The 142,369-nt window shown below is 39.2% G+C and overlaps 9 protein-coding genes across 20 annotated transcripts; 4 read left to right on the top strand and 5 right to left on the bottom strand.

Moving 5' to 3' along the window:
- Nucleotides 1-14,094: 14,094 nt before the first annotated feature.
- On the bottom strand, nt 14,095-16,484 carry LOC121512733 (C2 calcium-dependent domain-containing protein 4C). The gene is made up of 2 exons (XM_041792154.1): nt 16,362-16,484; nt 14,095-15,522 (listed from the first exon to the last, which is right to left on the bottom strand). The coding sequence occupies exon 2, from the start codon at nt 15,464-15,466 to the stop codon at nt 14,207-14,209; it is 1,260 nt and encodes a 419-aa protein (XP_041648088.1). The 5' UTR covers nt 15,467-15,522; nt 16,362-16,484; the 3' UTR covers nt 14,095-14,206.
- Nucleotides 16,485-26,173: 9,689 nt separating this feature from the next.
- cdc34a (cell division cycle 34 homolog (S. cerevisiae) a) lies at nt 26,174-49,400 on the bottom strand. Its single transcript, XM_041791532.1, has 5 exons — nt 48,953-49,400; nt 31,938-32,024; nt 31,599-31,696; nt 29,056-29,190; nt 26,174-28,921 (listed from the first exon to the last, which is right to left on the bottom strand). The coding sequence occupies exons 1-5, from the start codon at nt 49,133-49,135 to the stop codon at nt 28,702-28,704; spliced, it is 723 nt and encodes a 240-aa protein (XP_041647466.1). The 5' UTR covers nt 49,136-49,400; the 3' UTR covers nt 26,174-28,701.
- An 817-nt stretch (nt 49,401-50,217) lies between these two features.
- On the bottom strand, nt 50,218-87,291 carry ap3d1 (adaptor related protein complex 3 subunit delta 1). 7 transcript variants are annotated; one of them, XM_041792278.1, is made up of 35 exons: nt 86,971-87,291; nt 81,651-81,746; nt 80,815-80,895; nt 79,528-79,608; nt 79,307-79,414; nt 79,034-79,163; nt 78,391-78,530; nt 75,229-75,302; nt 75,065-75,114; nt 74,508-74,557; nt 74,108-74,156; nt 71,398-71,543; nt 70,195-70,343; nt 69,858-70,088; nt 68,952-69,183; nt 68,699-68,844; nt 68,378-68,519; nt 68,068-68,139; nt 67,843-67,918; nt 66,978-67,177; nt 66,434-66,507; nt 66,056-66,079; nt 63,030-63,198; nt 62,688-62,831; nt 62,188-62,241; nt 58,083-58,196; nt 57,664-57,822; nt 57,288-57,335; nt 56,682-56,702; nt 56,145-56,334; nt 55,858-55,946; nt 55,088-55,173; nt 53,998-54,119; nt 53,114-53,193; nt 50,218-52,985 (listed from the first exon to the last, which is right to left on the bottom strand). In XM_041792278.1, the coding sequence occupies exons 1-35, from the start codon at nt 87,064-87,066 to the stop codon at nt 52,890-52,892; spliced, it is 3,819 nt and encodes a 1,272-aa protein (XP_041648212.1). In that variant the 5' UTR covers nt 87,067-87,291; the 3' UTR covers nt 50,218-52,889. The 7 variants fall into 7 exon arrangements, with proteins under 7 accessions (XP_041648212.1, XP_041648213.1, XP_041648215.1 ...); XM_041792279.1 differs by having other exon boundaries at nt 57,664-57,819; XM_041792281.1 differs by lacking the exon at nt 56,682-56,702.
- A 1,166-nt stretch (nt 87,292-88,457) lies between these two features.
- Nucleotides 88,458-107,718, bottom strand: hdgfl2 (HDGF like 2). Of its 3 annotated transcripts, none has more exons than XM_041791653.1 (16): nt 107,494-107,718; nt 106,910-106,986; nt 106,201-106,342; nt 105,810-105,995; nt 105,335-105,454; nt 103,113-103,181; nt 102,826-103,006; nt 100,814-100,898; nt 100,424-100,721; nt 100,191-100,324; nt 100,003-100,070; nt 99,757-99,827; nt 99,564-99,665; nt 97,611-97,767; nt 97,393-97,510; nt 88,458-89,588 (listed from the first exon to the last, which is right to left on the bottom strand). In XM_041791653.1, the coding sequence occupies exons 1-16, from the start codon at nt 107,563-107,565 to the stop codon at nt 89,492-89,494; spliced, it is 1,977 nt and encodes a 658-aa protein (XP_041647587.1). In that variant the 5' UTR covers nt 107,566-107,718; the 3' UTR covers nt 88,458-89,491. The 3 variants fall into 3 exon arrangements, with proteins under 3 accessions (XP_041647587.1, XP_041647588.1, XP_041647589.1); XM_041791654.1 differs by having other exon boundaries at nt 102,826-103,003; XM_041791655.1 differs by lacking the exon at nt 88,458-89,588 and adding an exon at nt 94,565-96,304.
- Nucleotides 107,719-109,838: 2,120 nt separating this feature from the next.
- On the top strand, nt 109,839-111,788 carry fh (fumarate hydratase). The gene has a single exon (XM_041791596.1). It carries the CDS (start codon nt 109,881-109,883, stop codon nt 111,378-111,380), a length of 1,500 nt encoding a protein of 499 aa, XP_041647530.1. The 5' UTR covers nt 109,839-109,880; the 3' UTR covers nt 111,381-111,788.
- Nucleotides 111,789-112,297: 509 nt separating this feature from the next.
- On the bottom strand, nt 112,298-116,099 carry fam32a (family with sequence similarity 32 member A). The gene is made up of 4 exons (XM_041791597.1): nt 115,973-116,099; nt 114,406-114,550; nt 112,718-112,771; nt 112,298-112,531 (listed from the first exon to the last, which is right to left on the bottom strand). The coding sequence occupies exons 1-4, from the start codon at nt 116,044-116,046 to the stop codon at nt 112,463-112,465; spliced, it is 342 nt and encodes a 113-aa protein (XP_041647531.1). The 5' UTR covers nt 116,047-116,099; the 3' UTR covers nt 112,298-112,462.
- Nucleotides 116,100-116,207: 108 nt separating this feature from the next.
- On the top strand, nt 116,208-117,648 carry mrpl54 (mitochondrial ribosomal protein L54). The gene is made up of 3 exons (XM_041791800.1): nt 116,208-116,405; nt 116,641-116,797; nt 117,220-117,648. Exons 1-3 carry the CDS (start codon nt 116,306-116,308, stop codon nt 117,350-117,352), a joined length of 390 nt encoding a protein of 129 aa, XP_041647734.1. The 5' UTR covers nt 116,208-116,305; the 3' UTR covers nt 117,353-117,648.
- A 362-nt stretch (nt 117,649-118,010) lies between these two features.
- On the top strand, nt 118,011-127,260 carry malt2 (MALT paracaspase 2). Of its 4 annotated transcripts, XM_041790456.1 has the most exons (17): nt 118,013-118,162; nt 118,594-118,752; nt 120,217-120,383; nt 121,570-121,700; nt 121,878-122,022; nt 122,104-122,291; nt 122,688-122,784; nt 122,946-122,996; nt 123,527-123,607; nt 123,703-123,906; nt 124,108-124,285; nt 124,377-124,451; nt 124,593-124,720; nt 125,573-125,722; nt 125,835-125,992; nt 126,095-126,232; nt 126,646-127,260. In XM_041790456.1, the coding sequence occupies exons 2-17, from the start codon at nt 118,616-118,618 to the stop codon at nt 127,081-127,083; spliced, it is 2,466 nt and encodes an 821-aa protein (XP_041646390.1). In that variant the 5' UTR covers nt 118,013-118,162; nt 118,594-118,615; the 3' UTR covers nt 127,084-127,260. The 4 variants fall into 4 exon arrangements, with proteins under 4 accessions (XP_041646392.1, XP_041646391.1, XP_041646389.1 ...); XM_041790455.1 differs by having other exon boundaries at nt 118,012-118,162; nt 121,878-122,291; XM_041790458.1 differs by lacking the exon at nt 118,594-118,752 and having other exon boundaries at nt 118,011-118,162; nt 120,217-121,700; nt 121,927-122,022.
- An 844-nt stretch (nt 127,261-128,104) lies between these two features.
- On the top strand, nt 128,105-142,116 carry safb (scaffold attachment factor B). The gene is made up of 21 exons (XM_041791744.1): nt 128,105-128,381; nt 128,683-128,773; nt 130,025-130,089; nt 131,986-132,186; nt 132,283-132,342; nt 132,436-132,472; nt 133,212-133,629; nt 133,962-134,005; nt 134,106-134,215; nt 136,577-136,726; nt 137,116-137,204; nt 137,467-137,516; nt 137,608-137,687; nt 137,849-137,991; nt 138,156-138,261; nt 138,428-138,624; nt 138,855-139,032; nt 140,441-140,520; nt 140,635-140,693; nt 141,221-141,275; nt 141,397-142,116. The coding sequence occupies exons 1-21, from the start codon at nt 128,229-128,231 to the stop codon at nt 141,512-141,514; spliced, it is 2,484 nt and encodes an 827-aa protein (XP_041647678.1). The 5' UTR covers nt 128,105-128,228; the 3' UTR covers nt 141,515-142,116.
- Nucleotides 142,117-142,369: the final 253 nt, after the last annotated feature.

Below are 142,369 nucleotides of genomic sequence, written 5' to 3'. Positions count from 1 at the left end.
ACACACACACACACACACCCACATATATATATATACAAACATGTGTACAGATTTTCTCGTAATTATGGATCTATTTACATTTTTAGGAGATTTTTTTCTTAAAAGATTTTTTTTTTTACATAGCAATGAGATCTTTTCATAGTGTGAGATCTATTTCCAAATAGTTATTTTCAACAGATCTATCACATTATTACATGCTCTTCTCTCTTAATTGTGAGATCTTTTTTATATAACTTTTATATCATCTCATAGTTTAAAGGTCACTTCTTTTAATGATGATATAATCTCTCATCACTCTGAGATCTATTTTCATACGGACAACTTTTTTGCAAAACTACAAGATCTTTTTTCAAAGTTGTTATTTTTCCTCATGTTTAACAGATCTTTACTTATTATTATGAAATAATTTTATATTTGATATGTCTTTTCTGAAAATGATCCCATCTTTATCACATCATATAAGAATGAGGTTCCGTCTCAATGAAATTGAAATATCTTTTATGATAATTATGAGATCATTTCTTATAATTAAGAGATATTTTTATGGTACAAGTTTTTTTCATAATTATGAGGTCTTTTTTTCATAATTACAAGATATAGATCTCATTACTAAGAGATACTACTGCATTAGAACAAGACCAGGATATCACAATTTTGAGAATAACGAAATCCTGATCTCCTTATTACAAAAACAAATCCTTTTTTATTAAAAAAAAGTGGATATTATAACACAAGTTCATAATGTTATGAGAAAACAGTGTGCTTATTATGAAAGAAGATATTTAAATTGTGAGATCATACACGATATTGCCAAAAGTATTCGCTCACCTGCTTTAACTTGCATATGAAATTAAGTGACCTCCCATTCTTAATCCATAGGGTTTAATATGACGTCGCTCCACTCTTTGCAGCTATACTAGCTACAACTCTTCTGGGAAGGCTTTCCACAAGGTTTAGGAGTGTGTCTATGGGAATTTTTGACCATTCTTCAAGAAGCGCATTTGTGAAGTCACACTGATGTTGGATGAGAAGGCCTGGCTCTCAGTCTCCGCTCTAATTCATCCCAAAGGTGTCCTGTCAGGTTGAGGTCAGGACTCTGTGCAGGCCAGTCAAGTTCATCCACACCAAACTCTCTCATCCATGTCTTTATGGACCTTGCTTTGTGCACTGGTGCACAGTCATGTTGGAACAGGAAGGGGCCATCCCCAAACTGTTCCCACAAAGTTGGGAGCATGGAATTGTCCAAAATCTCTTGGTATGCTGAAGCATTCAGCATACAGCATAGTTCACTGGAACTAAGGGGCCAAGCCCAGCTCCTGAAAAACACCCCCACACCATAATCCCCCCTCCACCAAACTTTACACTGCAAAATGCAGTCAGACAAGTACCGTTCTCCTGGTAACCGCCAAACCCAGACTCGTCTGTCAGATTGCCAGATGGAGAAGCGCCATTCGTCACTCCAGAGAATATGTCTCCACTGCTCTAGAGTCCAGTGGCGGCGTGCTTTACACCACTGCATCCAACGCTTTGCATTGCACTTGGTGATGTATGGCTTTGATGCAGCTGCTCGGCCATGGAAACCCATTCCATGAAGCTCTCTACACACTGTTCTTGAGCTAATCTGAAGGCCACATGAAGTTTTGAGGTCTGTAGTGATTGACTCTGCAGAAAGTTGGCGACCTCTGCGCACTATGCACCTCAGCATCCACTGATTCCGCTCTGTCATTTTACATGGCCTACCACTTCGTGGCTGAGCCGCTGTTGTTCCGTATCACTTCCACTTTGTTATAATACCACTGACAGCTGACTGTGGAATATTCAGGAGCGAGGAAATTTCATGATTGGACTTGTTGCACAGGTGGCATCCTATCCCAGTACCACGCTGGAATTCACTGAGCTCCTGAGAGTGACCCGTTCTTCCACAAATATTTGTAGAAACAGTCTGCATGCTTATTTACTTGCTTTTATACACCTGTGGCCATGAAAGTGATTGGAACACCTTATTTAAATTATTTGGATGGGAGAGTGAATACTTTTGGCAATATAGTGTATGAAGAGCTGCTACTAGAAACAGATATCATGATGGGATATTAAACAGAAGTTCCCCCTTGATTGCAGTTTGTCAGGAGAGTTTTTAGGATAAAGTAGTTTTTGGTTTTTTAAGTCATCAGCAAAGATTTCAAGAAAGCACACAAGAAAAATACTTTTTTTTTTTTCTCACTTTTCTTGTCAAGTAATCTTCTGCCCATTGGGATTATTCATCAGTATAGTGGAAAAAAAAGAGAAATGCCTCTCAACTGTCTTAAAGGTTTAGCAATGAATAGAAAAGCTGCAATTTAATGGTGCATAAATGCACAAGTCCACGGATCCTTTGTAAGAGAGTTTAAGGTCTAACTTTCAGTTATTGCAGTCCCTTTTGAACAGCACCACACTGGAATTAAAATCACATGAAAGAGTAAAGCTCTTCAAAATGAACATTTTTGTCTTCACCATATCAAAAGCACAAGATTAAGTAAAAAAATTAAAGATGTCTTCATTCAATTTGTCTGAACCAGTAAGCAACAGCTTTTAGTGATGTTTTCTGCACACATTTTTTGAAAGCAACAGGTTTAAGGCAGCTCACAGAACTGCTAAGACAACAGACTGCTCTTTTATGAAATAACACCGAGCTGGTTCACTATTATTAAAACATCAATAAGCCTATGACAGTGGAATATTACAAGAAGACCTTTGTGAGAAATTCATTCAGAATTAAAAAAAAATATGAGCATCAGTGGTTTAAGAAGAGCTCCTTTTATTCACATGAAAACACATTTACCACTGAGGACCAGATACAAACATTGTAAGTGTCGTAGAGGTCACTATTCAATGCTGAAAGGAGAGACACAGCGTGAGACAATTATACAGGATGGCAATTTAAACTGCAATACTCCACCCCCCACCAGACACGCACACATCTCATTCCTTCACTCAGAGAGCACTCAGCTCTGTAGTTGCCATAGTGATCCTGAAGCCAATAACAGCCTTAAACATTTCCTCCCTGAAGTCGGGGAAAAAACACCCCATCCAACCCACCCCAATCAAATATGCCCGACAGACAACAGGTTTCACTGCTGCTGCAACATCACACCCCAAACCCGCATCCATCCCCAGACCTCCCAGTCTGCATGGTGTGGCCCCCATCCTCACCCTGAGTGAGGAGAAGACGGCATTATAAATCAATTTACAAGCTGTGAGACGCATCCAGCACAGGATGGAAATGAACAATGGCAGAAGAAGGATATTGAAAACAGTGAGCGGATGGAGGCACACAGGAAACATAACAGTATATTTGTGTGTCTGCACATGTGCATGATGAATTATGGCAGCATGGATGAAGAAAGGAAGAGGAAGATATGGACAATATTTGTGTCTTTGCTTGTGTAGGATCCTGAATAATAAACTGTGGAAATGATCAGAGCAGGAAAGATTATGAAAGTCTGCATGAAGTAAACCTTAGTCAGTTGATGCTGCTAAAACCTGTTCATCTTCAAACACTGACATGATGAAAGATAAGTTCAAAGTAAATACTCCTAACACCCTTAGATGGCTGTATACAATGTGTTAAAAAAAAGAGCTGCATACACATTACAGTTCATTTGTTTTCATGCTCATGGCTCCCTGACTAATGAGTTCATTCTCCTTAAAGCTCAGTATCACTCTCCATCAGCGTCTCAGAGAAACATGCATCTCTCTAACAGATTCAAGCCCATATATGTTCACCAGCTAGCAGACTAAAGGGTAGGAAACCACAGAGAGTTAAAGATTGGCTAAAGACAGCAACCCACTGAAACTGGAGAGTGAAGGAGAAGAAGACTAGAGCCACTTTTACAATTAAAAACAGGGACCTCTTGTTGTGTTTTGGCTGTTCATTTACAGAAAAGCATCACTATTTTCTTTATAATGTAATCTGCCACTATGGAGTTGCCTCTGATAATGGAGACTTTATGCACATGTGCATTACTGCTCCAGTCAATAACCATGCATGAGCAGATGAATCACATCACCAGTGACAGATTTCCAATTCTGTAAGATCTGCTCACTCCCAGTCAACATTTTCCTCAAATTTACTTTCTTTGTAGTTCCTTTGAGTAGCAATCCAACCTCGTCATACATCCACACAAACAACTTTCAATCAGGAGACTTAATATGAGTTATACAGGGATTTATTTTACAGGTTTGGAAATGATTTGATCATGACATCTTCATGTACTTGAAGGAGTAGTGAGGCTGAAGACAAAATAGGACACCTGCCATGGAGTCTAGACTCCTGTGGAAGGAGAAGGAAATGATTGGAGATGGGCTTCTGAGGAGCTGGACCTAGACACAGATGAGATGTAATGGAGGTGGCTGTTGTTTGAGGTGGGTTGTAGCAGTTACACTGAAAAAAACGGTCCGACTGTAGAGGAGAGGAGAACAGATTTTCAAATATGACAGTAGCAAGCGGACACACTTAGAGAGATTTTCTGCAATGAAGATAGAAGCTGTTTGACAGAGTTATAAGGAACAGGAGCGATAACAACTGCAAAGATGGTTGATGTTTCTGTGCTACGTGGAAACTGATCGACAGCAAGAACTTTGATGAATATATGAGGGCGATTTGTTTTGGGTTTACCACAAGACGGGTGGGCTTAGTTCCAAACCATCGGCCCATATAAGACAAGATGGGGTCAAAGTGGTGGCAAAAACTACGAGCACCTTTAAGAACATTGCGATCTTCTCCAAACTGGGAGAGAAGTTTAATAAGACCATGCTTGATGACAGACATGTCAATTCTACCTTCACCATAGAGAAAGACAAATTTGTGCCTATGCAAATGTGGGTTGGTAAGGAGACCAGGTTTGTCAGAGAAATCAAGGATGGGAAGATGGTGATGACTTTGACTTTTGAAGGAGTCCAGAATGTGCGTACTTTTGAAAAGCCTATTTCAGCCATGACTGAGCAAATCATACTGCACTGTGAGCAATCAACAAGTTGTTCTGCTTTTTTTTTGGCAAAATTTTAAAAGAAAATCAATTTTGAAATGATTTTGATTTTGTTGACTATTTTGTTGACCATTTTGTAAGAAATCCAGAATGTGAAGGGCCAAAACTGTCTGTGTATCAGATGTAAAAAGGGAGAAATTAACTGTCCAAATAAAATAAAATAAAATAAAACAAAATGAAATATGACAGGATGATTGGACCAAGAGAGGTCATGTCAGAATGGGGTTGGCTTGAGTAAGTAGATGTCCCATACCAGCTGATTATCAAAGTAGGAACCTCACTGTGGAAGGAAACGTATTCAGGGATGTACTGGGACAGAAATTCAGTCCATAATTGTGACTGATAGCACGATTTGCATGTGAAGCCATATACCAGATAAGCAGCCTCTCATTCTGTCCATATTGTGATATCATCATCACAATGATCCTATCCACACTGCGTTTTCATGGTGTGATATTTGTACCCTTGTGATGTTTTGCCTTCAATATGAACGTCGCAGAGGTGTAAAGGGGGGTGAAGTGCTGGCATAAGAGGTGGTAACAGAGGTTTAAGAGAGGGAGGGCCAGCTGGAATGCAATAATGTACATTTGTGCATAACTGTGAGTATGTGGAGCTACCGCTGTGCCATGCTCTCAACACCAAACCACCATGTTAATGAGAATACAGCTACACCAGATATTGCATGAAATTGATGTGAATGTCTTAATGACGGCGCAGCTTCATAATAATGCTGGCCCAGTCTCACAGGCAGGGTTCCACTGTGCTGCAGCAACTACAAAATGCAGAAACTGAAAAGTATATAGTATACCTCAGTCAACAGCTGCTCTTACTAGACACTCAGGCAACTCTGCTGTACATGCTCGTATTACTTTTGAAATCTGGCCACCATCACTATGAACTGAATCTCACTCCCATGTGGAAAACCCAACAGTAAATTAGCTTATTTATGGGTTAATAAATTTGTGGCCAACGTTGACTTGCTTCCTCACTCCCCTTCAGCTCCCCCCTCTCCTCTAAATATTCTAGGAAACTAACATGGAGTAACTACCAGCAGAACGTGAGGCGTAAGGTGGCTACATCTGTTATTTTTTACTCTATATGGAAAAGTTGTGTGACATACTACGGTTTATAACAGTTTTGTATTGGTGTGAATGTACTGTACCCTCTCTCCTCCAATGTGGACTCCTCACTTTAGCTACTGCAGATGAATAAGTGTGTTTACCATGCTAATTAGATTGACAGCATTATGATTATGTCTAATTTTTCTCTTTGTTTGTGCCCTTGATATAGCATTCAACAGGGGGGAGCTTGTCCAGAGGGCAAGAGAAATCAGTTTTAAGTAGGAGGGCATCATTAACAAGATGTGTGTAGTCTGAGAGAGCAGAAGAGAAACTTTTTTGTAATATCATAGCAGTATGAGAGCAGAGGGAGAGCAGTAGAGGCAAGAGAAAGGGGAAGAAAAAGAGAATGATGCTTTCCTGGCTAAAGCTGGTGGGAATTTATCTGGAGGGTTGCCGGAGTGTTTTCAACCTATCAGTCACAAGCATCATTTCCCCTCTTTCAGTGATGTGCTCAGAAAAATCTGAGGTGCCAGGCTGCTGTGCACAACATGCACATCCTTTCTGTTATTGTGTCTTTTCTGGTCTCACTTCCTGCCTTGTCTCTAAATCAGGGATTGTGAGTTGTCAAAATAAATCATTCTTGTGTCCTGAATTTGGGTCCTCATTTTGTTTGATCTTAGCTGAGACAGAAAGTGCGCTTTTGGAACTTAAAAAAAGCTAACTGACTGGGTAACACAACACAAAGTTATTGATCATAAGTCCCCACCCCAACATTAAAGTATTACCCATGATTTACAACATCTAGGTTATCATATATTTCCTGTTACAGTTAAATAAGAAAATGAACTGCTTAGTTCAAGTTGAAAATGGTATTCCTAAAATGAATGTCCGAAGCTTCAAAGCTCTTCATGAAACATGAGCATAGGTTACTGTGTTAGCATATGAATATCCTAGTTGGTTGATACATTATTTTGACATTTAAAATAAGAGTGCTAATGAGCGGTAAATAAGTCACGCCTCGTGTTCTGATGATCATCCTCTTTCATTAAAGTGTTTCACATCAATTTAAAGAGTTAGTAACTATGGACATCAGTCAATGCTTTTAACATCACGGAAAAAGAAAAAAATGTTTTTCACAGGCCAGATTCGTAACAAAAATAGCAACAGTACTATATAATCAGCTTCCAGTATAAAAATGTCATGACAATTTTCATGTCAAGTCTTGGACTGGCTGTTTACAGTTTAGATTACACAGAAAATCTGTCAAGTCAGAAAGATTTAAGACACACTACAATATTAACATTTGTAAAAAAAAAAAAAAAAAATCATCATTTTTGTAGCCATAGATACAAACAATACCCAAATGGTGTTTTTCAAAGTAAAAGCCCACTTTAGCATTTATTTGGAGAAACTCTCTTCATGTGTACATAATGCTTTTATTTTGACGCTTCCACAATACACTGAATCAAGTCACTTGTAGGGAGGTTTATTGAGGTAAAATCATAGACTGTATGAAGAATAGGACAAAGCGTGTGTGACATCAGTTGTTTGATTACAATAGACGGACCCAAACAGCTTTTGAAGCCAATCCGAATTCCATGTTGAAATCACGTTCTCGACCAAACGTTGGATCAACCTTACAGCCCGCCCACTAACTTGACTTCCTGTTAGCATTCTGGTTGACAGAAAGGTAGCTCCTACCTGTCAAGCTATCTGTCAATCAAATAAGACGCGCCAATCAGTGCACAGTGAGGCTTTTCCTCAATATAATCGAAACAATTGTGGTACAAAAAAATTCAACCCCCTACACTGAGAGGACATGCAGACATTAGTTAATGAGACATGTTTGGTTTTTTAACCAGGCTGTAAAGCAGCTTATTTCTTGTGTAAAAAAAAAAAACAGGCTTTTTAATGTTTGTTGTGTATGGGACTTCCGGAGTTCCTGCAGCCAGCCTCAAGTGGACATTCGCTGTATTGCAATTTTTTGCACTTCCGCATTGGCTTCATTTTTCAGGACCGGAGGTTGCTGCTTGGCTAAAACTTAGGAGGAGTAGCAGACCTTTGACAGCAGGGAGACAAAGCCAACACCTAGCAAACTGTGCCTGGTAGGACAGCTGTGATAGCAGCAGCATACTGCCAGTATGAAACAGCAGTAACTGCATAGCAACAGAGAGGAGTGACATCACACTACTGGTGCAGACCAAAACATGGTGGCCTCCTGGTGAGTTTATAAACTCAAATTTACTTAAAATGCAGATATCTAGGCTATCTAGTGAGCTCTTTTTAGTTCAATATACATATGAGAGATATAAATATCTATCCAACAAGATGAACTTGCCTGGTCATGCAGGGTTCCTTTTAAGTTTACACTTTGGTCAGTTTAGTCATTCATATTTTGTAGGTCAACAACTTAGTCAGTCTAGTAGCATATACGTATGGGTAAAATTAAATGTGGAAATATCTTTGATAATAGTTTGGCCCAACATAAAATAGTCAAGTAATAAATTTCCCAGCTTTTTAGAGTTGAGCACCCTGACTTAATACTTAATGTTGTCATTTAGCTGACATGGCATGCTCAGAACTAAAAAAGTATCAAGTTAGCAGAACCATTTTACATTAGAAATATATATTTCAGTTAGCTTAACTAAAGTAGTTGAGCTAACTATTACCCCAGAAAATAATGGCTCAGCTTAAACTTAATGTTCACATGGCATAAAGCTTACATAGTTTAAGAAACTCCATTTAATGTGTTGTACAACCAAGTTATCAAAAGTGCACCCAATACTTTATAATTTGTTTACTCAACGTTTATCAACATGGATTTCTATCTTTATTCCAAGCTAAGCTAATCTTTTAAGGTTAGCTTGGTTATTAGTTTGGATGTTTATGATAGAGTGATCATATAACACTGCTAGAGAGAGCAGAGAAAGAAGGTAGCTCTTAAATACCAACATTTCAGAAAATCATGCAACATAAACCCTGCTAGCCTTGTGCTAACATGCTAACAAGAGCAAGAAACTGAGCCCTCTAAGTAACTTTAACAGACTTGAAAGTGAGAAGTTTGAACTGTTAACAGTAATAACAAAACATTTTTAAAATAATTTAATTGCATAAATTCAACATCTCAACTGGCAACTTTGAAATATTAAAAATATAAACTCTTATTTTTATTCTGTCCAACAAATTTGTGACAATTAGCTTGCTAGCAGTGCTACACAGAGTGAAGAACTTAAATGAAAATACAAAAACTATCAACTTTAAACCCTTTATTAAAAATTAGCAGCTTGTGAGTTGTACGTTAAGAACGGGGATGTCCAAACTATGGCCGGGGAGCCAAATATGGCCCCCAGGCCATCTTAGATGGGCTCTCAGCAGATCCTAATATATAAAATTAAATCTGGCCTACATTAGAAAATGAAGCTTGGGCTAGACTCTCTTGTACTTTGTAGTTTCAGCACAAGGCAGTGCTACCATTCTAACTCTGTAAACAAACATTTTGACTATAAGAGGAAAACATGAAAAAACACTGTAAATGGTAAACATATTGGCAACCAAAATAATAAAGATATTTTGATTTATAATGTCCTGATGGATTACAGCAGGAAATAACAGTACCAATAAAATTTCAGGGCATGAGTAAGTGGCACCCAGGGCCAAACTGCCTCCCCTGAAATCTGATTGGCCTCCAAAAAATCCTGAAAATGATTTGTTATTTGCCTTGTCAGCCATTAACAAGCCATTTAGACATACTCAATCCCAAAAGCATACCTTATCCTACATTAGACTGGGTTTACCAACTTTAATATCCTCAACATGAGGTCTATGAAAGTGGAGCCACCATCCTTGTATATTTCTGTGTGAGGCCCTCAGAAAAAGTTTGAAGAACCCTGGTTTAGAAATTTTGTACAGTTAAACATACCATGGGAAAGAAAAAAATGTAATGCCCTTTAATTTTTTCATGTTAGCTTGGTGAACTTAACATTTGACATTGTCCTGTGCATTTCTGTTGGAGATATGTGATAGAGTATGAATCCAGCTTAGCCTAACAAGCAAAAACATTTACAAGTTTGATCAGTTATTGTTTAGTAGAATAAAGGCATTGTTTATGATGCACACAGTGTTTACAGTCATCTTACCTAAGACAACTAAGAACAGGCAGAAGCAGTTATCCAAACATTTTATTTTATTTCTTTTCTTTTAAAACCTCTTTAATTATAAGCCACATCAAAAGAATAAAAAAGTCACACCATAATAAGACAATTTTCAGAACACATCCATATTTTAGGTGAATTGTCATAAACATTTGTGTTGTTTGCAGACCTCATCTCAGAGCACAAGATCATAATAATAACGATCCACTGAAATATACGGACAATACTTAAGTCTGTAAGTCATGCGTGATCAAAAAAAATCCAGAGAGGAGTTGGTAACAAGAAGTCTGAATAATTTAGGTCATTTGTGTAGAAAATACAATAACTTTTACAAGCAGGCACTGTATGTATGCACCAGGGACACATCAAACCACCAACGTTCAAACTAAAACAACCAGAAGTGTCACTGTATATAAACAATAGAGAACATATTAACAGCCGTGCTACAGGTGAGCTACAAACACCAGGTGAGGGAAATCCTCATAGAAAGCTTTGAGGCAGAGTGTGAGACTCTTCAGTTATTTTGCATCACTCAGACGACTCTGACACAACTGATTTTAGTCACTTTCTTGAACACTCAGATGCAGTCACATGCAATTTTTGTGTAATTCCTCAGACAGGGCAGACACAGCAAGAACAAAAGGCTGTCAAAACATATAATAGCTTTCTGTGTTGCCTTGTTTTACTCGTTTCCTTCTTGACATTTTTGCCTCTTTCCTTTCAGTTTTTATTAAGGTTACAACTGATAAAGTTAACACCACTTCTATCACACCTCTCACTCGCTGCTGCATAATTGGCATTTCACTGACAAGTGTCGGAACCAGAACATATGTAATTATATACAGTAAAAATTCAGCACATGTTTAGTCATTTTAAAGCATTCAGTGTCATTTTACAAAATACTACATGTTGTACGTAGAAAATTGACAACTTAGAACAAAATATCATGCTTATTCAGACACAACAGCTCTCACCGTCCCTCTCACACACATGCGCTATACACAAATGTACAATGTAGTAAGGCTTTAGGGTTTTAGAAAACTTTGAGCATGTCATGCAAACACCAGTTATACCATCAACATACAACTGTTGCTTTGCACTGTGATTTGTGCTCTTCTCATAGAAAACATCGAGTACATTAACATGCAAACTTGAACTGCATTTGACCACTACCAAGACTGGTTGCATAAACTGACGACTGTATTATCCTGTTAATTACATTATTAAATCCGATCTTTAAAGCTCCTGTGAAAAGTTTTTAGATAGCAATGAAACAGTGACATTCATACTGGTGACTCTTTGGCCTAACAAGAAAAACAGATCATCAGAAAAAAAATCTCCAAAAACCAGAAACAGGCTTCATTCTATGTTTTTTAGTAAAATGTGAGAGGTTAAAGAAAGTTGGTAGTGTGTATGTTAAATCAGAAAACTCTACTTTCAAATATTAAGGACAATTCCAGGCAGCTTTGTCCTTCTGAACAGTGGCAGCTTCAGTAATTTGGAGGCCTCGGACTAAAAGCAATATGAGGCTCCTTTTTATTTTGCTCAGAGCAAAATTAGCCAATGGAGAAAAATGATTAGATATTTTTTCAAGGAACAAAGCTGTAGAACTAGCAATGCAGTGTAGTTGACCTGGAAAAGTGGGTATACATTTGTTTATCCCCCCACCCTACAAGGAAGAACTGTTCTAAGTCATAAAAAACATGGACCAGATGTGTTTATTTAGTTCACTTACAAAGGGCCTTTAGCATTAACACCTTGTCACTGAACTCCTTCAGGGATGTTATGAAATTAACAGCCACTGAGAGGCTTTAGGCAGTGGTAGCTGCATGATTATGCATTTTAGTGAACTTTTCCATGTCCCTCAGCAGTGTTGGGGTCCATGCACTACAAAGCAATGCAGTACTATTGACAGATTACTTTTGTTGTTTTTCTTAGGCCCGTCCACAGGGAGACAAATTCAGGAGTACATCTCAGTAGTCTAACGTGCCATGGAAATGTGGATTAAGATGTTCTTTTAAAAATGATGATTTTTAAATGTATTTTTTGTCATTATACTGCACAGAAATCAGCTATTTTATGGGCTTGGTATTTCTTTACAGCTTGCTAAAATCTGCTTGACATGCAGACATAGTGAGGCCTTTTGGGAAGTTGGGGTCGTTCTTATGAAACTTTTAGGGTAATCTTAATTTATGCATCCCAGGTACCTAATTTACATTCTGAACACTCACCATTATTTATGATTTTTTTTTTAAATTTCTAAATCACATTTATTTCACAGTTTTGCCTAACAGTTGAGGCCTCAGGCAGTTGCTTCCTTTGCCAAATGATAAAACCACCCATGCAAATACAGGTACCAATAGACACCAACCGAAAGTTTTTCACAGAAGCTTCAAAAAATGTTTTTCTCAACCTGCTGCAATCTTAAAAACAACTTGAAAAAAGAACAAATAAGTTCAATCAACTATTTCAAACCTCATCACTGCCAGTTTAGTTAAAGTTATTTTATAAGTTTATTCTGGAAAAAGATTTTCCATACTTTTTTTTTAAACATCTGTTGTAATATCTTTAAACATAGTTTTACTGCCTCAGTGTTTTTCATGAAAACCTCTGCAGAATAACACTGAGGTAATCCCATAAGTCTGCATGCACAGAAAGGATGTTGCTGAACCTATTTTTGCAAAAGCCTGTTGCCTAGTTGCACAAGATTTAATTCAGGTGCCCATACTGGGTAAGACATGTGTGACAGGCTGCAGGTCCCTCAGGAGTCTGCAGAGATATCATTAACTAAACAGAGATAAAGTAGAAACATTTTCAAAAAGTAGAAGTTGTAAATGGAGGGTTGTTATTGGACTTATGACCTTGGTAGTATGACCTATGCCACACGACATATGTTAACAAGAGCATTTTTAAAATGACGACATCATTAAAATATTAGGAAGTGCTTTGAAAATTTATTACACTGATGTTAATTATAAACCAACTTTTTCAAGCTTCACTCAACAAATTTGTGACGGATTAAAGCTCTCCTCAAATTGCAGATTATTGGTCATTAATGTTACAGCAAAGACAAAGAGTTTGGAAAAGGAATCTTTTCCAAAATCAAAACTGTGTTTCTGAGAAACTTAATGTATTAGAAATGGGCCCCTTTAATCTACAGATACTCTAATCTGAGTAAAATTGGCCCATGACTTTATTATTTTACAACAAAATGAGGGTTTCATTTACTGTTAATAATAAAAAAATAATACTTAAATGTTAAAGTTATGCAATCAAAGGACTAAGCCCCACTTGCATAACTAATTTCACTTTGTTTCTATTCTTGCTGTGCAAGTAAATGTGGCCATTGTCACTTGCTGTTTGTCTCCTATCCCCTCCTGCAGTAAGTGGGCCATGGCGACCGGGATCAAAGGGTCTTGCACATCAGGATGTAGTGCCACTTCAAAGCCCACTCTGACTCACAAAAGCATCTTTATGTTTCACACATGCTGTAGCTGATGTAAGATCACTTCCTGTGGATTTATGTCATATTTCATAAATAAAACCAGCAGCACAGAAGACAAATGCAGGCGAGGACAGGGAGACGGCTTGATGCACAGGTGTCTCCAACCTTTGAATAGGGCCTGACTGAGGAAGCTGGCTGGATGTTCAGAAATAAACCCTTTCATCTATCGAATTAATCTGACAAGTCTGGCTTGGTTTAATGAGCTGTCATTAAGGGAGACAGAGCCCAGCAGGCCTGGGCCAGCATAAATCCCCCGTCTGTCCATGAATACATTTACTTTGTGAGCTGCTTTTATTTTAAGGTCTCAAGAGGAAAGTCTCTGTTTCCTACAAGGACTTTCTCCCCTTTGTATTTTGACTGTCTATGTCTGTATCTCATTTGAAAAAAACAACCATTTGTGTAAAACCAGTGCAAACATCTCATATCATTGTTTTTTGCCTTAGTTGACCTCCAGGTCCACTGGCTCTAAAGCCCAGAGAGCAGCTTTGTCAGCGGCACCTCTCTCTGTCCCAGCAGTGTGTCCCTCTTCAGGCTGGTACCTTTGTTCACCACCTTGAACTTCATGGACAGGTTCTTCACCTGCACCGAGCTTATCGAGTCAAAGAAGAAGTCCTCATTGAAGACTGGGTTGCGGCTGTTCTTGATGATGTTGCTCCTTTGCTTCTGTAGCTTCCCCGGGTTCAGGTAGACGGACACACAGCAGTTGATGCTCTTGATGTCGAAGTGTTTATCATAAAGACTCTCAGCAGCCAGAACCCGGATGAGCAGACGGGAGGTGCTGGGGTCATAGTTGGCACTGATTCGTATGGTTCCACCTTTGTGTAGACTTATCGTGTGCTCTAGATGGAGCTTGTTGTCGGGCACTCCAGCCCCACTGTGGATTGAAGGTACATGGAGCCGTCGCTGGACGCTGGGGCTGGGCTCAGCCGAGCTGCACTCGTCAGTGGAGAGTGAGCTGTGGCGAGCAAATGTCCGCTTGGCTTTGACCACTTTGGCCTGTGTCTCATGGGTGAAGATTTTAAGCAGGGAGGCAGAGCGGGAGAGTAATGGAGAGCTGAAGGGAGATGACTCAGCTGAGGAGCAGGTGTCGCTCTCCCCGCCACTGAAGTATCGGTAAGGATTCATGTGAGAGGTGCTGAAGTCAGTTGGGGTCAGGTGGTTCCCTCCTTCACTGCCTCTCCCTGGGGTCTTCCTCTGGGTGTTTGGGGAGGTGATGGGACTGGTGTGCTCACAGTGGAACAGGGACTCTTTACGGCGAGTGTGGGGGCTTTCCTTCAAAGTTGCAAAGCCATACGGCGTGTGAGTCTTGGGGACATAAGGCAGCGACATAGCCGTCTGTGACTGTGGGTCCGCGTTGGTGTCTCCAGTCACAACATCATCAGCACTTTCTATCTGGATGATGTGACGATTTGCTGCTTTCAGCAAGTTCTTGGTGTCTCCTGCAATCTTGGCGACCAGGCGTGGACTTCTTGGGCTGCTGATCTTCTTGGCACTGCTGATCGTTTGCTCAGATGTTGAGGGTTGCAGCCCTTCACTGGGCTTTAGGTTGGGATTCTCAGGTTCTGGAGAGCTGCTGACCAGCTTCGGGGGGATGAAGAAGTCTGGGATCTTATCTGGGGTGAGGACGTTACTGTAGGATGGAGTAACGCCTTTCTTGTCTCCGTTCTCTCCTTGTCGCAGCACACCAGTCTCCACTGAGCCACGGATCTTATCCAGGACCCACATGATCCCACCTGACAGTGGGATGTGTGGGTGCGTAGAGCAGTCGCAGTCAGATGTGTCTGTAGTTAATAACACACAGAGGGGAAAACGATCAGAGGATGGTTACTCCACAGGGAGAAGAGACTGAAATAAGACATTGGTGTTGAAGCTCTGCAGTCTATGATGAAGATTTAAACCAGGAAAATACAAAACCTTAAATCAAAGCTGAACTTTGGAAGGTTCCTCTGTAGAGCTGATGCTCAATTAAACAGCTTGAATGTTAGAAGACTAACATACACGGCTCTCAAGATAGAACATGATAAAAATTAAGAAATACAAAAATAACATTTCTGCTGTATGACTAAATCTGAAGCAAATGAGTCATAAGTGTTTTGTTAGACAGCAGCAAAAAGCTGAAAGAGTGAATGTGTAAATACAAAGTTGATTCAGGAAAAGATAAGAACATTTTTCATTGTTTTGGTTTTACTTTTCAGATTTATAGGTTTCAAAGGTAATTTAAAGATAATATTTTTAATCTGAAAACCGAAAACTAGTTTAAAAACCATTTTTGCCTGTTTTACTACTACTAAAGGAAAACGGTTTCATTCCTTTTAAAGAGCACTAGATTTAAGTCCGTCATTTAGTCAGGAAAAAAAGAAGAAAATTAAGTTAGACGGACATGCCACTTATCCTGCCTTACTTTAAAACAATGTCTAATTTAGTAAAACATACAATTCTGCACCTTGAACTCTTATACTGACGAGTTTCAGGGGAAAAATTCATGAACTCAACAGGTGCCAGAGGGCTTCCTCCTTTTACGCGCCAGTCCACGTTCTCACAAACAATCTACATTCAATATCCTTTCTTTTTTTGAGGTTTCACCCTGCTCCTGTGTGTAAAAATGTACAAATATACTTACAGTACTAGTGAAAAGCACGCGCTTTGTCCTCTTTGTCCACTTGCTCTGTCAGTAACAGGTGTTTTCTCTCCGCGCGCGCTGCTCTGCGCCCTCACACGGTCTCAGCTCCAAAGCTTCTGGCACGCGCTTTATATACAACACAGAGCTGCAACTGACCAATGAGATCAAACCATGAGCTTCACGGCAGTAGCGACTAGAAAAACATATCAGTTACATGTCAAAGGAAGAATAATCAGACAGGTGGGTTTAACGTTTTTACCTGCGACTCACTGCCAGACAATATAGATGTAATGCTTTGTATTCTTTATTTTAAAGGAACATTTGGGTATTAATTATTTTCAGATTATTAGAGTAAATGTCAAAATTATTGGGAAAAGTCAAAGTTACAATTAAAAAAAGTCATAATTATTAGATAAAATATCCAAATTATGGAGAATGAGTGGAAATGGCGCAATAAGATCTATTCAACAGGAAAAAAAGGCATCAAATTACAAGATAAAAATCAAATTCTGAGGGGAAAAATGCAATAACTGGAAAAAGTCATTTTGAGAAACTATTAGTATAATGCGAATCTATGTAAATGAGGAGATAGAAAGTTCAAATCATGAAACAGTGTCGAAATTATGAGGGACTGAACTGAAATTATGAGATTAAAAGTCCAGATTAATATCTGAAAAGTTAAAATTATGAGATAAAAATGAAAAACTGTTAAAGATATTGAGAATCAATTAACATGATAATGTAAAATGTCCAAGTTATGTGACAAAATGTTGAAATTATGAAAGAGTGAATGGTAATGATGAACTAAAAAGACAAATTTATGAGATAAAAAATTACAATTATGAGATAAAAAGTCAAACTGTGAGATAAAAGGACAAAATTATGAGAGAATTAATGTAAATTATAAGCTAAAAAAATCCAAATTATGTGATGAAACGGTTCAAATTATCAGACAAAAGTCAAATGAGATAAACTCAACATAAGGACAATGAATTATAGTGAATAGCTACGAATTATGAGAAATTATGTAAAAAATATTCTGAGATCAAAGTAAAAACATTGTAAAAAAAATGTTGAGATTATAAGGACAAAGTTTAATTTACAGGATTAAAAAAGTCAATATTATGAGATAAAATGGCAAGATATAATGCAGAAATAATGTAAAAAGCCAAAATGATGAGATAAAAAGAAAAAAAATATGTGATAAAGAGTAACATTCACACCTTTTCTGATAGCATTACAAATTCCACCTGGAAAAATAGAAGCAGCTTAAACAGATAACAATGTGTGAAAAAAAGACAGTCTTCAGTGTGGTGTTGAACGTATCAGCTGCTGTCTCTTTTTTTCTTTCTTTCTCTCCGTTTATCTTTGGGTTTAAACCATCTAATCAGTTTCCCTGGAAACTTTGCTATGGTAACAAATGCGTCCATCTGTCTAAAAGAGGAAGAGCCCCACTGACTTCATTGATTGTCAGGACAAAGAAGCACCATTTGACTAGATTGCTTGGTTTTGAGTCAAGTGCTACATAAGCCATGGAGGGTTATGGACTGTTGTATTAGAGATCAGTGCTATGGAGTGTGTGACAGAGCTGCATTAACCTGACAGAGAGGAGTTTCATACAATGTGGATGAGAGATTAGAGCTCTACTGACTGCTGCTCACAAAGAGGATGAGACCAGAAAAAAATAAAAGCTTAAGAACAGATAATTAATGTGAAAAGCCCTGTTGTATGCCTTTAACTTCAATGGAGAATTGCCCCGGATTCAGATGCTCCTCTAGTCCATTTGTCCGGCTTTCAGTTATATTCTGTCATTAGGTTTAGCGCCATCACTGAAGTCTGTCAGTCAAGCTGTGTGCTCTATTCCCTCTTTTCTCTGCATGGAAATCATTGGGATTTTGAAAATGGACTAAAGTGATCAATGACCTGTCAAGAAAGGACTATCTTTGCCACTTTAACACCTTAAAAGATGTTTTGAGATCCATAAAGCTGACAGGGTCTGGGAAATACAAAACAGCTATTGCATGGCTTTGATACAAATGATGCCTAATTCTGTTTGGTCAACAGCAATATATTGTATCTTTTCCAGCAGAGCTATGCCTAAGACAGACCAGTAAAGAAAAATCACATTAAATATGATTACTGAGATAACATAAGTCAAGACAGCTCTGTCGCAGAATGATTTATCTGCATCTAAATCTAAATTTACAACCTACAAAGACGCATTAGGAACTGACATTCACCAATGCAAACAAATCCACGTCTGTGTACACACACAACTGTGCAAATATTCACACACGACCGGATCTAGAGAGGAGGATAAACCTGCAACATCACATTCTTCACCTGTTGATGCCAGTGAACCCGGACCCAGGACTCAACCAAAAGAAACAAGGAGACACACATCAGGATGGCCTCAGCTAAGCATGTAAAGCATGTCAGCTAGTCTGGCTCTGAGTGCAGATAATTACACATCTTGGTCTTCAGAGGTCCTGCCAGAGGTCATTGTCTGATGTAATCAACCTGTGAAAAGAGCCACTTACCATATAGATTGCAAAGGCACATTTCAGCCCTCATGCACCCACGGCTGTGTGTTATGAGTGGCATGCCGTGCTCAGTCTGTCTGCACCCACAGGCGCTCAACCTGTTACGCCAGTCAAGCAAAAGAAGCTTGTAGAGTTGATATGATCTCAGGGGCTAAACAAAGATAGTTTAACCTATATTTAACAATGGTTCGAACTGATGATCACTTTCTTTATTGATCATTCCTTTAATTATTTAAATCTGTTTGGCCAAAGAAATGAAGTATGATGGTCACATTTCTCAACTGTAAGCTGAAATGGTATTTATATGTCTTTTGTTTGGGAACACAGAAAATCAAATGGATGGGTTTTGAAGAGATTAAGGTATTTAAAGCTCCTGTGTGGGTTCATTTTAGCGCCCCCCTGTGGACAAAGCCATGCATCTGACCTCTTTGTTGAACTTGTCCTGCAAAAATGGGAGTAGTTTTACCCAATAAATCACTCATCCTGCAGTTTTTTGTCACACTTCTTATAGAAGACAGTCTGTTTCTGCAGTGTGCTGTTAATCAACCCGTCTTAAACCTAACCCAGAGCAATATTTGTAGGCATGACAAAATAACTGGACACAATCACAGTGCTTATGATCTTATTTCCTTTAATACATCATAAAGAAGCAGCATCAATAATTCAGTCTGTTTCATATACATTAAAAAAAGCCCCACAGGAGCTCTAATCTTTTTTCACATCTGCTAATTTAGGTGTTTTATTTCCCTGTTTTCTTCAAACCCAAAAATACAATGTTGAAAGAAGCTGAGCCTCCTGCTAACAAACTGCTAAAATCACAGACTGAGCAGTAAAACATAAAAAGAGTTGTGTTCACTTGAAAATCCAAAATAGCTATTTCAGCTCTATTTTTCTGAGTTGACAGAACACATTTTTAGTTTTAAATAAATAGTACTCTATCAACTTAAAGTATATATTTTTTTCCATCGCACTCAAATCATTTGATAGTCATCCCTTAATCTCCATCATTTTTCCAGAATGCCTTTGGGCATTAGAACTTCTTGCAACATGAGTGAAGTTACCCACTCAGTTAAAAAGCTCCAGCTGTGGGAACCAACTACATCATAGCAAGGATGAAGTACTAAATCTGTGGGAGAGCACAGGGTCAAAGTGCACCTTTCAATCTCTGTTACTTGTAGTCAATCAAATCAGCTTACTTTGGGCAGCATAATTGTCCAAAATTAATTAATGTGAAAGACATAAGGGAAAATTACAGTGGATGAGAAACATCCGACCATCTTCTTCTGCTTATCTGGGACAGAGCTGCAGTGGTAGCAGGCTTAGCAAGTCAACCCAGACATTCCTTCTCCCCAGCAACACTTCCCAACTCCTTCTGAGGGATCCCGATGTGTTCCCAGACCAGACAGGATATAATCCCTCCAGCACATTCTGGGTCTTCCCTGAGGTCTCCTCCCAAGCAGAAGTGCCCAGAAAACCTCCAAATGGAGGCGTCCAGGAGGCATCCTGATCAAATGCCTGAACCCCCTCAATTGGCTTCTTTCAATGTGAAGAAACAGCGGCTCTACTCTTAACCCTATCTCCAAGGATGATCCCAGCCACCCTCCAGAGAAAACTCTTTTCAGCTGTTTGTATCCACGATCTCATTCTTTTGGTTATTATCCAAAGTTCATGATCATAGGTGAGGGTTGGGAGGAAGATCGACCAGTAAATCATAAACTTTGCCTTTCGGCTAAGCTCCCTCTTCATCACAAGGGTCTGGCACAACATCTACATGACTGCTGACGCTGTGCCAATCTGCCTGTCAATCTCACACTCCCTATTACCCTCACTCGTGAACAAGACCCCAAGATACTTAAACTCCTTCATCTGAGACAGAGACTCACTCCCCACCCAGATAGAGCAATCTGGCAGAGAACCATGGCTTCTTACTTGGAGGTGCTAACTTTCATCCTGACTGCTTCGCACATGATATAGTTTGACTTGAGACATACTCAAAAATATATTTCCACTGCCTAAATCTTTCATGTAATCAGTTACAACAACTATTTTGAGTGTTTTAAACTTGTTTGGTTTTACAGTGCATTTATCAGTCAACAAAAGTTATAAATTGTCGTTTAGCCAATGAACCAATCCAGAAATGATTAAATTTGGCAGTTTGCTAGAACGTGAACTGTTAATACACGACAAAATCTCTTTACAAAGTTCAAAACTTTTCAAACTGATAAAAAATTGAAAGTTTATTAAAATTGTAGCAGTGTCTGCTGAGGAATCATTTGAATGCCACAGTGCTCATTGCTCTTGCTGTTAACAGCTTCCTTTAGGGAAATAATGAGATTGGTACACAGGCGTGTGTGAATCCTAGACATGATGGACAGACTCCAGTCTGAGAAAAGGTTAATGCGTCTGTTCTGCTCTCATTAAGGGGCCCAAATCCACATCTCTGTCTGTCCAACACCCAAGCTATTAAACACCTAAAAGTAGAGAAGTGTACTTCCTCTCCAGGCTGCTTCAGGGTGCTGCTTGTTCCCTCTGAGGACCGACAGATGTACCTACACAGAGGCAGTGACAGGGACAATTATACCTACAAAGAAGAAGCTGAAGAGTCAGCTGTTGGGCAACTTCTTCCCTGATGACGTCCGATCGACTTCCTGGAAAGAGAGGACACAGTGTGAAGAAAAGCACTGCAGGTGGTCTCATGTACCTCCAGGTTTGTGTCTGTATCGACTCTGCACACGGTCACTCATTACAGCAGTCAAGCCAAAGAGTTCATTTCTACCCCACTACGTCTTATTGTTGCCATCCACTCTTTCCTACCCTGCCTCCATGCAACTCCTGTTGCCTTGGTGACATCTCATATCCTGACATATGAATCAATCTGACCCCAGTGACCACAGCTCCGATCCTCCCTCCTCTGGTCTCACCTTTCCTCACCTCACTGCTCTGTTACAGTTCAAGAGGTTCTCTCAAGCCTCAGGATGGGTCAGCAAGGGCTCTGACCCCAAGAAGTCATCAGGAGTTTGAGGATGTTACTTCAGATTGTAACATCTTAACAGATACAGCAGGTGGGTGTTCAGTAGTTTGAGCCAAGTGTTCCCCAGACAAAAGGAAACACAGACGGGGAAGCAATCCTCTAAATGCCAGGACCATTTCCAGGGTATTGCTTGTTCTGCTCTGTTGAACTGGCATTTTGGATCAGACACAGCAGGGCAAAAGGTCAGACCTGTCACAGCAGGAAACAAATTTGATGGAGTTTAAAGCAAAGATAGCCACGTCTCCACTCAAGGAGGCTGACTCGCTCAACGGGATGACTGAGCAGATGAGTGGAGTGTTGGTAAAAGGTTGTAAATTAAAGCTCTGATTGAAGAAAGGAAATACTACACACCTAAAGTGGAAGCTTTCAGTATAGCAATCCACTTTTTTTATCTGGTGAAACCCCTTAATGGCAGCCTACAGACTGCTGTCACTCACTATAAGGCTTGAAAGAAAAGACGGGAGGAGATAAAAGCATAAACTTTTGAGTAATTGGTGTTGAAGGGTTCAGTGGATGATGAGCAAAGTGCACCATACCTAAAGATAGTTTGGTCATACTTCTCGCTTCTTCTGTGTATTCAAAAGTATAGCAGTGCCCCCCACTGGAACACAAATACAAGGACAGATTTCAGCTTTTGCTTGATTGTAGAAACAGAAGTTAATGCTGAGAAAAGAAGAAAATCACACATTGTAGGACTGATTTATCAAAAGCATTTCCATGAATTTAACCATTTGACAATGTTCAATTTAGATTTATTTGATCTCTCTGTTCAAAGAAGCTTCAAGACCACTCTAACAAAGCCCAGATGTGTCAAGAAACAAGCACTGCTGCCCTCTAGAGGCAGACAGCAGAAGCAAAATTAATCCTTATAAAAAAAAGCATGCAGTTAAGTGCAAGTGTTCACATGAGGAGAGCATCAGGAAATCCTTTAAGTCTCCACCACCCTCATGTTAAGGGTGACTGCAGGATACAGATCTCATCATCCTCTCTCACACAGTTTGAATACACATTTGCTGATGAGGACAAAATTATTAGCCCCTAAAAACATCGCTAAAGTGATGTTAAACAGATCAAGGAATACTGTATTTAATTTTCAAACACCCTAGTTTTATTTTAGATGCTTAAATAATTAAACACAGGTGTGAGCATTATGCTGTGGGGATGTTTCTGTGTGTCTAGAGCAGGGAACCTGGTAAAGGTGGAAGAAATAATGGAGAAAAAGGGATATGTGAAGATCTTGAAAAAAAAAAACCTCAAGCAGTCAACAGCAAAACTGGGTCTGTGTCATCACTTTGTCTTCCAAAATGACAAGAGACAAAGGTCCATAGAAGAAGAAAATCAAATCTGGAGGGGCCTGAGAGATTGACCAAAGAAGAATGGGCTGATAAATTATATCATGCAAAAAAAAAAAAAAAAGGATGTTTGGAAATGCTATGTTAAAAAGGCCTTGCTCTGTTTCACAGCACTTGTGAAATACAGCCCCTCCCACTGAAATTTGTCTTCACTTACAAAAGTTATTGCACTCCAGAGTTAGTTATTAGTTATCAGAGTAGTTACTAATGCAAAAAAAAAAGAAAAAAAAAAAAAAAAACAGCCTTACCTTGGGTTCCATGCCAGATCCTTTAAGCATCTGTAAGAACACGGCCAGACAGCAACTTGTTATTTATAAATTGAAAGATGTGCTTTGTCCAATGATTTGAATCTTTAAAAAACTGTCTCAATGTGAAATAAAGCAGGTCCTTCTGTCTCTGGAAATATTACTATTTGAGGTTTTCAAAGCCTTTTTATGCAGTTTGATTCTGATAGTAGTGTCTCCACAGAAAACAAACCTAACTGATATTTACTCGTTCAGCTGGTTTACAGTATGCCCAAACTGTTCCTGTATTACAAGTATCAAACCACAGAAAGGCGAACTTTGTCACATTCATTGTGAGGCTCTACATTTTTTCATCTTCATCACTTGCAATCAGGACACTTTAGCCATGCATGGAACTGCTTACTCCATGCTACCATACATCTGATCATCAAACAAAGATGTTTAGTAGTTATTTCTCGCAATTTTACTTTAGTGTCAAGCATGCTTATGCTTGCTAATTAAGAACTTCGTTGGTTTGATGGCAGTTACATAATAAACTAGGGGTGTAATATCAAAGTTTTAACTGCAATAAACATCCTCATGTCAAAAGCATTTTAAACTGTTTTGATTTGTGTACAGTCTTGAACTTTGATACAGATCTGCTTTTTTTTTTTGAAAGAAATAAGAAAGCTTGCATAAATCAAGGATTATGGCATGAAGTCATGGAAAAGGAACTTGTTATGGAATGGGAAGGAAATAAGGGAACAGTAAAAAAGTAAATGTTTGAGAACACATGGTGCATGACTTTTGACTTGCCCACTGAGCTGTATGTGAGTTTTTTAAAGTGAAGTTAGCATTAATGACTAAGGAGCGGTGATAGACTTATGTTCATCCCTGTGGCTGCAGGAAGACGTTGCAGTAGTTTAATCAAAGTATGCTGAAGCAACAATAAAGTATGATTACTTGCAATGAGCATAAAAAGCTGTATGGTGGGAGCTTCATGGAATGAGTTTCCATGGTCAAGCAGCTGCATGCAAGCCTCACATCACCAAGTCCAATGCTAAGCGTCACATGGAGAGGTGTAAAGCATTCCAAAGCTGGACTGTGGAGCAGTGGAAACAAGTTCTGTGGAGTAACAAATCATGCTTCTCTGTTTGGCAGTCAGATAGGTGAGTCTGGGTCTGGTGGATGCCGGGAGAACTTTACCTGCCTGACTGCATTGTGCCAGCTGTGAAGTTTAATGGAGGAGGGATAATGGTATGGGGCCATTTTTCAGGGTTTGTGCTAGATCCCTTATCTCCACTAAAGGGCATTTTTAATGCTCCAGCAGACCAAGACATTTTAAATGGACATGCTTCCAACTTTGTGGCAACAATCTGAGGAAGGCCCTTTTCTATTTCAGCCTGACTGTGCACAAAGCAAGGACTATGAAGACATGGTTTGATGAGTTCAGTGTGGAAGAATCCGACTGGCTCGCCCACCGCCCTGACCTCAACCACATCATGCATCTTTGGGAGGAACTTGAACAGAGATTGCAAGTCAGGCCTTCTCGTCCAACATGATCTTAGAATGAATGGAGACAAATTCCCAAAGAAACACTTCAAAATCTTGTGGAAAGCCAGGAAAGAGGAGGCTGTTCTAGCTTCAAAAGGGGGACCAACACAATGTTAAAGTACATGGATTTAAAATAATGTCATTACAGTCCCTGCTGGTGTAATGCTCAGGTAGCCGATACTTTCATCCATATGGTGTACTGTATAGGACTTTGTATATTAACAAGTATGTTTCCTTCAAATGCCAGGGAGGGTATTTACAAAAAATAAATAAATAAATAAACCAGTAAATTGTAAGAAAGCACTGTGATTGGCAATTTCAATAGTTATTTACTGTTGTTAATAGAATGAATGCATCTTGTCCTGAAGGATTTATGATGTACACCCCTAATATTTAGGTTGTGTGATCAAGTAGGAACTGTTTTTAAAAAAAGCAAACCTCAGACACTGACACATGAAGAAGGCAGTGTGAATTTTTATAATCACATAATGACTTGGTCTATCTCTTGATTAAACTAAGATAGCTTTCTTAAAATCCATGGTTATTCTCTTCTAGGTAGAAAAGCATGACATTTGCTCTTTGATATGTTTGAGAAATTATATATCTTTTAACTAAATGTAATTTAAAAGATGATTTGTTTTAATTCATGCAAAGCAGGACCACCAGTAAGCATGGGAGCATTTAGAAAACAAGCAAAATGTCTTACCATGTCTCCAAAGACTTTGCTTGAAAGAGGAAGGAGAAAAGAAAGAAAAGCATGTCTTTTTAAACGAATATGTCTCTTGGAGTAATAGTGGAAATGATGCAAAAAAATGGAAAGCATCAGAAAATCCTTTAAAGTCTCCACCACCCTCTGAGTCTAGCAGGGTGACTACTGGGTACACAGATCATCATGAACTTTCCGTTCACTACAGGTTCACCAAATGGTTTAAAAAAGAGAAAGGAAGAACATGTGTCTCACCTCTCAGAGAAAGCCTCGAGTGTCATTCACATTTCAATCACTCATGTTGTTCAGTGTCTACAAGAGAACACAGAAACCAGTGAGACCTTCAAAGCTCTCAAACTTAACCGTTCACCACCCACAATAAAAATATAAATACAGGCCAAATCTAATAAAGATCTTTATTTCAGATTTTAAATAGATTTACAAACCATAAGAAAAAAGAAAATATAAACAAAAAAGAAAAAAAACATCAAGTGATCATCAAATATCCACATGTGCATATTAAGGCAGAGATTGTAAACAGTCCTTTGAAGCCAAAAACGTGAGACTCCCGAGGGTTTAGGTTCACTCAGCTGGAGAAATTAAAGATGTTTGTTGGTAGATGTTTTATTGTTGATGTTTTCCTGAGGATCTTTTCTGCAATAATCTGCTGGGTTTTCCCTCTTAGTGATGCTTCCACCAATTAGAGCTCAGAGAATGATTGGGGGGACAAGCTTGAACAAAAAAATCCCATTTAGTCAAAGACATCAAACCAGAAAGGGATGGGTAACATGCTGTGTTATGGATTTAAGTATAACTGAGTATTGATAACTGATTTCTATGCATTTTAGGCTTTTGAAAAGGCAAGAATAATTACTGCATGGCACAGAAGCCCCAAGCAGACATACATCTATAGATTTCATTTTACTCAGTTTCTCATGATAACTAGTAAATTCCAGCTGTTTTCTCAAGATCTGGAGTTATTTTCCTCTTTATCTCAGGATAACAATGCTAGTTTTTCAATGCTTCAATTTCTTGAGATCTTGGGAAAATGACTGAAATTAAGTCCTTATCACAGGAAAAACTGCATTGTAGTCCATCAATATCTTGAGAAAGCAAAAAAAAACTTTATTGTTTATCATTTGAAAACAGAGAAAACTAAATGAACAAATATTTCCTGTTAGTGCTTCGGTATTGCTGTGTAAATTTTCTGTTCCTTTATATTAAAGTGGTACGTTTTATGAGCATTTCTGGGTTTTCCACAATCAGATCCATATTAGTAGCACTTAATACATATAAGATAAAGAACTTTTAAGCTCACACCACTATTTGGAGAGAAAAAAAGAGTTATATCAAAACAGTACATGGAAAAAAACCTCTTACAACCCTCAGCCCATTCATAACGGAATAGTTTAGATAAAACTGAGAAGAGAAGTTTTTTCTTGGACACAGTCCCAGCCCTTTAGAGCAGTTCTAAAAACCACAAACACATCATAACAGCATGCTAGTATAGAACCACAGTCTCCTATTCATGCTCAAAGGTTAACCCTATCCCCATGCCTTCCTTCCCATTTATGCACTTCTTCTCACCACTTATAAACAATTGCAAGTATTCACACATAACTGAAGCGCGGTTAACACTGAAATACAGCTGGATGGTGGTCAAGGCGACCTGTAAAGGTTTCTAACTGAAAACAAAACCTTGCTAGTAGGCTGTTTTCCCTCACACTGCTGCTCTGAGGTAACAGGGCTCATAGATCCAGATGAATCAAGATGGCTGCAGCCTAGTCAAGCATGTCATGGGGGGGGGTTAAAAAAATACTTTGTACACACAGCCACCACTAGGGGGTGAGCAAAACCTCAATATTGTTGCTCTGGAGACTTGAGCTACTCTGAGTAGATAACTTAAGGACAGATTTGACTCCACATGTTGAGCTGTAGCTGAGGAAAAAGTCAGTCTGAAGCAGTCACAGGTAGCTTTGAAACTCAAGCTGGAGTCTGATGGTCAAAAGGCTCGCACTGACTGCATAGGTTTTCTCTTTTTCTTTACAGTACATTGGATTTCATGAGGAGCAGTCCTAGCTGTCTTCGTGCACCCAGACCACAAGTGCTTGTATAGTGAAGGCTGCATGGCGGGCAGTGGAGGACATTTGTGGGATTCTGATCTACATTCCATTCTTTACTTCAGCTGCTGGATCTCACCTTTCTCACTCCAACTCCCCGACAAATCTGGCAGGTGCTGCTTAAAATAACTTATTCAATCGGGAGGGCGCTGTATGCACGGTATTCCCACCTGAATATCTCCTAATGTGTGCACAGTCTGTCCCACCAAATGCTCGGATCAGTGAAACCAGGGAGAGAGGGAAGGCACAAGGGAATGTGAACGGCTTTTTTTTTTTTCTCGGTTTAGAGCAGCACAGGCCCCTCAGGGCACAAAAGGGTCAGAGGTGGAGCGTGGCAGAGTGTCAACACAAACCAGAGATCACGTACACATGGCTCAAATGCTCTTTACGTGTTAGTATATGATGTGATCTGACCTGCGACTGTACATTCAGACCCTGCTGATGCTGAAGTCAAGTAAAGGTGTAACTCGGCCATCAGATTGTTCTGCTCAAAGCCAGATGAAGAGAAAAGGTCTTAGTTATGGAAGTTGTGCTCCTTTGTACGTGTCATGTGTGTAACATCTACTCAAAGAACAAATTTAAAAAATAAACATGTAAGAAACAAAAACAAACTCTGTAGCTTTGTTTTCTTGGATGCATCATGTTTTAGTGTGCAGACTGTGGCGGCACGAGTGACAGAGGGTCAACAGGAGAGCTGTGCTAAGTGAGAAGGATGACAGGAGGAGGAAAAAGAGGGGAATAAAAGTTCAGTTCATGAGGAGAGAAGGAGGTGTAGGAGAGAGGAAGTGGTGATGTAACAGGGAGGCAAGGTCAGGAGTCCTCAGTGCCAGAGTCGTCGTCATCATAGCAACAGTCTTCATTATCATCTTCATCGTCGTCCAGTTCCTCGTCATCATAGTAGTCATCATATAAAAGGTTTGAGCCATCGTCTGTGGGTGGGACTTGTGTGCGGACGCAGTACTCGTCCAACGTGACAGGAACCTTGACACCGTCCCGCTCTGCGTCGTCTTTAGTGGCCAGCACCTGCTTCCTGTGAGGTCGAGGGGAGAAGAAAAAAAAACAGACAAGTGAGGCACAAGTACACTATCTGCAACACCAACCATCTCTTATTTAAGGTGTGAAGGTGCTGTTGTGTTCGAGGGTGTGATGTTTTCTTCCAGCTACCTGATGATCTCGATGTATTCTCTGTCCTTGCCTTTGCTGTCCCTCCACTTGCGGTACATAACGGAAGCATCAACGTTAGCCGGAGAGAAGGTGTTGGGCTCGTTCAGGAGGGAGATCACACTGAGAAGGATGGTTCTGAGAAAGTGGAAAGAAGAGATAGGGAAAAAGGAGAGACAGGGAAGATTAAACATGGAAAGAAATAAGAACAAAGGGAGAAAGAAAGAGAAAGCTGCCCATTAATATCATTAACACAGACAATAGTGTTATACATTATTTACACTTTAATTAGACTAAAGGGGTAAAAACTGACCCTCTAAAACTGTTTTCATAAACTTCTACCAGGTCTTCTCTTTTATTCAAACTAAATATGAGACTGTTTTTGTTTGTGTTATTGTAATCAGCAGCAGCTCAGAGTAGCAGAGGGCCCATTACTGTGAACACAGTTATATCCAGCTGTGAGAGACTGTGTCTGTACATAATGAATAGAAAGAAAAGCTGTGGACACAGAAAGAGAAGCAATAGGAAACAGCAAGTGTTCAATACATAAATCTGTGTCAGGTGATTGAATGAAATAAATCAGTGTGAAAATACATCATGTTTGAATGTATAAAGAATTTAAATTGCAGCAATCTGGATCAAAGTTTACAGAAGATGCTGACGTCTCTGTAACGCAATAAAATCTATGTATTTTAGGTTTGTTGTATGACAGATGGCTGTGTTATTAACCATCAGGCCAAATTTCAGTAATGAAAAAATCCCTAAGATAAAAAAGGTTTTTCCCAAAAGTTGTGGAAACTTTATGAAGACCTAAATCCATAATTTGGTCAAAGTTCTCAGTATGTTCATTTTCACAACTACTTCATTCCTACATATTTTGCTTTTAGAGACGAAGTTCTTATTTTACTTCAGTGGACTTAAAACTTTAAAGCTTTGAATAATGTCAAACACTGGAAAAATTTTGATAAAATAATCTTTACTGATAGCAGTGCTACTTTTGGAAAATATAAATTTGAGATTTATTACAGTGGTTAAAAAACGTAGTGCTGAAAGCATCGTGTGTGGCTAGGCTCATCAGTTGTGACTCTTGTACAAGTTTAAAAAAGGCAAGTAAAATCTGTTACACTTTGTTCCAACTCCACACAGGAGCTCTGGAGCTAAGACAGAGTGACCATCAGGTTCTTGGTCATCTCGCTTACTAAGGCCCTTCTCCTGCTGATTGCTCAGTTTGGCCATGTGACTATCTCTTGGAAGAGTCCTGGCTGTGCTAAACTTTTCCATTTGAGATTTATGGAGGCCACTGTGCTCTTGGGAACCTTACATCCTAACAGAGTTTTTTTCAAGCTTCCCCAGATCTGTGCATGCAAAAATCCTGTCTCTGAGCTCTGCAGGCAGTTCTGTAGTTTTCACTCTGATATTCATTGTCAGCTGTGAGTCCCTCTATAGAGAGGTGTGTGCCTTTCCAAATCATGTACAATCAATTTATTTTACCACAGGTCGACTCCAGTCAAGATGTAGAAACATCTCAGTGACCATCAAGTGAAATGGGAAGCACTTGAGTTAATTTTTAAGTTTTTATGCAAAAGGTCTTATTACTTATGTCAATTTATATCAATTTCCTACAGAATGGTAATTTTGGTCACAACTGCTGTGAATTTGTCTTTCATTAGGTGTTTTGTCATTTCTCTTGTCCCTCTCCTTTTCCTGCTCTTCTCCACCCCTAACCCTCCTTCTAGTCCTTTCCAACCCCAGTGCAGCTTCGGCATGGAGTTGTCAACATGAGACTGGTCTGCTTGACAGTCCTGCCCTAGTAGTTAGGGAAGGTTTATGTTGCCACTGTAACAGGGCTAAATACTGTGTGTGCTGTGCTCATGGTGATTTACGCTGGTCTTTAGTCTTTCTTATAATATTGATGATTCCTTGTTGGAATCCCACGAATTTCTGCATTTTGACACTTTTTCCATTCAAACATTAACCTGCTTGTTTGTTAGCACCAGTGTCGCATTTAGAGTTTCGTCATTTTTTGTCACATTGACCATGAGCTATGACCAAAGATATCGCCACAATTGGTCATCTTTCTTTCGATAGCCCAAAATTGCACAGTGTATACCAGGCTTAAGAACTGTTCCAAGACAGAATTATCAGCACATATGAAACTGGCAAGTAGCGTGTTTTTTTTTTTTTTTTACATGGGGTTTTGGTCAAAGACTCTGAATTTTTTTCCTGCATCTTTTCTTTTTATGTTATGAAGCTGCTATAATCAGAATTTGACAAACCAAGCACTTCAATTGTTCAATTGTGCTTAATACAGGAAAAAAAATAACATTTTAATTAGAAAAAAAAACTTTTATGGAAAACTTTGAACATAACCATTAGCAGAACAAACAAGAGAGAAATAAAATTATTTAGAGAAAAAACAAACTGACAGTTTGACAACAGGGTCAATGATTGTATTAAGAAATTTGTTGGATAGTTTATCAAATGCAAGGCCGCAGCATTTTTTGTTTTTCTTTAAATAAAACATTTGAGAAAACAGAATTCTGTACCTGACGTTCTGTGTAGGGTTCCACCTTTCTGAAGGTAACTCCCCGCTCTGTGGGTCATCAACTGGAGGGTGAAGGATTGAGATGCAAACATCTCCATTCTGGAGACACATAAGACAATATGAACATGTCACCAAACATTGTAGGTATAACCACCATGATACAAATAAATTATCAAAATATTAAGATCAGTTAATCTAAAATGTCCTTACTAATAGTCCAACTGAAATTATAGATCTAACATGTCATCACTTCATAAGGAATTGTTCATAAATCTAACAGCAGCACATTCTTGTCTATACAAAAGCTTTTGTCATTATGTGCAAGCACTAATTGAGTTACCTCATAAATGTTTGGGTGCCACATTTTGGTGAGGAAGCGGAAAGCAGGTGGAGAGTAAGGGTAGTCAACTGGAAACTTGATGCGAGCCTGAGGGCAAGAGAAGATGCATATTAGCAATGTGAGCAGCAGGCAGTTTATCCACACTTCTCAAATCCCAACAGACAAGTCCTGACTACTTCCCTTAAATGTCTGATTGGGGGAGCAGTTTTCATTGCCTACTGTCTCTTTGCTCAAATATGCTAAAGGTGTGTTTTTTGTACATATAAATGGTGTGCTACACAATTTCAGCACACTGGTAGTGACGTTGCTTGAAGAAAACTTTGCCACACATACTTTTGCTAAAACTTCTCCGCTGACTGACAGTCTCCCTAGGGTAACTGCGTCAACTAAGTCAAAACACTTGTGCGTTCAATGCTTCATTCACAGACTACACATATTCACACACAGGCAAAAACACAGGAGCTGGGGGAACAGGAGCTTTATTCTGCACATTTTTCCCCCTTCTCTCTCCTGAAATTGAAGTCAACATGCAGCTACTGACTGAATATCTCTGCAATCATGCTGATCAGCATCAAAAGTAAAAGAAACCTAAAAATAGAAGCAGTGGAGTCATGGCAAAACCTTCTGAGGTGGCTGAGCATGGAGGAGCTAATGACAGTGTAATATAATATAGTGTGGAGGAGGGGAGGCCAGGGTGCGTTCAGCTGCTCAGTGCATGGAGCTTTACAGAACATCGGTTGGTGAGGGGAGCTGCTGTTATAAAGACATTGTGGGGGTTTGTCCACTCCAGCTGTCATCACAGGCCCTAGACCAGGGATGTCAAACTAATGGTCCGCGGGCCATTTCCGGCCCGCCAGCAGGTACCATATGGCCCACGAGACATTTAGGGAAAAAGATGGAATATATATGAATTGTTAATATTTACTAACTTAGGTGTTTGAAATACTAATTTTCCCTCATTTTTCATGATCTATCTATAATAAAAAGCAAAAAAAAATCTTTTGACTGAAATTTTTTTTTTTACACCAAATCATATTACCCGACCATTAACCCTGAAATAGAAAGTACTGAGGGTGCTTGGTTTGCAGGAAAGTACTGTTTTTATCTGTCTGTTTATCCATGAAAATAAGATAAAATGACAAACTGAGAGGAGATATCAAAGCATTGAAGAAAATGAAACAAAATTGTACACATCTGTATCTCTGTATTTTCTCCTCTATCTTCCACACTGATGATTGCAACAATATGAAGAAAATCAGTTAATGCTTATAGCCACTCAGTCATTTTTCTCCTATGGTGTGAGTGTTAACAAGAGGAAGAGGGAGTGAGGCTGCAAGCATGAAAAAGAGAAAGTGAGAGAGAGCAACTGAGCCAAGCAGAGCAAAAAGAGGAGCCGTGAAGCTGACAGTCCAGCGATTTGTTCATTTTTTGGAGTTGCATTCCAGATTTTCAGGGCTCATACCTCCTGCTCATTTGGTTTTACTGCCAAAGTAACAGCAAGCTCTGGAAATCATTGAGCGGGATCCCCCTCTGTTTCTGTGAAACTGTGAGTGTTGCAAAACCCACATACCCCATGGGAGCAGCACACCTTGTTGTTGGCACCCAACGGTTGCTACATATCCATGTTCGCTACACATCCCAACATGCAACGGGTTGCGAGGGCCCGTCATCACTGCTTGCAGCTTTAATTATTATTGTTATCCATGAATTTTCAAATTTACTGATTTACAAAAAAAACTGAAAAAAAATAGTTAAGCACATTATTATTTCTCGATTAATATGTCATATTATGGTTATTTATTTGCATTCCTGAACAGAAAAATTAGTTGTAGTGGTTGAATGTTATGCTTGATTAATTTCTGACTTCTCAGAGAAGCCCAGTGAGCCGGCTCAAATTTGGGTATAAAAAGGTGAATTCAGTTTGAAATTCCTTAATTCTGTTCAAAATGGTAAAACATGGAGAGCTCACTGAAAATTAAAGAGTCCACATTAAAGCACTTCATGATGCTGGATGGTCTCTGAGACAAATAGGGAAAGACAAAAGTGTTCTCACAGTGTGGTCAAGTATGCTTTGGAGTCAATTGCCGAGACTGGTACTTACAAAATGCGCCAAGGAGGAGGCAGGAAACCAAAGTTAACTGAAGCAGATGTCAGACACCTCAAGATTTTAAGTACTAGAGACAGAAGGAAGACCACTGCTGATCTTCAGGCAGAGATGAATGCTTCTAGATCAGAGTCTGAGAAAGTCTCCAGAGTGACCATAAGCAGACGACTGAGGGCACAAGGCTTAATGGGAAGAATAGCTGCTAAGAAGCCATTATTGAGGTGTGCAAACATCCAGAAATGCCTCAGATTTGATGCCAGATGCATTGCACCCATAGTGAAACACGGTTGAGATGCCATTATGGTATGGGGCTCCATATGTGGATACGGCTTGGGCAAATTAGTGAAAATCAACAGTATCATGAACAAGGACGTCTACCACAACATCTTATTGCATCAAGGAATCCCTTCTGGACTGAATCTGATTGGTCGTGGGTTCATATACCAACAAGACAATGACCCCAAGCATAATTCAAAGCTGTGCAGAGACTATTTGACCAAGAAAAAGGAACCTGGAGTACTGGAACTGATGGACTGGTCCAGATTTGAATCCTATTGAACAAATTTGGGATTAAGTAGATTCAAAGATTGATGGCACAAAAGTTTCATCTAAAGCAAGTCTATGGAAACAGATAGAAACTACTTGGAACTCAATAACAAAAGAGACTGTTGAAAAGTACATAAAAACAATGCCAGCAAGAATGCAAGCTGTTATCAAGGCCAAAGGAGGCCATACAAAATATAGATTTTTTTTGTTACTATGTGTGGAAAAAGGACTATTTAGTTGTTTCAGTTTGTTAATTGCCAAATAAATAACAATAAAATTTTTAGTTTTAAACATATATATATATATATATATATATATATATATATATATATATAGTCTCTGGAGCAAATCCGGCCCCTGAGCCTGAATGAGTTTGACACCCCTGCCCTAGACAATACACTACTCACACCCGCGCTCTCCTATTCTGTGCCCTAAAACCACACCCACAAACACACAAAAACACACTGTATAAATCCTACTATGTGTGGAGGACCCCTTCTCCCGCTTCACAAGGAGTGCTATTGGAGGGATGGGAGAAGTGAAACTGCACCGGCTACACTGATTACACACACGCACGTCACTCACAGCATGAAACCTTCTGCTGATCCCCCGTCACACAAACACACACTCACATTTGCTGATTCGGCATGGTCAGATGGTCCTCGCCACATTGAAGCAGGAGGCAAGGGGGAAGCTGCATGGGAGCAGGGAGGAGGGGCATTCACTTAGAATAAAAGAGATTTGGCTCCATATCATACTTCTGCCCCATATTAGCATCTTATCCCCCTTTGCCTGCAGTGTAGCATTAAAAATGGACTGCATGCAGCACAATTAAAACGCATTAAGGAGCATATATTGTGCCATGCTAAATGCTGAAACTGAATGATTGTCTATAAATAGAGATGTAATAATATATATAGAAGAACACTAAAATTGTAGAAAATTTAAATTAGTTTGACAAAAAACGTTAGATTTTTTTAAACCAGCAGTCATAAATATGTTTTTTCTACTTTACTGAATACTTGTAAGCTCTTCAGCTGAACATGTTATCCATAATTATGAGTAAAAATCAGGCCTGTCAGCGTTAATGCATTAATTGCAATCTATTAAGAACACACTACACCTTCATGTCGCATTTCAGTTTCAAAAACTCAGGCAGCAAGTCAAAATTCATCTGCACCTTGTGCAGATTTACCTTTTACTTTTCCTTCATTTCTTTTTTTATTTTTTTCAATTTTGGGCATTTTATACCTTTCTTATTTACAGAGGAGGACACTGGACAGAATCAGAAACAGGGACAAGAGAGCTGGGGAGAGACATGCGGGAAAGTGCCACAGGCCAGAATCTAACCCAGGCCAAACTCATACGTGGGGCGCACCTCAAACCACTAGGCCCCCTGTGCCCCCTTTATTTCTTTTTTGATCAATAACAAATTAATTCCATTTTCTGGTTCTCATGTGGTAAAGTTTGTTAGAACCTTCGATATAGCTGAATTTATTTAGTTTCTTTCACAATAAAAGCAGATTTGTACCCAAACAGGAAGTCAATTACCATTAGTTTAAGACAAAACAATATTCCAAAATGATAGAAAAACTTTTAAATGCAGATAGAGGAAATTGGATTGGTGAAAAAGGGGAGATTAATTGCAATAAACTACATACATTTTGAGAAAATTCATGATTCAAGTGGACCTCAGAGAGGAGTGGGGAAGCAGACAGTCTGGTAGTTTTTCACACACTGGGCTTCATTCAAAAAGTTTCAGGGCTGACAGTGGGCCCCCATTAGTGCGTGGCACCCTAGGCACCAAGCTGTAACGGATGATGCATTGGTACATTTTGCAGATATTTAAGGCCAATTTATGATTTCTACTACCGATACGTACAACTGATATAATGACTGTACATTAAGCCTGTGTTCAAAGAAATCAACATGTCAATATATCTTCACACGCACCTTGCCAATACACTTATTGATGCAGATGCTACAGAATTGAAACGGCCGTAGATGCTGTGACAGCAGTTTCAAAATATATATCCCCCATGGTGCAGTTCAGTCATGCAAGCTGTAAGAAAGTAAAGCACTGCAGGAACCCCAATCTTCATTGACACACAACACCAGGCTCAATGGCAGTTAGCAAAAACAGCTAGGCACACTTGGCTAATCTGTGTTGTCCAAATTAGCATTAAACAACACTGTAAACTTCTGATCAGGAGATCATAAGCAGGACTTCATGCTTCCTTGTAGTGACATGAGCTGAACAGCGGCGCTGATCACAACAGCTTCAGGAGCGGGACTAACGCTGTTTAATCCTGACTCGACTGTTCATCACAGAAACACTGTTGTAGTTTTATGCTGAAGTAAAGCAGAAAGTCATTCTTACTAATTCAAGTGGGATTATAGTTAAGTGAAACCAGAATATCATATGAGAAGTAAGTAAAAATATAGCAAGAGAGACAACAGAGAGGGCCATTTTAAGTTAACAAAGTTAAATATTTATGTATTTGTATTTGTCAATAGCTAAGTGATTATGAGTAGATTCATTTAATTTACTTGGATCTTTTAGGACCTGAAGTTAAGAGATTAAATGTGTAAAAATCTTTTAACTATACCTTTTCCGTAGGTGTGCACTGATCGATCAGCCAAAATCGGAATCGGCGCCAATTTCCTTAATTTTGGGGGATCAGCGATCGGCCGATACTTACATATGAAACCGATCTTATCCACCGATCTTATCTACCTCTACCTACTAAAATGTAAAAAATGAAAGACTATAGGAACTGATATAATTTAGAAGTTTGGACAGCAATGCTCTAAACTGTATTTATATTTGAGAGAACTACCTCATGTGCAGTTAAAACAACAAGTTTGTATTGTTTTCACGGGTATTTTTCAATGTTTTTCAATTAAATAAGATTGGAACATTGAAGGTGTATGCTGTCAGTTATAAAAAAAAAATCGGTATCGGCCAAAATCGTAATCGGCAGGGCAGGCTTTTTAAAGATCAGTGATTGGCCAGAAAATTGCAATCGGTGGACCCCTACTTTTCTGATATCCTCTACAATAAAGTACAGCTGCTGTAGTGCATTCAGTGTATGACATGTTTATTACCCCAAATCAACGTATACCATGATACATATGGTATTGTGAAGCTGTGGGAAATACCCAGCTGTATTGTACATATCAGCAGAAATTATATCTGCTACTACTGATAGTTAACTATATGCTAGTATCTGACCATAACGATAACATTGTGCTTCCATGTAATATAAACATTCATGTTTGGTTGCATTTAAAGACAAAAGCAACTTTGGATATTGTGTTCAAGTCACTGATGGAAATGAGAACCATAAGAGGTCCAAATATGGAGCCTTATGGAACACAAACACTGTATGACTGTAGGATAAGTTCAGCAGCACAGCAATTCTGAAATGTAAGGTCTTTTTGAAGGAAATTATCAGCATCATTTCACAAAGAAAGTAATGCATTTTATCCATAAGTTTACAACCACGAAATTAAAGAAGTTTGGTCCAGTTAATTTGCAACAACCAGAAAACAGCAGCTCCAATCATACTGGAGAGGAAACAGTGACGCAGTCCTGAAAGAATGCCGCTTGCAAGGGGATAAAAAAACATCCAAAATCCCAGGGTCCGACTGACCCTGCCAGAAAACTGGCGGCCCTTCAGAGTGCAGGGTTTAGGCCAACATTGCACACATTACAAGCTGGCAAGGGTGAAGCACATAGCAGCCAGCTAGGAAGAGGATGGGGTGGGGGGTTGGGGAGGCAACAACAAGAGCTTGGTTAGCCTTCCCAAACAATGAGTGTCAAGATCATATCTGTCCACTAGCTAAGAAGAAGGGAAAAAAACTCAACTCCTAAATTTGGAAACAAGTCCTCTCTGCCTCTGATCACATCAAACTGACTGTCAAATGTTGGCTTTTCATTCTGCAACGCAATACCGGTTTCTCTTTTGACCTCAGCAGGCTAGGGAGACAGTGACAGCATCTGGCAGTAAGGATGCTTTAAATAAACCAATTCAGAAAACATATAATAAATATAATAAAATCAATACACATATGGATAATTCAGATTGATTTGACAAAAATATATATCACAATACACTCTTTTACTTAACCAGCTGAGGGTGACATCTGCTTTTGGCCTCCAGTTTCACATCAGTCACCAAAAAAAGAAATAGAGGCGAGAAAAATGAGACTTTAAGAAGAGAAATTTAATTTTTACCTCCACCAAGGAGGTTATGTGATTGGGTGCATTCGTTCATTTGTTTGTAAGCAACATAACTCAAAAAGTTGTGGATGGATTTTGATGACATTTTCAGGAAATGTCAGAAATGGCATAAGGAAGAACTGATTAGATTTTGGGAGTGATCAGGATCACCATCTGGATCCAGGAATTTTTTAAAGGACTCTGTACTATTGGGAGATAGGGCTAATAGCGGAGGTCTGCGCTGTTACCACTTTACACCAGGAGATGGCGAACATGAGTAACTTCAATCCCAGCAGCAGTTTTTGGGTGTGTTTCTATTCAAAGTTTTGGAGTTTATAGAGTTTGAAAGACACACGTCCAGTCGAGGAGATGAGTCTGAGCATAACAGAGAGCGAATTGTAGCAAGAATACTAACAATGCTGGGAGGAATAGAGGAATATTCACCCTCTGCCATGACTTCCAGTCGTCTGGTGAGACCATGGGTGCATCTGTTGGCACCCATAGAGAAGCCATTGCTTTGCCTCACCGTGTTTCCACCCCACCGAGGAGGATGTAATTGGTGAATGCCGTGGTGAGGGACACATGGGGACAGATCCAGGAATCTTTTAAAGGATTCTTCACGATTGGGAGATAGGGCTAATGGCGGAGGTCTGCGCTCTCCGAGTGCTTTTCTAGTTTTTTACTTCAATCTGTCTTCAGATTTGAAAACTGTGAAAGTAATCATGATAAAATGGAATTTTGAACCCAAAAGCATGACATGTCTCATACCATCAGCTGAGGTTATTGTTGCATCTCTGACTGGTCTAGGTAAAACTGGGTCAAATTTAAAAAACAATTTAAATGTGGCAAATGGGCCAAATATAAAATAGCAATGTGGAAAATGGACTAATGGCAACAGTGGTAATGTGGTAAAAAGGAAATGGAAACAATATGTATCATCAGTTTAGATTATTTTCGCATCCCTGTTCGGTCCTATTAAAAATAAAATTCAATTTGAAATTCAGCAAAAAAAAAAAAAAGTACTCAAGCACCTTTGGCTTAAGGCAACACAAACATTTCTGGTGGAAAATGTTGTTTATGTCCATTTTTCAGGCTCAAAACAATGTGTGAGTAACCACCTGTACAACAGCTCCTGCCTTCTAAAAGCCTAAGACATATTTCACTTAACAAAACCACTGTGTTTACAGAACTGTCCCTTCCTCTAGTCAAAGTGAACAGTCTTTGAATACAAACTACAACAGCCAGTCTTCATTTGAACCAGTAAAATGGTACCAACCTCTTAGACTCTTCTTTATGTCTTTGATTAAAAAAATGATGCTCCATATCCTGTCACCTGGAGACCTGCACACACATCAGTACTCCCCATTAAATGGCTTTATTCATCACAATCCTGGGAATGCCATCCTCAAGTAAAACAGGGATGTGGAGACATGCATCAAGGATAAGCATGATTATTGACCCCTATAAGAGGGTAGAAATATGATTTCACAATTCAGCTTACCAGGAGGCTTTTCAGCACAATGCCACCAACTTCTCTGATCACCGTTTACAGCTCTATGATACATCAAATAAAACTGTCAGTCAGTAGGATGGAAAAAGAACAGAAGTATGTGGTTTTAGTAGCAAGAAATATAGACTTAGACCAGAGGATGTTGGTTTACCCAGGGAGCTGCAGGGTGGGGGAGGGAGGAAAGTGTTGACCTGCCCACACAGGTGACACTGAACCCTGGATTGATGGAGGGAGGATGGATGGACGGGGGAGAGAAGTGTGACGGAGCTGGATTAAACACAGACAGGCTGCTTGGTTTGCTTGTTTGCAGTGCTGCAGTGAGGACAGTCTCATCAGCAGTGAGACGACAGAAGAGGAGAATTCAAGGAGGGTAGAGAAGAGAGAGGAAGATGGAGCAGGGTCTTAAAGGCCGATATTAGTTTTTTCCTTTGAGTAGGCAGACCTCATTCTCACAACTGAATAAATCTGTGCTCCTAATTCACAAAAAAACCTCCATCCCTTCTCATTTTTTTCCTTTAGTCTGCAGCTGGTAGATGGTTCACTTTAAAAAGTAGGCTTTTCAATTGCCGGTCTTAGCCCACTTGCTGTAACATGCTACTGCAGACCTGCATGTTGAGCCTTGTAATTGGATTGACACAGAATTAAGAGCATCCACAGTCAAAAAGGTGACACAACATGAACTGGTCTTCTTAGAGCTGTTAGACATGCAGCATAGACAATTTTCCACCAAGATATATCACTTCTCTTGATGCAAATCTTTCTTGGACTATGAGTGAACAATCCAAGAGGAGGCTTGAGATAACAGGAATGAATGTGAACATGCCCACTAAAGGACAAAGTAAACCAGGTCAATGTGAAGACCCTGAACAGAACAAGTAATTCTGTCCTCCTGTAGCACCTCTTTACCTTCTCTGTAGACCTTCTCCTCACAAACACAAAGAAAATACCCCACCTATACACTTTATGATGGGGAAAAAGGGCCCCTTGTGTGGAGAAAAATTTCATTCCCTAACACATAAGAGAGATTACCATGTTCATACCCAACAGGCCCCCTGCTTCAACAGCTACAGAGGGCTTGAGGAGAAGAAAAGGGAAAAAGCAACAATTCCTTAAGTACAACGGTCACACCAGTGGTCCATACAGGAAGAGGAAAAAAAAACAAATGGCCAAGGCTTCAGGGGACATTCTAAGTGTCTAAAGGAGCTTCACACTAACTTCTATTAACTGCAGGCTCTTCCTTCAAAGAGGCACTTCTGCACTGAAGCTTCTCTGCCTGTTCTCAATCTGTTTCTGTTCTCTTTTTCCTCTGCCCTGCCTCAGTTTTCTGTGACACGGGGGCCCAGCCTCAGCAAAGTCCCTCTACTGCTGGGTTCTGTACTCTTGCCTGTATTCCCTCCTCCTCCTCTTGCCTTGCCGAGGAAGGAAGACAGAAAAGGAAGGAAGGCAAAAACAGAGTCAGCTGCCTGACAGAACTCAACAGACTGACAAGCCCAGGCCAAAACTAAATGTCAACACCCCTCGTTTTTTTCCACGGCTGTGAAAAAATGGTCTGCCTGTGTTCGAGAAAATCGTGTGGCTGTGATATGAAAGATGTTTTGTTTCACGGTATATTTAGAGCTGCAAAGATCCAATTTGCAGGATAATTATAAGCAACAGAAATGACAGTTAAGGTCGCCAGATGCTGACACAGCACCACTGAAGACACTGTCGTCCTTTCTTCATAGATCTCACGGCTTTCCACAGCACAGAGAAAATAGTTCCTGTTGCACATAAAGGCGACTAACTTCTCTGCAAAAAAAAGAAAAAAAAAAAAAAAGGGCTCAGAGTTTTAGTACACTCATCTCCGCCTATCTGTTGCATGATGCAGAATGGAGTAGGAAGAGTCAAAGCCGCTAAATGTGAGTGAACACCCTCTGGTGTTGCGGTAAAAACAATGTTATATTTACATCATAATGGATTAATGAACCCTATAAGTGACAAACAATATGTAGAGAAATTTGATATGTATAAACAGAATTTGAGACTTTCCCCAAAGCTGAAAATCCCAAGAGCAAAAATTCACAAGAGTTTCAGGTATGCTGCAATTTTGTGCCATGTAAGGTAAAGCCTATTGGTTGAGCCTTTGGGGGCCTCTTGGAAAGAACAGTCAATACTTAAAGCTTGAGAAAGGAGTTCAAGGGAAGTGAAAGCAATAGTTCAGAGCTCCTGTATGGGGTTTTCAGGTGGTTATAAATCAAAGTTAATTAAATACTGATGTCTCTATATGAGCCACAAATGCCAAGATCATTAACATACAGAGCAATCAATTCTATATAGTAATTTTCTCTCACTGCTCCATCACCCTGCACAGGGGCAGATGAGGCGATTTTTTAGTATGCTGTCAAAGTAGCTATTTTGGGTCACGTGTTACACATGTTGGATCTTTGCCAGAAAACATGCCCTAAATATGGTCATTGCAAGTTTATCAAGGAGATAAATTGCATCATTTTGTTCACAGGGGTCGCCAAAATCAACAAAACCACAAAAGAAGGATAGATCATGACTTTCAGATATTCAAACTGACAAAAGTTATGAATAAATAAAAGTTTTCATGCATTTTTTATTTCATTCCAAAACCAGAACTACTACCTGGTAAAGGTGTAACGGTATTTGTATCCATCCCGTACCGTCACGGTACAGCTGTCATGGTTTGGTGCACGCAGTAATACGACGAATACATCTGAGTGAGTATTAAAAAAGTTCTCACTTAATGGAGTTCTCACTTCAATCCAGGTGGTGGCAATGAGCCTAAAAGCTGCCAGCAACCGTCATTACAGAAGAAGAAGCAGTTACAAAAACAAACGAAGAAGAGTGATGGCGCTTGTGGAGTTAGAAGAGTCACCAGCTACGTTTAAATCACCCGTATAGCAATGGTGCTCTGGCTCTGTAAATATCATAATAACTTTACCTTCAACTATCAGCCTCAGAGGAGTGACAGAGGGACTCTGCAGCTGTGTCATAGGTAAAGTTATCCTCAGATTTCACACGACTTTAACCTCTTTATCCTCCAAGATGGGCCGTGAAAAGTTCTTCCAAACTTTGTAGTAGGTCCACATTGGTTAAAAAAAATAAGTCCACTGCAGAAGTATGTGTTGAAATTTGCAAAAAAGACACTAATTTGCATACTTAACAAGCTAACTTGCGGTTGTGTGATGATGCGTTGAAGTTAGCTGGGAAATTTTAGTGTTTAAAGAATGGGTATAAATATGTCAATATATCAATGAAAATAGCCTAGTTATTCAAAAATGTTTTTATTTATTAATATTTTTAATCATTGAAGAACTTTTGGAGGGAGGTTGCAGCATTATTTATAATTTAATTGTAATTTATTCAGCCTATTTATTTTAATACAATTAAAAAATAAAAATTACATTTTATTTATCTGCTTCAATCACCGTACCGAAAACGTACCGAAATGTTTCTGTACCGTTACACCCCTACTACCTGGTGGCAAAATGCCTCCATTAGGTACACAACTGCTGAAAAAAGAAAGTACAGTGTGTAAGATTGAAATGGGTCAATTTTGACCTTCACAAAAACAGGATTATCTTTGAGTCAGAGTGGATATTAGTGATTTTCCTAGGTGAACAATTTCCCATCTGATTAAACACAAATAAAAACTTTGTTTAGCCATCTAGTCTAAAGTCAAGTTATTACAATTTGTAAAACACCACCAGCCCACAATCCTCTTTGCAGGTTAATGTCCACATTCCTGTGCTGAATATTTTCACTCCATGTTCAGTAATATGCAAGTATACCTGACACAGCTTCTGCCCAACTTTATCCCCTTTTTCTAGATCAAAATAGTGGTAAACTAGCTGTGATGCTAGCAGTGCTAGCAGTTTGTGATTGTTTATATAAAATTAAAGAGCCTTATGGCAAGAGGGCAGTAGTGGCTGAGAATTACAGCAGTGGCTACTCATGGTGGGCTGCTGTGCTACAGCTTAGATAAACCATTTTGACTGGGAACGTGGGACTGAAATTATTTTCAATAGTTAAATAGTTAGAGCATCTGACTTCGTATTTCAGTCACAATGACAAAGGGATCCAGCATTAACCGGTTCCCTCATCATGGATATTTGTGCAAGGTTTTAACGAAATCGCTCTTGAGATTTAGGGTTAACAAGCAAAGGACCGACAATGAGGCCCAATGACCTTGAACTCTGACCTATAACCTCAAAATTTAATCAGTTCATCCTTCAGAGTAGACATTTGTGAAAAGTATGAAGAAAATCGCTTACAGTCAGTTACAACAAGAGACGGGTCAGATCTGATCCAATATTGATATCGCCCGATATTTACATTACTTTCATATCTGAGATTGGACTTTCCGATCCACGTTACCAATTCTGGTGTTCTTGCTGTGCTATGAATGCACCACATGCAGAAACATTAATGTGGCTAGCGTGGAGGTGTGCTTTGAGACGGACAACAATTCAGTTAGAGTCCATTCTTCATCATATTTCACTCTGACACTAAAGAGCAGTTAGACAACAATCCAAGTCACCTGTTTGTGTCTGTGTGAGTAATGTAAGGCACAGTAATGAGGTAAAAGGTGTGTTTTCACCTCTCTGTCTGCCTAAACAGCAACATGAAGGAGTCTACTCTGTCAGCTTCTCTGTGGCTTTAGTATGAGCTGTGGCGACTCGTATTACAATGGCTTCAACAATAGTTTAAAGGTGTTCTAACTCGTGACTCCCTCGTTTTAAGTCCATGACGATCTAAAGAAGCAGGCTGCGTGTTTCATTAGGTCAGGAAAGCCGCTATACAGAGTGACAGTGAGGCTGACTGTAAACACAGAGCTAAAGCTAAGTTAAATTAAACTTAGTACTTCCAACATATCCTTAAAAATAAAAGTCCATAGTTCTTGTCTTCCTTGAGTGCTTTTACTGGGAATGCCCACAGCAGGAAATGTACGTTCAGTAGCTGCTTGCTTGTTTGTGTCAATTTTTCATTTGAATACTTGCTGGACTCCAGTGCTGCTGTTGGTTGTTTACAGATGTTGCTATTTTTACAGTTCACAGCAGGCTCAAATATTTAATTTGAAAGCATTACATATGTTGATGCTACCCATTCCAATTTTGTGTTCTACCAGCACAAAATTTAAACAAATTTGTTGGGAATAATATTAGTTTTATGCATTTGAAAATATTTGTTGGTCTTTGAATAAAATCCTGTTTTAAATTACACAAGGTTTGTGTAAACTTACACATATATGGAAGCCCTAAAGGGCCACATATTCACATATATTATTAACTCAGTTTTCCTATGATATCGAATAATTTTTGCCTGTTTTCTTGTGATCTCGGCTCATTTTTGACATTATCTTGACATAACAACTCTTGTTTTCTTGTGATCTTGACTTATTTTTGTTATCTTAAGATAACACTGGTTTTCTCATGATAGCGACTTAATTTTGTGTTATCATGGGATAACAACGTTTGTTTTCCCAAGATAATGAGTTGATTTATCCTGTTATCACTTGAAAACTGAGTAAATAAATGTGATTACATGGCCCTTTAGGACTTCAGTACACATAAAACCACAAAAAACAATAGGAATATTTGTCATGATTTAAAAAAATATCAGATTTCATAACAGGTATTGGTACGTATGTATCAGACTTAGATCAGCAAACCTCTTCTTACACTGGACAACCAAAAACTGTAATGCCTGCAGCACTTGCATTTGCTATCACTTTCGTGGAAGATCTGACATGCAATATATTGCCAATATTTTTTTTTTACCAGAACCTGGTTGTAATGCCGTGCTACCACCTACATGTAGTGAAAGTACATGTGACAGCAGTTTGCTGGCTGCCATTCACAAAGGAGGAAGTTTTCTGCGATTCAGATAAAGCATGGCAGACTGTAAAGAAGCTAGGAAACTTGCTATAAATCACAGAAAAGATCTGTTTACATAGCTTTAAGCAAGTTATCAATTGAACACTCAATTTCACTTGGTATTGCCTTTGGTATTGGAGTTCACCTTAAAGGGATACTTCAACATTCTGGCAAATTCACCCATTGCCATAATCCCTATAGTCTTACTAATAGGTTTGTTACCTTTAGTTGTCGGTGCAAGCTATTTTTAGATCGGTGCTGCTGAGTTAGGAGCTGCTCTGCCAACGCAATGGAGTCTTAAGGCATCCCAGCTTTCTCTCATTAAACTCATCAAATACACAATCCAACAACTCCAAAACGCTCTCGTGGACAAGTTGTGACCTACATATTCACCACGCTATAAAATAATAACTTGTAATTATGTAACATTGCAACACATGAAGCAAATACTCAGAACTATTTCTTCAGTAAACCACTGGGCAGAGTGACACAGTGCAGCAGCCATGTCTGGAGTGTAGTTTCAGCTTTGCATTTACCTTGAAAACATCTCCATCTCATAATGTTCCATGATTATTTCATAGTGTGGTGAATAACATGGTGAGTAACTTAATTGTCCTTGGTTTATGGAAAAACAAGATATTCAAGGAAGTTTTCTTTCATTTTGAGAAACACTAATTGACCAATTTATGGACCAAAACATGAATCAACCAAGCAAAAAAATGGCATAAGTCAAAAGTATAATTACTATATTGACATTCAGACTAAATCTGTACAGTGACAGTCACAAACAGTGAGACTCACTAACTCTCTTCCAGAGATCATTAGACACTCAGAGCCTGCAGTGATACTTCACATGACAGAGAAGAGGGCTAACTAACAAAGAGCCTTAAGCTTGGAAAAGTCTTAGATGTCCCTTGAATGAACACCACAGTTAAAGTGAATCCTCAAATGGCCAGTGCAGTATGATAAAATTTAGAGTGATTACTGATCCAAGAAAGACATTAAATGTTGTTAGAGTGCCTCCAATTCAAACTTCTTCATCATGGTGTGACTCTTGGAGAGCAACACCCATGTGAAATAAAAAACCTGACTCAGCCTGGTATCATGTGACGTCATTCCTTGCCAAGTGTTGATACAACAGGTGGTGTCACTGTGTCATAACTGTTTGTTTGTTTGGATTACCTGGTTAGAAAAGGGTGATTTTTTAAACTGGTTGGATGGAAACCCAGCACAGAACAATGAGTCACAACCATGAGGTGGATTTCGCAGGCAGGCTGTGCATTCCTGGCCTGACAAAGGAATCCTGTACACAGCAGAGCACCCACACACACAGTCACCCTGCGTGAACACACCGTCTACAGTAGCCTGGTCGAGGCCCTCTGCTTGTGTTCACAGGCTTGAAAAAGACCAGGGGCAAAAAATCACTTGCTTTCTGAAACTGGGCTAGCAAAGGACACCGCAGCTGAAGGGATGAGTACACAACTATGGTTAATGCCGGACTCAGAGCTTTGAAATGAAACAAAATGATAATATTTAAGACATAATACACATTATGTGTATGTTTAGAGCTTCGTTTCTACAATTTTTAAATGTGTTCAAGTTATTTCAAATGTGAGGCAAGTTTGAACAGATGCTTCATTTGCCTCTGCCAGACAAAATAATGCTTTTGAGTTATTCAGAGATACAACAACAGCATTAGCACAGAACAGGACTCATGCCTGGATGATTAACATCCCCAAAGCATTTTGCAGTACCTAATGTTGATTTTAGACTCAGTAACAAAAAAAACTCAGTCCACTGGCACCAATATGCCGTAATCTACAGTTTCAATGTATGAAGCTTAGAATAAGAATTGAGATGTATGTATAAATCAATTAGCTGCCGCTTTGGGGACAAAACTGTCCAAACAACCAGTAGTTGGTCGGTCAGGGGTCACTGTCACAGTGCCATGAAAATAACTGTAGAGCTGGTATTCTAAAGAGGTCAGGTGAGGTTTGCTTTCAGCTCAATTCAGTTGCTCCAAACTTGGTGGAGGTTGTCAACTATCTATGTCAATAACTCACAGTGAAAACAGGAACAACAGATCAGAGAAAGCAACAACTTCACACTCAAGTGGAGAAGTGTGCTAAAAATATGAAAAGGTATATCTGCTACCATAACTGAGGCTAACTACATTTAGAAAAGCAAAGTAACCATACATTATGGATTAGCTACCGTGAATTAATTTGAATAAACAAGAAAGAAACCAATTCAACCTCGAGCTGTTGTATCGTTAAACACAGAGGAACTGATTAAATCAGGTAGCAACGGCTAATAATTTTTGCTAATCAGAATAAAGCTGAAGGCGTTATGCTAACAACCTTTTGTGCCCCGTTAACAAAAGTATCTGTCAAAAGCGCAACTGTCACTACAGAGAGCTCAAAGAAGCTCAATTTTGATAAAAATAAAAAAAGCAAATATATACTGTAGTTACTTGCTGGCATTAACACAATGAAATACTTTAGTGAGGTTGCTTTAAAGTTAAACAAAGAAGGAAGGACTTTTTATTCAACAGTAACATTTAACAAGGAACAACCGTCAATGAGCTACGTTAACGTTGTTAACTGTTAACCGCTGCTGTCGAGGACACTAACTTGGAAGCTAAAATTTAATATTGAGCTGTCCTCTAGGAGTAAAATACATAAATGTGGACGTAATCCATCAGCTACAGAACAATAGATCGACTGCTAGCTAACATTAGCTACTCACCTTAAAATAACCACCCTCGTAGTGTGTATTCGGGGGTCCAAAAATCGCTACTTCCCAGTTGTATAAGTCCGACTCGTCCACCAAAGTTATTTTGAACCCTTCGACTGGCTCATCTTGGAGACTTTTCATCTCAAGCATTAGTGCTTTTTGGGAACTGGCTACATGATGTCCATGCTGAGCCATATTCCACTAGGATTTGTGTAAATAAATCAGCAACCCACCACAGCTGTGGCTGTAAAGAAGGACAAAGCTAGGTCGATAACAAACAAAAGCTGACAGTGGAGCAACGAAGCCTGTTTGAACAAGAACGCGTTAACGTTGGTTTCCGTTAGTGTGGTTCCAAGCAGGATCTTAAAAACGCGACGGTGTTTTATTTGGTCAGAGCTGGAGCAGCTTCCTCTGTTGTTGTGAACAGTCCCGGGGAGCCCCAGGTATTAACGACCATGTAAACCCACTTCTATCAAGTCACACGTTATCTACTGGTTTCCGGGTACAGCTTTCAAAATAAAGCTGCTATTTATAATTATGAAAACGTTTAACCAAAAATGCACCTTCGTGTATTTATGTTTCTTTTAACACACGCCAAAATGAAACTGCGTTTTCTTATCAAATAAATGTTATGACCAATTCATTTTTTGTCTTTTAGGCCACCAAATAGTAGACTCGGAAATAATCCTTTGGTTTAATTTTCAACTTGAAATATCACCTGTTGTCAAATAATTAAGTCGAAATTGAAGACGGTATGACAGGTTCGTATTTAGACGATTTAAGTAGTTTATTTACACGCTTGAAGGAATAACACGTTTCTATCGGAATCCTGGTTTTACTTTAAAAATTCACACAGGAAACCTTTATCGATTGTTTTGTTTGGTGTGGACAATTCAAGCTAGCTTGCCTCTGTGCAGGAAGGCCCTATCTTAAAGAAAGTCGTCAGAGCGACCTTTGAGTTCAAATTTTTATTTAATATAAGACAATAAAACCAACACTCCCGGCCTCCGTGAACCTCTTACCAACTCCGCTGCTCGCTGTCAATCAGCAGAGGTCTTGATTACTTCGGCTGTGGTGAAAGGAACTCTGGGAATTGAAGTTCCGTTGATACATACGCTCAACTGATTAAAAGCCCATCCATAATATATGCCAACAGCCGTCTCTTTACAAAAAAACAACCCTTATGCACACTTCCTTTCACCCTATGTAGAGAATATGTTGGACATAATCTGCATCAATGAGTGTGATGGTACTGTAACGAAAAAAAGACTACAGCAGCTTCTTACAGCCTTTATTTTAATTCAGTGGACTTTCTTCAAAGGGAATGTAGATAATTTATGTTGTCCCCTTTAAAACATTTTACATTGTACAGTTGAACAATTGAGTATGGAGAAATAAAAAGACAGAACCTTCAAAATCAGTCATTTGAGAGTATATTTTTGTCACAAGCCAAACTTGGTAAAATAATTCAGGACAGCTGAACCAAAAATGAAGACAGAGTGGGTTGCCTCTCAGTACACTGCTTGACGGCATCTGTTCTACTAACATACGTATTTAAAGCCCCCTGCCCTCAGTGTCATGACACCAAATAGAACCCCCTTCCTTCCCCTGTGAATAATAATTTAAAACATTCAATAATATCTCTTTTATATTGTTTAAACTTAAAACAGTTAAAAACACAATACCATCAAAAATAGAGAATGGTCAAGTAAACTTCATTTTAAAAAAAAGTTATAAAGCAAAAGGGCAAATGGAATGACAAGTTGTTGTTTGTGTAAGCATGTCAATGGAACTGAAAAAGAGGGAAATAAAAAGTGTACATTCCTAATCATGCAATATACAAATTTTAATCAATTATTATGAACAGGAAAATGATCAGAATCAGGACAACGTATGATCAGGGAAGTTGTTTTTTCTGTTTCACTTATCAGTCATCTTCAGGAGGAGGAAATACTTACATACTTCTTTTTTATTGAAATTCCTGAAATACAGCTGATCACCTCCTTCATTTACACTCTACTACTGGACAGAAGATCTCATGGAATGGCTGACCTCCTCTTCAGGTCACAGACATCATTATCATAGTTATCTACAATAGCAGACATATGTAAAGATGGCCTTACAAAACATGATCAGAGACACTACCAAGTCAGTTTTAATCTTGCTACTACTAGGTTAAATCGTGCTGGACCAGGTAGTGACTACAGACGTGAATGACAAACTAAACATCAAGTACCTCTGAGAGAGCTCTAAGATAAGGCTATTTCGTTCCAAAAACGGCCTTTTATGTTCAATATAACATGTCAAAGCACAGAAAAATAAAGGCAAGGCAGATATACAAGGGAAAAGGAACACTGGGGTTTATCTGGGCTCACGCCAGCTGGTTGTCAGCCAGCGTGGGTGTCAAGCCAGCATGAGTGCAGCTACTGGTCGAGTGGCACAGGCGCAAATGTTTTACATGGTTGAACATGAAGTACAGAGTGACACTAGTGAATACTGATTGAAAGGGAACCTTAAACCACTGACCACTTACTAATCTCCATGTACAGAGAGAAAAACGACAGTACCCCGATATATGGAGCAGAAAAGGTTGATAATGTAACGTTTGTTATTCTTTAGTCAGGCGTAATTTTTTTTACTTTTTAAAAGGCACAACATGGACAGCTCTCTTTGTGCCAAATTATGCCAGCAACATAGTATCATAGAAATAACAGCTTCTTTTAATTTAACATCTCTCTATGGGGACAAACCCTTTGAAAGTTCATGTTGCTGACTTGCATGGACAGGTTGCAATATAACTGAAATCTAGCATTACTGTGTAACTGTTTCATACAATTATTTTCATATTCTCCTGTTTTCAAATGCTTTGTTTCACGAACAGAATGATGTGCTGGAAGTGCCTTATTGAGGGGTCAAACTGCAGCATATTGCAGTTTATCAGGGAGTGTATATTCAGAGGAGGGGGCGGGCCTCTACAGGACTCATGGTGTGCAGGAGTAAGTCAGATTGCATGGCCAAGGCACAGAGCAAAAACAACTGATAAACTGTACAAATCACCCGTAGTGCCACAAAAGGATTCTGTTGAACTAACGTTAGCAGATCTGCTCTGTGCCCTGCCAGGAGGCAAGTAGGGCAATGTCTTGGAAAGAAGTCTACAACCCATGCCTTATATGTAGCTTTGGTTTCATCTTAGCACTATACTTAACTGCAGTTGTTCGGTGTCTGGTCGTCTCCAGGCAGCCGGTCAGTGGTGGGTGAGCGAGTTAGAGTACTCATTTTTCCGGTCTGAGAAAGAGTCAGTCAAATGTTTTGTTTCCAGGCCTACACAGATGAACACGCACGCATCAGTACGCACACTGATGTTAAGTGAGCGGAAAGAAGGGGTCAAGAAAAAGGCGCAGATAGGCTTCAGACAAAAAGATAAAGGAAAAATACAAAACAACAAACAAAAAACAAACCAAAGACAAAAAAACCTTCAAAACAGTAAAAACACAATTCAACCATTAACAGCAAAAGTCCAGTTGTCAACATTACATTACATGACTGTCACAGACTGAATTGCCGACAGAGTGGAGGGTGGAGAGGCGCACAGCAAAGAGCAGAGGAAGCAGAGCACCCGGAAAAAGGAGCTCAGTACAGTCAGAGTTGGGGAGGAACCGGAAGTAAAAATTAAGCTGCTTTGCAGAGAAGACAGTGCATGTACACAGTGAGTCTGTAAAACAACATTGAGAGTGACCAAAGAGCTCAGAGTGCAGAGGAGCAGGAGTGTGGGGACACTGAAGAAGAAAGGAAAAAGGGGCGAGAAGTCTTGCGAATCTGAGGACTAATAAATAGGGTGATACTGGAGGTGCCAGCCGCAGTGTTTCGTAATATGATTATGTTGTGTTTCAGCAAGGGAAGGGGCTGTGTGGAAAGGTCGAGGGGGGCTCCCTGGGGCTGTCGGACATAATCAGCACTGAGAGAAGGTCTGCTTGATCTCATCCAGCACATTCCCAAGCAGCGTCGGCTCGTCACATTTAGCGTCAATGGACACTGTCTGACCAGACTGGGAGGAGAGAGGAGAAGGAGGAAAAAAAATCAAGGTCATAAAGACAAATATCACTTTGAAAAAAAATGCTTGATTATAAAACTTTTAAAGACACTGGATATGGAGGATTTCAGTGGTTAACTCACAGTTTTGACCAGCAGACAGACATGGTGACCCTGGATAGACCTGCTGTACATGGAGGCACAGGAGTCGATCCTCTCCACAACTAATCCCACAGGAAAAACGTGTCAGAAACTCTTATTGCATGCAAAGACAAAGTGTTGGCTAAAAGCAAACCAGTGCTGTTCTTCTTTTTGTGTTATTAATTTAAATATTTTAATTGGTATAAAGAATATGTTGGTGCATTATGTTACAATATAACTTAGGATTAAAGTTAAAATTTAACTATAAACTCTCTGTGCAAGACACTATATTGGAACTTTGCTAAAATGCATCACCTGTGTATCCACTGATGTATTGATTGAGCACTGGTTTCTACAATATCAGCCCAATGACTGACAGACAGCCCATCAGCAGATAATGTGGCATTCACTGATGTCAGAAGCCAATGTGTATCTGTTGAGTCACATCAATTTCATGCTGGGAAGCTGGTGCATGTAAATGCAGAGGTTTTCTTTTAATTATCTAACTGAAGAAGTTACCTGATGGGAAAATTCTCATTTTTTCATGGCAAAATGGGAAAAGAACTGTAAAGAGAGCTGGAATCTTACAGGATCTCTGAGAGATCAGCAACAAGCAGTTTGTAAAACTTGTTCCTGTCACATTTTAAGTGAGGAAATGGTAACAGCAATTTAAATTAATCAAAAGATTAGATAAAGATAGAATATATATAATAAAGTTAGATAAATTTGCCAAATGACATTTCCATTTCTCTCTCTCTCTTTTCTGAGTTCCTTCTGTATCCAATGACCCATCCCCTCCAAATAAAGGCACATGACTTTTATTTATGGAATACTCTACAGTATTAGTACCCTTGCATTCAGTGGTATTTGGTGTGGTGTGTACATACCAGAGAAATGGTGGTGGAAGCAGATCCTAGCCAGAAGGTGGTGGAAGGGCATGTTGACTCCCTCCAGCCTGATAGAGCTGCCCTTCAAGTCACCTGACTCCAGCAGCTTCGCAAATGCATCACTAACCGAACAAAACAAAACAAAGTTCAAATCCTATTTGACCATAACATGACAAGGAGATCAGGAATTAGTGCTACTATTTACTATATTAAAACATTATATTTCACACAGAGGGCAAATAATAATGAAATTTATTAAACCTATCTCCAGTGCCTAAGGGATGACTTATTTGACTTTTGGACACTCCACACTTTTTTTTGTTGGAATAGTCTCAAGGCCAAACTGTCACTACACCCACTCCTCTCTCTAAAACAAACAGTAATAGGCACACTGCCATTTGATACTCAGCACACCGATGGTCCTGAGGGGAAAACATTTAGATATTGGAATCTGTCCAGGAAAGACATTATGGAAGAGGAGAAGGACCTTCAGTATGCACCTATGTATCTTCCCCCTAATAATAAAGGTTAAATGAGGTGTGGGAATATTTTTGACAGAAATTCAATAAATACCAGGGATGGACATCCTCACACTGCAGAGGCCTTCTCCCACAAAACTTAAAGGGAGCATATCTCCAGTCACTAGTTCCATTATTAGCAAGCTAATGTTCTCCAGTCTGACATCATCACAACAAAGTGTGCTAACTGGTGCTAACAGGGCTAGCAAAGATGTAATGTGAGACTGTCTTCCATCTGTGTTTCATGCTTTTTAAGTGTTGTGTCCCTTAAATGCTGCCAGAACTGACATAAAGCAGTTGCTGTAATCCATCTTACTGTGCAAAAAAAGAGATGTTATATCTCTGTGTACAGTTCAGTATTTTCTTGCCTCTAAATATTTTCTTATCAAATACACTCGGTAAGGTTAACCTAGAAAGTTTGGCCATATGTGGTCTAAATGAGTTAACTACTGTAGCCTTAAACAATGCAGACACAATTCACAAGTAATGAAGCATTACACAAGCAATAACGTTAGCAAATACTCAAGTACCCAAGTACCTAAACCTCTCCTCTCCCTAATGAATAAACTGACCTGTAACAGGGAGTAGTGATTAGATAGGAGGTGCAGGTAAAGTGCAGTTTAAAGTCCAGTTTCTCATGAGTGGAGGAGTCCTCATTCTGTGAGAATACAACATAAAAAAAAGCAGACAGTCAATAACAAATGTAATGTGGCAGCTTGCTGATCTGCTTATTCCTGCAGACCTTCAGAGAGATCTGGGTGAGGGGTTAGTTAACAAAAAAGAACCTGTAGCAATCAGGACTCCTTATCTCACAAGAGCACAGTAGCTACTCAAATCTGCAATCTGCAGTCTCGAAATTTTCAGCATTCAAGTAGATCTTAAAAACATAAAGAAATGCATAGAAACGATCTATGGTAGTTATGGAAGCTACGAATGTCAATATCTTTTGATACCAAACTCTAAAATAATATCATCTTTGTTATTTTAATGATTGATTGCATCAAAAACTACTGAAGCATTTTAAGACTACAGATCTTCAGTCATATTTCAAACCAAAAGCTACCATAAGCAAGAAAGAGAGTGCACTGTCTATACTGTGCAGTTGAGATGGTGTGCAGAAGAAAGCCTGCAATCTCTAGTTATTAAAAAAACAATAATGGGTGCATAGGACTTCCATTTATTATTGCTGTGGTATCAGATAATTGCATTGATATCAAAGTATAAAACTTGGAATTATGACGACTCCAGGTAAAACATGTCACTAAAGAACCAAAAATAAACAGACATTGCTGTTTATTTAGGAGTGTCCGTGTACAGCATATTTGTGTGTTTGCCTTCTGACCTTTACTATAAAGGTGAGGGTTCCCTTAAGTTTCTGTGGCATCACAATGCTCTGCACGGTGAAGACAAATCTCGCCTCATTGGACACACCTGAAGCGAACAAGAGCAATTTCACAGTTCAGACATCAAATATAAATTAACTTTTAAGTGAGCTTTAAGTTTGCCTCCAACTTGAGAAAAACATGCAGGACATAAGGACATGCATTTCATAATTTCAGAATCTGTATAGTAGTATTGTTTAAACACTCAGTTCTTTACAAAATCTTCATTCTGCAGATAAGCACTGACCGGGTGGAAGTTGAAAGGGGACGGTGAGGCCATCATGTGGACCTGACCCCTCTGGCCTCTGCAGCTTGGAGTTAAGAGAGTCCAAGACGTTGAACTCCATCGACTTGAGGAAGCTTTCACACTTGTTTTCAAATATAACAGACACCACCACCTGACTGCCATCCTGTAGATTTCCCTGGATGTCATTTACCTTTGTGGAAGAAAAAGGAAAAGAAAAATGATTTTAGTTTTCTATTTTTCTTTTTTTCAGAAAAAAACTTCCCTCATTTTATTTTAAAAAGTGAGAGCTGGTTATTGAAAAAAGGCAAACAGCAAACACAGAAAATTAGATTGATAAACCCAACACCAGAGCACACACTACTGTTTCTGAGAAATCCTTTGAGCACAGATAATGATCACACAAAGGCAGAATTATTCCACAGAAACATGAAAACAGTTTGCCTCAAGGTTCAGTCTGTGGAAAGCAACAAGAGCAGAGAGAAAACACATCTAAATGACTTTATAATGTTCTGTCGCTGACAGAGTTTCTACCAGTACCTGATCACCATCCTCCATCATCTTTAAAGAGAGGGAGAGAAAAGGAGAGATCTGCACACTTTGTTTTGATTAATCCACTCCAAGTATCTTTGGAAATGTTAGCATTAGCATTGTGAACACTAGCATGGCTGTTTCACGTAAGTCCACTCCACCAGGATAAAAGGCTAAATGTTAAGGGCAAATTGTGTTCCTTTTATGACCTGGGTATTTTGATTGGTGATGACATTAATTCAGATTGGGAAAGCAGAGACGGCACCATGACAACAACAGCATCAACTGAAGACAAATTTCACATGACCAATCAGATGATGATTTCATCCTTTCAGGAACCAAAAAAAAGTTTTCATCATCCCTCTAAAAGAGTGAAAGAATGTGGACTTGATCGAGCTTGGAGTCAATAATTTGCACTGACACTTAATTATGATTGATACATTCCTGAGGTGTCATTCACAGAATACTGCAGAAGGAGCATGAATATTTCCTTAGATATCAGCCATTACATATCTTAAAGACCACAATGATGGACAAACCATTAAAAATAATGAGTAAAAAGCTAAATTTTTTCTGTGATTGAAAAAGCAGCATGTCACACTTGACATCACTCACCATCTTGATGTAGGAGTTCTCAGCCAGCAGGCAGTAATTGGACATGGGCTGAAAGGAGAGAAGAGCTGAGGTCAGATCAGGCATTCTCTGTCACTCAGTATGCTAACCAGGCAACAAGAGCTCGTTTCACATAGTTGATGCATAACAAGCAAGGTAGAGTGAGTGTGTGTGTGTGTGGGTGTGTGTGTGTGTGGTGGGGGGGGGGGTGTCTGCAGAAATCAGGGGGTTTAAACAGTAGAGCTGGAAAGACATAAAGTACAGAATGTCAGGATTTTGTTCAATTCACTCACTTAATGTAATGCTGATCTGATTGATTGATTGCTAATCCCAAAAAAAAAAAAAAAAAAAAAAAAAGAAAAAGGTTACAAACACTAACCGGCAGTGGCTCTTCCTCCTCCACTGTGCCATTCTGCACTGACTCCTCTCCTCCACCTCCGTCACTGTGGTGATGATGGTGATGATGCTTCTTCTTCTTTTTCTTCTCCTTCTCTTCCTTCTCTTTTTTCTGCTTCTTCTTCTTGTGTTTGGAGGACTTCTTATCATTTAAACAGCAAATGAAAGATTGACAAAATTCATTTGGAATGTTGAAAACTGAACTGGTTATGAAACACAGACACTGGTAGACATTTCACTCTACATGAAATCTGGCAGCTCTCTGATACATCATTTACACAATCTTGTGAGACTGAGAGCTGCCAATGTGCTGCTTCCTGTCAGGTCATTGTGAACTGGAAGCTTTGGCACTGCAGCCAAACTTTTTATTTTCTAATTATCACATTATTGCTGGTGACTCACAGTCTCCTCCACTTCGGTGTCTTTGGGCTCATCAGGCTCAGAGTTTGGCGCCGTGCCGGAGGCTGCCCCAGGCATGGGGGCTGCTTCTGCTGCTGCTGCTACTGTTGCTGTTTCCTGTTTGCAAAACACCAAAAACGGCGATTAGCGGTGAGTCACTGTAGCTTGAAAGACATTCACAAGTGATTTTCAGCTTGGTGTTGATCAGGATAAATTAGTGAATTTGCTCAGACATTCATAAATTACATTCATTATCAGCTTTAACCCTCTGAGCTCTGCAATATCAGACAACTAACCAATTATGACAACTCACCAGCCAGAAAAGCTCAAACACAGATGAGTTTGAGTGGATAACCAGTGCATACGTGAAACCTGTATATATTATGGGGCTTTATTGTGAAAGACTGTACAAACCAGCCATTCACAAAAAAGCAAATTGATATTACAGAACCTGATTTTCATGATTCTGGATACAGCTAACATCTGTGCTAATGGAAGCTTTCCTACAAGAAAACAATGATCTGTTATTCTGGTGTCATGATTTATACAAAAATAAGCATACAGCATGAGCATGCTGAGGTTTGTCTTTAAAAGGTCACGCTTGTGAGCACTCTTCCTCTGAGGTTGACGGCTCTCATGATTTAAAGCAGACGCCTTAAAACATTGAAGGTGACTGACGGCCTACCTCTTCACTGAAAACACCAAAAAATCTACAAAGGAGAGAGTATGAGAGGTTTCAAACTAAGTCTGTGCTAACATCTGTGTGAAATATCAAAAGCTATTCTGTATGGTTAAAGGAGGAGTGCAATATTTTTAGAAGTAAGATAATTCACTGTATTTCTCCTGGAGCCCAAATAAGATCAATGCTAAAGATAGCCAGTCAATATGAAGGAAGTGATAGCAACTTATAGATAATCTTAAACACTTGACTTTGGCTTAGCAAGAAAAGTTTAAGATCTATGAATGCCAAAAAATATAGTTACCATAGCTGTGATTATCAGTAAGTCAATGGCATAATTTTGATCAAGTCCAATTTAAGGTACGAGTAAAGTTTTATAGTAAAATACAAACACTGAACACCAAAAGCACTAGACTTTTTAGATGTAGCAATATGTTGAAGGCATTTCCAGTCAGTAAATTAAAACAATGAAAAATACTATAAGTATTTAAAATTAGATGTGCTTACATAATTGTTTGATAGCTTGCTGGGCTTTTTTGCATAGTTGCAAGACTTAAACCCATAAACTAAAACAATAAAACAACATTTCTTTCTGTTTATGAGCAAGTATAAGAGCATGTCAGTGTATTCTTTTATAGTTTTAACGTTATAGGACACTTGCAGACTGTAAATTTTGATTATAATGTTTAGAATGTTATATATTACTACAATATACTGCAGGTTAAAAAAGCGGTTTGGCTGATAAAATTTTTGATCCATCAGCCATAGGGGTGACCTGACACGCCAGATGGATGTGTGAAACACATCCATCTGGTAAACCTTCAATACCAAGCACTTGGGAAAGGGCAGAGGCTTTGAAAAAAATTTGTGTGCAGCTACCGAGGAATAACGTGAACTATGGAGACTGTAGACATGTCGGTACACGACTTTTGTTTTTTTTGAAAAGAAAACAACTAAATGCTGTTCTTTGTTCTTCTTTTATTGAAGAAATGTCGTCAAGTTCTGATAAAACTGGCACTTTAGCAGCATCCATGCTAAGCTCTTCAGCCATAATTGCACCAGCCTCTTGTTGCTGTTTGCTTACGTTACGACTCTTTCACACCTGTAAGCACTGCCCCTCATCACTGATCGGTCCTTTCACTTCCTAACCGGGCCCAAATGGTTCAGACGGGAGCTTTGCAAGATGGATTCGCCAGTGAGAAACACAGAAACAGGCGTATCCATCTGCTTTGCAAGGTCACCATAGTGGCAGGTAGGCAAAAAGGTTAAATTCCAATCCTAGTATACACTGTCAGATAATTGTGACAATTTTAGATCATATTCCCCCCTTCCAACCAAAGCAAACAAAGGCTTGATTTCCCTCTCTGATCTGCTCAGAGAACAATCAGAGCAGCCCCACTTGTGATTGTATATATGTGCAGTTATCAGATTAGAAAAAACCCTGTTGTGTGTGGGAACACAGAGGACAGCCCATGCAAGCACAAGCAGAATTATTACACGGGATGGTAACAGTAGCCAATCAGGAAACAAGCTTGCCAAAGGAAGAACTATGGCAACAATAATAAATTAGAAGCATAATGGACGTCATAAATGGAGGATCAACCTGCTGATTTGTGGCAACAAGACTAGTGTACACACACACAATGTACTGTAAAACATACCGGAATCAAACTGACAAAGGAACTAGACTGAAACTGCCACCATAGTTGATGTAGCAGGTAGCTAACAGCTTTCCACATTTTTCCTGTTTTCTCTTAAAGTCCATGTAAACCGAAATCCAAACTTTGTGTCTTAACACACTAGATATGTTGAAATAATTTGCTGTAAACATGTGAAAACAGACTTCTAAGCATGACGGAATTCTGGATTTAGACCGTTCGATAAAACCAATTCAGGAAAGAGGTGAACAACTTTCTGAGCAGGGCAAATATAGGAGCCCCTTACATCACTGGTCTTGATGGAGAATTACACCCTGTAATGCTACAGAGATATAAATCACCAAGCAGTTCATCTCAACATAGTCTGTTTTTAGCTGATGTCACATCATTAGGAGTGACCAGCCAGCTACATGCTATGTATTTGTTCAGGTAAATTTGTTCAGGTAAATTTTCCAAATCTATCAGCCATGGTGACCTACATGTCATTAAAAGCATCATCACAGTGAGATTTGTACCAGAAAACAATCAATTTATTCCCCAACTTCTGTCTCTCTGCAGCATTTTTTTTTTTTTTTGAGAGGATCGTATTTCTTGTGAGTGGGTGTGGCTCAGGTTCATTCTAACGGCACACCCACACCATCCTAGAGTGGATTTTACTGCTACATTTTTCAGGATTTTGAAGCTTAATTTTACCAATACAGAGATGTTTCTCATAACTGAAATATGGCCTGGTGGTTCATAGCACAGTGGCCTGTCGTACAACAAACCTGAAATAAAGATTTTTTTTAGCACTTTACAGGGACTTTAAGTAGCATTTGACAGTGCCAGATTACAAGTTTTAAGAGTGGAGACTCTGGTTGTTGGTGACATGAATCTGTGTGTGATGCGCTGTGCTGGTCATCTTGTTGCACACCACACATTATAAAGACAAAACTGTCAAATCAATCATTGTACATCATCAGGACATTTTCCAGATTCTAAAAAAAAAATTGAGTTGTGCCAGGCACAACTAAATATAAGCACCACAATGTGTAACTAGTAATATTCATTCTTGGCACCAGTTTCTAATTGGATTACCCCTGACAGGAAGATAAATTGCCATATCAGTATTTTTCCCCACCCCTAAACTCTAGTCCCAAGTTATTTTCTTGTAGCAACTTCAAACTCTGTCAAACTTCTATTGATTTTTAGTGACTGTTAAACACTTTTTTTTCTGATTCTCTGTGAGTAGTTTCTGGACGTAAAATAAATAGAATCAAAGACGAGCAGGACTCCACATGTGATCATGGAAAAAACAACCAGAGAACATGTGGTGACAAGAGTAAAAATATCAACCAACTCCAGGGCAGTTTCCAGAAAACCGTCGCTCACTTGCCACCACCAGCATCTATTTTGACCTTAAGACAGACAACACTCAGCAAGCAAAACAAAAGCTAGACACGAAGAGAACCACTGGCATTGTGAAACACATACCACCATACTGTGTACACACAGACATACATACATACATGCTGGAAAACAAAAGGAAGGCTGGAGAGAGAGAAGGGGGAAAGTGTTATGCGACCTGTAGAAGAGAGGAAATTGTGTGAAAAGGGTGAGCTGTGGAAAATGTTAAACTGATCCAAATCAAGAGGCAATAATGGGTGAATGACCGACAACACCAATGTATGAGGTAGATCAATAAAACATGGTGTTTTTGATGACTGATCTGAAGAAATGAAGGGAGAAGTGAGAATGAGAGAAAGAGAGAGAGAGGGGGAAGTGACTCAACCTGGGTGTTAGAGGGCACTGGAGCGTTTGAGAGCCAGAAATCCAGATCCGAAACCTAGAGGAGGGAGGGAGGGAGAGGAGTGCGAGGAGGTGAGAGGGGTGAGGGCCAAACAGGTTTCTGTATCTTTCTACTATTCATGAAAAAGGATCCAGAGATTACAAGGTTCTATTTCATGAATAAATCAAGTATTTGGCAAGCGCTTGCACCATCAGCTACCAGGAAATATATACTGTGATACTTGATCACTAAAGCTGACTGAAAGACGCGCGCTGGGTAGAAGCAATGGAGGCGTTGAGTCAATGAAAATGGTCAAAATAAATTAGTTTAAATGTAAAATTTTAGCTCAAATTATTGACAAAATGTTAAAATACTCCAATTCCAATTTTCTTTTAATTTGGAGCTGATCATTTCAATTTAATATGGAATTATTCCAATTGCAAATACAACCTCTGTAGCTATGTAGAAGAAATGCCCTGCATAACCCTTTCGTAGGGACATACCTCAGCACTTGTGGAGTTGGGCGGTGCAGCTACCTCACTGGTTTCTTCTGATTGGACGACAGGCTCGTCTGCCTGGCCCCCAAGAAGATCCTCCTCTTTTTCTTCATGTTTGTGTTTCTTCTTCTTTTTCTCCTCTTTGCTCTTCTGCAAAAAAAGAAGATAGCGCTGTATCACAAGGTCTGAAACCAAAACTACCACAGTGATACACATGAGCAGCTCCTTACTGTTAATACCCTTGCCTTCAATTTCTCTGCAAATATTTCTAGTTTCAGAAGAATTATGAGCAGAACGGCAGAATAAGGTGAGAGCAGTTTTCAAGCACAATCAATCCAGTCAAGCTACCTTTCTATCCCTGTCTTTATCCTTCTTCTTCTCTCTCTTCTCTTTGCTGCTCTTCTTCTTGGGTTCTTGTGTAGCAGCGCTCTCTGCCTCCCCGTCTTCTGCTGGACTTTTTGGAGCCTCTGCTGCACGGTGTGACCTGACCGGTAGCTTCTCGCTGTCGGCGAGTGGCCTGGACAAACAGAAAAGCACAGCTATGACTTCTGCCTAAGTTAACAGTTACAAAGGGTAGGGCTGCACGAAATCGACAAAAAATGACAATACACAAAATATGCATTTCATTGTTGTCTGTAAAGAAATGACAAAAACAAAGTCAGTTCTGAGTCAAATTCATATTAGCAAAATTGCAAACAGGCACTTCTATTAGCAGCCAGCTGCGCAATGTCAAAATGACAGAAACATAGTGAGAGCTCCCTAAATATGTTCAATAAGCCTATTACTGTAAGTTGTTCTTACTTTGAAAAATCTTTTAAAGAGAACTAAGCCTTACTTCTTTCCTTTTTCAAACCTCAATGATTTTTCTTACACTGTAACTCAAAATATACTGATATATAGGGCCCTATGATTTCCGAGTTAAAGGAATCGCGGATGGAATTGCGCACGGAATCGCAGAATTGGCCAATAAAAACGGAATCTACTATGTAACACAGAAATATCGGAAATTGAGTGAATTTGACTGAAATGCTGTGTTTTTTAGAAAGGGGAACGTATATCTGGGGAATATGTTCTGGGGGAACACTAAGGCGTGGCACAACTTGTGCCTCGCTTCACAAACACTCACCCTACCCCCTCATAAACAATACAAAGCATGTCAAAGCAGCTGCACAAAACACCGGCAAACAACACGTAGCACAACACATAATGTTGCACCTGCAAGAAAACTAATCTTGCTTTGAGTTATTTTACCTCACCACACCAGAGAGTCACAGAGAGATACAGATGTGTCTGTGCTCGAGGCACACCACTGAAGTCACAACGTGAAGACCTATTCACCACTCGGAGGCTTCAAACTCGAGATTTTATGAAGTCCCGTAGTCTAAATAATGTTTCATTCGAGTATCTATTAGCTTAATAATTCCTCCGGTAAATACTGTGGTACCTTTGGTTGCTCAACGAGCCAATACGTGTCTGCATTACCGTAGCGGTCTGATAAGAGGCAGACGGACAGTCAGCTAGGATGGAGAGAGATGATGAGAGAACCATTACAGTCAGGAGTAGAAAAATGCAGCATCAAGCTGCATGGACTGTTACAGACTGTGAAAGTAAAGAAAAGTTTAGGGAATAGGTTTACTTTTAACCATTTAACTTTAATGTGGACACTTATTAAGTCTTTACTCTGTGTTTGAGAGAAGAGGATTTCTTCATTTTCATTACAAACATCAGTTAGGATGTGATTATACATGTGGATGTGTCTTATAATGTTAGAAATATCTGACTGTTACACTGGTTATAATTATTTTATATCAGGGTTATCCAAGCAACGGTTCCTTGGCCAGCTGTGGTCCTTTTACAATAAATTTAAGGTTATTTCTATTTAATTAGTGAACACTATATTCATTGTACATAAACAGGACACTCTTTTTTGTGGTAAAATTAGTGGAAAAGTTAAAAAAACTTAATTCCAAAAAATTAAAATGGAAAAAATAGAATTTGGAAAAAAATAAAACGGATTTCATAGGGCCCTAGATATATCTTAATACTTTATATTTCCCAGCCCTGACTCCACATGGAGTAGGTGCCAGCATCTGAAAAATAAACTTGATATAGTCCTTCATGCTTCAGTAAGCAATAATCTGTTGGAGAATGTAAAAGAAGGGTTGTACAGTGCAGCAGTACATTGTATTCAGGCACATTTTCAGCAGCTTGGTCACATTCAAAGCAGTGATGTTAGCCATTCCTCTGGCAAAAGTACAAGCATTAGAAATTTTCAGGAAGCTTGAAGCTGCACCCATAAATGTATCCAAATTGAACTTTGTTTTATCCAAACCTGACTCTTTAAAGCAGTTATGACATGCAATGCAGCCCCCTGCTGGTTATTCTATACAAAGACAAGCATCTCTCTACGCTTCGTCTACGACTTCATAATAAAGATAATACACTTTAATTTTCTTGGTTTCACTTTCCATTATTTATTGATCCTTTCTTTAACTGTCCTCAGCCTGGTTAACAAAGTTTGAAGCCTTTTCCAAGTTAAACTTCTGTTTGTTTTACTTTGTGTATTGCATGTTCTGCAGTAATACACAGTGGAAAAAGACCTATATATCCTAAGGGTGTGTTTGTGATATACTCATGAAATTTGATGGCATAAGATATAAATTTTATATTCATAAGGTTTAAATATTGATGTTCTACAATCTACTGCCATTCATTCTCCTTCCTTCCTTAGTCCAAAACAATATCTTTGATCAACATATGGAGTTTTTTAAGGGCACATGTCCCTGTTTTTCTACTCAGAGAAGGCCAAGAGTATCAACTTACAGAAAGGCTTGTGTGAGTTACCAAACTGGGGAGGATTTAGAAATTTAAGCAGATGAATTTCAGCACCTAATCTCTGGGATAAGTTTACTAAAAAGCATATTGACAAGGATTATCTTTTCCAAGTAAAGTATAAAAATGCTTTAAGAAGCCTATACCAGAAGGGCTGGCAGGAAAATATCAAGTCCTGAGAACATCAGCAGCAGCTTATTTACAAGAGAATACAAATTTCTAATAAAATGAAATCTTAATTTCATTGTCTTCTTGTGTGAGGAAAATAAATCAGACGTGTTTAGACAATAACATGCTGCTGATATTGTCAAGCTCAAGATAAAAAGGCAGGCTGAGAGAAAGGGGACTCTGGGGGCTACAATACATGTTGAAAACACAGAAAAAGAGCAAAAAGATAAGCAGGTACTGCAAACTTCAAACAAGGAAAGAAATGACATCTAGGTTAGTAAGAGGAGCAAGACAGCTATTCAGAGATGGACAGAGAGAGAGAAGCAGTCCATTTACAGTCGGAGCCCAGGTCCTTCGGCTTAGATGCTACTCACCTGCGCCTAGCCGTCTCCACCAAGCTGCCCATGAAAAGAGGCAGTAATGGATGTGTGTAGGCATAAAAAGGAGGAAGCAGAAAGCAAAATGCCATGAGAAGAAGTGAGAGAAGGGAGAGGGCCTGAGTCACATCAGCTGTGATAACATGGCCAAAATGATCAGGAATAAATGCTGAGAAGATGTGGATATTAAAAAATCATATGGAATTCTTCAGGTTTGATTCTGGACTGAAAAAAATCAAAGTGTCGGATTCAAATAATTCAGCTCAGTCAGACATGTAAATTAAAACTTTGTAGCTCTAACATTGTTTTAAATCAAGAATGAAGTCTCCTTGGAGGTAGTTTGGATGTGATAGGATCCACATAGTGTTGACTGACCTGTCTAGGTCGATATCCAGGGCTTTATGAGGATCATTAGGGTCTTTTTCATCATCATCACTGGGTAAGGCATTCTGAGAGGGTAAAAGGTAAAATCAATAAGACAGAATTAATATCTTTCAAAACAAACAAAGGTCAAAAACACATAGAATGCCAAGATATTGGTTTGAATGGACTTTTATGGACAGTTTCTGCAAACATAAAACTTAACAAGCAGTTGGTATTTGTTGTGCTTAGTTGAGGCTATGTGTCCTCATCTGTACTGCTTTGTTTGTAATGCTGATTTTAATGAAAATGGCACATTAATTCAGAGGGACTAACAAATACATTTTCATTTCACTTTTTAAACTTGGGGGTCTTAATTACTTTAGTCCACTGATACTACTGCATCATGGATAATACATTTAATACATCCTTTAATTATGAATCATGATGTCTGTTCATACAAATTAAGCATCCATTCAAGTCCTCAGTGTGTCTGGTGATGGTATATCTCTGAATAGCAAGTTCAACACTTTGTGATGTTTACACAGCTAGAGTGTACCTCTGGCATCTCCTCGGTTACTATGTCGACCATGTGCGCAGGCGTGATGTCCTCCTCACTCTCTGGACCTGAATCGTGTTTCTTCCCTCGGCCACTGTGCTTTTCTTTCCGTTTCTTTTTCTCCTTCTTCTTCTTTTCCGCTCTCTCTTTCTGCCGACGCTCCTCCTCAAGTTTCACGTACTGGTCAGACATAGGCAGACCTGCAAGATAGAGGACAATGAGATGTAACCATGTGACAGTTATAAAAAGAAAAAAACAGAGTAGTTCATCAGTTAGTTAGCTATAAAATATTTATAGTTAAAATAAAATAATTTTGAACCTGATCCCCAACTTAACTGAGTTGAATAACCCAGGGTTCCTTCACACTTTTAACAGTAAAATTTACAACTTCTAAAGAGCCTTTTTTTAAGACCTGAGCTGAGAAAAATTAATATCATTTCTTTGTGTGGCAAGTGGTCAAAAATAAAAGGCAAGTGAGAGTTCTTGGTCATATACACCAAAATTTGATCACTTCTGGCACGTTTGATATAATACCATTATACCGTTCAATATACGGTATAATGGTATTCATCAAAACATATGCAACAAGCATACACTCAAAAAAGAATAATTACAATTAAATAAATGCTAGTAGAAAACAAAGATTGGATAAAGTCACGTCTAAGCGTCTCCTAAAATTTAAGACCACTCATTAGTAAAAATAAGACATTTTACGACTTTTTACAGCCTTGAATCTCAAAAGTCCAATCTTAGACTTTTAAAGAATCTGCAGGAACCCTGATAATAGCATAACTTCCAGTGTGATGGAAGTAAGGAGCCTGGAAATCTATGAGTGTGATCTTAGCATTTTAAGATCATCTCCAACCTGGGACTTTTAGAGGCACACTGAGGTCAATCTGCACGACTGGGATGTGCTCCACACCAGGGGCTTCCTGGTACACCTGCACAGAGGAGATTATCATTAATAAAACAATTGTCCCTTGATATATAAAGTTTGTTACAAAGTACTTTTGATATAAAAGATTGACTGCAATACTTAATGTATGGTATGAAATACAGATAGATTTAAAATATATGAATGTAAGCTCACCTTCTGAGAGGATGGCGAGGCCTTGATGTAGAACGGGTTGTTGGCTTGCTCCTGTTTTCTTGCTTCTCTTCTCTGAGTGCAGAAAGAGAAAGAGATATGGGAAATTATAATGAGGACTGAGTGTCCACATGGGAAGCCAGTTTCACAGCAAAAAATTTAGACTACAGAATTGGGTGGAGGCAGTGTCTGGATTACCGAAACAATGTCCCATAATAAATACAATGTTAGACACCACTGTACACCCATAGGCTATTTATAAAAAAATAAACCCACTTGTTCACTTCAGAGATGCAATTGTCAACCAGCTTACCCTTGCCAGCTCTTTCTCATCCACCTCTGTGTGGCGGGGGCGAGAGTGTTTGGGCTCCTCCTTAGTAAAAATAGCCTTGGGTTGCTCGTCCTCAGACTCACTTTCAGATGGAGGCTCATTGATCCATGCATCCAAGTCCAGACTACACAAACAGAGCACAGCATGAGCAAGAGATTCAGCTAATCTTGCTTTTCCACCACAAGGGCATTTATATGAGTAATTTTATTCATGCAAAACCATGTTATTATCACTGCTGGTAATTAATTGTTTTAATTAATCCTATTATTTGTGTATGTTTTTTAAGATATAGAGCAAACTGACCCTTCAGGGACAGGCACTTTCTTCTGTGCCTTTGGGGCAACAGGGTTGAGTTCTCCAGCAAACAGTGCGCTGACTTCCTCTGCTACTTCCACATCTTTCTGTTGCAGTTTCTGGATATACTTGACCAACTGCAGGATGCAGGATGCCTGAGGACGTGACAGAAGGTGACAGGGATACACTTGGTGAGAATCCTTGAGAAACATAGTATCAAAGTAGGCTTTTCAATAACAATGTATTCATATCTTCGTCTTACCCTTTCCTGCACCTCCAGGTTGGCGCTTTGAACAAACAGCGGCAGCCTGTCTATCATCAGCTGGCTGGTTTCCTGTGCTGCTGTGCTGTCCGTGTTACCCTCTTGGCTCTTCAGCACAGTGGCAAACAGCTTGGCTGCATTCTGCACATAAACTGCTTGTATATGGCCTGGTAGGGTGGCCACCTTGGGCCGCAGCATGGCCTCTAGCGTCTGCATGGGGTTCTCCAAGTGTCTAAAGAACAAAGGGAGTGACATTAAAGGAAAGATATGACTGAAAATACAATCAAATCGCAATACTGATTCACTACCAAGCATGAAAGTGATAATAATATCAGAAAGAAATGACTGTTGAACACCTGTGAGTCATGTTTTTACTTGTCAAATTTTGAAGTGAAAAAATATCCCACACTCTCAATGAAACACACATTTTTTGGCATTTTATATGTAATGGGTACTATCTTCCTCATTTTAAGTGTTTAAAATGGGATACATTTGGTACTTTTTACATGTTAAGAGAATAAAACTGGCCCTGGATCATAGGTAAGCATGCAAGCATTGCTCTGAGTGTCTAAAGAAAGGGAACTACTCTGAAAACAGAAAAGGCAGAACCAGCTTGTAAAGAATGTTATGTAAATAGAGCAGAAAAAAAGCAAATATCTGAACCAGGCTGTCAGTCATTTCCCTGTGGATTCACTGTTACAGTAGCTGGAGTCATGGGATATCTTATTGTAAAGACTGTCATCCATTTTTTATGTGCGGATGCTGAATTACGTAGAGTTAACCACCCCTATTGTGTGCAAAATGGCAACTTTTTAATAGGGGTTTCCCTTCCTTGAGATCCTCATGTCTTTATTATAACTTGTAATAGAGTGAAAGTGTGCCTTCAAGAGATATAACTCAGCTTACTCTGAGAATTCACCGCAGATCCAGGCAGCAGCATACAGGACTTCACAGATGCCCTTTCGCTGCATGTTGCCTGTCAACAGGTGGGCATTGTCCAGCAGGGTTGCCATCTGGGCAACAGCAAAGGCCCGGATAGCTTTGACCCGAATGGCAACATCCAGCATCTGAGAGGCAATGAGGTGGCCATGCCGTGTTCCCTCTAATCGGGTCAGCTCTACCAAGATACTGATGTACCTGTATCAACCAATACAAAGAAGTGGATGAGCATCATAGAAAGTTTACAAAAATAGGTGTGATGCATAAGATGAAGAAAGTTTGATCAAGAGGCAGTCAGACTGACCATTCAAAGTTTGTAATGTACTGGTAGTTGCTCTGGCTGCAGATGTCGATGATCTTGGTAAGCAGTTCATCTCTGTAGGTGGTCCCTTCTGCTTTGTCCACATGGAGCATCAGCTTCTTCACAATCTCCATCAAGTTCTTCTTGGAGACCTGGGGGAGCAGACACCAGCAAAAAATAATCTAGTTAAAATGCATGAATGTAAACATTAAAGCCTACCTCAGGAGGAGAGAAACAGACACTTAACAATCACATGTACAGTGAGTGAGTTAAAGAATAACTGTAAAACCAGAATTGCAGCTGAACTCTCTCTTTCTGTATGACAACTCCACTGTGTTCAGCTAAGTCCACAGCAGTGGTTACTGGCTACCAGTACAGTAGTTGAGTCTCTGCCTACAGTCACACTGACAGTTGTGAGGTACAGGCCCAAAACCTACAACCAACAGGCTCTGAGTCACACTGTCCATGATCAGCATGGTTTACTTACTCAACATTATTCAACCATTTCCTTTAAATGCAGGATTATAAGCCTTTAAAAGTGGCACCTTCAGCCTGGTCGGCATTGACATGTGTATCCACACACTTCACACAGGGAAGTAACAGCAAATATTCATCTATGTCATGCAGCGTGCGATAGGTGATGGTGGCAGCTGCACTTGAGGTCATAACAGCACGTCTCAGTATTTTAAACCGCTAATTGGTCACACCAATATACAGCAATGTTTTAGTGAAAAATCAGGTATCAGAAAGAGCTGCAAATGCACTACCTTTGATGGTTCATCTGTCTTAATATATTATTCCATGTCCACTTGTATGGAGTAAAAACCACCTGATGGCAGCGAAACCAAGCATATCCTGTACTAAAAGTCTGGGAACAAAACATAACTTAGGCTTTATTCACACCAGGAGCAGATGCTCTGCTTAGATCGCGTCTTGCTGATCATTACTTTTATGAAATTTGACCTGTATCAGGCTAATGTATTTACACTTCAATAAATCCACACATGAAAGTCACCCAAATCTGATTTGGAAAGATCAGACTCCATGTGACTTGCACTGTTCAAGCTGTCACTGAAAATCAGATTGACATTTAAAAAAAAAAATGAAATTCATGCCACCTTGGCCTGCAATGTGAATGTAGCTTTAGAAACAATGTTTAAAATAATTTAAAAAAAAAAAAAAAAACCTGATGTCTTTATGCCATACCATGCCATAGAGCAGGTCCAGAGCTCTCAAACGGATCGACTCATCCTTGTCATCCAGACACTGAAGAATGAGGTCTTTATGAGACTGCACTGATTTGGGATGGGTCTTCAGGATCTTTGACATGGCCAAAAGGCCCAGGTACTTCACTAAAAAAAAAAAACATGCACATATGACCTCAGTACATTTTAAAATAAACACATGGACACCCTCTGCTATCTATAAAAAAGTAGATTTTCTTGTGTGTTGTTTTATCTGGCCTAAATCTCAGAGTCAGACTAATCTAATGTATAGTTTACCTGGCAATCCTTACTTATTTGTGACAGTAGAAACCAAAATGTATGACATTTGGTTGGACAAAAGGTAAATTTTGAGAAATATTTTGTTATTGCAACCTTCACAACCAAATTCAGGGACTGTCTGCATACAGTATGAGGCCTAACTGGATGCTTACGGTATTATTTGTTCACATTTTAGTATATTTAAATATAACTTCTATATTCTCTTCCATGAGATCTTTAACATTATATAGAAATAACACAAACTAAATACCACAAAGGAAAGGGACACAAAACATACATGACAATGGAAAGGACACACAAACACTCGCACAACACAACATATACAAAACTTGATAGTTTTGTTTTGCCTTCTCTTTTGTTTTTTTCCTGGCAGCTTCTCCCTCTCACCAACTTCACTTTAAAGATTCAGAAATCTGCTGAATCAAGTCCTCCTGTCTATCACAGAATCTGGCAGAGACAAATGTCTCTCAGGTTCTTGGATCGATAAACGCAAGTGTGAGGTCAGTATGGTCACTGAAGTGCATACAGTGCAGAAATGAACAGGGATGCTGCTCTAAGGTGGCAGTAGCAGACAAAGAAGTGGCCCCTGAATCTAGCACTGTTGTGGAAAAGTCACAGCAGTAACTCCAACTTTCTCTGAGGGAGAAAGCAGGACATGACTGAGCTGACTTTGGTCAGACAAAGTCAATGTTTTAAGAATGTTTACTACACTGCTGCCTTCAATCAAATCCTGTTCATTTGTATCATTTTTATAACCCAATTTCCTTAAAAGTTGGGATGTTGTGTGAAATGTAAAAAAAAAAAAAAACAACAGAATTTAATAATTTGCAAATCATTGAACTCACTGGTTAAGTTGGGAAAGCACAAAAACATACATAGTGAAACTGAGAATTTAACTGTTTAGGGAGATATGAGCAATGTGGTTTATTCATGAGGACTCAGGCAGAGTACATCTAGATGTGAACAGAACCATGCCTGAAAACAGGTGCACCTGCCAGCAAGTAGAGATGTGAAGGAAATATTTTAATGTCTCCAGAGTCTTAAAAAAAACACTGTTTCTGCACAACACAGACCCATTTCATCCTCTGAGTTACTAGGTAAATGTGGAAGTAGGGTGAGGGTCATTGTAGGCACCTCCCCCCATTGTAGGCACCTTGAAAATAAAAATATCTATAGTAGCAAGTGGAACTCCATTGTCCACACTGAGCTAACTGGCCTAGAGTAAAAATGCCCTTTTTTATCACTTTTCAAAAATAACCCTGCAAGAAGACCATCATCTAAAAGTAGTACCAATTTGTGCTTAATGTAGGGTTTCTGCTATCCTGAGTTCCAGTCTCTTTTGCCTTGTGTTACACTTCATAAAGCTCCAAACATTTTCAAAATTTGACATGTTAGGCAGCTAAATGCCATCAATAGCAGAGCAATAAGAAATCACTGTCGTCCACATGAAATTCAAATTGGGCATACAATTTTCAAAGAAATTAAATTTTAGGGTTTCAACATTTTAAATGCTGTCTGTCACATTTTTATGAAATATGGAGTCTCAATGTTTTGCAAATAATCACATTCCATGCCTTATTTACATTTTACACAATGTCCCAGCATTTTAGATATGGGTTTTAAATGCAACATTAAGTTGTATATTGTATCCTAAACAACAAATTAATGGTGACTGATTATTCTGTTGTATTTTACTGCTGATCATTTAATGTATAAGGCTCCCAGCCTAAAACTGTGTTAACTAGATAATTCTTCTTAAACAATCTGGATTTACTGTATTTTACTCTCCTTAAATGTTTTAAGTTATTTTCACATTACCTCTCCCTCTTTACGCTTTACATTACAATGTGCTTTGTAAGGGTCATGTTTTTACTTTGATAATTCTACCAGTGTAATTGAGGACAAGTCTGATCTTGGAAGTGTGTTACATCAAAACATGACTAAGAGAGCCAATTAAAGGTGTGGTGAAAGGACAAACAAAACCTGAAACCACAAGTTCACAGTCTGCTCTATTAACACCAGCGTTCCACCGTCTACATCAAAAACAACAATCTATGTATGGGTGTCCAGATAACTCGAATGTGTAAATGTTACCATCTCCACCTGGATGTGCCTTAGGGAGTGTATTCAAAGAGCCAAGAGCCCTCTGTTTGAGAAAAGCAAAAGGTCAACTTTTCCCCATTTCAGATAGAACAACAAACCCTTTTTCATTTGAATAGGGTTAAATATGACTTAAGTGAACTGGCATCCTAGACAGGCCAGTTAATCAAGAATGAGAAGGTAGTGGTGTTCGAGTTATCCAGAGGCAGGGGCTCTAAGGTGTTGTCTTCTACAAGGGTGGACTGTTCCATAGTCAGAAACACGCAGACAATGAGAAAATGACACACTGCAGGCATTGACAGAGGGCTCACAGTTCTGGTCCGAGTCTTCTATCAGGATTCGCAGTTTCTGCACACAGAGCTGAAAAAGAGAGCGACAGAGAGGGAGAGAGAGAGAGAGAGAGAGAAGGAGGAGAGAGGGAACAGACATTAACACCACTGAAAACCTTTCCACACCAGTTTCAGTCTTGTCATACAAGCACACTTCAAAAGATTAAAATGCAACAAAAAAATCAAGAAATTAAAGTTGGGGGAATGGAGCCTATTTTGGATATTCACACATTTTGCAGCTTTGTGAAATCTGTTAGCCTGCCTGGTAGCTGCTGTGTCTCTGATGAAAGCATGCATTAATGTTCAACTGGAGTGGAAAGGGTTATGATTAACATCTGACCACATCAAAGTGCAGATGGAAAATTGGAGCTCAAGGGCTTACCTGGATACTAGCACTGTGGTTTGGCATCCCAGAGGACAAGGAAATCAACACTGCAATACAGGACACACGAGCTGTTAGATTTTGGTGGGAACTTAATGTTTTGTGAGGATGCAACTTTGAAGAAAAGGAATTTATTTAAAAAAGAGTTTTTTCCACATTTTAAATATTTTTCCTTTACTTTTTGGCATTAATTTGCCATATCACACATCTAATGCAAGCTGTAGAAATACCTTGTGATGATTGCAGAAACAACTGTTAATCAATGGATTTCTTTGCTTTTTCCTGTAGACTACATTGAGCTTTAAAATAAAACTGCTCTGGTTCTTGCTGATTGCCATCATGGGATGTCTTACTGAAAGTTTTCTCTTTTACATGTCAACATAAAAATATAAGATAAGGGCTGTTGTCTGACACCTACCCCACATCAGCATTTATAGACATAATAAATAACTATGAAAGACCATGTTTTTGCTGATGGTCTTGCTTGCTTTTTTTTAAGGTAGAAAGCTTTAAACTAAACAGATTTGTTACATTATGCACAGAATACCAGAACTGACCTGCAATAACAGTGTTGACACATTCATACAGCAGAGACATGGCAGAGGTACTGTAAGAGATAAAGACAGAATAAGAAACAGAGAGAGAAATATCAGATTATTATCATTATAAATCTGAGGGATGAGAACGTGAAAAAGGTCATAATGGAGGGACTTCATCTCACCTGTGGATGAGATTAGTCAGAGGTTCAATCAGCTTCTTTCCCAAACGTGGCTCAAGAGGTGTGAGAGCACCAAACTGAAAGAAAGTGTAACACACTTAAAACATGCTTTCTGTCCATTTCCACTGATTGAGGTGTAGAGTTCTGCCAGTTGTACCAACTTGTAGCAACTGTAAGAGACTCAGTGTTTCTCCCACCATTCTATTAGGGGGGCGCCCGCCCAACAAACAGCACCCCCCGCCCCCCTTGAACATTGTGTCAATTTGATTTAATTGTATCTTCTATATGGCGCCAGATCACAACAGAAGTCATTTAAGCACATTTTTCCAATAGAGCTGGTCCATTTACTAAACAAACTAAATAGCCTCATTTTATTTATCTTGTTTACAAGAATGTATTTAATTTCTGCTCGTTCCCTCTGACTCCATGATCAGAGCAGAGCAAACCCACACTGACCAGAGAGCTGCACCCCCCTCCTCCCGGTGTCAGAGCTGGGGTCTAATGTTTGCTGGGATGTTTTGACTTATTATCATGACAAGAGAGTTCTCCAATGCAACTGATTTATCCTTTAAAGTTGTGAATGAACCGATGCCCCCCTTGTTTTACGTCTGAGATAGTTAAACGAGCGCTGGATTTTGGCGCAAGGTTGCAGCAATTGCGCACAATTTATTAAATTTTTGCAACAAGTCTGACACTTGTAATACAGGAAAGTCCTGCAATCCCCTGTATATCACGCTGTAAACTGACAAACTGGTGGGAAACGTTAAAATCAGCAAGGGTTGAGCTCATGTCCGCACCAACTCCCTCTTGATCTGCTCACCACAGCAGGCAGAAATACACACGGTCCCTCAAAGGTGTGTATGAGCAGGTGAGCCGTGAATATCGGAGGGGATCAGTTTCTATACAGACTGAGCGGTCACCTGACGATCATTTTGACATTTAATTATCAGGGACCAACAAACTGGAGGATGATCCTTTTGTCTTTTTATTCCTCGTGTGCATGTTTCTCATAGCGCCTGACGCTATTGGCGATATTTATGACCATTATTAACGCTCTTAAATACGACAGAAGCTCTTCAAACTTTATAAACTCAAGAGTATTGACAAAACAACAGGAGGAGATGAAGACATGCAATGTGTGTGAATAATAATAGTGAAGAGTGAGAAAATGAGTAGATAAGTCAGTGGAGGACATTCAATCACCATAAAGAACATTTACCAAAATACATTACCTATTATAAATATGTTATATGTTACAATCAACAGTTTCCTAAATAATTTTTTGGTTATTTATTTGTTAAATCTATCAGATGTCAGACCCATTTGCACTCATTCCCCCCCCCCCCTCGCCTAAAGCTGAAAACCTGGGGGGAACACTGAGACTGGAGGTGGGCTTCAAATAAAGAGGTAAAGAACTTATTATGGAATGCAAGTGGTTGTAATACTCCAATTATGCTTTCTCTGGTGGGTGGGTGGGGGAAGGAACAAATTTCACATAGTTTCTCAACTGTTAAAAGTGCATTTAGGATAACCCATAACATTTGAAATTAATATATAGCTTCACATACTTTAGACACTTTAATGTTAAAAATAGACATGATTGGTGGGGACTAAAGGGGGGAGCTTTCAGGGGCCAAGCCAAATGGGGAGCCTATGGTGGTCAGAAAAATCATGGTCCATTGTAAAGTTCAATTATGATAACCATATAACCACTTTTATAAAAGCAACAAATACTTTTTATTCATTTGTGCCGTAGTGTATAGCTTTCTTAAAAATGTAAACTCCTTTTCTTAAAAAAAGAATTAAAATTGCTAAGAAATGACAAAAATTGGTGAAAAGGGATTTTAAAATTAGCATAAGAAACTTTAAAGTAGCAAAAATGGGCTTAAATACACAAAAATGTGCATGACAAATTGTGCATGCAATTATAATAGGCAGAAATGGGTGGAAAAGGTGGTGAAATGGGAGTAAAAAGTGGCAAAAAAGGGTCTACAGAGGCAAAAATGTGTAAAAGGGGGCCAAAATGAGCAAGCATCAAACAAATTGATGAGAAATGGTAAACAACAGAGCCAAGAGTGGGAGGGAAAAGTGGTTAAAAAGTGGCACAAATACATGATTTTAACATCAGAACCCAACGATACTTTGACACAATTTTCAACTCCAAAATTAAGTAACTTGGAAGGGCCCATTCTCTGTGTTTGTCAGGGGTCCAGCCAAATCTGTGGGCATGCCTGGTGAGGACAGCAAGGTTAACACTGACCCTGTGTGTGCCCACAAACTTTATGTCACCAATGCTGCATAAGTCAGGGCCCCTTCATGGGCACACCAGCCAAAAAGTCTAGATCTGGCCTTGCTTGTTAAAATTAGCACTGGCAGGAATGTAATGTCAATTTTGTCAGCAGCAGGACTACAGGGTATGTTGATGAAAGAAAAGGAATAACAAGGACAGTCAGAGAGACAGTTAGAAAATTTTCCAAGGATGTACACCATCTTTCCTTTGTTGATGAGAAAAGCTTTTTGAGGCAGCATAGCACCGTGCTCTGTCTTTTAATAAAAGTAGATCCCCATCAGTGATTCATCATCCCTCTGCTATAACTATAAGCCACTAAGAATCCATCCAGATCATCAAACAGAGGGGATTTTCTTAGACAGAATCAAAATGTTAGGATTTTTAAAATACCTCTTTTGGTCTACACTTGTGTTTCAGTATCATGAATGTTTCAGATGAACATCTTTTTAAAGGAAACACCATTAACCTCTTTAGGTGGAAGCTCAGAAAAAACTCATATCCTGATGCTGAGTCAGACACAGACAATAAAGGAAATGTGCAAGTTAGTATGAACGTGTCAAAAACGAAAAGTTGCCCTTGGAACACACAAGCAGTGCAGAGCAGAGACAGTGTACAGGACTGTTGAACACAAAGGATGCTCATGCTCTGTTGAAACTAAACAAGTAAATGACACACATTAAAATACATAAGTACTCTGTGCCTGTTATTTGGGATGACTGGGAGTCATGTTGCAGTGGCAGGCTGCCACCTCTAATAACTGGTGGGGGAACAACTGGACTTGGTTGTGAACAGTGTTTAAGCACATAATGCCACATGTGTAATTCTTGCACCTGTATAGGATCTCTATATAGGCAGTTTCCTGTGTCCTGACTCACCAGCTTGATGATCTTAATGAGAACCCAGTTATTAGTAGAGGAGGTCATGAGTTTGAAGAAAAGAGGGGCCAGAGACAGGTAGTTTTTGGGATTTCTCCGAGCCAGCTCACAGATAACATTTACTGCTGCAGACTGGACACCTGAAGAGGAGAAAATACAAAAAACTAATCAGAAACAAATGACAGTAATTACAGGCATGGGAGGTACATTTCTTCTCTTTTTGTATCACTTTTGGAATGTCTTTCAAATATGAGCTTTTACAACAATCTCCAACCAGCAAATAATGGTCTGCTGCCATATCAGTGTCATCACTGGTTAAAATGCCATACAGCCAGATCAACAACCAGTGGGATGCTTTTGCCTGTGCAACAGAGAAAGTTTTGTGAATTGCTGCACATTCCCAGACAACTGTGGCAGGATAACAAATGAGGCTTCCTTAATCTTATATTCTTAGCTGCTGAATAATTCACTGGGATCAGGTGACAGAGAATGCCCTTCCTCAGGAGAGCCAGCAGATTCTAACATTTAGCAACCTCGAAGAAGGAGAAAGCACTTTTGACCAAAATTAAGCATGCCTGAAGAATTAGCACACAATTCTCTCTTCTTTCACGGCTATAACAGAGTGCTATGTCTCTGCTGATACCTGGGTCTGGATCCTCCAGTTTCTCCTTAAGCCTTGGGAAAGCTGGACGCAGGGACTCTGGGTACTTCAAAAACACCTTGTACATGATCAGCACTGCTTTCTTTCTGATGTAAGGTTTAGTGTGAGACATCTACAGGTGAGGAAAAGAAAACAGCAGAGAGACAAACTGTTAAAACAATGAATGACAGCAAAGAGCTGAGGGAGACAAAAATAAGTAAAAAGGTTAAAATGGCTGCAGCCACAAAAATCCACAATGTGTTCTCTGTGCCTCACCAGTGTCATGATATCATTAGCCAGGTCCCGTGCCAGATCGGGGGTCACAAAACAAGAGAGGCCAGTCAGAGCAACACCTGTGTCGTACTGATTTGGACTGCTGAGATCCTAAGAGGAAGGAAAACAAATAGAAACGGTCCATCAGAAACAGTAACTAACTGTCAGCTCAGGGATAAATTAAGAGAAATTAATCAGGTGCACATGATTACAGTATCACAAACCTTTCTGATCTGATTGGTCGTCAGCATGATAACATCCGTGCTCTCATGAAAGCACTGCGAGGCCGCCAGGTAGCCAATCCTCTATAGGAGGAGAAGTTAAAAGTAAGAATGAGATACTGTGCCCAGTTTTAACTATCTACCTGCTTACTGTTTATTTCACAAACACTCATCTTCAGGCAGAAGCTCTGTGGAGATTTACCTCCACAATAGATAAATCTCCTGCAACTACCTGTGCTATTTTGGGGGGAGTATATTTGTGGAGGAATTCACTTCAATAATGCAGAAAAGGGGAGTTTGTGACCAGTGTTGGGGGTAACGCGTTACAAAGTAATCCATTAGAGTACTCAGATTACTTTTTTGGAGTAACGAGTAACGTAACACGTTAGTTTTACAATTCAAGTAATCCCGTTATTAGCTACATTTTCATAAAAGTAATCAATTACTGAAAGAAAAATCCCAAATTTCCCCTCTCTTCCGTGGCTTCAAAAAGAGAGAAAGAAAAAAGAGGCTACTTGAAGCATCTGCTCTGTTTGTCCTTCCCTCTTCCTGTAGTCACGTTGGCACGTGCCAGCGGAAGGTAAACATTCTGTGCCATTACGCGTACACTGTTAGCTTGTTGAGCCACTGAGATGACAGAGAGGATAGCAGGCCACTGTGGAATTAACCCCATTATGATAGTTTTTTGGATGAAAGGGACAAGAACACCATTCTGGTGAAACGCAAGTTTAAAAGCTCCATTTGCTTTCATTGAATCAGCTGTTAAGCTGTTCCAATTACGCGCGGTTATTACGCATAGCGTTTGAGTGATTCTATCTGCCTCTGCTCAGCTTGTGGTCAGATTGTGAGCATGTTAAAGAGCTGTAAAGGTTTTCCTGTCTGTTAGCGGTTTTCTCAGGCTGCAGAGATACAGATTAGTGGCCGTAAATTAGCCTTTCCATTGGCATTAGAGTCTGCACATTCAAATGCAGACATGCGGTCATTATCTGTCGTTTTTACAATCGCCAAGTGGAACGAGTGGCTAAAGGGTTTTAATATTAAGTAACGCAAAAGTACTCTAATGCGTTAGTTTTGGGAGTAGGTAACGCAACAATGTAACAAATTAATTTTCTCAGTATGTAACGCAGTAATCTAACAAGTTAGTTTCAAAAGTAACGCTGCCCAACACTGTAACACAGTATCATCAATCATCAACTTCCTGGTCAGTCCACACATTATCATAGACTGCAGTCCCCACATCATACCAACAGAAACCTGATCTTTTCAAGACATTTCATATCTCAGTCTTACCTTGTATGTGAACTTGGAGGAGCTCATGACTTCAACGATGTTGAAAGCGGCCCAGCTGACATCATAGCCCAGCATCTGAAGCTGTAACACAGAAAAAGAGAGAGCGAGAGATGTGGGTGGACAAATGCAGGAAAGGGGCCTTGCACTGTCCCTACAGAGTAGAGAGTGGCTAAATGATTTGAACTAAAAGCTCTAAAAGAGTGCACAAATGCCAATTGCATCAGGGCCTCCTAAACCTAAATGTAGGACTGGACTATATATAGTACGCTTTGACCTTTTACTAAAAAATGATTCGGCCCTTGAATATTTATTTTTGTTCAGTCAGTAAATTGTATTTCATACAATTTATGTATTTGATACTCTGTGGCATACTGGGGTAATAAATGCATTGGATATGTGCTATTCTTGATTCTGTACATTCCCCCCAGATCTAGAAACAGCTTGCACTGACAACTAAAGGAAACAAACCTATTACTAAGACTACAGGAATTATTGCAATGGGCGAATTTGCCAAAATGTTGAAGTATCCCTTTAAGCATGATGTAGTTAATCTCATACTTGGCTTTGCTCGTCAGAATGGTAATATATTTTGTTATCTATCTTCATTTTTGGTTAATCTTCATTGTTGAAAATGGAATTGTTTACCTCAAAAATCCTCAGGCAATAAAGAGCATCAGTCATTGTTATTAATAAAACAGGCAGACATATACCTTTCAAAAGAAAAGTGTCGCTCAGGTATTTCTAAATCTTTAAATCTACATTCATGCCAGTTTATCACCTAGAAACAATAGACAAACAGTGTCAATGAATCAGTGGAGAATGTTGAGAGATCTTACGTAGGTGAGCTTGCACACAGCATTGGCTTTGACGGCGATGTTGTCCTGCTTGAGCTCCTGTTTGATCTCATCGATGCATGTGGAGATGTACTTGGCCTGAGGGCAGACAGAGGAGAGGACAAAAAAACAGACACCAGATCAGATCAAGGTGGAGGAGTCATATCTGGAGAGAGAGGCTGCTACCAATCACCAGGAACTAGTTGGAAAAAAGAATCCTGGTCTACTTGTTTTTGTTGTTGTTGTCAGACAGCAAAGGTGGAGCTGAAGGATTGTTGGTTTAAGTCCAAGTTGAGTCAGGCAGCACCTTCCTTCTTCTTAAACTTTAACAAATCTTAATGCAGTTTTAATCTCTAAATATACTCATGAAAAAAAATCTTCCTCTGAAGACACACTGAAGTTGTTAGCATTCTCATGTTGTGTTGTTGGTACAAGATTCAAAGTTATGTCAAATCTAAAGTCAGCAACTGGACATGGGACTAAAAATACCCCACAGCTATATTAACAGGACTGTTAAAATGGCACATTATAAAGCTGTCAAAATTCTTTACACTTATTTGAAACCATGTGTTTTAAAATCATACACATAGGGTACATGATATTATCACCGTGAAATCAGTATCGGAAGATGTCAGCTTAAAAAGTTAATTATCATTATGAGCAGAGAGAATTTCTACAGATATCTAAGACCAGCAAATGAATTGTAAATATCGGCTTATATTCACTGTGAATACCAGTCATTTGTATGAATAATTTTGTGGAGTTTTAGGCAGGACCAACATACCTACATCAGCTGAAGTGTTCTTCTTTGTTAATCCCCATTCCTTAAACTTTAAAGTGTGTTCTAAGGACAGAATCTTGTTTTTGTTTATTTTGGTTCAACTTTAAACTTTAAAGTGAACTTTTAAGGACTAAAGTTTTAGTTCTGAACTTAATTATTCAGCAGCACGGACATCAGTATCAACTAAAATAAATTTGTACATATTGTCAAAAATCCAATATGGTGCATTCCTTGATACAATGTCTGTTGCTTTAATGATCAAAAGATGCTAAAAGTGCAGACGCTTAGGACAGTGCATTGGAGAGGAATGGATCAGAGCACAAGTTGTCCATGTATTTGTGCATTTAAAGCAGTGTGAGGGAATTTTCCTTGCGTTCTGAATTCATTGGAAGTACAACAATCGTGAAGATAAAAGCCAATGCTTATTTTTGAAATAACATTTCAACCAATTGATAAGAGCAGTGCAATGTTGCTCAACACTCTGCATGACCACGCCCCCAATTGGGTGAAAAGAAGCCAAGAAATTGAATGGTGGTAGATTAAAAAAACTGGGCATGACAATGCAATTAAATAGTATTGCATTGCATTTTATGCTTTAAAAGAAACAAGAGACAACCCCTTATGTTATGTGTTTCATTCTAAACTGACAAAGAAGAGTAAAAGGTAAGCCCCATGGCTTTGGAGACAAACTTAAGTGGCAATGGTGCAGTGTTAATTTTGACAGCTATTTTTAATTTTAGTCTCAGTCTTTGGATTAAATGCCTTTTAGTTTTCATCACATTTTACTAGTCATTTCTACCCTTTATAATTGTAGTCGACAAAAAGTCAAAAACATTCAAGTCTAGCTTTATTCCATAAACATCTTTTCATTTTAGTCTTTACTTTTCACCCAAGTATTTAGTCTCTTGCTTAAATCTGGTACCAAATTATGGTACTTTGTTCTAAACACCCTGCCAAACCTGAGATCTCTGCTTTCTACCTCTGAGAGGCAGAGGAGCTACAGATGCATAGTATTTTGACAGATTTGCCCACAGTGGAGAAATACCATGGATTTTGGATGTCTGATGAAAAACTTGATTAACTTTTGGTCTCCCTTTAGTCATCCTGACAAAAACTAAGCTTACTTTTTGTCAGTTCTGGTCATCAAAGATCTATGTCTGGCTAGTCTGAGTTTAATCTGTCTCAAGGGAAAAAAAGTCTGCCGACCAACATTTTTAGTCAAGTTTTAGTCTACAAAATTTACACTGGACTGGTATTGTGATCCCATGAACTTTAAGCAAGTGATCCCTCTGTGACAGTGGGAGATGTTGTCTGTCTGCCTGTTAACAGATCTTTCACTCATTTATTGACATTTTAAAAGTTAAGATCCAACTCATTTCATAAGGTTAAAATACAGGCATTAACCCTGTGACGTCTGTTTATAATATCTCTGGTCATCTCCAGAGAGAGTCTAAAACAGACACTCATGCACATCTGTAATTTTGTTTGTATAAAAATTTTACAGAGAAAGTCCCTGTTCAGAAGAGTTGTGGTTTTTTTGTTTAACTCAATGGCCATTAAATTTGGGCTCTTAATAATGGTTAAACCGTACAGTTTTTGTATTTTAAGCTTTAAAAATCAGCAACGACATCTTATTTGCCATTATTCATAAGGAAGGTTGTCACCCAGAAAGGGGCAGGACTGGCATCATTTGGGCAAAGTACCTGTAACGGTTGCTCTTATTTGTTGTTAATACCAATGTTTTTCCAGTATTTCATTTGGTGGTGCATTTTCTCTTGTGTTTGACCATGAAAACAGACCAGAGTTTGTCCAGGAGGTGGCTTCTTCTGACCTATGAAAATCTCTCATTAGATTCTGCAATTAGGTAGAAGCGTTGCCTGCATTAAATTGATTGAACATAACAGATAAACACTGGCTACTGATATCGGTTTGATATCATAATTTGCTGATGGCTGATGCTTGTCCATAGGGCCAATATCGGCTTTTACTGATGTTTAAGTGATGAGTCTGTGCATCCCTAAATTAAAACTAAGAAATAACACATTATGGGTGTTGTTTTATTTCAAATAGAATTGTGTCGACGTTGAAAATGCTGGTTTCATCACAACCCTATGTTTCAAACTGATTATGGCACCTACCTTTTGCGAATACAGCAAGAACATTTTGTTCCCTAATGGCCAAAACTGACTTGCAATAAACTATATAATTTGCCTATGATGATGTTTTCACCCAAGGCCTTAAGGCTGCAATACACTACTGCTGGAATATACCACTCTTGCTTACAGGGCAATAAATTAGTTAAGATTTAAAAAGTATCAAAGTGATTACACAGTTCTAACACACAGGTTGGTTTATGCACTGTTGGTCAACCGGTTCTTTTAGCAAATGAGTGTTTCCTAGAGCCTTACGCCTGAATGAATGACTGACTGAGGTAATGGCTGTTCCCATGATCCTTTCTACTGTATAGTGCTAAATTTCCTGAGATAGTCAGCAGAAGAAGCATTTCATTAAAGAGTGGAGAAACAGTTTAGATACACCTTTAGAAAGAGTAATCAGTCAGCCATTGTTGAGAGTAGCAACCTTGCAAAACAAACACACACACATATAGCTCTGTAGAGTGTGTGCTGGTCATGTGTGTGCAGTCATGAGACAGCACAGTGACAGGAGGAGGTAGAGGAGGGGGGCGCTGAGCTCTGCTGCTACTGCTACTGCCAAGACTGGCATGGCTAGAGGGATTCAACACATGATCTCCACACAGACTCACTTCCCCATCATACTCATCCTTCTTCAATGAACAATTCAGAACTCATTGAAATAACTGAAATAGTTGCAAATGGGCCAACAAGGTCAACCTTTCAGCTCTGATGCTGGCTAAGCACAAATAGGACTACAAGACCCATACTCCTTCATGCTCAGTATTAGCCAATTACACATCAGCCTTTAATTCTTACTGGTAATTACACAGAACTAGACTTAGGGCAATCTCAAAAGTTTCTTTAATGTGCTGTTGGGAAAAAATGGGCGGGAGAGTGGATGAATGAAGTATGCAAAGACACACATGTGAGAAACAAATGCAGTGGATGAGAAACTGTGGGCTAGCCAGGAAAAAGTCAACACACACTCCGGCATGCACACACACGTAACGTATTAATATTTCAGCAAACTGTCCACTGTTGACTGGGCAACCACCACATTATCCTGGCAGCCCAGGTTGGGTTACTACTGGTGAACAGCTTAGCCCATACATCGAATCAAGAGATCAAGGATTGAAGGCTTTAACAAGATATAGGGTTTCCTTAACATTAAGACTCGTTGGTGAAGTATCTGTGCAATATGTGTGCACATGTGGTCAGATCTGCAGGTTTTGATGCTGTTTGTAAATGCCTGTTCATGTTAGAAAGTAGCAGCACAATCTGCCATGCTGTGAGAAAAATCAAGCACGAATGTAGCCCCTCAGGTTAAACACCCTCCCTCTACATTTCACACCAGACCTAGAGCTGGAGACAGGTGTGCACAGTGCTGTGGCTCTTTGCAACAACCATCCATTGATTCTAATCCTGCAAAGCACATCCATCCAATCCAAGCTTTAACTCAGAGTAGGAACAAGGTTAGACAAAGCAGAACTTTGAAGAAAGGCAGGCAGAAGTGAAAGATGGAAACCTGTCCCCAAACAGTGCCCTCTAATGGCTTGTTTCACCCTTTTCCACCCAGGTCTGGGTGCTGTTGTGATGACTGTCATCACTACAGAGCTGTGACAGGGATGACATCAGCTTGGTGGAGATGTTTGCACCAACATAGAGGCTGGCTGAGTCAATTCACATCATTATACAACTAAGATACCATTTTAATACCAACACCTAGGGTTTCAACCAGTCAATTTTCCATCTTTAAGTTACTCAGGTGGATAAGTTAGGCCTGTACATCAGAAAATCACTCCATCCAAACAATAGTGATGTGATTCTGCTGCCCTCAACAGAGAGAATTGTATAACCTTCATCTATAACGACTACCTTCATTCTTCTCTCTACATAACCTCTTCTTTAATGTAGTAAATGACTAATGTGCTAGTTCTTTCAAGACCGATATACGCCGTTGCTTCTGGTATGATTACTGGTTCTAAAGGAGAGTAATCTCTTACTGCTGCTTCCTCTAACTGGGTGACAGTTAACCAGGTTAGCTAGCTGTCGTTAACAACGCCTCATTACCCTCCTCTCTTAAAACCGCGCTGATAATAATTACAAAGTTCGCACAAGAGTGAACACTATAACCTGTTACTTGACAAACGTCAAATTAGCTATCTATCGGGTGCACTAGCTTCTGTTTTGAATAACTGTTAGCTAGCGGTTGAATGACTGAGCTCGCGCTAACGTTAGCTGACCAGCCTACCAAACGCTTACGTTAATTTGCCTAGCGTTAGCTATTAACGTTAGCTAGCTAGTCAGTGATAACGGTAACGGGGATACGTGTGGAGCAAGAAAAACACAAATGAGTAAGAGGCGAAAAATATTCCAGGTGACAGTGTTTTCTCGATGATCGTTTTACCTCATCTTCCTTGTGATTCCTAATGCCACGTACTAAATCCTGAAGATTTTTATCGAACATCCGATCGATGCTCCCTTTGACAATCTTCAAAGCCATGGCTGCCTGTGACTTGTACGGCTTCTGTCTCGCGGGGCCAAGCGCCTTCCAGAGGGTCTAGTGGGTGCCGAACGACCCTCCAAGCCGTGTCTCATCAACCCGGGACCGTGTGTGCAGGGTCGGCTGCTGTTTACCAAGCCCGGGCAGATGAAGCTGAGGCCAGACGGGGCGTCCTGTGCTGTGCAGAGACGCTGGCAATGGATCAGTGTAGGAAATGGCTGACAAAATGGCGTCGAAAGTCAGCTGACTTGAGTATTATCCGAGACTCTCATATGGGAATCAGAGAATTAAAGGTCTAGTCCCCTGATCAGAAAAAAGGAACTGTTGAATGACAGTGACAATTTGAGAACAGAAACAAAGTGTGTTGAATAGATATTAGAAATGCATTCTGTGCTTTAATTCCTCACTATATTGGAAATCCAAATCTGTTAATAAGAGTTTATTTTAACGTAGTTTTAAAAATGCCCTCATATGAAGACAATGAAGACTCAATTGTGTTGCTAAACATGGGACATTCACCCTATTAGGTGCAAAGTCGTCTATTTGGCAGAATGGTGCAAAATCATTTTTATTCACTTTTACCTGAAAACTGGTGGTTTCATTCAAAACCCTTCCCAAGTTATACTGAACAACAAAACAATAACCAAGTCCCAGTGTCCTCATAGGAGCACTTGCTGTTTAGCAGTGATGTAGCTTGTAACTATTTATAAAATGTGTCAAATTTGCAAACTCTAATCATTACCAAGCATAGAAGAACAAGTTTCAACTATCGGTATAACATTTCGGTAGGAATGATAGCCACCTTTAATGTAGAATGACAATTGCAGTGTGCTTTGGTGACTTAAAGACGGAAGACAAAGTGCCCACGAACGAGGTTAACAGGTCTAAGTTATGCAAAATTAAGAGAAATGGTGCAGGGAATGTAACGTCCACTTATGAGGATGCAGGGTTGGATGTTAAAGCTCAGAGCTTTAATTTGGTTATGAAACAGACTGATATTAATACTGCTACATCTTTATGAGCACAAAAAGCAAACAAGCCTATCAGCATAAAGATTGATTACTTCTATGAAGTTTTATATTGTGTGGTGTCCCAGAGGGTTAGTGTCAAAGTGATCAACACCACACCGCTTTAACAGCCTTTTTAAAAACTTTCACTGCTAAACTTTTTGTATACGATACATCTATTAAAAAAGTTAACTTTAAAAAAATCCTACACAGATAAAGCAGGCCGCTTTGTGCACATGAACCCTGAATTGACACAAATCAAAAGTTCCACACAAGAAAATTAACAACATAAATTGTGATTCTAATTGCTGCTTCAGCAACTTTTTACTCATGCACCATCAGAAATGTATTTACAAATCTATAATAAATCCAGAAAAACAAAGCCATGCTGAGATTTTTTATTAAAGTCTCAACTCAGTGATAGAAATGCTTTTCCAATTTACATAGCACTAAAAACACCTGTTGTATGTGTATAACAGAAAATGGCAAATATGCTGCAGCTACATGAGATCTCAATAGCTTTTAAGGGCAGTTCATCTGTACAGTTACTCCATATATCATGCAAGCTACTGAAAGCAGACACTATGAGGAGACTAGAGTGCAGGTGTCCAACTCCACGGCAATTATTACTATTTCAGTCAACTGTAGATGCAAGTATTTGCAAACAAGGCTATAAAAAAGTGGGTGGACCCCCAGTTGGAAACAGTTTTAATTGAATTAATTAATGGCTTTACATTTCAGACTGGATTAACTGGATGAAGATCAGATAATTAAAAAATATTTAACATAAAAGACTCACAACTTGTATTTAACCAATCTCACAATGCCATACACACAGTCAAGAGGCCTTTGTGATGTTTTGTAGGCTTTATGAATTACGAAGCCAACAGATGCAAGGGCACCACAAAATCTTCAAGTGAAAAAAAATTCTGCCCAATTTCCCCAACAAGAATCATCAACATTTCATCTCATACTTCCCCCCACTATAAATTCTGGTTAGAAGTGCTAAAAATGTCAGAGACAAAAACAGGAGTTCATGTGGTAGAAAGACAAAGTAGCCAGGAGCGGGGGGGGGGGGGGGGGGTTCAGGGTCCAGGACGGGCCGAGTGTCGTATAAAAGGAAAAAGTACATTTCAGAAACAGAAGGGGTTCACGCAGTGCCACAATCTATCAAACTAGTAAGCTTCTCCTTGTTGTTGTTATGAATATCAGACCAAACTGATTGAGCAGCAGGGCCTCTTCTGATTTAATATCATCGTACTCCAAAAAGTCCAAAACATCAACATCTTAGTAACAGATAGAGGAGAAAATTCTGGGTGTGTGTTGCAGTGTTGTTGGCTTCCAAGCACTGCATGACGTCAAACAAAGAGGTCACCGTTTTTAGCACTTGGTCCACTGCAGCTGGGGTAAACGGTCTTTCAGCTCTCTACAGCAGGTGGCTCTGTCTCTGCAGAGATTGAATTTTCTGCCTCTTCATATGTGTGTGTCTGTTCAGCAGGGCTGCCTGGGCTCAACCTGATGAGAAAGATGTCATTTGTCAAAACCAGCCCTGGGAATAGATAACGTGTACATTTAAGCAGGCAGCATGCTCACATCTACTTTGTCGTGGTTGGCAACAAGGCTTCATTTTTTCAAGTTAAAAGTAAAGTTATAATATCTGCCTAAACTCTGTCTAAAGCCATGACAACTTTTACTCTAACTTTGATATACAACACAACACTGTTTTATTAACCACCAGGACAAATTTTATCAACATAAAAAGCAGAGTTTATAAGATTAAGTTTCAAAACCATGAAATATTAAGCATCAGTGTCGGCACTCGTATGCTACAGGCATGTCTGTTGAATGTGCTCACACCACTCCCACTTACAGGAAAGACACACTTCTCTTGACTGTCAAAAACTGAATTACAGTCACTAAATACTTTATCGTGCTGGAAGTCTGCATGTTCCTGATGTTAGGGTTTCATACCTGGTTTATTAACCTCAATGTCTGACATTTTTACTTCAAACAAATGGGAGGAAACAACAAAAACAGTCACTATCCAACGTCCTGGAGAGTACAACGCCTTTACGTTTAGATTTGATCTCAGACCAACTCAATGTTTTGATTAGTAACTTTTCACACATAATATCCCTCAGTTATTGTGTTTATTTTTGCATGTCATGCTGTACGCTGTCTGTCACCTTAGCCCAAACTGTTTTAATCTGGTTTTGCAGACATGGGCTCTGTCATCTTGAATTAGTCCTTGGTCAATGGTGTTGTCCCCATAATGCCCACACATCGACAACTTCCCTTATTTCTTCAGGGGACACAAATATTCACTGCCTGGTCCCTCTGTCATAGTAAAGCTAATGTAGCGTAGCCTAGGAAGTTATGCTGCCAACAAGCTGCTGGGCTGCTAAAGCACCACAGCTGATGTCACTGTTTTGGTTCCGTGCAGCTGTGCCAAAAATGATGTTCCACCCCCTTATTTGCAAGTGAGAATAGAAACAACTAGAAAAACACTCGGAGAGCGCAGACCTCCGCCATTAGCCCTATCTCCCAATAGTGAAGAATCCTTTGAAAAATTAAAAAATATCCAGGATCCGCCCCATGCGCCGATTACTCCCTCCCCGGTGGAGCGGAAACATGGTGAGGCAAAGCACTGGCTTCACTATGGGTGGACTAACATGGTGGAAGCATTGCCTGCCGGTGCGAACAGATGCACTAACAGTCTCACCCATGGTCTCACCAGACGAATGAAAGTCATGGCAGAGGGTAAATATTCCTCTATTCCTCCCAGCATTGTGAGTATTCTTGCTACAATTCGCTGTCGTTCTCTGTGTTATGCTCCGACTCATCTCCTCGATTTGGCGTGCATCTTTCAAACTCTATAAACTCCAAAACTTTGAATAGAAACACACACAAAATGCTGCTGGGATTGCAGTTACTCATGTCCGCCATCTCCTGGTGTAAAATGGTAACAGCACAGACCTCCGCCATTAGCCCTATCTCTCAATAGTGAAGAATTCTTTAAAAAATTCCTGGATCCAGACGGTGATCTGTATCACTCCCAAAATCTAATCAGTTCTTCCTTATGCCTTTTCTGACATTTCCTGAAAATTTCATCAAAATCCATCCATAACGACTTCCGGTGGCGCCCTACACAGTATGGCAGCTTAGAAACAGAGCTCCGGTACCAGCTGTGAGTTTTCCCCTAATATAGAACTCGAATCCATTTAAAAGTGATACATTCGGACCTAACAATGAACGGGGACAAAATCAAGAAGGGAGGATATGGGCTGAGAACCTACACCGAGCGAGAAATTGACAAAGAAGTCATGGCTAGCGAGGGGTTAGCAAAACAAGATGGTGGTGCTACTGAAAACGAAACTTTGGACTCGATCCGTAAGGTGGTGAGTGAAGCAGTATGTACGGGGATGGCAGCACTCCAAGCCGAGCTGAAAAGCGATCTTATGGAATTCCGAACGTGTTTTCGGGAGGACATTAAAAAACAAATGGACGAATTCGCGTCAGAAATCAATAAAAAGATACAAGATACAACAAACAAGATCGATGGCACAGTGAAACGCATCGGTGAGCTGGAGAGGAGAACGGCAGACACGGAGCGGTGGGATATCGGAGTGAAAGATGCCTTAACGCAGCTACTGAGTGATCAACGAGCAATGCAGGATAAAGTAGCAGATTTGGAAGGACGCTCTCGGCGCAATAATATTAGGATCTATGGTGTCCCGGAGGAAGCTGAAGGCACGTCTGTTGCAGTGTTTGTGGAAAACCTCATCAAGTCAGAACTTGGAGCTGATCTTGGCCCGGACTGTGACTTGGGGATTGAACGGGCTCACCGAGCCTTGGCGTCAAAACCTCCCGCAAGTGCCGCGCCACGGTCTATTGTGGTCCGGTTCCTTAAGTTCTCGGTTAAAGAGAAAATACTGTACACGGCATGGAGGAAGGAACTTGTTCAAAACAAACGAGTGTACTTCGATCATGATTACGCAGCAGCAGGCGTGCAGATCAGAAGGAAGGAATATATACCAGTTAAAAGGGCACTGAAAGAAAACGGAATACGCTTTCAAACTCCTTTGACGAAAATCCGCATCTTTTATGAGTCGGGCACGGTCCAGCACAACAGCGCGGCACAAGCAGCAGAGGACCTGCGCAAGCGAGGATTCACGGTGGGTGAAGTAAAGCAAAGCACCAAGAAGAAAGCAGTAACGGAGGAGATGCTGGCTCGACTTCTGCCGTGGGAAACGACCGAACACCGACACGGCGGAGAGAAAAGGACCGGTTCCAGCGGCAGGTTCGGGAAAAACTGAAAGGATACCGTAGAACGGAACCGGGAGCAGCAGTAGAGGATGAGTGAGGCATGGACTATTCTGTATAGAGTGAATATGATGGTGAAAAAACTTTGTTTACGTTTTGTTTTGGATTCGAGGCTGCTCTACTATCACCAGGGATTGAGTCAGTGACATTTAAAATAACCCTATCCTACCCTTTTTATTTGTATAGGCTGTATATAGAAATATGTATAGCTCTTTTCTTTATTAACGGTGGAGGCTGGTACCTGTCGACAACAAATAAATAGCCACACACTTTACTTAGTAGATGAGGGGCCCCACCCCGTGGCCATCCCCCCTCACTGTTCGAGGTGACACAATACCTATTTTGTTGGAAGCACAGTTCTTTGTTTTGTATTATAGTTCGGCAGGAATCTTTTCTTATGTTTTCCTTTCTGTTTTTGAGGTCTGGAAGGTCACAGTGGTAAAATTACAAACAAAAATATTTAAATGCAGTACCAGTATTATAATATAATGTCATTAAATGTTAATGGGCTAAATAATCCGATTAAGAGGAGTAAAATGATATCTAAAACAAAAAAGGAGAGGATAAACATTGCATTCTGGCAGGAAACACATCTTTCCGATGTCGAACATGATAAATTGAAAAAAACAGGCTTTAGAAACACCTTCTTTTCATCTTATAGGAATGGAAAAAAAGAGTTGCCATTTTAATCTCAAACTCAACTCTTTGAATTTTTATCAGAAATAAGAGATAAAGAAGGCAGATTTGTCCTTATAAAAGGGAAATTAGATGAAAAGGAAGTGACACTGCTTAATGTCTACTCTCCTCCTGGGACTGATATTTGTTTTTATAAAAAGATCTTTAACCTGATTGCTTGGAGGCGGTTGGGACCCTGATATGTGCAGGAGACTTTAACATGCTTCTAAACCCCTCCCTAGACACAACTAATAGGAAAAGAAAGAGGAACTCAATTGAAAAACGTATAAATAGGATTTTAAAAGATTTGGGATTGGTTGATGTGTGGAGGTCCATGCGTGGATCATCCCCAGGGTATACCTTTTATTCTGCTCGGCATATGGCTTATTCGAGATTGGACTACTTTTTTATGTTTAAAAAAGATATGCATCGTCTGAAAGATTGTAGAATAGGCCAGAGACCTCTCTCGGATCATTCTGGTGTTTACTTAACATTACATTTAGATGGCAGACGTAAAACACTATGGAGGTTAAACACTGGAATGCTAAATGACACTCCTTTCAGAAATGCTATGGTGAAAGACCTAAATCTTTATATGCAGGATAATAACAATGGGGAGGTGAATCCTTGTATATTGTGGACGCAGCCAAAGCTTTTCTCAGGGGGAAAATCATAGCCAGAATGGCTTTATTGAAAAAAACTAAAACCCAGAAGCTATTAACATTGCAGGAAAAACTGAGAGATTTAGAAAAAATGAGCATTACTAATAAGGATCCATATACAACACAACAAATCAGAAATGTGAAACAGGAAATAGATAAAATATTAGCGAGGAAGTTGAGAAAAACATTAGGTTTATGAAGCAAAGATATTATGAAGCAGGCCCAAAAGCTTCTAAATTGTTAGCCTGGAGGCTTAGAAAACAACAAGCAAACAACTGCATTCATAAGATTAGAGACCCGGCAACAAATAAGATTTCTAGCAACTTAGATGATATACAAAAAGTGTTTGAGACATACTACAAGTCCCTTTATTCACAGCCAGAACAGCCAAATAGACAAACCATTAATGAGTTCTTGAACTCCCTAGACCTTCCTATGCTAGGTAAAGAAGCTAACGATAAACTTAGCCTACCAATAACAGTAGAGGAGATAGAGAGTGCTATCTCAAGTTTGAACTCTAATAAATCTCCGGTACAGACGGGTTTCCCACGGAGTGGTATAAATCAATGAGAAATCACCTACTCCCTTATTAGAAGCATGCTTTAATTTTATATTGAGGGGGGGATCTCCCCCTCCCTCTTGGGGAGAGGCTTTTATATCGGTTATCCCAAAAGAGGGAAAGGATAGGATGGATTGTCGGGGATACAGACCTATAAGCGTCTTAAACACAGATTATAAATTATATGCAACTATCTTAACAAAGAGGATGGAGGCAGTGATGCCTCTGTTAATTGATGAGGACCAAGCGGGTTTAATAAAGAATAGACAAACTCAAGACAATATAAGAAGAGCATTACATGTAATTGAGAAAATACATGAAGGAAAAATTAGCTCTATTATTCTGAGTTTGGACGCTGAAAAGGCTTTTGATTCCGTCGGGTGGGAATTCCTCTTCCTTGTTATGAAAAGATTTGGTTTTAGCCTGAATTTCATCCGATGCATACAGGTACTTTACTCCTCTCCTACTGCAAGAATAAAGATAAATGGTAGTCTCTCTAACTCTGTAACCTTGCAAAGGGGCTGTAGGCAGGGCTGCCCTGCCAGCCCTAGCCTCTTCAACTTGTTTATTGAACCTTTGGCCCAAATGATTCGACAGGATAAAGAATTAAAAGGAATTATGATGGGAGGAGAAGAATATAAAGTGAGTCTGTACGCAGACGATGTTCTGGTCACGCTTGTGGATCCAGATACAGGTCTGCCTTTACTTATGAAAAGACTTGAAACATATGGTCTATATTCAGGTTATGTTCTTAATGTCCATAAGACTCAGGTCATGATATTTAATTATGCTCCATCACAAGGACTTTTGGCGAAATATAACTTTAAATGGCACTCCTCGCATATCAAATATCTTGGAGTAAACCTCCCCAAAGACCTGTCACAGTTGTATAATATCAACTATCACCCCATTAACAAAGAAATATACAGGGACCTCAGTGGCTGGAGCTTGCTCCCTCTTGATTTCGGCAGCAGAATTAGATCAGTGAAAATGAACATTCTTCCCAGATTATTATACCTCTTCTTATCACTACCAGTGGAAATACCTCAAAAACAGTTCAGAGAATGGAATAAACATATTTCACGATTCATTTGGGATAAGAAAAGACCAAGAATAAAATTTACCACCCTTCAGCTGCCGGGAGAGAGGGGGGGCATGGCTCTTCCATCTTTAAGGGATTATTACATGTCAGCACAATTAAGACCCCTTTTACACTGGTGTAATCCAACCTATATAGCGAAATGGAAGAATATGGAGTTGAGCATGATGGATATACCTACTCAATCAGTGCTTGGATATGTAATGAGGGAAAAGGATTTGTCACAAACAACAAGTAAATGGGTAAATCATTCATTAAAAGTATGGGCAGAGGTAGTCAAAAGTTTTCAACTCCAAAATGAGATTAAGCTACTTCGATGGCCAGCGTATGATCCAGACTTTACACCGGCATCGCAAGATCTTAGATTTAGAGAATGGGCTTATAAAGGTATCTCTTCACTGTGTAAGATTGTTAAAAAGGGGGAATTTAACAGTTTTGATACCATATGTCAGTCATTTGGACTAGTTGGGGCTGACTTTTTTAGATATTTACAGCTCCGTGATTACTTTTGTAAAAAGGTGAAAGGCCCTGGTACAAGAGAACCACCAATACTTGTTCAGCTGTTTATTGATGCTTATAATTCCAGTAGCAACAAAGGCCTCATAGGTAAATTGTACAAAGGTATCTTATTACTTAAAAATGATAATACGGATTATGTTAAACAAAGATGGGAAAAAGAACTGGACATTACAATAACAGAGGAAATGTGGCTAAAAGCGTGGGAGACACGGTCATCTTCAACAAACTCCTGGACATGGAGGGACTTCTGTTGGAAGAACTTGATACGTTTTTTCCTTACTCCTAAACAGAGATCAAAGCAAACAGGCAACCAGCTTCCCTGCTGGAGGGATTGTGGAGAGACTGAGGTTGACCACGCCCATGTGTTTTGGACTTGTCCCCTCATTCAGTCCTTCTGGAAGGAGGTAGCAGCAATTATTTCAAAAATTTTGGGTTTTACTATCAGTACAACATTTACATCCCTCTATCTTGGACATCTTCCTAATGGTCTCAATAGTAATGATACCTATCTTCTAAAAATCTTGCTTGTTGCAAGCAAAAAAGCCATTACAAAGTGCTGGTTACAGAAAAATGGTCCATCGGCTGGTCTCTTTGTTAGCATTGTAAAACAGCTGCATATTCTGGAACAGATGACTCATTCTATACGACTTCAAAAAGAGCTTGGAGAGAAACGATGGGAAAAATGGAACTTTTATTTGGCCAGCTAGTGCTTTACTGGTGTTTTGATAACTGCCACATGTGTTTGTATGTTTGTACGGATATGTATATCAGTGTATGTGTTTACATATATAGATATGTGTATATTGTAACCACAAGGTTTTGCACTCTGCATTTGAATGAGGCAGTTTTGCTGCCCTCTAGTCTGGACCAATCCAAGACCTCATGATTATCTGGGTTTTTTTTTTTTTTTTTTTTTTTAATGTTTTATTACGCCTGCCTCTTGTTCTATTTAAAAAACTACAAATAAAAAGTTAAAAAAAAAAAAAAAATCCATCCATAACTTTTTGAGTTATGTTGCTAACAAACTAATAACAAACCCACCTGATCACAAAACCTCCTTGGCGGAGGTAAAAAAAAGTGTTTCAGCACCTTTAGGATCGATTAACTGTGACACCTTACAATCACTTTAACCCTAGTTGAAACTTGAAGTAACTTATGATGGGATGGGAAAAAAATTAAATGCCAAAGTACACAGTTCTTTTATATTGTTATAGTGACAGCTGTCATATGCTAAAACTTCCCAACAGTCTAAATTTAAAATTCAGACAGAGTTGTCATTCTTTATGAGTTTGCGTTTTCAACTTTATCCAGCTTAATGGAGTGTTTACAGACCATTTACTGATAGTTCTTTAGACTTTAAACCTGAATATAGCCCTTTTTCAATGAGAGATTCCCATCACCAGATCTGTTCTTTATCATGTAAATCCCCTGTGACACATGGAGAGCAAAGATATTTTCTACTGCTCCACATGTTAACTTCACCTGTTAGGACTTGAAGGAGCATCATCATTATTCTCCACCTGGGCAGGTGATTTTGGCTTTTCCTCGACATCCATATCATCTTTTTTCTGTTCAGATTCTCCATTCACTGGAGTGGAGTCTAGATAAAGAGCATCTAGATTAATATGATTCTAAAAATTTTTAAAAACGAGGTTACGTAGCACACTGATGGATGCATGATGAAAGTCGTGGCTTCTTACCTGTGTTTTCTGCCTGCTTTTCATCGTCTTCTGGTTCTTTATCCTCTGTTTTAGGTTTAACTACCACCTCCGGCTTGCCCACAAAGCGAAGTTTTAACTTGTTGTAGACATCGCTAGCTTTTTCCATGACTGCAGCGCTGGCTTTATACCTTCGAATCTAAATCATCCAAAACAACACAAAACAAAGAGTAAAGAAAAAAGAAACGGAAGAAAATTAAAAATCAAACTGATACCTACAGTTATTTGACACCAAGGTACTAAAGCTAGTAGTAACCATGTAAAATAAAATCTTTAAATGAACATATGGCTGAATTAAAGATCACATTTTCTCCATTGTATCACAGTTTTCATTGGAACACCAATGCATATTTTTCAGTCATATCAACTCTGAGGAGGGGTGTGACAAGATCTCGTGCCACAGGATCTTGCAAGACCAAAACGGTACGAGAATTCTCGCTGAGGTAAAAATGTCAACAGGCTGCGTAGATGCAGAGCAGAAGCTGCCATGAAGTGGTCCAGCTGAGGTGGAAGAAAAAATCGATTCCTAGATGCATCATGTTGTGAAGGCGTAAGATTCTTAATTGATTTACAAAATGTCCAATAATCGATAATCGACAATAAGGTGAAACTCTGACACACAGAGCGTAACAGTAAGATTTAGATTACCAGTTGTTCATTTGTGAAAAGGACATTTTTGGTTTGTAATTTTAGATATGTAACAAGAAAAGGATGATGCTACCTTTGGTTCAGTGTATTTGTAAATTTCCAGTTTACACACACATTCAATTAGAGGATAGTGGAAATTAAATTTATATCTTTTTTCTAAACATAGATGTAATTTTTTTTATTATGCTTTACACAGCGAGAACAGAAATGTAAAAAAGAAAAAACAAGTGCATCAAGATGCATCAGTAATCGATTAAGAAGCAAATGGTAGCCTTATGAATTTTAATCGTGATCGAATCAAATCGAGAGTTGCCTAAAGATTCCTGCTGCTTTTGCTCCTGACACTTTGAAATAGTTTGTGTGGCGGCTAGAAAAGAAAAGAAACAGCACGGCCGATCCTCTATCACCTCTCAGAATCACTTCTTGAGCCACATGTCACCAGCAGACTAAAGAAAATAAATCATTACTTTGTTCCTCAACTTCTGCTCCTCTCCTGCTGCCTCAACTTCACTCAACTTATCACACAACTGTTTGTCACACTTCTATCAGCTGTTTGCTGCATGTTTCATCAATCAGAAACTTTACTTGAGTAACATAACAGCCTATTGTTTACTGCTGGGGTTAACTTAGTTGAACAGCCATAGAGTGCTTTGTCGGCTCAAAAAACTGAGATGTGTAGTCACTAATAAATGAACAAACCACAAAACAATTTCAGGCAAAAATATCCTGAAGATTACAGCAAACATCTTATTTACAAGCAGATTTATTTAAATGTTTTTTATGGTGATGATCCCTGATAGAGGATGAGAACTAGTTTAATTAAATCAATGCCGCTTTTTAAATTTCAGTCTGTTATACTCAGATTTAAAAAAATGTTTTTCAAAAAAGTAAGGTTCCTTCAAATTTAACAATATCCACGAGAATTGTAGCAGCAGGAAGTCAAATTATGAGGACATGACGCACTATTAACATGCATGAATATTTGATATGAAGTGCTGCTAACTGCATATTTGAGTCATGGCTAGACAAGACATAAACCACATGTAAGCAATGATATCCTGTTCAAGCCGATTCGTAGTTCAAAACTTTTCTAAATGGACCGGCAATCTTTGCATTTTATGAATCTAACTTGAATAAAATAATTTTCTACTCTTATACTCTTTCTCGTCTCATCTCATGGGCCAAGTGTCTCATCACACCCTTAACTATGAGTTTAATTTTACTTTTAAGTAAGATAAGTTATAAAGAAAAAAACATGGACTGTCAATTAGTGGACAAACATGTCACCTTCTTGAGTGTGGCAATAACTTCAGCGTTCTTATGGAGGATTTGGCTGGTGACAGGCACTGCCTCAAGTTCTTCCAGGGCTTGTAAACACCGCTCTATGTCCTGAGAACACAAACAATTCATCCAGTTTTCATGTTGTAATTAACACAGAGAAAGAAAGGAAAATGAAACTAAAATAATTCCTGCAACTTACTGGGTTGTCCACTTTGAGTGCAAACTTTATATCTGTGTGAAGTTTCTGAAGCTTCTCTTCTGGCGATGGTTCTGCAAAGCAAACAAACCAAGTTTAAGTAATCCATATAAGTTATCCTGATGTGAATATACATGTTGCAGTGTCTCAGTCAAACAAATAAGTTTCCAACAGACTAACACCTCTACCCAGCTGCTGTGCAAAAGAATAGTGTTTATAAAACTTTGTGCTACTACATAAAACACTGACCCTTTTTCTTCTCCACTTTCTTCTCTGGCGGCCTCTCTGGTTTGCGTTTGGGTTTTTCAGGCTTAGATCTAAGAGAGAGAGATAGAGAAGGGGTGAGAGGAAACTGTGTGATCTATGTACATGAAATCTTAATGAAGCTCTTCTAATGAGCTTTGTATACCGTTGTGTATTCCCCATTGTGCACTCACCTGGCTCTGGCCTTCTCCTCTGACCGTCTGGCTTTCTTCTCTTTTAGCTCTTTCTCTTTTCTTTCTTTTCTCTCCTTCTCTTTCTTTATTCTTGCCTTCTTCTGCTGATCAAGTTTCTTGGGGGGTTTCTTTGCCTTTTCACGAGAGTAGGAAAATAAATTACCTCCTTTGAATCAGGCTGAATGCACATACTTTAAGTCAAAGTATTGACATTTCTAATGTTATTACTGTACCTCAGCAGGTGGTGGAGAATCGGAGTCTGAAGGTGCAGGGATCGGGGGTGGAGGGGGCTTCTTTGACTTCTTTAGAGGATGATCATCTACACCTTCATCTGAACTGCTGCTGTCGTCACTGTCGCTCCCTTTTTTCTTATCCTTGTCTTTTTTCTTCTTCTCCTCCTCCTCCTTCTCTCTCTCACGGAGCCTGCGGAGCTCCTCAGCCTCCTCTTTTTTCCGTCGCTCCTCCAGCTCTCGCCTGCGCTCCTCGTCTCGTTTCTTCCATTCACTGATGCGGTCGGTTTCACTGTCACTGCTAAAATACAAAGCTTTCTTATGAAAATAAATCTTAGAATAAACAATTCCTATCTAAGTCATAGTGCATAAAGTCTTGAAAAAAAATTGGACCTGTCGCTGTCGGAGGAGGATGAAGGCGCCCGTTTTGCCGGGGCTGGTTTGGGTTTGCGTGCACGAGGCTTTGGTGCAGGCTTCTCTGTAGACAGGAAAAATAATCAAAGTGAAATAACAAAAGAAGTGATACAAGTCCTTTCTTTACAGACATTTTCTTCTAATTATTTCAGATGCTGTTGTGGCAAATTGTTTCACATTACTTTGCCACAAGTGTTTGTAAGCAACACGTTTCTTACTTTAATGTTTTTTAAGGTGTATTTTTATGACTGAGGGTTTTTCAGCTGTTCTACCGCTGACAAAAAGCTGCTTACTGGTAACTACTTTTAAATGATTTTACAGCAAAGCAGGATTCCAACATGCTTTATAAAAACAAATTTAAGATTTTTTAAAGATCTGAACTGAGGAAAATTAATGCCACTTTCTGCACAGCAAACAGTAAAAAAAGGAAGGCATATCAGAGTTTTCAGTACACTGGACCAGAGTTGAATTTTCTAGTTTAATGTTCTGTTTATGACATGTTAAATCATATAAGACAAAGAAAGTTTTGGCCATAAATGCCCAAATGTGTTGTTTCCAGAGCATTTAATGCAGCTATTCTACCAAAATTCTGTGTGGTGATGTTTGTGATGTTCATATATTTTTACAGATGTGCCAAGCTGATTCAAAACAGTTTGATTATTAAAAGCAGAATAACCCTTTTTGTTAAGGAAGACCTGATAAAAATAAAACAGAGCTGAGCCAATTTATAGAAGGCAACTTGGTAACCCAAAGGTTAGAGAACTGGACAACTTTTTTACAACAATACAGAGTTGATTTCATCACACTGGGTACTATAAAATAAGAGAGGTGTTGGCGTTCCCCAGAAAATATTGTGCATCTAAAACTGACCATCCTGATTTCTTCAGAATATTTATGAAACAGTTAGAAAGATAAAATTATTGATTATTAATCTAAAAAGTAATGTCATTATTTTTTATCAAGCTTTATTTCTAATGGGCTTTAATTTGTGTATTCATAACATGATCCCTGTGAATCAGAATAGTTTCAGATAAAACTCAAATATCATGAGAGAATCCTGTTTACCATTGTAACACATTAAAAAATAACAGATGTCTCAAGCTAACCTTACATAAAGCAAAACATGAAATAGTATAATTTATAGATTTTATCGAAATAAGGGGATTAACATGTTAATTTTGTGCAAAAGGACTTCATTTATTTTTTAATTTTACATATTTGAAAGTTTAAAAACTTAATAAACTCTGAGTCCCTTCCCCTCTCTTCCTGCATGAGTGACTGATTTATAGCTTTTCAGATGATTTGCCTTGTTTTTGCCGCTCACATACTGAAATATATATATTGCAGTACATCTGAGTTTAAAACAACACTATAATGCTGGTTTGTTAACATGAGATCACTACTTTCTCTTAAACATTTACAGCTCATTATTTTGTAGAGAGGAGGGCAGAGACCTATCAATGCATGCACTGCATAGCCGTCACCTCATTGCCACCATTTTTCTGCTGTTTACTGGGACAGCCTTTAATACCCAGGAGTCCTTACTTTGTGGCTGAATTCTTCCCCTCTTTAACTATTTTACCAATATCTCTCTAACACTGAAGGCTCCTCTCTGAGCCGAGCTCATACTGAGGGTGCAAGCCTGGCACATACACAGGTAACGTACAGGCAGCACTGCTGTAAATGTGGTTAACTGTAACGTGTAAAAGCATTATACATTGAAAAGAATGATCAAAATCTTATATGGTCGGCTAGAAAATGAAGATTGGGTAAAGATATATCTTTGCCAATGTGCTTTCTAAATTCAAGACCTCTCACTAGTAAAAATAAGACTTTTTAGACTTTTAATGGACTTCAGTTTCAAATGTAAAATTCAAGACATTGTAAGGATCCACAGGAAACCTAGCAAGGACAATAATGCTCTTTTCTATTCTATTCTAGAAATTTGCTGAAATGGATCAGTCTAACCCTGAATAAAACTGCCTCCAAACCTTTCTTGCGTGCTTGTGGGCCCTTCCTGGGAGGTGGATCTGAGTCTGACTCAGACTTTGAGCCAGACTGGGATTCAGAGCCAGACAGAGCCGGTCGTGGCTTCTCGTCTTCTGAGTCGCTGTCTGGTGCTTTCTTCTCTGAGCCTGACCCCGACTCTGAGTCTGATCCAGACGAGGCCTTCTGAGACATCAGAGAGAAACAGAGATCAATTCAAAGATAAAAAAAAAAGAAAAAACAAAAAACTCATTTGATACCTATTAATATTTCAAGCTGATTGGTGGTTCACCTTCTTCTTCCCTCTGCCACCTGCTTTCTTTCCACCCCGTCCACCAGATTTCTTCTCTGGAGTGAAATCCTGTAACAAGGAAACGAAGATGTAGCATTAACTAGGGATGATACCCACAAATCACTTGCTTTAGTTGTTTTTTTGTCTACCAGGAGTGCTGATATACAAAAAAAAATGTGGTGCAAAGTATGTAAATCAATAAATGTCCTGGAAGGTGCAGGTACAAAATTTTTGTTTGTAGTGAAGTGGCGCTGCAAGTCTTACAGCTTAGCCCTTTGTCACAACCTACCGTGTACTGTTTAATTTACCAGTCAGCAAATCTGTTTTATTAAGTCCTTTTCATTTAATTTAACATGTTGCAGTGGAGAAATGTTATGGATTTTTAATGTCCAACAGTCCGTAACATTTCAGTCTCATTATAGCGTCATTGACGAAAAGTAAACTTACTTCTAGTCAGCTTTTATCAGCAGAGATCTATTCTTAGCAACTCTTTGTCCAGTATTCCACATGAAAAACAAATGGTAGTCAGCGAACATTTTTTTTTTCATCGTTTTAGTCGACTAAATATTCTGTTCACCTCAGAAATCAAGCCCTACGCTACATGCTTTCTGGTAATCATGTTTGTCAGTTTCAAAGCATGGGCTAAAACAAGTGCATCCTGGTACTCGTTATTGTTATGAAAAAAGACAAAAAATAAGTGGTGGTGGGGGGGGGGGGGGGGTGCAGAAGGCCTTGTGGTTAGATTGTAAGCCACGTTCACAGGCTGCCAGGGTTCAAGTCCAGCCTGTGGCTCTTTCACTCATTCCCATTTCCAACTCTATCCGCTGTCCTATGTCTCCAACAAAGGCGAAAAAAGGCCCAAAATAAACCCTTAAAAAACAATTATCTGAAGTTATTTTCTATTTAACTGTAAATGGTTATTGAGTTGTGGTTATGTCACCAGTACTGGGATCAGTAGACTACGTTAACTATACAGAGCCCAGTGAGGAGAGAGAGAGTAGAGCAATTTTATAACCTTGCAAAGCAGATGGACACGCCCGTTTCCTTGTTTCTCACTAATCCATTTTGCAAAGCTCCCTCTGAACCGTTTGGGCCCAGTTACAAAGTGACAGGACCAATCAGCGACAAAGGGCAGTACTTTCAGTGGCGGTGGAGTCGTGACATAAGCAAGCAGCAACAAGAGGCCAATGCAATTATGGCGGAAGACATTAGCATGGATGCTGCTGAAGTGCCAGCTTTATCAGAACTTGACGACATTTCTTTGTCAAAAGAACAGCAGTGAGTTGTTTTCTTTTCAAAAACAACAAAAGTCATGTCTCCCGGAGGCAATTTTAACCATCTGATACCATCTGACAAGAGCTGGAAGTAAAAACACCACAGGATTAATAAACGATGTTCCGTTCAGAGAGGTTCAATCAGCCCTGTGATTAACCCTGACACACACTTGTTCGTGTATTTGGCAGACTCTTCTTTACGCACAGAGGATGAAAGGTGTTTGTTATCCTGTGAGCTGCTGTATGTGACTCAAACAAGGAAAGAAACTTTATTTCACAAATCAAAAAAACCTTTCACTGTCGTTAAAGCCTGACGTTGCTAGAAACTGGTCAGAAATGTGGACTGGACTTGGATCCATTAGAACGAGGTCGTAGTGGAGCTGTATGAAGTTAAGTTCTTCAGATCTGATAAAATCTTTGTAACTTGTTGAAATACAACAACACAAAATAAAAAGATCCCTCTCTTTCTAGAAAAAAATCCAGCTGTCTCTAGCATGCAGCTATTGCCTGGTGTGCTCTCTGCACTCTGAAGCGGGTCTTCTTGTTGTTACTTCATGTTACGTCACATTCCTGTGCTTGTGCTCCTTCATTTGCATCCGTGCCGTGCCTAGGCTCATCTCGTCCTTCCGTGCCGGGGCCACGAAGCGTACCGCGCCGAAGCACAGAACGATTGCACTCACGTTGGCCAAACATACCGGATGGCCTAGTGTGAGTGCGCCCTAAATCAGCTATTATTTCAGTACTACATAAAAAAGTTAAAAATGCTGGTGTTTGTTTTTTTTTTCTTTTCTTCCCTCTAATGACCAATAATTTTGTCCGTGTGTGGGAATAATTTCTGTTGACCAAGTTTTTCTTTGGTCTATTACAACCCTTACATTTATGGCCTGTAACATTTTAGATCATCCTACCATCAAGCCAGTGTGTGTGTGAGTGTACCTGTGTGCTTACCTGGTCACTGTTTTTCCCAGACTCAGATTCTGAAGGTGTGGGATCTGATTCAGAGGGGGATCCACTCTCTTCGTCTCGGTCACTTGATGAGCCTCGAGCCTTTTTTGGAGGCGGAGGTCGCTAAAACACAAAATGAAAGTTTGCGATAGAAAAGCTGAATGTATCAACAATATGACAAAAGATCTATTTGATGAGTCACATTAAACAGGCTCTCTGTTTGCCTTTCTCAATGCTACAGCTCTGGTATTCAAAGAAAATTAAGCTATCAGTAGACTTAACAATTTATTTTTTGATACCTCCTATTTTCAGACTTTCAAAGATAACCCATGATTAAGTATCTAAGGATAAATGTTTAGATGAAACTAATGCAACTCCCTCCTTTTTTTAACAATTAATGTAAACAAGAAAGACATTTTTCTGATTACTTTCTAGAGTAGATTTATTCCCACTGAGAATGAAATGTGACTTTAATTACCTTAGCAGGTGGTTGCTTTCTCTTCACTCCCCCTCCCCCTCCCTGTTCTTGGTCTTCACTCCCAGAATCTGAATCCACCTCACTTCCTGATTCTGCTTTCTTAGGCACTTGGGCTTCTTCTTCGTCCTCGTCCTCATCACTCCCCCCTCCGGTATTGTTGCCCTCGCTGTCAGAAGAGCTAGCTGGCTGCAAAAAAAAAACAAAAAAAAAAACAAAACAATAATTATACAAGACAACAGATAAGTTTCCTGTTAATAAACACAGCGGCCTGCAAACTCTTACATGAAAACATTTGAATCTAACTCCTGTTCTTATTTTAATACATCTTTCAGAGTATGTGGATAAGTTAAAATATAAATGCTCTTGAAATTTTGATGTAAAGGAAACATACTACAGGTGGAGCACTGTAGGAGGCATGTGGATTGTTCTGGATCTCCCATAAACCTTCATTAAATCCCTTCCGTTTGTTTGGCTTCCCATAGCGTTCTCTGTACTTTTCATAGGCAAAAAGATCCTTTGCAGCAAGGAAAGCTCTGTTAGACAAAGAGATTAAGAAACTGTGTTAAGCTCAAACAATTAAACAAAAACATAAAATCATCAACAAAAGGTTTGCACTGAGGGATGCTCAAAGTCTGCACTGACTTGAGATTGTCAGGCAGCACACTGTGCCCTCTAGTGATGGATTAATATACTGCAGGTGCCATCTTGTCAAACAGATGGTGTCTGGTGCCAGAGCAGACATATCAACACATCTCTCTGAAACATACTGCACACTGTCACGATACAGTGATCAACAGGAAACTCACAAAAGAGAGTAAACCTAGAGAAAGGACACTGAAGAATAGAAGTGTGAGACAATTACTTTTGTCTCACATCATTCTCTCAAAGAGTATAGAACAGAGACAGAGGACTCAGAGGGTCAACATTTCAAATAAGCATAACCAAGTAAATCAGGAGTGACCAAAGGCTAATGCACCAGAGATGTGATAAAATGGACCAATATTATGAAAAAGTTTAATTTAAAACAAAGTGAATCTTAGTCATTCTACTATAAATCAAGAGAATTTCAGTTACTTCTATTATGATAAAGTTAAACTCACGTTTCATGCGTCCCGAAAAAGAAAATAGGGATTTTGTTAGGAGGTGGTTTCACTGCCCCATCGGCCACATCTTCGATCTGAAATCAAACAAGGCTCTGTTTAAACTGAAGTGAAAAATAAAGGTATAAAACTGTACTTCACAGAAGTTTCCTTGGACTCAGACATGATTGTACCTGGTGACTGAAGTGGTCATATCTATGAATTAGCCATTGTACATGTACTTTCAATTTACTGACATATAATGCATCATAATAATTATTATTTTTGTTCGTCAAGGCCTCTCATTTAAAGCCATAAATCATATCTCTTGTGAGTGATAAAATAACGTTAGCTTCGCTGCTGTACGTCTATATGCAGATTAACGATAGGCCATCATCTTATAGAGATTATGCATCTCGTGCTCTGACTGTGGACCTGACATGCAAAATAACCGCTCCAGAATAAACTAAATTAAGGATACGTATTCCTATGATGGATACCCATGTTACACAGTGCCGATGATACACAGAAAACCTTTCCAGCGTCCCATAGAGAGCAGCTCATCCCCTCCGCCCCTCCGGCTGCTGCTAACGTTACTTGCTTACCCTGGCTGGCCAGTGGGGGTACCCCTTCATTTTAGCGAAGACCAGGTCTCCGGGCTGGAAGTTGTGAGGCATTGTGCCGCTCCCCTGTGCAGCCTGGATTTAAATAGTATTTAGTTGCGTAGTATATCCGTGTCTCTCCTCGTTTGCTGTTTTTCAGGTCGACACGAAACCTGGAAACGATGGGGTTAGCTAGCAAGCTAACAGTACACTAACGTTACCGCGAGAAGAGATAGCAGAGTGAAGCTAGCAGTAATACGCTAAGTACTTCCGGTGATATGTGGGAGTTACTTTTCAAAATAAAGGATTATCTGCCAGAATATTCCCACAACATGGAACTTTGAAATAATTATTTGTGGTTCGGAAAATAATTATATCCAGGATGCATCGTGATACAGAGGAAGCTCATAATTCATGCAAATTGACAGTGGTGGACTTAGCGATTTTGGAGCCCAAGGCAAAGACAGGGATAGAAGCCCCCCACATTCATTGTTCTCCCCTTTTCAAATTCTTATTTATCACAGAAAGAGTGACTTGAAACTTTGTAAATAAGTCTTAACACAGCAATGATGTATGGACGACTGGGACTGGATTATATAAAAAACATAAAACCACAGAACAACAGTGCTCACCATTGAAAATATAGAAATGTAGTTTTCTGTATTTCTTCTGACCACATAGTCTAACATATTTCATTTTTAATTTATTCATGCAGTCTAATGCTTCAATATTTTGTTTTTAACTTTGTTGATTAAGTTATAGCTGTGATCAAACTAAGAAACTTAATGGGCTATTGCCACATGCTGGAACAAAAATTTGATGCAACATGAGCCAAAAATTACTGTTAAGCAATAGTTTTCGTAGAATTATCCAGGCAGATTCAAATTATCTAATTGGAGACTCAAAATGGACATCTGGTAACCAAATTATATTAGAGCTATATGAATCCCAAGTTTTCATGTGGGTTTCAATACATAAAAGAGGGAAAAGGAAAAGAAGATGATTTACTCAAAGAAAAATTGTTCTATTTTTGGACTTTTTATTTTTTGTCTCATCGGTCATGTTTTACTTACTACAGCCTCTCATATAGTGGTCTACATTACCAAGCCAAAACAGGCTTAAGGATTGTGGTTGCACTTTTTTTGTTCTTTAGAGCCTACAAGGCACAGAGAGGGGGAACCTTCCTAAAGGCACCACCTCTGTCAGACATGACAAACAGATAATTAAATGCACAATATGTCACATTGGAAATAAGCAGTGTTTTTGTAGTGTTTTTTTATTGATGATTTTTCAAGTTAGTGTTTCTGGGACTAAATGAAGATGCTAGTTTTGTTTATTGGACCTTTACCCTCACCTGATACCAGGGTTACCTTTTGTACTGATTTTTAGATGACTAAACGACAGAGGAGGCTGCTAGCACACACCCTGAGTTTTTTCCTGTGGTTTTCTCACACTAATTTTTAGTTCCTGTTGCTGTGTATCTGTGAGATGTTACTGCTGGACTGTTAGAATCCTGAGATTCTCCTCTTTCTAAAAATCTATAACCAAGTTTACTTCTTACTCCATACTTCTGATGAGTGTGTTAAGCCCTTAAATTCCAAACGGCCAGAAAACCGGCTGGTACAGGAGAGAGGATACAATTAATTGTGTCTTCTCTGGGCCCCAGTAGCCTTGGGCCCCAGGCAATTGTCTACCTTTTAATGATAAAGTACGCCTCTGCAGACAGAAGCTGCTTGCACAATTTCCCCCTGCAGCTGGACTTACCATAAGTATGATTACCTGTTTCCCTTTCAAACCACCATGCTTTCAACGCGTTTCAACTTTAGTCTTTTATAAGTGGTGCAGGTTTTCATGTCTTTGTGGAAACACTGGTCATGTGTGAAGCTTTTCCACCAGTCACCCCATGTTAAGACTTTGCTTGCAAGTCAACCCAGGACCAGTCAGAACCCTTTTTCTTGCCTTTTTCTTCTTTCCTCTCTTTTTTTGAAAAGCCATCTAGGACCCTGCCAGACAGCGTCCCAGACCATGCATGTACCATTTATATACTAAACACTTCTGAGTCAATATTGGTCTGTAAAAGTCTTCATTTTTTTAGGGGTACATAAAATTATTACATCTTACATTATGTAATTTCCCTGACTTTTATACTCTTAAATAAGATAGCCAAGATTGTCACACCGGAAACACAATCGTTCAATGTTGTGAAATGCTTCATCAATCCGGATGAGATATCCCCTTCGTCTAATGCGATACGACAATCCCAGCGGATGTCCCGCCTTCCTCGCCTCTCTATTGGCTAACGTGCGGTCAATTTCCTATCCACCCAATGACAGCTTACAATGTGGAAGGCTGCATTGACCTCCCCCCGGATTCACCTCTAATGAGCAGCCATGATTCGGTCTCTGCGACGCGTCCGGCAGTTTAACTGCAGCCTCCTGACTTTACAAAGAGTCAGTGTTAACTCTAAACTTCCCCTTTGCACGTCCAAGATGGCCAGCTCTGATTTTAGGCTCGAGCGGGACACTTTCGGTGAGCTCAAGGTCCCAGCTGACAAGTACTACGGCGCCCAGACTGTCAGATCAACCATGAACTTCAAAATAGGGGGACCATCTGAAAGAATGCCCATCCAAGTGATCAAGGCCTTCGGGATCCTGAAGAGAGCGGCCGCCGAAGTCAACAAGGACTACGGCCTCGACCCAAAGATAGCAGATGCAATCATCCAGGCTGCAGACGAGGTATCAGCTGGTAAACTGGACGATCATTTCCCTCTGGTGGTGTGGCAGACTGGATCTGGAACTCAAAGCAACATGAACGTCAATGAAGTGATCAGCAACAGAGCTATTGAGATCCTAGGAGGCAAACTAGGCTCCAAGGATCCTGTCCACCCTAATGACCACGTGAACAAGAGTCAGAGCTCCAATGACACCTTCCCCACTGCCATGCACATTGCTGCAGCCACAGAGGTCCACCAAGTGCTGCTGCCTGGCCTGCAAATTCTGCATGATGCTCTCGCTGCCAAGGCTGAAGAGTTCAAAGACATCATCAAGATCGGGCGCACACACACTCAGGATGCTGTCCCTCTCTCTCTGGGACAGGAGTTTGGCGGTTATGTCCAACAGGTGAAGTACAGCATTGAGAGAGTGAAGAGTGCTATGCCTAGGGTGTATGAGCTGGCAGCAGGGGGCACAGCAGTAGGAACAGGACTCAACACTCGCATCGGTTTTGCTGAGAAGGTAGCTGCCACTGTTGCCTCTCTCACAGGCCTGCCATTTGTGACAGCACCCAACAAGTTTGAAGCTCTGGCTGCCCATGATGCTCTGGTGGAGCTAAGTGGAGCCCTAAATACTGTGGCTGTCAGCATGATGAAGATTGCCAATGACATTCGCTTCTTGGGGTCAGGACCTCGCTCTGGCTTGGGAGAGCTCATCTTACCAGAGAATGAACCAGGAAGCAGCATCATGCCTGGCAAAGTTAACCCCACTCAGTGCGAGGCCATGACCATGGTGGCTGCCCAGGTGATGGGTAATCATGTCGCTGTCACCATCGGAGGAAGCAATGGACACTTTGAGCTTAATGTCTTCAAACCCATGATGGTGAAGAATGTACTGAACTCGGCTCGGCTCCTGGGCGATGCCTCCGTCTCCTTCACCAACAACTGCGTGGTGGGCATTGAGGCCAACACAGAGAGGATCAACAAGCTCATGAACGAGTCGCTCATGTTGGTCACCGCACTCAACCCGCACATCGGTTACGACAAAGCTGCCACCATCGCCAAGACTGCTCACAAGAAGGGATCCACACTGAAGGCCGTCGCCGTGGAGCTGGGCTACCTGACCGAGGAGCAGTTTGATCAGTGGGTGAAGCCAAGCGAGATGCTGGGGCCAAAGTGAACTCAAGAGGACACATAAAACACCACAACACAAAAGATACCTTTTCTAATGTGACAAAAGAGGATTTCCAATTAATAAGAGCCAGGCTGTAATAACATACTGTGGAAGCCCTACCAGCTATGCAACTATACAATTTATTTTACTCAGTTTTCCTGTGCTGAGTAATTTACACCTATTCTCTCAAGATCTGGATGTATTTATGCCCTGATCTTAAAACAACAAGGTTTTTTTTAGAAAACCTAAGTTTCTCAATAAAAAAGGTCTTGTCTCATAAAGAAGTCAAAATGTGGAGGAAAAAACCTATGATGAAATCTGAGTAAAATAAAATACATAGATGCATGTCCTCTTAGGGCTTCCATACAAAAAAGTAGGAACATCTCTTTCTCTCAATAAAAAATTTGAGAACTCTGCCGTTGTTCAATGCAGCTTCTTACTCAGTATTTTATTCTCATACAGGTTGTGTGTAACTCAAGCTGCTCTATGCTTCTTTTATTTCACAGTAAAAAATCTTTGCAAGGAATTCAAAAGTAAATTAGCAAAGTGCTGTTAAAGTTTTATACTTATTTCTCAACATTGCAGGCACGGTGTATTTTTATACCAGCTTGTTTCTGAAATAGTCTTAAATACTTTCACAGTCAGGGGGGTATCTGAAAATGTTCGCACTGTGCCATTCTGAAGAAAACAAACACAACTGTACCTCTTGATATCTGGTTTATAGCATGAGTGCTATTTTTTTTTTTACTGATTTTCAGTTCAATTAAACATTTTTGGTTTGAAAATCAACTCTATGAAGGTCTGGCAGTCTTTTCTCATTTTTAACACCATCTTTACGTGTAGTTTTATCATTGTAGACAGGAGCAGCTGATGTTCAGTGGTAAATAAAGGTTTTCAGTGTAAAAATCAACCAACCACTGACATGTCTTTACTCAAATCCTTTATTGTACATATCACAACTTAGAACAAAACAAATGAATGCAAAGCCAACTCATCTCATATAAACATATAAACAAAGCAAATGAAAGATTCTATCTAAAAAAAAAAAAAAAAAGCATAATGTTCAATAAACCAAGCACTGGCTCCTTCTATTTGGTCCAGCTGACCTTGGGAATATCATAATGTTCTGTCAGGTTATCCAGATGGCGATTAAAATCCTGCAATGAAAAAACAGATTCATAAATTTCCTATGAGTTATTTTCATAACTCAACCACACAAGTTTGTTTTTACAATGTGTATTTCCTTCTTTTAATTGACAGTGTTAAAATAATTAAAAAAAAATCATGAATAAGTCAACTGTTAAGTTGGACTGAAAGTAGTTGAGAGATGTTTCATAACTCACCTCAACTCTGTGCTTGTGCGTCTTTGATGCTTTGTTCAAAATCCTCTCCATTTGCTGTTGTGAAAGAGAGACAGGCAGTTTAAACAAATGGATGTATCATTTCAAACAGCTGCAAATCAAGAATGCACTACAGGTGAGCTTGATCTTATTTGTTTATGTCGGCGACAACAGCTGTTGCTTTTGATAATAATGCCCAAAATTTGTGATGAAATGCCTTGAAGTCCACTGTCATTGCCTGCTGTGCTTGGAAATTTTAAAACTCATTATGTCTTTTCCCATTGGTATCCCATGCTGTCAAGCAGTTTACACAGTGATCAGCCAAGCAACAGAGAAAGACACTCTGTTCCTATTATGGTGCTTCAACATGTGTATGTTAACATGAACTTTGTACTTTGAGTAGAAAAGGACTGATAAAAGTCATTACAGGGTATGAACACTAATAAAACTAAAACCATGAAAAGTCATGGACTGTCCTGATATACCGATGAAGACAAAAATGAAATCATTTAAAGGGAGCCTAGATATTAATATATATATATATATATATATATATATATATATATATAGTCTTTATTAAATTAACACCAGTGTCTTTTGTATGATGTTGTACAAAGAAAACACTACATTTTTACATTTTGAGAACATTTTAAAAACAGATTCACAGAGAGGCTTTCACTGGGTGGCACATTACACATCTTTGCAATTACACTCAGCTCAATCTGCAATGCAGTTACCCTATTCCTCTTGTCAATAAAACTGTGCTTGTGTTTAAATCAAAAACGATATAAGAATGATGCACCCATAGGAAAAGATGTGGGAAGATGAATAATGCAACTATTTGACGCCCTGAAAGCCAAAAGTAAATTAATTTCTGAAAGTTCTCAAAAATGTAGCCATCTGGTAACCTTGCAAAGCAGATGGATATGCCCGTTTCCTTGTTTCTCACTGGCGAATCCATCCTGCAAAGCTCCCGTCTGAACTGTTTGGGCCGCTTACAAAGTGACAGGACCAATTAGCAACGAGGGGCGGTAATTTTGGGTGCAGCAACAAGAGGCTGGTGCCATTATGGCCCAAGACATTAGTGTGGATGCTGCTAAAGCACCAGTTTTATCAGAACTTGACAACATTTCTTTGTTAAAAGAAGAACAAAGAACAGCAGTGCGTTGGTTTCTTTTCAAAAACGACAAAAGTCGTGTACTGACATGTCTACAGTCGCCATGGTTCACACTATATAGTTCTATATGGAGTTTATCCCTCGGTAGCTGCGTACGTGCACCTCAGTAGTGGCGTTGACGTCACATGTTTTGTTGTTCTGATTGGCATGTAAAGGTGTGATGGACAGAACGTTCATCCAATCACCCTACAAGTTTTTTTTATTTTTTATTTTTTTAAAGGCTCTGCCCTTTCCCAAACGTTACCTGTGAGTGGTTTTCAAGATGGATGTGTGAAAAAAATCCTCCTGAAGTGCCAGGTTAGTTCTCTTACAGTTCAGCAGGCAATCTCATGGTTTTGTAATAATCATAATCGTTTTTTTAATCCTCAAAATGTGCCACATATATTCATGAAGGAAACAAAGAATAATTAAAGTTCATAGTTAAGTTACATTACATTTCCAGTGTGTTGACTTTTGATCTGATCTGAAGTCTCTAATCAATCAGTGAAATTTATACTGAAAATATATGACTCACCCTTTTTTCTTGCATTTTGTCAAAAGCAATCTGTGCTGGGGTCCTTTTGTCGATGTAGGCTTTCTTAGTTTGCACCTCCTCATCATTCTGATTGGTCACAACTTGCTCCAAGCGATGCTTACTCTCTTTATCCTTCTTCTTCTTCCTGGAACACAGATAAGTAATGCATGATTGGTGGAAAGCTAGATAATCCAGTTCCATAAAAAGGCAGAAGAAGAAAAAGACAGGTGCAAATACTTGTATGAACACATGATCAAACTAAGGCAATAACACACCAGTCTCCCTAGTTACCAAAAGATCAAAAATCATGAAATTACTTGTCTCAGACTTGGAGAACTACAGTCAGATCAGAGCCCTTTTCCAATCTAACATCTCTATCCCACCAAGAGCAGCATGTCAGACAGGCATGTAAAAAATGTATGTGGGGAAAAATGTGGACTCTTCTACATAAATATCTCTTGGTCAATAAAGTTAGAGGCATCTTTTAAAATCAAATATCATTATCCAACGAAAAAAAAGATACTGATATAAACAGCAACTTCTGAGAATCTCATGTGGGGACTGTTATTCATCTGTTTTGGAAATGTAGGCTACATAAACACATATGGAGTGTCAAAATGTTTGTAGATTCATATTTGGTAACATAACCTGTTCTTATAGAAGATGTTTTTATCAATTTTAACTTTAACATATCTCATTAGAATAAATATTTTGTTAAAACTCTCACCATCTTTCAAGCAAAATCTTATATTTACAGGTGTAAGTGTACAAAAATGAAAGAAACCGTGCTTCACATAAAAACCATGTCTTCAGCCAAATATATCATATATATATATATATATATATATATATATATATATATATATATATAGTGTGTTTATGTGCTTCCAATTCTTCATGTGAACAAATTTTGTAATCTTGTGTAATGGTAAATGCCCCGCGACCTTTTCATTTATTTTTGTTTTAGTTGTTCAATCTGTTGTTCTATTAATATATCTTTTCATACATTTTTTCTCTTCCTTTATAGTTTTCTTTCTACAAACTTTATTAATTCTTATGCAATGAATACATTGTCTGTGAATTACAATTTTAAAGTCAAATTGTCAAAATACTTTGGGAACTGATCCTAATTTAATTGAATGGGTTTGTTAAAATGGACCACTGTATAAAAATCATTGATACTATTTACCTATATATCATCATGAGTAGTATGTTGAGGCACTTTGACTGATTTTCCTTACTGTAGTTGAACCACTTAGTACTTGAGCCTCATCTGTTAGCCAGGCCTCCATTAAAAAAAAAAAACCTCTATGAACAATTTTAAGGTCACAAAATGACTGCTTGCCCTCGATTGTATGACATCCTATCGTTATGAGTTTTCCAAAATTGTTACATTACAGTGTCTTGATCAGAATAACTTAGCGTACTGTTAGCATAGCGTTAGCAAACAGGCTAATGGCAGTTTCTTCTTAAAGTACTGATGTGCTTTCTCGGTCCTAGAACGATATTTTGGTCGTTTTTTACGCTTTGAGATTTAAAATGTTAAACTGAATTCTACAACACTTACTTTTTTCCAGCTGATATGGTTCCTATACCTTTCAATTTCAGAGCGCTCTTCTGGGCTGTCGCATATTCAGACATTTTCGAGAAGCTCCGTGCGTCTTCTTCTGCTTTGGTATTATCACAGATACTAAAATACAAACGGATTCGGCTCTGCTGCCACCCGTCGGATTGAAGTAGAATCGTTAAGCACCTTCCTGCAGTGTATCTTCCCGTCCAGAAAAGGCAGCAGAGTATTTTCATGGCGTAAATGGCGAAGCAGTGAGCGGAAGTAAGAGGGACCACGAATGTCAAAGTAGAGCATGCAAGGCTTCGTTTTTGAGTAACCAAGAGTACAAAAATGTCAGGCAGCAGTTTATTTAGGATAGTCAAGCAAGCAAGATTAATCAGAACCAACACATTAAACAGAATACAGGCCTGCGGATATGCGAAGAAAGTCGGTGAGTAAAGAGGACATCTACTGTCTCCACTCGGTGATGTGTGTATTTTGTTGTAGCAGCCCAAGATGCGTTCATTCACCAGTCTAGCATTCTACATAGCTTTCTTTTTTATCAATGTTATTATAACAATTATTCGTTGTTTCTTTTATATTTAGGGTCAACAGTTTATCTCAATCAGTATGAATACTGGGATGTGCTAAAGAAAGTTCAAATATGAATGTCCTTTTCTTTGCAGCGGCTAAAGGGAAAGGTAAAGGCATGGTTAAAGAGGAATTTAAGGGTCCAGAGGTATGCAGAGACCCTGTTAGACTGACTTCTTACGCTGTAGGCGTCAACATCTTCAAGCAAGGTGAAGATCCTCCACTGAAACCCCCTGAGCAGTATCCAGAGTGGTAAGGGGGGCTTCTCATTTTCTCATTTCTTTTTTTACCATTTTTCTTTATTAGGTTATTAACATAACTTGTATCCATTACAAGGTACATATAACCCCAGCTTTACATTATCATAAAAATACACACATACCAAACAGGTGTTATTTCAGTATCAGTAGACATTAACTTAAAAAGTGAATTACCATAGCAGCATATATGAACATTTCCAGGGATATTTACAGCTGATATTTTGGCTACAGAAATCTGCCTATAAATATTTTCCATATGAACAAATAAGTAAGTTGAGTTTTAGGCTGGACTAACAGACCTACATCTTTTTCTGTTTTCTTCATCATTCCTTAGATTTTAAAGTAAAATATATTCTAAAGACAAATATTTGTTAATTTGTTCATCCTCATACTTAAAACTGTGTATGTTTTTAGGTTGTTCCAGTTGAACCTGGGACCCCCCAAGAAGTTAAATGAGCTAGAGTCTGACTCTCGGGAGTACTGGAAGCGTCTTAGGAAGGAAAACATTTGGCGTCACAACAAACTCCATAAAGGGAAGAAGTTTTGAGACTTCACTGGACTCATTTTTTCTGTATGTTGGATATCTCGGTGGTATCTCAGTGGAATTGACTGCCCAACATGGTCCGTGTTCAGAGGCAGAATTTAGCTATTTCAATAAAATGCCATTTCAACTAGTCTCTGCTCTCTATCTACTTGTTTTCAATCTCTCAGCATATTCTTTGACCCTCTTAGTATGTACATGATTCTTTTACAGCAGGCAATATTTATCCTGTAAACCTTGACATTTGAGTGCTTATTTTTTCATATCTTACTTTATGTGAAATAAACACAAAATTAACCTTGTCTTAAAATTGTTTTGTCTTGTTTTGAAATCACACGGAAAAAATGACTTGTCATAGTTCTATTAAACCTTTTCACTTTTGTTTTGGTTTCAGACTTATAAATAAATGTTTAAACGTTCAAATGTGTGACATTGCCTCACCCTTCCTCATGAATCTATAGAGATGGATTTATTAACTGCAATTAATTAGTATAAGTAAACAGTTCACCCTGTAGTGATTGAGTATGTGTATTAAAAAGGTTACTAGGTAAAAAATCTAGTAGAGTCAGTGTTAATTTTCTGTACGAGTTGGATCCAATAAAAGTCGTTGTTATGGCAACGCCTTATGCAAATGATCGAGTCTGCCAGAGATGGCCGAAATGAGGAACCGAAATGAGAAGCAATTTATCAAGGGAACTAAATCGCGTAAGACTGGAAGATCATCGGGGTTTAAAACTCACCAGGAAACTGTTCTCACGTAAAGGGTTCCTCTTCCAGTCAACAGGTTTTTTGTAAAAAGTTTGCATCTTCAAGCCGGTAAGTTCAAACTTATCTCTATAATTTATTACAAGTAGTCTACATGGCGGAAGAGAGACGTGGTAACGTCGCGGTATTTGGTTATGGTGTGAATAACTTGGTTATTTTTAGAGCTTCGTGGTTTAGTCAAGTAAAGTAAATCAAAACACCTGCTTTTGGCCTACATGTGTACCCTTACGGTATGCTTAAAGGTTAATTCTCTGAGGCATTGACAACAGTAGAGCCTGCGGCTATTTATAGCCTATATATTTTGTAGCATTGTGGAGTAATAGTGCGAGATTGATTCAATAGCTTTCATCCGCTTCACTCATCGCTCTGAGTCTTAATCTGGAGAAACCATTGCTCGGTTCACCAATATACGTGTTGAAGAAAAATTACGCTAAAGACCAACTTTTAATGCATCAAATTAAGCTTTCATTTGTGTCCCTCAGGGTTAGTTGGCGTCACACGAACATGGAGAGGCAGAAAATTAGTATTGGTGCTTTAACTGAAGAGGTCCTGAAGAGGTTGTCTAACATGTTGGACAATTCAAACCGCGGATGGAGGCAGCTAGCCGATGCTGTGTCCGAGCAACCGAAATTCCGCTGCAGGTGAGACACTGAAGGCATCACGCAAAGAAAGCACTCGGTAGCCTATCGAGCTCCGAACATGTCCTTTAACACTGCCATAGTTGAATAACATATTATAGGGCTTTCTTTTGATGCATGGGATGTTTGGTAGTTTTGATTATCAACAGATTTGGCCCTCTTTAATTTTGGACATTTTTCTAAGTTTTTCCATGCACACTAAAAACTCCTGGGTTAAAACCAACCCAATTTGGGTTGTTTTTAACCCAACCTCGGGGTAAAAAGTGACTGGCACTTTCCTGGTGTTATTTTAACCAGGAAAAATGTGCTATTCATTTAACCCGGAATAATAGGTTGAATAGTCAGCCCAGTAGTTGGGTATATGTATGTTGGGCAATGTTGCAGAGCACCTTGTCTGTATGTGACTTTATCTGAGATTCAGGGGAAATTATAGTTGCACATGCTTCCTGTGTGAGAGCTTCTCAATATCATTTAACACATCTGGGAGCCCTATCTCATTACTGCGCACCACAATATGAAATTAGGAAAGCATTCAGAAATCACACATTTCCACCAAGAGCCCTATCTCTCAAGAGCAAAGTGTCCTTTATAAACCCTTCCTGGATCTAGACGGTGATCCGTATCAGCTGATTACTCCCTCTCTGGTGGGGTGGAGACATGGGGAAGCTTAGCAAAGGCTTTGCCTCTTGTGGAAGTCTGATAGAGTCAACTGATCTAAGCTCTGCCCACTGGGATCTCCAATCTAGGGGGATGTGTGGGCAAAATTCCCCTTCTTGCTCATGGGCAGTGTTAGTTTTGTTGGATGATGCCTGTTGTACAGTCATCCCTTTCTGTTGGATGGTTATTGTTTTTGACGTTGGACACATTTGCTCAATGAGTGAAGTTATCCACTGAGTTAGAGTTTGCACTTTAGCTCCTAAAAGATGCTTAAAGCATATTCCTTTTCAGTATTACCTTGCTATGAGGTTGACTCTCTGATTTGTTCTTCTCAGAAACAAAACGCCTTGCCACAGATTTTTAAGATTTACTGCAGCTCTGTCAAATTGTAAAATATTTAACACTTTCAAAGGTTTAGTTTAACTATGTGTAGTATGTACCAATATAGACATTTTGAGAGTGTTAAACTTAACTCTATATGAGTTCAATTAACTATTTTGCTGTGTATTTAACTTTGTTATAGAGGTGTGACATTACCTGAACAACCTGGTTGAAGATCTATTTTCTTGTTGATGTTACCAAAAAGGAGAGATCATATTTTATTGTACAGCTCCTCAGTTGCTATTCAGTACTGAAAGTAAGCTATAAATTAAATACTTTTTACTTTTACTCAAGTAGACCATTACTTTTTGTTTTATCCAAGTCCATTTTAACCAGAGTGACTGTACTTTTACTTGAGTACAATAGTTGTGTACTTTTTCCTCCTCTGTCTATAACTAGCACTTCTCTCTGAACCCTTCCCTCCTTCAGCGAGAGAGAGTTGACCAGCTGCTCTCTCCAGGTGCTGAGTGCCCAAGGCAGTCCAGGACGCACCCTCCTAGCCTGGCTGGCTGATCGCTCCTGCCCCCTGGACTTCCTGCTCCACTGCCTGAGGAAGATTGACCACCAGGAAGCTGTGCAGTACCTCACCTGTTCAGGTAAAGCAGAAGTGATAAATACAAATTTAACAGGATGTTTAAAAGAAATACCACTTTGTAAGTAAAGGTATGCATGGGAAGAACTTGTTTCCCCACATTGTTCTTTTTAAACAATAGCAGGATAATTTTGATGTTACAAGAAATGATTGACACTCCTAGGTAGTGATCTAACCATTTAATTTACAGGATTAGATAGCTCGTGTACTTTATTTAGGATAAATTACATGTTATTTATAAGTAAAGCCACATGCAAAATTTTCTCAAAACTTCTTCATATTTATATGAAAAACAAAGGGTGTGTTTAAAGACATTAAGAGTTATACTAATTTTTAAACTTTGATACAGTTTAAGTAAAATCAGACAATGTTGACATGCCTGTTTTCATACTGTGGCAGCAAAAATATAATTCCTATACACCCTGAATTGGGTATTTACTTCTTTGAAAATTTCCCAGAGTTGCAGAAAAAACTCTTGGACAGTCGAAAAATTGCTCTTGAAGCAACATTTATGTTGTCATGTAGTTTTGACCCTTTGTTTCCAGCTGATGGATCAGGACCCAAGAGTGGGTCGCAAAGCCATTCCAGGGTGTGCCTGGAAAAAAAATATGTGGCAGAAAGTCCATGATATGCTTTTATTTTGAAGGAAATGTCTTCATCTCTTCACCCTGTTACATTTTTTGTTCCATTCCATGTCCAAACAGCCCAATTTTACATTAAAAATGTTGGTTATGATTGGAAAATGTAAGAAATTTGGGTCACAATTTGTCATTGAGGAGGCTACTGTGGGTAATGATGCTAAGACAGTTGAGAACCACTGGTTGAGACATTGTGCTCAGTTTTCTTTCAACCTTTGATAGACTCATTCCTTTCCTATGTACCTTTTTTTGTAAAATATATGTTTTTTTAAGCTTCAGTACTAGACATTTGATACTATCAATCATTTAAATCAAAGAAAATCCATCTCTTAAACTCTGTGGAAGTAGTGGAAAATTTCAAAGCAATAGTTGAGTAGTTGTTAGTGTACAAACATGCTCAGTTTGTTTCTTGGATTACTGCAAACCAATTTTCATTGTTCCAAGACTGTCATAACTTTAAACTTGAGGATAATTTTTATCATTATTCACATGTTCAAGCTTGTTAAAGAACCATGCCATGGCTGTTTACATTTTTCCTTTGTGTGTGTATAGTGTTAGAGCTGATACAGATCACAGAGCAGCCTCAATCCAAGCAGGCCACAGAGGGGAGCAGGGTGGTACTAACCTGCAGAGCCTCTGGTCCTCCTGGACTTGGCTACCAGTGGTTCAAAGGCAAGGAGGAGGTCGGTCCAACATTCTAAATATGTTAATAAAAAGAGTGGCCATAAAATTCTAGTGTATATATACACTGCCTTTTAAACTTGATATTGTTTTTAATGTGGTAACGTCATAGGTCATATTTCCTGACCTACTTCCCTGCAATTAAGTGGTTATAAATATTGTTATGGATCATGTTTTAGATCTTGGATGAGACAGGAAGAACACCAGAGCTTGTTCTGTGTCCTTTAGCTGCAGCCCACCAGGGTCACTACATCTGTCGAGTCAGTCACGGAGAAAACTTTGTCTTCTCCCTATGGGTTCAAGTTCGCTGCGTCCTCTCTGCAGGTACATCCCCTCTCCTGTGTCTTTTCATCTTATTTGCTTCATTTTATATGATCGCTTATGGTATAAATGTTGTAATCTCAGGCTGCAGCAGCAGTTTGTTTCCAGGCTCAGTGAGTGGACTGCGGATCACCCTTCACCCTCAGCCTCAGGCTGTGTCTGAGGGCGACACTCTTGTCCTGGAGTGCAATGCAGAGGCTAACCCTCCTGCCCAGTATGAGTGGTATCACAACACGGTGGCAATTACACAAAACAGGACACGTTCACTCAGAGTGAGTGTTTTACAGAGTTTGCCATAATCTGTTAGCTGTTTTTTTAATCAAAAGTTAAAATAGAGGAAAAGCTACAACAAAGACAAAATAATGCACTGTAAAAGTTTTATGCAAAAAATACTAAAAAGGTCAGCAAAGGGTGAAGACATGTTTATTATAAAAAAATAACAAGTCTATTTTTCATCATCATCTCCACCTGTTTTCTTTCTATAATATATCAACATGTATCAGCAGAGATGAATCTTATAGAAAAACAGAGTGATAAAAAAAGGGTATCACTTAGAATCAGGATCAAACTTAAATCAGGATGTCTCAAAGGTATCAGTTTAAAAGAAAAAAGCAGTATGTATTAGCCATGTGCAATTAATGTGTGACGTCTTCTTGTGTTTTCCATAGATCCCGTGTGTGACTACAGCAAATCGGGGAGAGTACAGATGCAAAGTGTTTAATTTGTATCATGAGGTGTGGAGTGATGTGGCCACAGTCAGCATCGGTGAGACTCAGGAACATTTCTTTTTGCTGCATTCAGAGTCTGAAAATTGAATCTTAGAAATGTAGCACAAATTTCATTAAACATTTTGAGGTCAGAGTGTCACTGAAGCAAAAGTGGAGTTCTGTACGATGAATAACTTCCGGTTTTGAACTTTTACGCAGGCCCTAGCTCCATCACTGAGGCCTCCTGGGAAGAAAGCCATCGTGGCCCAGGTATTCTTGTATTGTTCCAGAGTAAAGAAAGGAACTTAATTTTATCTAAAGTTCCTTCGTCCTTTTAGCAGCATGGTATCACATCTGGATGTGTGTTTCTGTGCATTACTGGAGGAAAAAGAGTATCTTGTAAGCTCTTTGTGTGTTAAAGCAACTAATCAGCAGCTGATATTGATAGGTTGTGAATTTAAGTCATACAGTCAACAGGCCTGCACAGAAAATTTACTGTGCTATCTGAAAAACCCCAGTGAATGGTTCCTCCCCACATGTGATCTATTTATGATGTTAGTGCATGTGGGTTGGATCAGTAGCATTGGTGCTATAGCATCCTGGTTGATAAGCTTCCTCAATTTGAAACTGAAAAGTTTGTTAAGTGATATTGGGTCTGATGCTAAAAATGTTTCATTGTGCCACTTTTTAACACCTTTCACCACTTTCTCCCCCATTTTCGCCACTTACAACCCTTTTCTCCACATTTTTGTCTTTTAACCTGTTTTAGCCACCTGTTGTCACTTTTAACCTCGTTACAGGAGACCACAGAACCTATAGACCAGGAGCAAACCCATTACAACAGGCAGATAGACCAGCTTCATCAACCAAACAATTCCATGGTGAGTTTTGCCCAAAATCATGTAGAAAAGTATATGTGAAGACTTAAGCATAAAAATGAATTATTTTTATGTTGCTTTTTTGTCCTCCTTCACAGCAACAGACAAAGTTGCTCTCCTGATTGGCAACATGAGCTATGCCCACCTCACTCAGCTGAGTGCTCCCATTGCTGACGTCCACGAGTTGGCCAACCTGCTCAGACAAATGAACTTTAAGGTGGTTTCCCTGCTCGACCTCAACTGGCAGGAGATGCACAGTGCTGTTTCAGAGTTCCTTCTGCTGCTCGATAAAGGAGTCTATGGTTGGTCACTTCGCCATTTATAACAAAGTGCCTTGTCTCATATTGTATTTAAATCTGTTTTTTAATATCACTTAAACCAATCCTGTGCGCTGCTCAGATTACTTCTAACCAATCATTTATATATGTAATTTCCCAGTTTTGTATGTTTTTAATGCAAAGCCAATAATGACACTTTGTTTTCTGTTTTTTTTTTTTCCACAGGCTTACTTTATTTTGCTGGTCATGGTTATGAGAACTTTGGCAACAGTTTCATGGTCCCCATCGATGCACCGGGCTCCTTCACATCAGAGCATTGTTTGTGTGTGCAGAATATCCTCACCAGAATGCAGGAGAAAGAGACAGGACTAAATGTGTTCCTTCTGGACATGTGCCGCAAAAGGTGATCATGTTTGTTTGAAATTTAGGAATAGATATATGAGCTTTTTATACAATGCATGCATATTTATAACTCATGATCTCTTTCTTTTTAGAAACCCAAACGATGATGTCATTGTACTACCGGGACTGCTCAAAGTGACAGCAAATATTGTGTTTGGATATGCCACGTAAGTTCCTTGTCAACTGGCACATTCATTCTCCAACTGTATTAGTTTTGGATCAATCCAGTGAAGGAAACACTAAACAGTCACGTTTGCCCCACAAGTTTTGTCTAAAGGTGTTGCTCACATGTAGCTTCTTGTGTTCAGATGTGCAGATGCTGAGGCATATGAGGTGAAGACTGAAACCATGTCAAATGGCATCTTCATCAGCTTCCTCAAGCGGAGAGTTTGTGAAGATGAGAAGGTCACATTCATGCTTGACAGAGTGGCCGAAGGTATGTGAAGCATAAATATAAAATGTGAGGTCTCTAATTTTGGCCCACTTTTGATTTCCACTAGTTGGTTATGCAATAAGTCATTCCTGAAATGATAATTGCATGGGGCCTTTTGATATTATTGTATGCTAAGGAACAGTTGAATTTTCATCCAGTCCAGTCTAATCCAGTCCATTTTAGTTGAATAGCACATCTCAAAAAAAGTTACATTTACGAAAGAACTGCACAGTTATTAGAACCTAAATCAAAATTGAAAACCACATTGGACAGAAAAAAACATTAGGAAACATAAAAACATAAGAGCAACAAAAATGCATAAAACTAAACAAAAAAGTTTTTTCTAGCCAGTCCTCTTACCCTATTGTATGGAGAGTGTAGAATTATAGGGCCTGTATCTGATTGTCTCTACATCTTTACATTTGCTCTCAATCTGCTTACAATTTGCACTATTTCTGATTTAAGCCTCAGTGCCATTATTTTCATAGCTTAAATGTTCCTCTCTTGAAGCTCCACAGTGTTTGTATTGTGTTTGTTGCCTCGACATGTGTTACTGACACACCTAGAGACATTATTATTGCTACTACTTCTGCCAGAGTTCTTCCTTTATGACAGCTGAATATCTGTGAGACTTTGTATTGAGCAAACCACATACCGCTCATATCATGTTACAGCACTTACAGGTGATAGAACATACCTACTCCGACAACACTTTAGGGGTATCAGCAGAGTTTTTTATTTTTCTAAACCTTTATTTAGCCAGATAAAGACACATTGAGATCAAGAGCTCTTTCACAAGGGTGACCTGAGTGACTGACATACATTGTGTATCTGAATATTGTTCCGTCTTACTAGATATGGGTCGTTTTGAGATCACCAGAGGGAGGCAGGCTTTGGAGCTGCGCAGTAATCTCTCAGAAAGACGTTCCCTCACTGACCAGATACAGGCCTCTGAGTGTTCTGCCTCACAGTCAGCTCGAAATCTGCAATGGGCTGTTGCTCATGGTACTATTTTATTTTAAACATACACCTAAATAAGCTTTAATTTAAAGTGTTTTTGATGTTTCTAGATTACTTATTATCAGCATGAAACTGCTATTTTTTTTTTTCTTCATAGACCTACCAAAGAGCCGCTGTCTGCAGTTTGACTGTGGTGTGAAAGTGCAGCTGGGGTTTGCTGCAGAGTTCTCCAACGTCATGGTCATCTTCACTCGGATACTTGAGCAGCCCAGAGAAATAGTCTCCTGCTGTGCTCAGCTCACTGACTTCCCTGCGGTGTGTAAATTAAGATTTTATGACGAAAAGCACATGCATTCCCTGAAGACTTTATTTGTTATTGTAGATACTTTTTCACTGTATGTTATGTTGCTTTGGCAGGATGTTGATGTTGATCTGAAGAGGAGTAACCAGGAGACTCTGCTTGAAGCTGGCAGTTTAATACTGATTGACGAAATTCTCCCTTCACCAGAAGTCCCCAATCTCTACACACGTGTTCAAAGCCTTCAGAGACTCAAGGTTAGAAACTCACTGTTTTATCATACATTTTCTTATTGGGGTTTGGATCAGAGTGAACTTTGATGCTTTTATTTGATTGAATAGTGGATAGAATAGTAAAGCAGGGCGAGAGTGGGAAATGACATGCTGGAAAGGAGCTAAAACAACAGGTGCCTGAATGGAGGACTATAGTCTCTTTTTGTAGGGAGTGACATTGCCACGAAGCCCCTTGAAAACTAGAAGATTCATCTCGAGAGACTATCCCTTCAATAAATTTCAAAATTTCAATCTGCACCCTCAAGTTTGCCTTTTTCTGTTAGAGGAGAAACCTGATCAATGTTTATGTTCCCTATGGGTTAAAGAACTGAGTATCCATTTATAATTTTTCCCCAAGCATGAAAACTCTGCTGAATGAATTTCTACTGTCTTTACAGAGGGAGCTTACGTTCACCGTTTGCCTCCATTTCACCTACTCCAACATGGATGAGGAGGTACAAGAGAGGCAACCAGTGACCGTTGGAAAACCACTCGTCTCGAAGCTTAACTTGCATGAACCACGACCTCCCCTCTCCTCCTCCTCCTCATCATGCAGCCTTGACTCCTTCAACTTTCCTGAGCGCTCTTCCCTCACAGAGGCTTTGGCCTCTGACAGTTCATCAAACATGTGGTCGAATGATGAAGCAACTGGCATACAGTCAGATGTCATCAACTCTTCATCTTTATTCAGAGGTGCTAATGTGCCAGAGGAGAACAACAGCTCAGAATTTTTTGACGGACCCAAACCTCTTGTTGCCTGTAAAAGTTTGCCTCTCAGCCAAGGGAAAGAGAAAACCTACAAATTCAGTGACATGTGCAATTTTCATTCTCACTAGGATAATAACACTGTCTCATTTACTTCCACCCACTGATAAACTGGAAGTACATGCCATGGTACTTATAGAATTACAATTTTTGTTATATTCTTTTACATGATAATGTATTTTCAGACTTTGCTGATCAAGAGTAATGCATGCTTCCTTTAAGGAATAAGAGCTATCTGAAGTTAAATAAATGGGTTGTTGAATATCTACATTTTTGTGTAGCCTATGATTCTTGCACAGGTTTTCAACCCTCAGAAGAAGGGTGATAACAGTTTGGGATTTTTATTTAATTTTATTTTTGGCTTTAAATTTCATTTTAGTTTTACTTTTTTACTTAGTATTTACTGCTGGATTTATGATTAGTTTAGTTTTAATTTGTGCAAAGGCTTACTTTCAGTTTAGTTTTTATTAGTTTTAGTTTTTTTTTTTTTCCCAGAAATATGGGGTACCTGTTTGGGGTGGGGGCAAAAAAAACAAAAAGTTAAAATAATACTTTAATTTTTTATGTTCAAATTTGATTTTTGAACAGTTCAATACCTCAAACAACCATTCTGTGAAGTCTTGATCAATCAAGTCAGAGCATTCTTACGCCCTCTGGGTTTGGGTATTCATGTCAGAAAGTATTCTGGTGTCAAAGACTAAAACAAAGGATATTTTGTCCCTGATTTTTTTTTCAGCCAGTTTTTGGTTTTGTTTAGGTTGTTTTTATAAAGACATGTTTTAATTTTAGTTTCAGATAATTAAAATTATTTTTTACGAATAAATTGTAGTTGTTTTTAGTTAACTATAGTAACCTTGCTCAGAAGTAAGATGATTACATTTTGCGACTGAGCAAAACAATGGCAACTGAGTGCAATATAATAAACGATTAGAAAAAAAGAAGAAGAAGAAGAAGAAGAAGACAGCCATTTCAGATGTATTTATCGACCCTCTCACTTTACTCTTGTTTTGCGTGATAAATCAGGACCATAGAGATCAGGACAACCCCCCGTGCAGGTCTGCACCGGAAGTGAACTGCGCATGCGCATTGACGCACCCTCCATTTTACAGTAGGTTGGCTAGCTATTTGGTTCAATTCGAGGCGCAGCATCTGTTATTGAAAGTGCATATACAGAAATAATTTCAAGCGGAGGCGAAATTTCTTAACAGGAAAAACGATGTCTGACCCATCGGGAGACATGGAGGTCCTGGAGGGCGCAGAGGTCCGAAAACTGTCCGAAATGAGGGTTATCGATCTGAAGGCCGAGCTGAAGAAACGAAACCTAGACACAACCGGCGTCAAGAGCGTGCTATCAGAGCGTTTGAAAAAGGTGCAATAATTTCTCTACTACCGAAAAACTAGGCAGTTAATATGGTTAATTCAGTAAGTTCGTATTTGTTTATTTTTAAGGCTTATAACCGCTCATTATCAAAGCCTTATAAAGACAAAGCAGTGTTAGCATTAGCGTCCCGTTAATCGATACTGTTTAGCTAACATTAACGACAAACCTCTAACGTCACTGGGTTTGTTTTTCTCTTTTATACCTAATTGAGATGATTTAAATTTGTCCATTTGAAATAATTGGTCATTCTAATGATGATTTTGTTCGCGCTTTTGCTCTGCATAAACAGGCAATCGAGGAAGAGGGGGGGGACCCTGATGAGATTATTGTCACTCCAGAGGTTGCACCAAAGAAAACGACATCCAAAAGGCCTGCTAAAGGTAACGTTAAGATGGGAGATGGACGCCAAGCTCATTTTATTTTAAATAACTGTGTATTACAAAAGCACGACTTTATTAAAATGACACTGTTCTGCATGGCCCGGTCCTTGCAAAGCGACGCATGATATCCGGTCTCGTGGCATTTCATGAGTGCACGTTTCACAGTCTGCGTCCTTTACTATGAAATAACACAAGCTTTATTTGTGTTTATCAGCGGATGTTTTTTCAGTTTAAATGCCACGACGAGAACTTCACCGAGGCTGCAAAACTATTTTCTGATTATTTTTCCATAAAAACTTCACATTTATGCATGCATGCATGTGTGTCTGCGCACGCGAGTCATTTCATCAATTCTAAAAATCAGAATATTGCCAAAAAAGAAAGATTGTCGTGTTAGACTGTGATTGTTTTTGCTATGCACGACCTACAGTGTTTAACAAAAGATTTTTGTTGCAAACTGCGATTGATTGAAATGATTTCAAGCCTTAAGCCTTTAGTGGTGGGTAACTTTGGTGTAACTCGGGGATCACCAAAATTAATTTGATTAGTACACAGTTATGTTGTGCATTGCTGTATTAATTGAATATGATAACGCTTTTATCCCTGGTAAAGCAGCCAGATAACATTTTGAAATTAAATGTTCCCTCATCTATTTCAGTTTCCCACTTCTTATTTGTGCAGTCTAAAATTCAACATTCATAACAGATTCATTAATTTCTTGACCAAAAGTAAAGTGCTGCAAATGTGCTGAGAAAGCAAACCAGATAAAACAAATTTTGAGAGGATATTGTATACATAAGTAGATAATTTTATAAATGATACAATAAGAAGTTATACAATTTACTTACCAAAAGTAAACATTCCTTTAGAAGAACACTCAGATTTTTCTGTGCCAGACAAAGCAGTGAACTTGTTGTAAATGCACATATAGGAATGTAGCAGGATGTACAAGGTAGACAGGTGTTGCACTTTGTAGTAGTTGTTAACCATGACTGAAACGGTAACCAATCAGGGACTTGTATGCCTGATTCTTGAGTGCCCTGCTCAGTGTTAGACCAGTGATTAGCATTCGCTTCACTCGGGTGGAGCTAGGTCTGGGTGTTGGCAGTAAGGAGTCTGCCACGTCAAACTGTCAGACTACTTTCAAAGCGCTTACCTCTTGTAAGATCAGACAACAAGCAGTTTACTTTGAAACCTGTAAGACACTAAAAGAAAGACTTGAAGACTCTAATCTAAAGAATATTTTTGCAGATGCAAAACAAGACACTGATGAACCTGAGGATGGCACAATGGAGGAGGATTCCCGTGATGGCCATGTGAGTTTGTTTTGAGAAGTACTCTGCCATGTTTAAGAGCTACTGTAACATGTTGCACTTTAGGGATTAGAAGCAAGGTTCTGCACAGATGTTGAAAAAAATCATTAATACTTTTCTTGTTTGATACCTGAGTTTGCTTAATAGATAGAAAGTACTGATCCAACAGCAAAAGGAGACTAAGTAAATAACTAACAACTTTAGAAGTAAAAGTGTAATTTTTGCTGAGCCTAAAGGTGTGCTAATCGATTGCTGGGGGACTGGAGCTGACCATTTTCCGCCTGTTTGGCCCTGAACAGTGATCTACTGGGCTAAAACTTAACCAATTTCATGCTGATCTTAGACGCACACAAGGTGGATCATGCTATGTGCACAGCAACATTTATGCTGAAAGTTTGACACACTCAATCTAACATGAGCATTATAGATTTGACATGCCCACCTGTAGAGGAGAAAAAAAATCATTTTAACATTTAGGATAAACGCAGAACGTTCCCCTGCTCTTGCTTCAAAACATCTTTCTGGTCATGGTGGATCTGTGCAACCACACTTCCTGTATATCTGTGCGCACTTCCACTGTGTCTCTTAATCTAACTTTAGAAGTGCAGCACAGTACATAAATACGAGTTTAGTTTAGATTGTGCTGTTATTCTTTGGCAACAGGGGACACCCAACTGCAGTATGTGAGTAAGTGATCAAAAAGTTTAAGATGTATCCCTTTTTAGGAAATATTATAGACTATTATTAATACAAAATGAATTTTAACATCATCCTCACACTGCTCACTGAGACAGTAGGTAAAAGATTTTTAACTAATAGCTAAATTAAATACTGACTGGTTTGTTGTTTAATTTGTTGTTCCTCAAGAAATCAGGGAAGACACAGCTGAAGAGAGTTGATTAGTAAACATTTCTGTTTCCTTGATTTATGAAGGACTTCATTTTAACTATTGAGATAAAAAGAATGTCGATAAGATGCATTTATATCTTTCTAGGCTGATACACAGTCTATCCCTAGTTTTTACTAAACATGACCACTAAATATCAATTTAATTTGTTGAAAGATCCATACAGGACACAAAGGGGATTTTAAAAAGTGTCTTACTTTAGCCTGATTTTAGTTGACGACCTGAGCAGAGGGAACTGCAGTAATTTAGACAAAAGCAACAATTTATAAGCCGAGAAGGTCACAGGAACAATACTGCTATCAAGTCTTGAGGGGTTCTGTTGTGTAACATCATCCATTTTTTATCTTTGTTTGTTAATGAACTTTTAGGCAAAACCAGTGATTTACAGTCAAAGCCAAGGGTTTAAGCCTCCAGGTGTTTTTGTTGTTTCATGTCTCCATCTGCCACAGAGGCTGAGAAATAACGAGTTTAGTAGACATTGAAATTTTGTACCTTTATGAACACAACCCTTGGGTTTTGGGTGTTTGTTGTCAAACAGTGCGAAGGTTTTAGATGGTGTTTTTTAGAGTGCCCTAGGTCTACATGGGTAAAAGAAAAAAGTCACAGCTTCAGCTGGTTAGACCAGGGGAAAAGAAATCAGAATCAGCCAATCTGTGAGACGTTTTCTGACATATTTGAAAGTACATTGTTAGCTGCACTTCAATGCAGATATCTATTTATGAAGAGTATAATAAGAATTGCTGTAAATAATGTGACAAAAGGGAATCAGTTGGAAAGACCACCCTTGCTGCTGCTCTAAAATAATAGTAGTTGCTGAAAGCAGAAGAAATTGTTTGCCTTGAAAGTAGTTGATTTTCTTCCAGGCAAAAGAATTATAAATTATAGTATAAGGTGTGTGTTCAGACTACTTGGATAGAGAAGTCAGATAATTGTTTTTGAACAGCTCTAGTTTGATTCTGGGTGTTGTAAAAATTTCCTGTTCCTGTTTTTAGGAGGAGCATCTAGATGATCATGAGAACATGCAGGACATGGACATCCTTGAAATGAATGTTCTTGATGAGACGGAGAATGACAACGGTATACCAGCAGAGGACGAGGAGTTTGAAGCAGAAAATTTAGATGAAGATGCTTTGTTGAATGAAGAGCGTGAACATCAGGACTATGAGTCAGAAGATGAAGCCAGAGGTCCAGAGGTGAGCGCTAAACCTAGAAATGTATCTGTGTGTTTTGATCTTTCATCTGTTGTACTCTTTGTTTTTAATGTCTCTGTTTTTGTTTCTGTTTAACAGATGGAAGACTCTGGGATGTCAGAAAGGGATGAATTTATGACGTGCTCATCGGTTAAAGTGGTACACTTCCCTAGAAATCTCTTCTCACAATGCTACAGTAAAACTTGATATCTCAAAAGTCCCACCTACTCACTAAACCTTTCTTTCCTTTAGTCTCAGGATCCAGGCGCTGATGATGAAGAAGAAACAGGTACTGTAGAGAATGGTTAATAAGAAGGTAGAAATATCTTTTTACAGTGTTGAGCTTGAGACTCTTTGTTTAGTTTCCATGAGGTGGAGAGACTGGAAGCCCAAAGGGAATTGCTGGCTATGTGTTGAAATTTGGCCAATCACATTTGATAATTTGCTGATGAATATATCACGTGTCCATTTTTGGTCTTCTGGTAGTAAAACAGGAGTGGTTGACAATTTGATGCACATTGACAGCAATTAAATGTCAAGGTCAGGGAGGTGTTACAGGTGATTGCAGGTTTCTAGGTTGCCACATGAAGATCAAGACAGAAGACTCATCAAGAGCTATGACAAGTTTGTAATTACATGGACTCAGCTGGATATAAAATGTCTGGACTTGTGTACCCCGCTACTGGACTCTGTGAAAGTCGAAAGGCGAAAGAAGATGAACCGCAGCGAGAACCTTCCTGCTGCACTGCACATCTTGTGGCTCTCTTCAGCCCTGAACTCTTTGTCTGCTTTGGATCAGGTGAACAGTGGTTCCACTTGAGAAATGAGCCCAAGTAGCTTAGTTGTCTTCAAGCCTTTTGGGTTCTCTTCCAGTCTCTCGTCAGGGTCATCGTTAAATACTTAGATCTAAAAACACAGACCAGTGGTCATGACGTTCCTAATCCAGGCCTTGCCAGTTCCTCGTTAACCATTGCTGTGTTTCAGAAGTGATTAAACTCTGTGCCATTCTATTCCTGTTAAATCCGTAGAAAATGACAAAGTAGCCGGGTCTTGTTTATCTGAGCCGCTTAACGAAGATCCGCACCAGAGCCACGAGAGGAGCCCTGAAGAAGAGCAAGCTGCCACCTCCACCACAGGGGAAGAAAATGTGTCCGACGCCAGCGCCAAGGCCGCCTCTGGAGACGCGGAGGGCGACAAGGATGTTGTGGAGACTGACGCCAAAGAGGCTGGGGATGCACAGACTGTCTCAGAAGAGACATTAGACACTGAAAACAAAAGCTTGCAGGCTGTTAGTGTAAGCGAGCAGGGGGCTGTGGGTGAAACTGTATGTTCAGAATTGGGGTCTAAGGGGGAGGAGGATAAGAAGAAAGAAGATAAAGCTGCTCCGGATTCAACTTCGACTGTGAAAGAGTCCTCTTCTGTAGAGGGCGATGATCAGAAAAAGAGGTTTGTTGCTTTCTGTCTACTAGAAACCAAAATGGCTATCTCTGTTGCATTGGCTCCTTTGTGCTTTAAAAAAATTGGATGCTCTTTTGGAGGTAAAAATGTTCTGTGCATTTGTCTGTTTTCATTTGTCATTCCTTACACCCACTGTCCCTCTTTATTACCCATTAATGAAAAACCTTTTGGGATTTCCAACGCATATATAACACATTTATTCACTGCTAAATCACTGCACTTTGGTACATGATGGGTTTATCACAGTCAGTAAAAACACAAGTTGTGCATCAGTTATTCTCACAGCTGGTTGTTTATGGCTTTTTTTCCTTTCTCTCTAGCTCTGAGGAAAAAGATGGGAAGTCTGAGTCTAAAGATGAAAAAAGTGAGTGATTTAAATGTGGGATATTTCTTTTCAATGCCTGGCCTTATTGAATTTCAGCCAATAAATGCTCATTTAATTTATTTTGTTTATTTGTGTGTAGCTGCTGGAAGTGGGGCTGCAGCAAGCAGTAGCAGGAATCTGTGGGTCAGTGGCCTCTCCTCCACGACCAGAGCAACTGATCTGAAGACGCTTTTCAGCAAATATGGCAAGGTCAGTATTTACGCAGCATTACAATGCATTTTAACATCAGTATCGGCCAATGTTGGCCCTTTTGTCAATCATACCTTAGTTGTACTAGGTATGATTCAGATTGATGTTTATTATTGGGAAGAAAATGTGGCCTGTTGGAAAAATTCTCATGTGTTTTCTTGGTCTTACATAAGAGAAAATGATGTCACTGTGGGAGTCTTATACCTGAGGAAATTATGAAAAAACATTGCTGTCCGTTATTGGCTAATTTAAAACATGGGTACCGGCATCGGCCCTGATTTTTACAATTAGTGCATTCTGTTTTTTTTTTTTTCAACATTGTATGCCTCAAATGTAAAAATAGTTGGTTTTTAATTTAGTAATACAGGTGCATCTCAAAATATTAGAATATCATGAAAAAGTTAAATATTTTTTGTCACTCTTTTCTGAAAGTGAAACCCATATATTATGTAGACTTGTTACACAGAGAGTGAAATATTTCAAGCCTTTATTTCTTGAAATGTTAATGATTATGGCTTACAGATAAGAACCCTAGATTCTCTATGGGGTTCAGGTCAGGCCAGTTTGCTGGCCAGTCAAGCACAGTAACACCATGGTCATTGAACCAGCTTTTGGTGGATTCTGTGCCTCTCCACTCTTCTAGGTCCCAGAGTCTGGAGGAAGAGTGGAGAGGCACAGAATCCACATTGCTTGAAGTCCAGTGTGATGTTTCCACAGTCACTGATGATTTGGGCTGCCATGGCATCTGCTGGTGTTGGTCCACTAATATTTCTGAAGTCCACAGTCAATGCAGCTACTGCCAGGACATTTTAGAGTACTTCATGCTTCAATCTGCTGATAAGCTTCATGGAGATGCTGATTTCATTTTCCAGCAAGACTTGGCACCTGCCCACACTGCCAAAGGTACCAAAAGCTGGTTCAATGACCATGGTGTTACTGTGCTTGATTGGCCAGCAAACTGGCCTGACCTGAACCCCATAGAGAATCTATGGGGTATTGTCAAGAGGAAGATGAGAGACACCAGACCCAACAATGTAGATGACCTGAAGGCTGCTATCAAAGCAACCTTGGCTTCCATTACACATGAGCAGTGCCAGAGGCTGATCGCCTCCATGCCACACCGCATTGATGCAGTAATTCATGCAAAAGGAGGCCCAACCAAGTATTGAGTGCATAGAAATCAACATACTTCTCAGAAGCCTGACATTTCTGTGTAAAACATCCATTTTTTATTGATCTTATGTAATATTCTAATTTTCTGAGACTCTGAATTTTGGGTTTTCTTATCTGTAAGCCATAATCATCAACATTTCAAGAAATAGAGGCTTGAAATATATCACTCCTTGTGTAACAAGTCTATATAATATATGGGTTTCACTTTCAGGAAAGAGTGACAAAAATATTGATCTTTTTCATGATATTCTAATCTTTTGAGATGCACCTGTAGTTTGTTTTTTTATTATAATTATTTAGACAACCTAAAGGTCTTTGCACACATGTCTATTTTATTTTATTTTTGCATTTGGGGGATTTCTAATCCAATAAATGGCAAGTTTATCCATCCTACCCTCTCTTCATTTGGGTTATTTTTACAAGCTTGCGCTGTGCCAAGTTGGAAAGAGAGAGAGCTTTTTTTCAATTGTGCATTTCTTGTTACGTGACTCTGTGTATTATTTCATTGTTAATCTGTTATGTTCTGTGGTTGAAATGCAGCAAGTGCTTTGGCGCAAACCATTGTTTAAAGCAGTGTTTGGCGTTGTGACCCAAATAAGAAATATTTTCAACCAATCTAATTTATTTAATAAAAAATAGACCAATTAAAAAGGGGTTCTGCAGCTGACCTATGGGTCTGGACCCACCAGTTGAGGACCACTGATTTAAAATGCAGTTTTAAGGATATGAGAGAGAGAGAAAAGGGGAGCTGTGGCTGCTTTTTGGAAAAGTCAACCATTTAAATGACTATACTGATGCGAAAACCCTCCACAAATATTTAATCTGTTTGGAAAAATGGCTTATAAAAATTTCAGTCAGTGTGCAAACATGATTAGCACAACATAATAGAATACTTTTTAATGTGTGACAAATATTAAACAATAAAAAATTAGACTCAGCCTTTAGTCTGCACCCTTTAGTCAATCAGACAATCTATCAGTCAAACTTTATTTATATAGCACCCTTCAGATCATTTCATTTGCAGTCCAAAGTGCTTTAAAAGGGGGGAGAAAAAAACGATTGACAAAAAGATGAACTGTTAAAATGATTTAGACTAATGCACAACAAAATGATCTTAAAATCACCATAAAACAAATAATGATTGATTAGTCACTAATCATTGGTGATTATTATCCATGCTTTCTGCAGGTTGTTGGAGCTAAAGTGGTGACCAATGCTAAGAGCCCCGGGGCTCGCTGCTATGGTTTTGTCACCATGTCTTCCACAGAAGAAGCCACTAAGTGCATCAGCCACCTTCACAGAACCGAGCTGCACGGCAGGATGATCTCTGTGGAGCGGGTGAGGGTTCGAAAAATGCAATTAGATTATATTCGCAAAAAATGGAAGTGATGCACCTTAATGAATATCAGTCTCAGGATCTCTGTGCAGTTCTCGTAAAAAAACATTTGAGGAGTAAATTTAGTGTTTAGGGCTATAAAGAAGTCTGTACATGAATAAGATACAAGTGAGAAGTTGTCAGCATAGGTCTGATAGGTTTTTACTATTGATAATAAATCATAATTGTAAGATTGTATCTCTCTTGTGACTCAAAATCCCTTGAACAGCCCATTTGTGACATGTCACCAGCTAAAGTATGATGTTAGTAGTTTTCGAAATTGAAGTTAGTGTGAGATGTAATCTTTCCATCCAGCTTTTATGAATAAATTTTTTTCATGTTATCATTGCAGGCTAAAAATGAGCCTGTGGGGAAGAAGCCAGCAGACAAGAGTGAAGCCAAGAAGTCTGGCAGTGACCGGAGACACTCTTCTGACTCCAAGTAAGACTGCTGACAAGCTGCTGCATGTTTGAATGAAGTCTCTTACCGCAATATTAACACCAGCTCAGTATTTTGGACTAGTTTGCTGTAAAATAAAATTTGTATCAAGGCATGTACCCATGGTATAAGTTTACTGTGCCCCTGAGCTGTGTAACTGCAGACTAGAGTGGCTGTTATTTATATGAGTGGGGGGATTAAACCAGCCTTTGGACTGTTGGTGATTTAGCTCCTATGAAGGTCACACTGTTTGTTGTTCTTGTAGATCTGATGGAAAGGATGAGAAGTCTGAGGGGGAAGGAAAAGATGGAAAAGGTAAAACTGTGGGATAATGGCTGAAATACAATTTTAAATTTAAGTCAGACAGTACTTTTATTTTTTGCTTAAAAAATCTTTTGTTTGGCAGGGCGAAATGAGAGGACTGTAGTTATGGACAAGTCCAAAGGAGAGCCTGTCATCAGCGTCAAAACAAAAAGCAAGGAACGGGTTAGTTATCATTAACACTCGCCCCAAACTGATCCTTAATAAAACATTCACAACTTCACAAAAAGTTTCTCTTATGTGAGGTTGTCATTCACATCTTCTTTCCTCCATACAATCTTCACTTGTTTTTCTTTAACATCTTCTAATCCCCTCTCCTTTTCCAGAGCACAAAGAGTCGAGACCGCAAGTCACCAAGTAAAGAGAAGAAAGACATTCTGTCGTTTGACCAGATTAAAGAGCAGAGAGAGCGGGAGAGACAGAGGCAACGAGAGCGGGAGATCAGAGAGGTGGAGAGGCGCAGAGTGACGTAAGGGATAGAAACCACAATGTCAACCAGACATGGGACTAAATAAAGCATAATCAAGTATTCATTAAGATGTTTAAGTGTTTTTATTGTTGAATAGCTAGAATCTGATGTCTCCACTAATAATGCTGCTTTTGTCATTGCTCCTATCCTTTTTGTAATGGCAGTGACCGCGACCGGGACAATCGGCCAGACCGTGAGCGTGAGCGAATCCGTCTGTTTAGGGAGAGAGAGGAGAGAAACCACTTGCTGAGGAAGAGACGATGGCTGGAGGTAACGTCAGATTAATTATGTCTTCCTAGGATTCACTTTCATTTAATTGCTGTCAATTTCTTTGAATGATAAACTAGTAATGAGATAAAAATCCTTATGACAAGCCTTTCTTTTTTGTTGACCAATTTCTTTTCTTACCAAACCTATGTGTATTTGTTGGCCACAGGCTGAAAAGCAGCGTCTTGATGCAGACCGGATGGAGCGTCAGTTCTTGGAGCGGGAGAGACTTCGTATTGAGTACGAGAGGCGGCGTGAGCAGGAGAGGATCCTGAGGGAGCGTGAGGAGCTGCGACGGCAGCAAGAGCAGCTGCGTTTTGAACAGGACCGACGGCCCGTTAAGAGGCCATATGACGTGGACGGCAGGTAAATAATGGCAGAAATGTTGTTTGATTTTGATAGTCAGTGGTAAATGTTTTGTTTCTTAGCAGACATTAATGTCCCCAGAATTTACGATCACTCTGAGTCACAGGATTTATATTTGGTACTGTTATTTCTAACCAGAGTGAGAGCTCATCTGTCTTTTATGAAGTCTTTTCTGTTACCCTAATAGTGCAGCCTAGTGGATAAACTGTTTTCCTCTGTTCCTTTTTCAGGAAAGATGACTGGCCCGATAAGCGCATGGCCATAGATGACCGCTACGGCCGCTCAGACTTCAATCGACAGGATCGTTATCAGGACTTTGATCACAGGGATCGGGGCCGTTACCAAGACAACATGATGATGGACAGGCGGGACAATGCTCGTGGTATTGGTGCAGAAAGAGATGGCCAGGTGAGACATACAGATTACATACTTGGATTAAAAAACTGATGAGCTTCAATCAGAGATGTTAAAAGTTAAATTCCATAATAGTCCAGATAGATTCATTGTACTTTTGTCAAATGCCAATTTTGTTGAAGTATAGGTGCATCTCAAAAAATTGATGCAAAAAATTCATGCTAAAGGAGGCCCAACCAAATATTGAGTGCATAGAAATCAACATACTTCTCAGAAGCCTGACATTTCTGTGTAAAACATCCATTTTTATTGATCTTATGTAATACTCAAATTTTTTGAGACACTGAATTTTGGGTTTTCTTATCTGTAAGCCATAATCATTAACATTTCAAGAAATAAAGGCTTGAAATATTTCACTCTATGTGTAACAAGTCTATATAATATATGGGTTTCACTTTCAGAAAAGAGTGACAAAAATATTGATCTTTTTCATGATATTCTAATCTTTTGAGATGCACCCGTATAGCTGTTATGTAGGGGGAGATTCAAGCAGATATCAGTTATTCTAGGATGTGAGATTGATGGGCAAATTATAATAGAAACTTAATTTGATCAGTAGCATACCGTTCACCTCATAGCATAGTTGCTTAAATCATATTTTAAGGTTTTCATAGAAAAAAGAAAAAAATGCATAATTTGGCAAACAGGATTTTTTAAATACTGTACCATTAAGCTCTACCAGATGTGTGAACAAGTTTTTTTTTTTTTTTTTTTTTTTTAAGATGAGCCATAACAAAGGATTGAATGATAAATGAAAGTGGCTTAATAGATGATAGAATAGATGGCTTAGGCATATAGGGATTATGAACTGTAACAAGCACTCTGATTGGCTGATGATACAAATAATAAGGCTCAATGTATCAGCAGGGTTTGGAGAGTAGAGTTAGCCAGATATCACAATTTGGCCAAAACATGACTTGGGCAATTATGCTGTGGGGCTAATGATACATCAAATAGAGTTTACAAAATTCTTTACAAAACACATTATGACCTTAATATGTATGCACAATAAAGTAGGAATAAAACAGGAAGCATAATAAAACAAAAAGACACATTATAATAAGATAGACTTTAATTTCCCCATAGGGAAACTTTTCCTGGTCTCTGTCCCACAGTTACAAAATCAATAAATACATACACAGAGACCATACAGAACACATAACACTAAATCTTGTAGCAGCAGAAAATGGAGTTACACGCAGTTATAATGGAGACCCTAAACTCTGAATGAATTTTAAAAAATGAATCAATGGTTGTATAAACTAATTGAAGAAAAAACACCATAAATATAGCAATGAAAGATTAAAACATGGTGTTTCAGTTCAAATACATCTCTGCAAATTTCTAGTACTTTCCAGTGCCAGATCATGTGAGACTAACTCTCCTGCTCCTCTTCTTGCAGCACTTTGACCGTTCAGACAGACATGGCAGGGATGGTCGAGACTCCTGGAGTGGAGGGTACGACAAACGCATGAATCCCAGGTGAGCTTGACCCTGAGTTTGAACTGGCTTTACCTACAGTCAGATTTAAACTTACTTTAATTTCTTATTAAAATGTAAAGAAAAAATCTTAATATTGTGCGTATGCCTTTTTAGGGAAGGAGGAAGGGACTGGGATTCAAACCGGAAAGTGGATGGAGACAGATCATGGCAGAGTAAGCATAGTTTTATTTCATTGTGTAGGAACTGATTGTTAAGGCTCATTTAAGCTCTGCATACAAAATGCCTACCCAGAAGGACAGATGGCGCTTTCCGTCCTCAATCGGCATTTTTCTTTTTTTTTTTTTTTTGGTCCCTATTTTGTCCGTTCTCTCAAAGCTCCCAGATATGGACAAAATGGCAGTACTAACATTAATCATGGGGGTAGTGATGAGCGATGTTGTCAATAGTTCAAGCCAGAGCAGCAAATCACAACAAAGAATAATACTTTACTGGAACCCTGTGTTGAACTGATATTGTGTGGGAATTGTAGAGATCCATATAAGGCTGTAGCCTCTCATTGTTAATTTTTAACACCCCAATATAAGTGATGTGAGAACATGTGGGCAGTGATGGTTGTATCATTTAAATGCACAGATCAATTTTCAGGCATATAAGGAGCACAAACGAACTTAAACTAGGCTACGCTTTAGCCCCCGCGCTGTTTGTCTTTGTGTGTTTGATGTTTGGCTTTTTCTTGCAGGTAGAGACGGAGCCATCCCAGGCCAGAGCCACATGGCACGTGGAGGAATGGCAGGGTGAGGAGTGAATTATACAAATCCAAGATGATATTTTAATGTAATTCAGATTAAGGACAGATTTAAATGCAGGTGTCATTTGTACCTAGTAATTGTATTTCTCTTCTTTCTCTCTCTTCAGTCGTGGAGGCTACATGAATACAGGAACATCTCAGTCGCTCTCTGGAGCTCTGAACAGACAGAACCAGCTGATGCAGGGCAGCGGGCTGCAGGGCGGAGCTTTTGGTCGACGCTACTGATGTGTGTCTGTGGGGCCCTGTCAGGATTTCATGTTAAGAAGGAAGTGACCATGTTGGTCTTGTACATGTTTTAATTGTTTTTTCTTTTTTTTGACACATTTGGACTCATTTGTTGTTGGGAGCTTTAGTTTTCTTGGGTTGCTCCTGTGTGTATGTGTGACAGTGATCTTCCTCTCTTGTTTTTTTGTCAAATCTACAAAGCTTGTAAGCAAAACCACCAGCACACAGAATTATATGTGCTTCACGAGGAAGTAGAGAGTCATTCAAAGCCCAGTGCTGTAAATTCATATTTTTTAGATGCCTGGATGATAGACCTTACCTAAGTAGTCTTCTCTCTATTTCCCAGTTAATGTCTGTCACATTTTGAAGGTTTTCACACTCTGATGTAACACGTCGGTGGAAATGAGTTTAAGAGCATAAAGTTGTTTTTTTCTTATTCTTTTTATGACGGATGGTTGACAGTATTGTTGAAAGAGGTTTTTAAACTAAATGTCACATTCTGATTGACCTTTTTCCTTTTTATGTTTCAAGCAGTGCTTTTTGTAAATAGTACTTGATTTGTCTGATGATTGAATGCTGGTAATAAATTCCCTTGAAGCCTGTTTGATTCTGTTGCAAGCTGTTTTTTTAGATATTCTATTAGAAGTTTTGTTTATTTAACTTAAATATTTCTAAAAATGTAAAAATGAGGGTCTGTCTATATTTGAAATAACAATATAGCCAATGGCTGATACCCATGTTTTTTCAGTACTTCTTTTAGTTTATCACTCCTACTGTTCCAACCTTTTCTCACATGTTTGGCCATGAAAACAGATCAGTTTGCCCAGCAGGTGACTGCCGCAGTAAAGAAAATCT

The sequence above is a fragment of the Cheilinus undulatus genome, linkage group 7, assembly GCF_018320785.1.
Source record: "Cheilinus undulatus linkage group 7, ASM1832078v1, whole genome shotgun sequence".
NCBI lineage: Eukaryota > Metazoa > Chordata > Actinopteri > Labriformes > Labridae > Cheilinus > Cheilinus undulatus.
The sequence above is the reverse complement of the archived record's forward strand: the minus strand, read 5'-3'. Positions and strand labels throughout refer to the sequence as shown.

Coding starts and splice junctions, on each gene's coding strand:
- hdgfl2 (XM_041791653.1), bottom strand. CDS start 107,565: ATGCCTCACAACTTCCAGCCCGGAGACCTGGTCTTCGCTAAAATGAAG. Junction 105,455..105,809: donor GAAAGCAACCACCTGCTAAG/GTAATTAAAGTC, acceptor TTTGTGTTTTAG/CGACCTCCGCCTCCAAAAAA. Junction 103,007..103,112: donor GTGGCAGAGGGAAGAAGAAG/GTGAACCACCAA, acceptor CTGATGTCTCAG/AAGGCCTCGTCTGGATCAGA.
- malt2 (XM_041790455.1), top strand. CDS start 118,616: ATGGAGAGGCAGAAAATTAGTATTGGTGCTTTAACTGAAGAGGTCCTG. Junction 121,701..121,877: donor GGTTCAAAGGCAAGGAGGAG/GTCGGTCCAACA, acceptor ATCATGTTTTAG/ATCTTGGATGAGACAGGAAG. Junction 122,997..123,526: donor AGAAAGCCATCGTGGCCCAG/GTATTCTTGTAT, acceptor ACCTCGTTACAG/GAGACCACAGAACCTATAGA.
- safb (XM_041791744.1), top strand. CDS start 128,229: ATGTCTGACCCATCGGGAGACATGGAGGTCCTGGAGGGCGCAGAGGTC. Junction 137,517..137,607: donor GGAAGGAAAAGATGGAAAAG/GTAAAACTGTGG, acceptor TTTGTTTGGCAG/GGCGAAATGAGAGGACTGTA. Junction 138,262..138,427: donor GGAAGAGACGATGGCTGGAG/GTAACGTCAGAT, acceptor TGTTGGCCACAG/GCTGAAAAGCAGCGTCTTGA.
- LOC121512733 (XM_041792154.1), bottom strand. CDS start 15,466: ATGTGGGTCCTGGATAAGATCCGTGGCTCAGTGGAGACTGGTGTGCTG.
- ap3d1 (XM_041792278.1), bottom strand. CDS start 87,066: ATGGCTTTGAAGATTGTCAAAGGGAGCATCGATCGGATGTTCGATAAA. Junction 74,558..75,064: donor TGTCAACACTGTTATTGCAG/GTCAGTTCTGGT, acceptor CCTGTATTGCAG/TGTTGATTTCCTTGTCCTCT. Junction 69,184..69,857: donor ATCTGCGGTGAATTCTCAGA/GTAAGCTGAGTT, acceptor TTTGTTCTTTAG/ACACTTGGAGAACCCCATGC.
- fh (XM_041791596.1), top strand. CDS start 109,881: ATGATTCGGTCTCTGCGACGCGTCCGGCAGTTTAACTGCAGCCTCCTG.
- mrpl54 (XM_041791800.1), top strand. CDS start 116,306: ATGTCAGGCAGCAGTTTATTTAGGATAGTCAAGCAAGCAAGATTAATC. Junction 116,406..116,640: donor CGGATATGCGAAGAAAGTCG/GTGAGTAAAGAG, acceptor TTTTCTTTGCAG/CGGCTAAAGGGAAAGGTAAA. Junction 116,798..117,219: donor CCTGAGCAGTATCCAGAGTG/GTAAGGGGGGCT, acceptor GTATGTTTTTAG/GTTGTTCCAGTTGAACCTGG.
- fam32a (XM_041791597.1), bottom strand. CDS start 116,046: ATGTCTGAATATGCGACAGCCCAGAAGAGCGCTCTGAAATTGAAAGGT. Junction 114,551..115,972: donor ACCATATCAGCTGGAAAAAA/GTAAGTGTTGTA, acceptor TCTGTGTTCCAG/GAAGAAGAAGAAGGATAAAG. Junction 112,772..114,405: donor ACAAAATGCAAGAAAAAAGG/GTGAGTCATATA, acceptor CTTTCACAACAG/CAAATGGAGAGGATTTTGAA.
- cdc34a (XM_041791532.1), bottom strand. CDS start 49,135: ATGGCTCAGCATGGACATCATGTAGCCAGTTCCCAAAAAGCACTAATG. Junction 29,191..31,598: donor AACCCTACACAGAACGTCAG/GTACAGAATTCT, acceptor CCACTTTCTCAG/AACCATCCTTCTCAGTGTGA. Junction 28,922..29,055: donor GAATACATCGAGATCATCAG/GTAGCTGGAAGA, acceptor TCGACCTCACAG/GAAGCAGGTGCTGGCCACTA.